The sequence below is a fragment of the Pseudochaenichthys georgianus genome, chromosome 21 (genome assembly GCF_902827115.2).
Source record: "Pseudochaenichthys georgianus chromosome 21, fPseGeo1.2, whole genome shotgun sequence".
NCBI lineage: Eukaryota > Metazoa > Chordata > Actinopteri > Perciformes > Channichthyidae > Pseudochaenichthys > Pseudochaenichthys georgianus.
The window spans coordinates 33,805,411-33,949,589 of record NC_047523.1 but is presented as its reverse complement, the minus strand read 5'-3'; the positions used below and the strand labels follow the sequence as shown (position 1 = coordinate 33,949,589).

Below are 144,179 nucleotides of genomic sequence, written 5' to 3'. Positions count from 1 at the left end.
CCAGAAGACTCATTTGGGTGTTAAGAAAAGAACATGGCTCTATTACTTATAGTTATTTGTATTTGATGTCCATCTTTTAGTTCATCTTGTTTTCCTGTAAAACCTGTTACAGTCACCTGGATATATTGTGGAATGAAGGACAGCCTGATAACGGAGGAGGGAGCTTTGAAGAGGACTGTGCATACATCAATCCCGCCACCTGGTTGGACGACCGGTCCTGTTGGGAAAATCTGCTTTGGATCTGTGAGAAATAAGCTTGGTGTCTGTTTGGATACTAAACATGCAATCATGCTTTTACAATTTAGTCAAGTTAAATCAAGTTATTTAAAACTATACAAAATGCCTGATTTCATGAATAAGAATGACTTTGCTCGAATTGATAAATCACATTTATTTAGTTTTTTGTTTAGGATTAATAACAGTAATAAATAAATAGTCATTTAATTAGTTTTTGCCAACTTTTGTTTGACTCAATTAAATTAGTATTTGTATTAATCCTTTTACAAATCTTATGTAACGTTCTTATGAACTGGAAAGTCAGAAAGCACAACTGCTTCAATTTAAATAGATGGCTGGAGGACTTCCTAAACATCTTCAGTATGGAAGAAGCTGCGTTCTCCCTGTTATATTTGGTTAAGCCAGACAACAGGCTTTGGGATGAGATAAGGGCTTTCCTGGACTCAGACCATCTCGACTGCCAATAATACATATAATAATTATAATAATATTAATAAATAAAGAGAAATAAGCTATGAAGAAACAGAAAAATAATGGTAATAATAATGAAAGAAGTGAAATTAAATGGGAAATGTATTTATTTGACTAGTATTTATCTATTTATTTATTCATTTATCTATTATACATTTTTTGTTTTATAATAATAATAATAATAATGAGAAAACAATGAAGTATATCTATATTATGAAGCAAATCATGTATAAATGCAACGCCATATAAATACATAACATGTAACTGACACTGTAATCCCCCTACCCGCACCCTTCATGTTATTGTCCTGTTCTGTTTGTGATGTGTTTGAGCCGTGTCTTTGTCCTTGTGTTTTTGTCTTTGAAAATGTCTAATAAAATATAAATAGCTTATTAAAAACATCTGCTGGGAAGTCCACAGTTCCTGAAAGTTATAATATTGAAGGTGCCTTATTGAGCAGAATATGATACAAATAAGAAACTGTCAAACATTATTGAATAATTCAGGCGCATACAACAATGCTCTCGTCTCAGCATTGGTCTAACTTGTTCAAATATGTAAAATAGCCTGTGTGCAGGGCCGCCCCTCCCTACAGGCCAATCACGCAGGCTGCATGGGGCCCCGCCTTGCGCAGGGGCCCCCGCCCAGAGGGCCTCAGCTGCTGTGCGCAGTTCTAGGCGCAGTTCTCAGCGCACCCCCCGCGAGAGTGAGAGGTGACAAGGGGAGCACGTCTGTAACCCGACACCGTTGCATTGAATCGACATCTGACCAATCATGGCTTTGATACGGCCACTAGTGCAGGTGAAGAGATGTCGGTGAAAAGACAGTTTCAATCCGGCGCAAGCAAGAGGGGAAAAAAACAAAACATGAAGAAACTAGAGCATCACTCGAAGGTGGGTTATTGTATAAGTCAAATTGCCAATTGCCATATTAAAACATCAGCTGCAATTCACGACAGCCTCTGCAGAGCATATAGGCCAGGGGTCTTCAACTAAAATTGAATTAGTGTGAAATATATTGAAGTGACCTTTAGCTTTATCAACGTCTGCATGTAATCAACAACTGACTGCCAATCAAATAAAGAAAGTACAAAAACAATAATATTTATTGTAAATTAACATTACTTAAATACTGTGGATATTGTGGAAATTGATGTGAGATATTGTACCAAAGAAGTGTGTTACATTTGAAATGGTAGAAAGTCTTGTTGCAATTTCCAGACACTAAAAGAGGTCCTTTGAGTTTCAAATAGTAGCAGTTAAGTGAATACTGTTCAAGCAATACCTGTGTTTGTGTTTTATAGTGATTTCTCTGTTTTTATCCTTTCATAAATGTGAGGACTAAAATGGCGAGAGACAAAGGGCTGTAAAATAAGTTTTATTGCAGTGGGGGATGTCGAGGTATGCAACACAGGGTGAGTGGTGTGGGGAGAGGAAATTCTGTTTGAGATCTCTGGCAGGCTAGGTTTTAAGGAAATCTATGTATCTTGAATAAGTATATGTGTGAGTTTATACATTCCTGTGTGTTAATAGTTGAAGGAACAAAAGGTACATTTTTCCTCTCCAATATAGAGAGGTTTTTTATAGATTTCTGAAACAATGTTCCCTTTTTCTTAGAAATAGATGAGCACAATAGTTTTTTCTTTGACTTTTTACCTGTTAAACAAAAGAGTGTTTTAAGCTATTTGTGAAGAAGGAAGATGCAGAATTAAGGGTGATTTCTGTTTGGAGTGTAAAGATTATCCCTGATAATGTTTTCTGGGTTAAACTATCGATAGGCTTTACAAATGGGGAGGGGGAGGTACCTCCTGCAGGCCTTCCCAACACCTGTGGCTTTCAAAGCTGCCAGGCACTGATTTCCCTGTGAGATAGCGTTTTGGTATCTCCCCAATGAAACGCCACCCCTTCTTTGCACTAGGGAAATGTTTTTCTGGTTGTTGGGTCTCTCTTCATGCGCTGACAAGACGACAGGATGTCCGCAGTGCGTGAATAAGGGCGGGAGTACTCCACACATTGCTTATATGATTCTTTGAATTGTATAAGTAATGTATTATATTATATCGTATTGCATTATTACTACTTTGTTTAATTAAAACGGATTATTGTTTAACTGGTATCCTGGTGTCTTCTAATTCCTTCCCTGTTATGATTTCAAGCAGGACTCGTCAAAACAACACGCGGTGAGGAGTTGGGTTGTAAAAACTCACACCTCGCAACAAGTGGTGACCCGACGTTAGCGAGTGGGAGTTCACAGGGAGTCACATCAGGAGCCAGCGGACGAAGCAGTCCAGGGGGGCACCTCGAAATACTTCTGACAACTAAAAACAGAGCTCTATACAAAAACACAGGTAAGCACGGATACCCGTTACACTCGAAATCTGTGATTTGGATATATTCAAATTTTTTAGAGTTGTCAGGAATATTTCTCAGTGTCATAGACTTTATGATAAAATAATGCAATGCATATATTAGTATAGGTAGGTAACGACGGACTACTAATCTTATAAGATAGTGTAATGCATACATTAGCATAGATAGGTAACGACGGACTATAAATGTAATATAATTATGCAATACATATAGAATAAAGTAGGTAACTTTGGACTACTCATGATGATAAAGCAAAGGTTAAGGATGCTACACGTGAAGCGACGAGAAATGTAAGAAAATGGTGCAGGGCCCCGTTGGTTTTTAAAGAAATCAAGTCGGCAATTTCAGTCGGGGAAGTCCAATGGGTTTCATAAGAAATGATATCCATCCAGGGCGAAACTGAATAATACTTCTTCAGCCTCATAGGACGCTGGAGTGTATTATATGTAATAATTCCAAGAGGAGATACGCAAATTTCAAAAAGTCATTTTGAAACGAACGGAATCTCGTTCTCTTGTTCTGTGGGGTTATTAATCTAAGAAGCTAAACGTGACGATAAAGGATTCTGTTGACCTGGGTTTCGGCTCCATGAGGATGTCACATAGCTGAAAAGCCGTGTCGAAGCGCATTCTAAGGTCGCATTATCTGTTGAAATAAACATTGCACCAAAAAAGCTCGATAGACTGTACGGGGAATACTTTTATGTGAATAACTACTAATAAGATAAGGGAGAAAAGTCAGATAAAGAATTGCGAAGTCAAGCTGGCTGGAGGCGTGGGTTTGAGAAAGCCCCCATTTCACAGCTTTCCTCTGAAAAAGGAGGGAATAACATTGAAGATTAATAGATCAATGTGTCGTAGATATTTCAATAAATAAGAAACATTGCATTGTGAATTTCGTGGTATTTGTCATTTACTGAGAAGTTTACTTATATTTCGAAGGCATTTATTGCATACAGTAACGTTGAGGGAAAGTAATAATACTGTTTGCTGAGTATATGAAGCAGGTTAAAGTTTGATTCAAATTGAACATAATAGTGGATTATTCCACCTAGTGTTTTTATAATATCATTAGTAGACATTAATTGTGTTTGTAAGTTTATGAAGAAAGAGTAGAAAGTAAACGGGAGGTTGTTATGAGTTTGTCAGTCAGAATGAATCTGTTAAATGGTTACGCATGACAGAGGTGTTGCACAAACACACCGGTGATTGATGAGAGGAAACTTGAGCCGGCAGCTGCAGGGCACAGGGAGTAAAAGAGAAAGACAAGTAGATGTTTTGAAGAGTTCAGAGAGAGTAAAACTTGTTTCTAAATAATGTCATATTGTTTTGTGAGTAAACATGAAATAAAAATATATTTACTAGATATAACAACAACAGGCTTAACTAGGTTGACAGAAAACTGCTATTAACCAGTTTCAGCAGCTACTGTCATATCTGTGTTCTAAAGAGAACATATGTTGCATTTACAATTCATATTAAGGAAGTCCACAATTGATACCATTAAAGACCTTTTTTGGTTTCAAATTAAAGAAGATTTTAAAGATGAAGTAAGCAGGACTTCAACTAGACAAAAGAGATTTTACAATGTGGTTTTACTACTTTTAATGGAGTAAAGAATCTGGGTAGACTACTGCCATTGATTTGTTTTAACATTCACATGTTTCAGCATTCCTGACCATATAGACACTCAGCCGTTTTATTTTGTAACCCTTTGGGGGAGAGATTTAAATTAAGTTTATCTCCAGTTGCTGATTTATTGTGATTACACTGGAAAGTTGTGCGCCACCTTTGGGTTGTACTCTGAATCAGTGTGTTGGTGAAGAGTTTCTCACTACAGAAACAGAAGAACTGTGCAAAGAACGCATCTGAGGAGGGTTTGACATTTTGCGTGTACCTCGTTGCCAAGGCAACAGTGGTGGGAAGAGGAACAGCAGTTTTTGGGAATTCCTGCTGTGCAGAGGACAACGTGAGTCTGCGGATTGTAGCACATTGATCCAGAGGTGCCTTCCCCCTCAGGACATCCCAGTGCAAGAGTTTCATTGATCCTATTGACTACAGCTGCAGAGGACAACGCATTACTGACTGTTCACATTGTGAAAAGATCTTGAGACAGGCTGGTCTCAGACGGTTCAGACTCTGAGGAAAATATGCGATGATTTGACAGCATAACTGTGCAAGAAGTTTCCAGAGGGTGGTGTACAACAATAACATTAGTGTTTGAGAAGGGAGGCTGATTGTTTAAACGATGGTCTGGAATACTGAAAAGATTAAAGTTTAATATTCTTGGTTGACAAACAAGACATCTGATTATTAGGTCACACATAATAATTTAGACATATAAACTAACTATGAGTAAAGGGATTAATGGATTTCATATCCTAGGGAGGGTTAGTTAGGTTGCGAATACTTCGCAGGGTATTTGCTAATGTATTTTGAAGAACAAAAAACAAGGACACAAGTCCAATTTTGTTTTGTTTTTAGATTAAATTGTCCGTTACCAAAACTGTTCACCTTGTGTCTAGATTTGGACTTTGATGGTAAGGGAGTATTTAGGCTTATTTTTATACATCTGACATTTTAAAATATGTTGGCTAGTCACCAGATAGACATTGGTTAAGAACTTTTCTGAAGATTGAATATTTGTTCCATTTCTACATATTCCTATTTAAAAAGTAATTTTAGAGTAAAGAGGGCTGATGCTGAAATGGGAAATAATGTGGGGCCTTCAATCACCCATTAGAAGGGTGCATATTATTGACGACCAATAGGGAGGAGGGGTCACTCGACCCACTCTGCAGTGGTTTTTAAAATCTTACTTGCAGCTTCACAGGAAGCGCACGGCACCAGATTATGAGTTTAGAGGACTAGCGGCACCACCTCCTAATGGACATTCATTTAGTTGGTAATTAACTGACATTTAGAGATGTTAAAAAGTAAAAACATACCTACCATGAGGGATGATTCCTAAATTCAGCTACAAACCATTGATGAAATTACTTCTGTTTTTAGGTCCTTGTTAGAGGAAGGAGTGATTGTTACATGTTCAGGACACCCAGGGTTCCACGCACTGTTAAAGAGGGTAACATTGTTCTTTAAGTGCACCAGAATTGAAGATAAATTAATAGAATGAGTTATGGAATACATAGCAGAGCTTTACAGATCCTGATAATGTTTTGACACAAGATAATAGTGATGTACACAAGTTTCTGAATTACATCTATTAGACGTGCTAAATATTGATTAGGTGTAAATGAACTGCAGTAGTAGTACAATAAGGAAGTGACATTTTTTGGCTAACACTTTTCAGGGAATTTGGGAAAACAGAGATATCTTGAACATTATAGTTGTAATTGTGAATTAATAAATGATGGCGCTCCATATATACAGATTTTTATAGACGGAGGATGCTGGCCTGTGCTGGAACATCTCTGCAGGGCACGACACATGGCCAAAAAGACTGAGACCAACTGACCTTTGACCCTGACCGACAGGGTAACTTGGGAAGGCACTCTCAATGACTGACTCTGAGGTGTACCTGACCAAAACCTGACTTTACAACCTGACAGTGTGAGTGAGTGTATGTCTGCATCTGATCAGTGCAACTGCATGATTTAAAACAATGACTAATCAAGCATGTTTTTGGACTAACACATTATTTCTGTGTGATAATAATGTGTGAAATTAGAGGTTTCCTAACATTGCACAAAAGGGGAAACCGTTTCTAATCTGCTTGATGATGTTTCACTCCCACAGGAGGTGGCTGTTTGCAGAATGTAAAACTCAAACTAAAACATGAAGATTCTGTTTCTTTTAGGACTGAATGATGGAGAGAAACACTCTCAAGTGTTTACTGTGGAAATGATGGATGTACATTTGGGAAAAATGTTTGGTATTGTCTTATAATCCATTATGACCTGAAGGTTTTCTTCCCATGCAGGATTTTGTTTACACATGAGATAATGTGTAAAAAAAGGGGAGTGTAAACTTCACAATGTACATTTTTTTTATTTAGGGACTGAAAGGAACCGGCTGCCCCAACTCGATTGTTCAATCTGACCATTGATTGACAGTTTTAGAATTGACCTGCTCCATATTTGGGGATAACACACTGTTTGATGAATGTTGACATGTCTCTAATATTGATTGAATTATAGCAGGTAACACAGATAAAGAATCAGTGGCCAAGGGGCTGCTGGGAAAGATGTAAGTCCAGAATGGAATACTGAAGAAGCTGACCTGTGAGTAATGTTTCAACAGACAACATCATGTAACTAGCCTGGTAAAGAAGTAAGAGCCATAAACTTTATTGTTTAGGTCATTATGGGGATATACTAGGGGTGTTGAAAATAATCGTTTTTACGATGCATTGCGATGCGGACGTGGACGATTCGGTCTCGATGCAGTGACGGAAGATAATCGGTTATAGAGTAGTAACGTTGCTTCCTGATTTTCCGGCCTCGGCTTTACTATAACGTTTTTTCTGTCACTTTAATATCAAATCGGTCGGTGACGCAGAGATCAGGGAACAGACGTGACAGTGGCACAGCAACACCGAACACGGAGCAGTCTGCTTTATCCACCAACACAAGAACACCAGTCCAGAACCAAAAGCAGAAGGACCCGCTCCGAATCACTCCGTGTCGCTGCGGCTCAGAGACACAGACAGGGATTTATGTTTTTCAAAAAGAATCGCGTTACAATCATGTCAGGTTTTTGGTGGATTTAATTAAGTCTTGGATTGCAGAGTATGAATGTCCTCTAGCAATTTTCAGACGATATATACGTGTGTAAAGTTTGTGAAGGCAGGAGGAAAAAAGCTTCCGCGATCACCGTCTCCTCTCCGTTCCTCCAAGCCCCGCCCCCTCCCTGAAAATAATGACTGACAGGCTGACAGTGACCCGAAAGAAACTTTATTATTCACTTAATCACTGAGATATAATGAAGCTAACTTAATCTCATACATGCATGGGATTTATGCAACAGTAAAACAGAGAATGTGAGTGTGCACCCACATGCAGTATTTTAGTTGTTATATGCTGTTGTAAATCCTCCTGTTGTCTGCTGTGTTCAGACTCAGGTCCTGTGTGTGAGGCCACATTCAGGACATTCAGTGTCCTTTCTTAACAGAAGACCGTGGCTAGAAGCTGCAGCTAGACTGCAGAAGCATTAGATTTTTGTTTTTGAGGATGGAACAACTTCACACACGGAGGCTAGACCTATACAATTCATTTATTATGGTTTATAAATTAATGTCAAGACATTTATGTTATTGATTTCTGAAGCACTTTCTAAATAATAAAAAGAGAGTTCATATGTATTTACTGCATGTATGCGTTGATGAAAAATAAGCCATGTGCAGTAATATAGAAAATTGAGGATGCAACGCATTGGTATGAATCGTGATGCACCGTGATGCACCGGGATATCGAACCGAATCGAATCGTTGACAGGATAATCGTAATCGAATCGAATCGTGAGACCAGTGAAGATGCACAGCCCTAGGATATACATTTCATCTAAATTCATAATAGAAGGACATTTGATGACAGTTTGTTAGAATTCTGTATTCATTTTTTCAGCGGGATAATATCTAAGAACTGACGGGTAAAAGCAGTATCACCAGGAAGCCATTCACTTTGTTAGTATTGTGATTTTGGTTGTTTTTGAATCCATAACATTAGTGTGTTTCTTTACCAGAAACATTAGCAGTTCAAATCATATTTAGATTTTTAATGGGATCTCAGGGATTTCATTTAAAAATAAACACAGATGCTTGTCAGAAATTCAGAGCTATTGAAATATGTTATTTAGTTTACCTAAAGATGTTGGGGTTCTTATTTAGTGGGCACAGTCCAAGTATTAAGATTCTGAAGCTGCACAATTAATTTAGAAAACCTGTGCACAGACGTCTGTTGTTTTAAGACACCCCACCAACAGGCTCCAAGTGGCCACGCAGTGGTGGGTCAAACAGCCGAGGGCCCCAGAGCCCGGAGCGTAGGCTTGAGGGATTTGTATCAGATTTCTCCACACAGGTTGTTGACGCCAAAAGGGGGCCCCGAGACGCAGGAGGCGGACTGTCAACCCCAGGCTCTCCGGCCCCGACCGAGTGACCCAGCAGACATCCCATGCCGTCCGCCTACAAGGAAAGGGGGACAACTGGTACCACTGGAGCCAGTGTGCGGCGGGGGAAAACACCTGCGAGGACCCTAGACGACATCAGGACGGATCTGACTCTCGTCATGGAGGTCGACTCGGATGCTGTCATCAGCGGATTGGAGGAGAAGGACCTCGAGGACATCCATCCAGCAGTCGTCCCAGGAGGCATCATCATCGGACCGGGGAAGGAGGATCGGGAGGACATCCATCCAGCAGTCGTCCCGGGAGGCATCATCATCGGACCGGAGAAGGAAGATCGAAAGGACATCTATTCAGCATCGACTCGGAAGCCGCCATCAGCAAGCCGGAGGAGAAGGAAGACATCTCTCTATCAGGCAGCCCAGAAGCCGCCATCAGCGGATCAGAGGGGACAAAGACACGGCAAGCCAGGACGGCACAGGGGACTCCACTCTCCGCTGAAACAGGAGTGTGTGTGTTAAGTGCAACAAGACGGTGTATGGAGCCAGCCAGGCCTGCCAAGCTATGGGCAGCCTCTACCATGACAGCTGCTTCACCTGCAGCGCCTGTAGTCGAAGGCTGAGAGGGAAGGCGTTCTACTATGACGCAGGAAGGGCTTTCTGTGAAGAGGACTTTCTGTACTTTGGGTTCCAGCAGTCTGCAGACAAGTGCAACGCATGTGGGCATCTGATCATGAACATGATCCTGCAGGCCCTGGGGAAGTCTTACCGCCCCGGTTGCTTCCGCTGCGGCATCTGCAACGAGAGCCTGGACGGAGTGCCCTTCACTGTGGACACTGAGAATAAAATCTACTGTCTGAAAGACTACCACAGGGTCCTGGCGCCTAAATGTGCTGCGTGTAACCAGCCCATCCTGCCCTCAGAGGGGTCTGATGAAACCATTCGAGTTATATCCATGGACAAAGACTAACCTGTGGGTGTTGTGGTGTGCCGTGCATCCGCTCATTATGTGTCAGACTAATCCGTTCCACCATTGAGGGAAAATCTGCTTCTCCCCCTCCTGACACTGTTGGCCTGTGTCTCGGAGGACGAGTATGGAGACTCAGCAGACAAGGACGCAGTTTTTTGACATTTTTTGGTCTCCCTCTCATTCTGCCATAAGAAATTGCTATGAAGGACTGTTTCCAAATGTTTAAAGGGCTCTAGATATAATGTTGAGAGGAGCGACAATAGTTATGTTTCAAGTGCCTTGTGTAAGTTGCACTCTTTTTTAAGAGTGCAAAAGAGGGAATTGTGGAAATTGATGAAATTGACCAAAGAAGTGTGTTACATTTGAAATGGTAGAAAGTCTTGTTGCAATTTCCAGACACTAAAAGAGGTCCTTTGAGTTTCAAATAGTAGCAGTTAAGTGAATACTGTTCAAGCAATACCTGTGTTTGTGTTTTATAGTGATTTCTCTGTTTTTATCCTTTCATAAATGTGAGGACTAAAATGGCGAGAGACAAAGGGCTGTAAAATAAGTTTTATTGCAGTGGGGGATGTCGAGGTATGCAACACAGGGTGAGTGGTGTGGGGAGAGGAAATTCTGTTTGAGATCTCTGGCAGGCCAGGTTTTAAGGAAATCTATGTATCTTGAATAAGTATATGTGTGAGTTTATACATTCCTGTGTGTTAATAGTTGAAGGAACAAAAGGTACATTTTTCCTCTCCAATATAGAGAGGTTTTTTATAGATTTCTGAAACAATGTTCCCTTTTTCTTAGAAATAGATGAGCACAATAGTTTTTTCTTTGACTTTTTACCTGTTTAACAAAAGAGTGTTTTAAGCTATTTGTGAAGAAGGAAGATGCAGAATTAAGGGTGATTTCTGTTTGGAGTGTAAAGATTATCCCCGATAATGTTTTCTGGGTTAAACCATCGATAGGCTTTACAAATGGGGAGGGGGAGGTACCTCCTGCAGGCCTTCCCAACACCTGTGTCTTTCAAAGCTGCCAGGCGCTGATTTCCCTGTGAGATAGCGTTTTGGTATCTCCCCAATGAAACGCCACCCCTTCTTTGCACTAGGGAAATGTTTTTCTGGTTGTTGGGTCTCTCTTCATGCGCTGACAAGACGACAGGATGTCCGCAGTGCGTGAATAAGGGCGGGAGTACTCCACACATTGCTTATATGATTCTTTGAATTGTATAAGTAATGTATTATATTATATCGTATTGCATTATTACTACTTTGTTTAATTAAAACGGATTATTGTTTAACTGGTATCCTGGTGTCTTCTAATTCCTTCCCTGTTATGATTTCAAGCAGGACTCGTCAAAACAACACGCGGTGAGGAGTTGGGTTGTAAAAACTCACACCTCGCAACAAGATGTGTAATGTTCCTCTCGGGCTGCATTTACAAATAAAATAGAGAAAATAAATAAAATAGCTTTTGTAAATATGTGCATCTTAAAAGTGCTTAATTTTAGGTAAATCAAATTAAGTGTAGCAGCAGCTTGAGTTTCCCTTTTTCTTTGTTAACCGTTTCACATCATGACCATATAAATGGACGTAGGGTCCGTGACGTCACCCATAGGATTCTGCAGAGTTGCCGTGAAGCCCTTAGTAGGCGGAGTCGGCCACTAACGGCTCAACAGTGGCGTCAGAGTTCAACTCCCGCCTTCTCCAGCCTGCTCCAAATAAGAGCAAAGAGGCGGAGCCGAGGCGGGACCTGCTGCCACCGAGCTGGAAGTTCCAGAGCTAGCTGAAGCTACCAAGCTAAGCTAACATGCTCCTCATCTGCACGCTGCCGTCGCATTTTACGTTTCTAAGGTAAGCGGCCTTGAAACTATTCAGCAAAACTATAAATGATAATCTAAGTTATTGAGTTTTTAGCATAATACTTCAGAATCTTAAAACCCCTTAATGTTTGTATGCAATTGTGCTAAATTCAACACTGGAATCAAGCAAATATTAATGTTTGCATGACATTAGTTATTTATATTTTGATATCACTTAACTATACGTTTAATACATTTAAGTCAAGCTAAGGTACATGTGATGGTAGCTAGTTAGTGCTCTTACCTGTGAGGCCTCCTCCAAACAGCATAATATCCAGACTGTATCATTAAAACTAAGTACCAGTTCTAGATCCTTGACTTTAGACAAACAATTCAAAAGACAAAATGTATTTAAAGACCAATCTTTATTTGAAGGTGCCCCTTAACCTGAGATATTAGTTATACAGTAATAGTATTGACAATCTAAAAAAACGGAGCAACTCAACAGTCAACTTTATGTTTCTTATTGTCTAAAGCATTTATTATTTTCATTTTCCCCCTCTCATATTCAGTGTGGACGGATTGAGACAGCATGGTGTCCAGAGAGCTGCAGAGACTTCAGGGAGAAACCTGTGTGATGGACATCCTGTCTGTTGGTTTGGAGAGGACTGAGGGTCTTTCCTCTGCGAGGAGGACCAGGGCTGATGGAGGAGCCCATGCTGGGTAAAGCTGATACCAACTGCACAGGCCTAGTCTGTCACGTTATTTGACTAAATGTGTTTACTTATACATTTAATAGGTTTACACCTTCTGTCCATATGTGCTTTTTATTTAAAACATTTGATTAACTTTTGGTTCACATTTCAATAAATTGTATTTGTATTTGCATTCCTTTTGTCCATTATTCTTAATGAACATGTTAGATTACACATTGACTGAAGATTGGCCCCATTTATTTGTGACGTTGCAAACTCTGCGGTACAAGGCACAAGTGATGTGAAGCTCATAAAGTGAGGCAAATAGAAATAATCAGCTGATGGAGTGTAGCTGTGGAAATAGCTGCATTCGATCAGCTGACTGTTTTCACAATAAAAGTTGTTTATAGTGAATGTCCTGTACTGGTCTTAACATCTCATAGCATCAGCTTTTAATGATCCTCTTGGATGTTCTTCTTGACCCTCAGAGAAGGAGAAAATGTTGTGTCTTTCAGGCATGTCCTTTCCTAACAAAAATGACAGGAAACATAAAACATATTATTGCAGAACAAGCGTGTTATTTATGAAAGTGGTGTGTTTGTGTGTTTAGGGGCTGTAGATATTTTTTTTATTTAAACAATGAGCTACAAAGACAATCAGATTATGAATGAACAGTATGAAATTCATCAACATTGAAATATATGTTATTATCAAAATAATATTTAACTGTTATCAAAACGTAGTGCAACTGTAGAAGCTTGCTCTGTTGTCTCACTGAAAGAATCACTTTTACCACGTTTTTTCAGACAATATTGAGAGATAAATCTTTGCCTTCAATACATTACATTAGAAAGCTGACAAAGTCATATTGCTTGTTAACATCTAAATGTAACTTTTTGCATGGAAAAACCCCTCAACATAACTGATGTGTAGGTGATCTAGTATTTAGTATTGTTTATTGGAATGTATATCAGTGTATTCAAGTCAATACTTCATTCATTTAAACCAATATCTTTCTTGATTCTTTGTACAGTATGACAAAAGAGTCTTTGTACCTGTGCTGAAGTTCACTGCTGTGAGGAGTCCAGTTCTGTCTCTCACTCTCTGGTCCAGCCTGTCTGCATCACCTGGACACCTTAAACAAACAGATATATATATGTAAAGTACCATGTGTACAAACAATATAACTGATTCTCTTCTGTTGGACATGTTGGATTGTGTATTGTCCGAGTCAGGGTCCTTTTTATTTTACTGTAACTTTGGAAGTTGTGTTACCAATGCTTACTGTTTATTTGATACCCATTTGGTAATGCAATTAATAAAAACAACAAGGTTTGGGTTCGTTCTTCAGATGACTGTGACGTTAACGTGTAAGCTCGATAATGAACTCCAGCTCAATCAACCATATTGTAATATCTAAGTAATCATCTTGAAATATGACATTAATAATTGTAATATACACACATCTTATTGTGAGGTTGATTTCACATAACTACTTCGACATTAACTTGTCTACATACTTGAGCATAGCCAATTTAAATTAACCTTAGCGATGCATACAGTTCCTCCTACATAATAAAATATCTCTAAGTTACAAGGATGACCTTATTTTATCAACCTCAAACAGAAGCCAAGTTCAACAGTATTATCCCACTTAACACTTGTCTATTTCGTTTTAACCTTTATATATACAGTCTATGATTTTAACTTGGAGGGTACGATTACAATCGTTAGCACCGATGTAGCTACCACTAGCTTACATGCTAACCCAAGCCTTACCATTCATTACGTAGCTGATTAAAATCATTAACACATAAATAAAGCACTCAAATTGTACTTACCGCATTCATGCACCGTCTGTTTTAACCGAAGAGCGAGTCACAATAGTCCGATATATAAGCATGAAGAACAAACAACCACGGCCGGCTACAAGTTGTGTTTCCTGGATGAGCTGAGCAGGCAGAGTCCCTGTAGCTAGCTTCACGGAGCAGCTAGCAGAGAGACAAGAAGCTAACAGCGGCAGGCACTGGACAGAGCCGTCACTCAATGTGACCACGCCCTAATTTATGCCCAAACTTTAAGACCTAATATAAATAAAAGGGTCGCGTTAGAAAACAATTCACTCTCAGATCCATAATCATGAAGGTGGAATCTAACTATATCGATAATAAAATGTATGGAGCCAGGGAGAGAAACATGTTTTTTTCTGCTGTAAAGTTGGGCATTTTAACATGGGGGTCTATAGAAATTGCTCCTTTCTGCAGCCATCGCCTATCGGCCAATATATGAACTGCAGTGTGTGACACTTCCGTATTGGCTTCACGGCTCTACCCCACAGTTTGCCGCTTGATCATGACTTAACTGTTTCAGACGATTATAGAACAATATCAGTCCAACCTGATCTCACCAGAATGCGTGACTCCACCACGACTCCTTAACACTGCATTGCGTGGTGGACTCACGAACTTTGTTACATTTACGTGTCAGCACCACGCAAACAACCCCAATGTAAAGTGAATGAGGCTCTTTTGTCGTGGTGCACACACGCATTTCTACAACGTCCTGCAGGGAGCTTTTATTCTATAAAACGTTTTTAAAATATACTTTATAGCTTGTAGTAACTCGCGGGAGGCTTCTTTTATTTTATTTGTATTCATAATCATTTTTATTTTTCGTCAGAATGTATTATGGTGCATTATTTACGATTTTTTGTTCTCAAAAAACAATGCATTGTGTGTAATACAACTGGGATTTTTATTAAATTAGTTAGTTTTTAAGGAAGGCCAGAGCTTCAGCTGTGTCCAATAGATTGTTCCCTTTAGTTAACGTTTTTTAAAAGAACATTATATTCCTATTTGATCATGTCCCCTTTATTGTATTACGGAGAGTAATGTGAGCGTCCATTCCCATTGGACAACGGAGGATTTTACACCCGGAAGTAAGTATTCCCCTTACTGTCGATTAATTTTACAGTGCTATGTGCACTACTCATCAACTCAAAAACACCAGATTATCCTTGTTGATTACACAACATTGATTGGTTTAAATTGTGTACAATGCTTTTGTAATTTTCCCCTTCGATTCGGCGAAACAAATATGTGTTCAGTTTAGGATGGCCGAAGACACTACACTACCCACAATCCTCAGCTATCGTTTGGGACTCCACCTTGTGCTTTGCTTGACAAACCCCGTGATTTGTCCTCAACCTCTGTGATTGGATGTTGGAGTGGCAGTGCGCGAAGTTTACGCTGAGCGACAAACAGCATTTTGAAATGGAATGAAACCCATCGACGGCACACTATTCAAAACACGAATCGAACGTCTCCTACCCCCCCCCCCCCCCCTTAGGTCACAGGCTCCTCCAACGGTGCAACACAATAAAACAGATACACAGAAAAAATAGTGCAAGTCAATACAAAAAGAAAATTAGTAAAATAGTAAAAAGTGAAATTGTGCAATAAGAGTCTATACAAGGGATTGGAATATAATATATTAAACAAATCATTTCTAAGTAGCAGCCAGATTAATGCTATGGATGTTATTTCAAAGTGCAGGTGTTTAATAGTCTTATGTGGGATGAAACTGTCCCTGAGTCTGGTGGTTTTAGTCCGGATGTAAGATAAAATAAGATAAGATGGTACTTTATTGATCCCAATTTGGGAATTTTTTTTGCAGCAGCAGCAGCAGCAGCATAAAAGACAAGGCATTTTACAATAAAACAAAACTACAAACAAACAAGAATAGAGAAAATAGAAAATATAGGCTACGTGTTGAAATAAAAAATATACATGTAGATATTATATATGCAAATATACATTTTCAAAAATATATGACAATGGAATATGTAATATCAAATATTGAACAGATTATATATGTGTACAATGTACAGCGAGGTTGTATTACAAGAGAAACTATGGAGCAGAGAGTTCTCTTCCAGCCAGAGGTGATTTATTGTACAGAGTTATTGCAGTGGGCAGGAATGTTTCCTGTATCGGTCCTTGTGACAGCGGAGCTGCAGCAGTCTGTTGGAGAAGGAGCTCCGTTGACTGTCCAGCTGCAGGTGGAGAGGATGGGTGGGGTTATCCATCATGGACAACAGCCTGTTCAGTGTCCTCCTCTCCACCACAGCTTCAAAGAGGTCCAGCTTGATGCCGATGACAGACCCAGCTTTCCTGATCACTTTATTGATCCTGCTGGTGTCACCGGCTCTGATGCTGCCCCCCCCCCCCCCCCAGCAGACCGCAGCAAAGAAGAGTGCACTGGCCACAACAGACTAGAAGATCTCCAGCATCTTGCTGCACACGTGGAAGGATCTCAGCTTCCTCAGAAAATAGAGTCTGCTCATCCCCTTCTTGTAGGGCTTTCTTTAAGGTTAACCTGGTATTTTTACTCCACTACATTTTATTTAGTTACTTTACAGATTCTGATTAATGATGTGAAATATAAACAACCCTTAAAGCAGACTTTAGTTACACCTGAGTAAAATACAGGGAAGGTGATTGTCAAGTGCCAACAATCAGGAGAGATATTTAATTGGAGGACTGGCTTATCTAAAGCCAGTTGAGTAGCACTTCAAATGTTTGGCTCTATGAAACCTGATGTACTTATATGATTCTGTTTTCTTCAAGCTTGTATTTTGTTGGTCGAACGCACTTATTGTAAGTCGCTTTGGATAAAAGCGTCAGCTAAATGCAATGTAATGTAATGTAATGATTGTTGGTGCTTGAGAAGACTAAATATTTGTCTGCAGATCCCTATAAAGTATATGCATATCTCGTTATTCTCTACAAATTAATTAGTTAATTAAAAACTGTATATAATTGCTATTTTGGACATCCCTTTTCAAGATTTCAATATTACTCTAAACGTGTAATAACGTGCTTTAACCAGTAGGTGGTTTTGGGTTAAAAAGCTGTCAAGTTTACAGTGTTAACAAAATAAAATATACTGCTGTTTCTGGTTTAGTTTACGACGGATATATTCTGTTATTGTTTTGATATTTGTAACACAAAAGCGATGGAAAAACCCCACAGCAACACAGAAAAGATAGTCTTAACATGAGTAGTTAATAAAAAACAATAATATCAAAACAAATTATTACTACTAACTTTATTGTGAAATTAAAACAGAACGGTAAAAGAATAGTTTCCGGTCTATTTTGAGGCCAGATCTCTGTAGATAAAGAAAGAACTACGACCGATGTGTAATATTTACAATGCATTCATGTGATGACTTTCAAAGAGTAAAGCAAGCACTGCTGAATAAAGTATGATTTATCTTTTACGAAACGTTTTTTTCATATGGAATGCAGTTGGAGGTCAACCAATCACAGAGCTTGAGGCAACGCGGAACAATAGCTGAGGATTCTGGGTAGTGTAGTGTCTTTGGCCATCCTAAACTGAACAAATCTTTGTTTCTCCGAATCGAAGGGGAAAATTACAAAAGTATTGTACACAACTTAAACCAATCAATGTTGTGTAATCAACAAGGATAATCTGGTGTTTTTGAGTTGATCAGTAATGCAGATAGGACTGTAAAATGAATCGACAGTAAGGATAATACTTACTTCCGGGGTAAAATTCTCCGTTATCCAATGGGAATGGATGCTCACATTGCTCTCCGTAATACAATAAAGGGGACATGATCAAATCGGAATATAATGTGCTTTTAAAAAACGTTAACTAAAGGGAACAATCTATTGGACACAGCTGAAGCTCTGGCCTTCCTTAAAAACTAACTCATTTAATAAAAATCACAGTTGTATTACACACAATGCACTGTTTTTTGAGAACAACAATTCGTAACTAATGAACCATAATACATTCTGACGAAAAATAAAAATTATTATCAATACAAATAAAATAAAAGAAGCCTCCCGCGAGTTACTACAAGCTATAAAGTAGATTTTAAAAACGTTTTATAGAATAAAAGCTCCCTGAAGGACGTTGTAGAAATGTGTGTGTGCACCACGACAAAGGAGCCTCATTCACTTTACATTGGGCTTGTTTGCGTGGTGCTGACACGTAAATGTAACAAAGTTCGTGAGTCCACCACGCAATGCGGTGTTAAGGAGTCGTGGTGGAGTCACGCATTCTGGTGAGATCAGGTTGTATCAGTCTTTACACATCATAACAATTGAACAGTTTTAACGTTTCTCCTTCTTTCCCTCTTATATTGCAGTCCCTCACTCACTTTTTTAAAATTCAGTGTGAGAATTGAGCTCGAGCTTGTCCTGCCAGGAGTTTGTAAATCTGGGCTGAAATGGTGTCAGGGCCATTCTCATACACATGCAGGTGCTCATTGGTTACAGTGATGCAAACACAGGTATGGTGAAAAAAGAGAGAACTATTCGAAGCAGAAAAAAAACAGCGTAATATACCATCTTCAATTAACTGGCTATTCTACTCAGATCAATAGGAGACAGAGATGTTATAAATCAAGGGTTTTTATTATTATTTACAGCAGGGGTGGTGGGGACCTTTTTCTTTTCAATTTTTACAACATCCTCCGAGGGCCGTACAAATTATTGAACTCAACCTCTGCTTAAAAAAACTAAAATCACAGCCCATTCATTTCGCCTTTCTTTCATGTGCAAAGAAAAAGCAACCTCTTAATCCAGATATCTCACCATGACTCACGCATGCATGCACATGCACGGTGTGACATGACCACCAACACAGAAAGATATGGACACAAGATGTGTGCAAATGTATTTAGTATCCTATCCATGTGAACATTCAGTCGCAGTCTTACACGCTTCTCTGCGCTCTCTCCTAGGCAGTCACCCATAGGAATCCCGAACCCAATAAAATACCCAATATTAGCGGTGTGTGTGTCTGCCCAAGGACAATTTAAGGTAAAACCTAATAGAGGTGTCATACATAATAACCTAATAAAAGTAAATGTAACAACTACTACAGTGCAACAAAACAGGAAGATTAAATGTGGTCTCTTAAACATAAGATCTCTAGCATCTAAAGCAATATTGGTAAATGATTTAATATCAGATTATAATATTGATATATGCTGTCTCACTGAAACTTGGTTGAGACATGAAGAATATGTCAGCATAAATGAGGCCACTCCACCCAGCCATGTCAACACTCATATTGCTCGAGGCACGGGCCGAGGAGGTGGAGTTGCAGCAATCTTTGACTCAAGTTTACTTATCAATACTAAACCAAAATGTAATTATACCTCTTTTGAAAGCCTCGTTTTTAGTCTTACGCATCCGACCTGGAAAACTTTGCAGCCAATCTTATTTGTTACAGTGTATCGTGCACCAGGTCCTTATTCAGAATTCTTATCAGAATTCTCTGAGTTTTTATCAACTTTGGTTCTTAAAACAGACAAAGTAATTATCGTAGGTGACTTTAATATTCATGTTGACGATGATAAAAATAGCCTTACTGTTGCATTTAACTCTATATTAGATTCTGTTGGTTTCTGTCAGAGTGTAAATAAACCAACCCACTGTTATAATCACACTCTCGACCTTGTTCTGACTTATGGTATTGAAATTGAGCAACTATTAGTCGAACCGCATAATCCTGCTTTATCCGACCATTTCTTAGTAACTTTTGAAGTACTGTTACTAGACTACAAAGCATTAGTCAAAAGCTCTTGCAGCAGAAACCTATCTGTTAGTGCTATAGCCACATTTAAGGAAGAGATTCAACCAATACTTAACTCGATAGCATGTCTGCATGTAGGGGAGGAAACTTATACAAAATGTACACCACCCCAAATTGATCATGTTGTTGATAGTGCTATAGATGCGCTGCGAATAAAATTAGATTCTGTTGCTCCTTTGAAAAAGAAGAAAATAAAAATAAAACAACATAGATTAGCTCCATGGCATAATGCCGAAACCCGCAAAATAAAGCAAAAGTCTAGACAACTTGAAAGGATATGGCGTTCCACTAAACTTGAAGAATCTCGTTTAATTTGGCATATTACTCTCAATGAATATAAGAAAGCACTGCGTAAAGCGAGAGCAGCCTACTACTCTTCATTAATAGATGAGAATAAGAATAATGCAAGATTTCTTTTCAGCACTGTAGCCAGGCTGACAGAGAGCCACAGCTCCATTGAGCCTTCTATTCCCTTAGCACTCAGTAGTAATGATTTTATGTGCTTTTTTAACGATAAAATTGTTACTCTTAGAAACAAAATTAATGACCTCTTGCCTTCGACCAGTATAGTGTTATCAACAGCTCCCGGAATCGTAAGTTCTAATATTACACTAGATAGTAAACTAGAATGCTTTTCAGCCATTAACCTTGAACAATTACATTCAATGATTCTCTCTTCTAAACCATCAACGTGTATGTTAGACCCAATTCCAACTAAGCTGTTGAAGGAAGTTTTTCCATTAATTAGCACTTCTTTATTAAATATTATGAATATGTCTTTATTATCAGGCTATGTTCCACAATCATTCAAAGTAGCAGTGATAAAACCGCTTCTTAAAAAGCACAACCTCGATCCAGAGGTTTTAGCCAACTATAGACCTATTTCTAATCTTCCGTTCCTCTCAAAAATTCTTGAGAAAGCGGTCGCAAAACAGTTGTGTGATTACTTAAAAAACAATGATTTATTTGAAGATTTTCAGTCTGGCTTTAGAACACATCATAGCACAGAGACAGCTCTGGTTAAAGTCACAAATGATATTCTAATAGCCTCAGACAAGGGACTTGTCTCTATTCTTGTTTTGCTCGATCTCAGTGCTGCATTTGATACTATCGACCATGATATCCTATTGCAAAGACTAGAGCACTTAGTTGGCATACAGGGAACTGCTTTAGGCTGGTTTAGGTCCTATCTATCTGAACGCTCTCAGTTTGTACGTGTTAACGATGAATCTTCCACGCAAACCAAAGTTAGCCATGGAGTGCCACAGGGCTCAGTGCTCGGACCTATTTTGTTCACGTTATATATGCTTCCGTTAGGCAATATTATAAGGAATCATTCTGTAAACTTTCATTGTTATGCGGATGATACTCAACTATATTTATCAATCAAGCCTGATGAAATTAATCATCTAAATAAAATTCAAGACTGCCTTAAGGACTTAAAAACGTGGATGACCTTAAACTTTTTGATGTTAAACACGACCAAAACTGAAGTTATTGTACTTGGCCCGAAGAATCTACGAAACAAATTATCTAAAGACATACTAACTATGGATGGCATTAATTTGGCCTCCAGTGAGACTGTAAGGAATCTTGGTGTTATATTTGATCAGGATTTATCCTTTAACGCCCACATAAAATCAATTTCAAGGACCGCCTACTTCCATCTACGTAACATTGCAAAAATCAGGCATATCTTGCCTCAAAACGATGCAGAGAAACTAGTCCATGCATTTGTTACTTCTAGGCTGGATTATTGTAACTCTTTATTATCAGGGAGTACCAAGAAGTCAATCAAGTCGCTTCAGCTGATTCAAAATGCTGCGGCTCGTGTACTAACCAGAGTTAGGAAAAGGGACCACATTACTCCTGTTCTGGCTGCCTTACACTGGCTCCCTATAGAACACAGGATAGAATTTAAAATTCTTCTTCTCGCCTACAAAGCCCTTAATGGGCAGGCGCCATCTTACCTTAAAGAACTCATTATACCCTACTGTCCTACTAGGGCATTGCGTTCCAAGAATGCAGGGTTGTTGGTTGTTCCTAGAATCTCTAAAAGTACAATGGGAGCCAGAGCCTTTTCTTATCAAGCTCCACATTTGTGGAATCAGCTTCCAGTTTGTGTTCGGGCGGCAGACACCCTATCCGTTTTTAAGAGTGCGCTTAAGACCTTCCTTTTTGATAAAGCTTATAGTTAGGGCTGATTAGATTCAGCCCCTAGTTTTGCTGATATAGGCTTAGTTTGTCGGGGGACATCTTACTTCTTCCTTCTCTCTGTCTATACCCGTGTACACTCATGTTCCGATTAACCCAGCTTCCCCAAATGTCTTTCTTTTTGGTGTCTATATACGCTGGGATCCGGAGTCATGGATGATCCTGCGGTCCTGTGTCCTGGATCGCGAGCGCTGGATCTTGAGTCGTGGCTGTGGTCCTGGATCATAGGTCCTGGATGGATATCCTCGTGGATTCATCTTCCTATTATACACACATGCATTTCCAAACATTTGGACTACCTATGTTGCAAATGTATTATCTTTTCAATTTACACACGGCATCTATTGCACGTCTGTCCGTCCTGGGAGAGGGATCCCTCCTCTGTTGCTCTCCCTGAGGTTTCTCCCATTTTTCCCTTTAAACTGGGTTTTCTTTGGAAGTTTTTCCTTGTACGATGTGAGGGTCTAAGGACAGAGGGTGTCGTATTGTCATACTGATATTCTGTACACACTGTGAAGACCACTGAGACAAATGTAACATTTGTGATATTGGGCTATATAAATAAACATTGATTGATTGATTGAACATGATTTAAGTGGAGGGGGAACCTAACGTCCTCTAGGGGGGTCCGGGGGCATGCTCCCCCAGGAAGATTTTTTTTTTTTAAATATTGAAGTTAAAAGCATCAATCTGGTGCACTTTGAGAGCAACATGAAGAGATCTATGGATACATCTCTCAACACCCATATGAAACAGAACTGTAAGCTTATTTTTCTTTTTGGATATTTTACAAATCACTCCCCTTTTAAACTCTATTCTTGTTATTTTTAACAACTTTTTTGTTACTGTCATATAGTATTTTATACCTGTTTTTCATTTGGTCTCATTAATAACTATATTTATCATATCAAGGTGTGCCTTAACCTCACTGAGCTGAGATTATTTGAGCCTCTCAGGAGAGAGCTCTCTTCCACCTGGTTGTAGAAAAGCTCTTTAAATTCGTTAGCATAGCTAGCTAACCAGATGCTAATAACAACAGATCGCCACTGTACTTACAACTAAAGACACAGCCACGCAAACACTGCGGCATGTATACGGCTCCTTATGGGTATTGCAATATTTTAAGGGCTGGAGTGGCGTTCCGGTGCTCTCTGTCAGCACTCCTTTCAGACGAGACATATACCACGTGAAGACACGTTACGCTCGTGTTGTGTTCAAGGAACCTGTCCTTGGCCAGGAAAAACAGGTACTCGCTTGTTTAATGATTTTTGCGGTCTAGATTTCTTCTTCTTTTTTGAAGTGAGAAGTTGTCCGTCCGTCCGTCAGTCGGACGGACTCCCCCCCCCCACCCACCCCCAAAACGAAAACTCTTCGGTTCTCCACAAATTGCACAAAAATCCGCTATTAATGTATTGATTATAGCTCCGGGTCCGTATAGGTCGGCGTCTGGGTCCGGATCCGGACCGCGGTCCGCCTGTTGCCGACCCCTGATATAGGCTAATGGAGATGCAGTTATTTCCAGCATTCTTTATTTAACATTCATTGAAGTATGTTATGCCTTGTATCTGCTAATGCACAGGAGGAAGAGTGATACTCTGTCTGTCTAGTTGGCTTACATAACAGTTAAAGTTTACAGCCTAAAAAACATGGAGCATTTTTTCCCCTTTTATTCATTTTTATGTCAATTTGCACATTTCATGGTGATGCTCAGCCTCTCCCCTTAACTCCTAACAGCCATCATCATGTCAACCACAACACACAGAAATACTGATAGAAATGTGTGTGGAGTTGTTGATACATTGCTGACAGAGGGAACTACGTTTGAATACAGATTTAAGAAATATCAGTTTTTGAGCATGTCATAAGCATGTTTTGTCTCGACTATATTACAGCGATATTATAATAAAAAAATATATAGTATTTATATTATTGAATTGATTATGATTATTATTATTATTATTATTATTAGTAGAAGTAGTTTATTTGCATTCATTATATTTTAATCTTTTTGAGGCTAGTATTTGGCAGGAAATGTAGACTTATTCACCTGTAAACGCATACTGAACGACATACATTTACCTCACTGTATACAAAAGTAACTGTGTTAATAATAATAAAAATAAACAGGAATTATATTTGCAAAGTAGCCTACTTTGTTTCCAAAAAATGTTTGTTCACTCCTGTCGGTTGGGGGGGGGCTCATCTCACAATGTCGCTTGGGGCCCCAAGTTGGCCAGGGGCGGCCCTGCCTATGTGTTATACAGTATGTTTCCTAACAATGAGCTCTTGTGGCCATGTGAGTACAAATCTATTGCAGGTATTTAACATTAATAGGTACCAGCCACTTTGTACATACAGTAAGAACTAGTGCTGTAAATAAATACTAAGATGTATGTATGTTTATCACAATAGTAATCTGGGACTTTAACGTCAGGATTTGCTCATGTTTAATTTAAAAAGTAAACTGCCTTATATTTGAAGTTAATTACAGAACTTTAGTAAATGGGCAAATTAGATATAGCTAGATCAGGAAATGGAACTTTTCTTACAAAGATAAAAACCGTACAAATATATTGTGGGTGTATTACATGTTCTCTGACAAGATAAAGCTCTTCCACTTTAACAAATTGCTGTTATCAGATAAAAAGCAGCTTTACCACTTCACCTTTTTGTTCTCAAAGTGAACAACTCCTCCCTGAAAGTTATCTTTGAAATGATGTGCACTTTTTATATTTATGATCAGCAGCAGACAGAGTACTTCAGAGGACAGACATTTGTGTTTATCAGCATTTATAATTAAGATCCCTGCTTTCACAACAATGTCATGCTATTCTCTTTTAGTTTCTCTTTTTATTAACCAGTAAAACAGATCTATACAGGATCAATACATTTTGAATATTATTCATCTTTATGGCTTTGTAAGATTATGTCTCTATTTAACACAATGGACTTGATTATCACACTTGTTTCAGTCTTAAATCTTAATTGTCAATGTGCTTTGGCAATAGTATGTTTTTAATGGGCATGTCAATAAAGCTCATTTGAATTTGTCTTGACTCAACTCTTGTTCTGTTGTCACCTGAACATTATTCAATTAATGCATGGATTGGTTTGAGTGACAGAGAAGAGGAAGCGACCTGGAAATGGGTGGATGGGTCTCCACTGAATCTGAAGTAAGGCTTTACTTTGGTTTAAATACAGACACTGGTTTATGTTTTGACTTTTCTAACTTAATTTACACTGAGGGCATAAAGTCACATGTTTCTGTAATGGGAGTCAACACAACTCACAGGATGCACTTAAAGTAAATGTTCACATTTGATATAACTAGATGAGGCAATGGCAACTTTTTTTTGACATGCATACCAAAATAAACACCTCAAAATAAATACTGCAGGTGTACTGAATGTGATTTGACAAGATAAAGCTCTTGCACTTCAACCGATTGGTGTCATCAGATAAAAAAGTGACTCTTCCACCTCCTATGTTTTTCAACGTGAATACATCTAAACGTTGTATGTTTATGATCAGCAGCAGACAGAATGCTTCAGAGGAAAGAAATTACAAAAAGTGAAAAGCACACAACTGATGTTTAGTGGCTTCATCAAGTGTCGATTGTTTTTGTTAAGGAGGTCATTTATAGTTTATTTGTGTATTTATGTAATCATGAACCAATGTAAGTATTTTGAAATGTTGTTGAAATCCAGATGTTACATTTATCTACCTGTTACAAAAAATCAAAAATAGTGAATCAAGAACTGCCAATATGATTTACCTTTATGGTTAAGTTTATGTATCTCTATTTAACAGAATAGATTTCATTGCCAGTCAGTCTTAAACTGTCTCTAATTGTTTTAACTCTCAGCAAAAGACTCTTTCAATGTGGCTATAGTTGCAAATAAACCTTCTGTACAAGTTAGCAAAACCCAGGAACGTTTGCAGTTGCTTACATCTTTCCAAACTGGGCCTGTCATGGACTGCTTTCACCTTGGCCGGGTCCATTCTTACGTGTCCTTTGGCCATGATGTAGCTGGGAAAAGAGACTGCAGAAGCATGAAACTCACTACTCTGCTTTAACGAACATGCGATTCTCCAAAACAGGTGTGCTCCACATGCTCATTTTGTTCATTTAAAAAACAAATCTCAATGTCATTAAGGTATATGAAAACAATATGGTTAAGCATGTGCCCAAGGACAACATCTACCAGGTTTTGGAATATAGCAGGGGCATGTGTGAGTCCAAAAGGCATCACCAGGTATTCAAAATGGCCCAGAGGGGTGTTGAAAGCCGTCTTCCACTCGTCTTCTTTACGGATCCGGACCGAGTGGTTTGCATCTCGGAGAACAGGTTTGGTGAAAACGGTGGAATAGGGAGTCAAAGGCAAAGTTCATTAGAGACGAGGGATACTTACACCGATCAACCATAACATCATGACCACTGACAGGTGAAGTCAAAAGTATGGGGGGGGACCCTGAAAATGACCTTTCTTATTAAGGGATCGCCCCCTGATAATGGTGGCGGAGATCTACAGTGGGGTGAAGAGGACTGTGCAAGTCTTGTAAATGGAAGGGAAACCAGAAACAACTGGAGTGATCTGCAGTGTCCTACCTTTCTGCAATGGATCTGTGAAAAAAAGGCATAGTTTGTGGGTATGGCTGTGAGGCAGTGGGTTTGTCCTCAAATGGGAAGGTTGTGGGTTCAACCCCAGCTCCTGCCGTCAACATGTCGCTGTATTCCACTTAACCCCAAATTGCTCCAATGTGTGAATGTCAGCTTCCTTGAGCAGGGGGCTCTTTGTTTGGCTGCTGCCTATGAATACTAGTATAGACTGCTTTATATAAAATGCTATTAATTTACCAATACATGTGTTAATAGTACCTTTATAATTTATGCAAAATGACTTCAAAAGTGCTTTTGTATGTGCCACATTGTATATATAGAGAAAGAGAGTCTACACCAACAAGTGGTTTGAGGTCAGGAATGAAGATATTGGTTTGAGTTTTGGCCAAATTTGACTGCTTGTTCCTGGGAATGTTACATGGGAAACCAGGATGTTAGCACGTATCTTTATTTATATGTGCTTTACACGTGCTCATGACCATCATATGCAATTAAAGAAAGCTACTTATTGTACTGCTGGGGGGCTGTTTGATAAAGAAACTCCCTCTGGAAGGAACATTGGGATGTTAGCCTTTGAAACAATTTACATGCATAAAAACCTATAACACACGAGGGAAGGGAACCCCCAACAAGCATAACAGCCCAGGCCCCTTTCACGCACTCTGATACTTGTAACTTCCTATTTATAAAAAAAAAAAGAGACATGAAACCAAAAGACTTGACGTTTTTACTACTGTGAAAAAAACCTTTCTGCACAGTTGATAAATTGTACGTACTGTATTACTAATCTACGTCAAAGTAGTTTAAAAGTTTAAAAGGAATGATAGATAGATAGATAGATAGATAGATAGATAGATAGATAGATAGATAGATAGATAGATAGATAGATAGATAGATAGATAGATAGATAGATAGATAGATAGATAGATAGATAGATAGATAGATAGACTGTTACTTTAATATGGTGTGTGTGATCATTGTCTGGTACAGGATTCTTAAGAAGCTAATTTTAGTGGGGGAGTGACTTCCTCAAAAAGATAAAGTGTTTAGAAATGGAAACAACAAGTCTTCCTTGGTCACATACTTCAGTGTAACTGCTGTAGAGCTGACCTTCTAGGACATACTTGACATTCCCATGAGTGATGGAGGAAATCTATGTCAATGTTGAAGTTGTCAAACCCCTAAAGTCAAGAAGATCATCTGCAAAACAAGAAGGTAAGTGTGTCAGTCAGACTGAAACATCCCGGCTAATTTATTCATGTTAAGTTAGTAAATCAGGTTCATGTTATATGTTTCATGTTTAGTTCATAGCCCAGGTTAGATTTATGTTTAGTCAAGTCTCTTTGTTCACCTGTCTAGTCCTGTCATTGCACGTCCTGTTTTCTTTTGTACACGTTTCAGAGCTCTCCTGCACTTGTGTGTCTTCCTCCCCGTGTTATTGTCAGCCCCTCCCTTGATTGTTGCTACCTTTGTCCCATTACCTCGTGTGTATATATAGTCCTCGTCTCCCTTTGTCCTGTGCCGGTTTGTCTTGTGCCTTGTGCCATCAAGAGAGCCAGATTTCCATGCCAAGAAACATTTGTAGCTGCTTTCACAATGATGATATGCTATTCTCTTTTTATTAACCAGTAAAATAGATCTTTACAGAATCAGAATATTTTGAATATTATTCATTTTAATGGATGGTAATCCATGGTAATGGTAATCTTAAATTGTAAGATTATATGTCTCGATTTAACACAATGGACATGATTATCACAAATGTTTCAGTCTTAAATCTGTATTGTCAATGTGCTTTGGCAATAGTATGTTTTTAATATAGTCATATCAATAAAGCGTATGTGAATTTGTCTTGACTCTCAGTTTGAGTCTTGTTTTTTTTTTTGGATGGATATGTAAATGATGTGTGACTTCCTCAAATTATGTGTGACTTCCTCAAAAAGATAAAGCATTTAGAAATTCAAACCAGCAACCACACTTTCCCCGGTCACATACTTCAGGATAATTTCTGCAGAGCTGACCTTCTAGGAAATTGTTGGCATTCCCATGAGCAATGGAGGAAATCTATGTCAATGTTGACGATATCAAACCCCTTAGCTCAGTGGTTCTCAAACTTTTTCTGTCAGGCCCCCCCTTTGGAGAAAAAAAAAAGTTGCCCCCCCAACAGAAATAGTCAGGCTCAGTGGCGGCGCCAGAGATTTATTTTGGGGGTGCTGTGGGGTAGCTTGACGTTTCATAGAGGGTGCTCAAACATTTAGGGTTTCCCATTAATGTACCGGTCGCTACAGAGGAATGTTCTACTGCAACACTCCCCACACATATACACAGTGTTCCCGCAACTGTTACAATGAAGGCTCGATAATCAGCTCACAGCATTTAGGTGTAAGCAGGGGTAAAGTGCTATTTTTATAGGTGGTGTGTGGACCTAACCTCCTCTGGGGGGGTCCGGGGGCATGCTCCCCCGGGAAGATCTTTCTTTCAATCTTGAAGTTAAAAGCATCAATCTGGTGCACTTTGAGAGCAACATGAAGAGATCTATGGATACCTCTCTCAACACCCATTTGAAACAGAACTGTAAACAGATTTACTTTTTCTTTATGGATATTTTACAAATCACTCCCCTTTTAAACTTTATTCTTGTTTTACTGTCATATGTCGTATTTCATAGCTGTTTTTAATTTATTCTCTTATTTTTTTTAAACTATAATGATCATATAAACGTGTGCCTCGGAAATAATTGTTTACATTAATGGTGACCAAAACGTTTGAGACCAACTGAGATAACACTGAGAGAGTCCTTTAGCTCACTGAGTCTCTCAGTCTGACAGGAGAGGACTCTCCTCCACCTTGTTGCTGAAAAAACTCCTTATATTCGTTAGCGTAGCTCGCTAGCACCAGAAGCTAACAACAACCATCTCCGGTACCGGTGCGCTCTCTCGCTCGCGCACGCACACAAAATGGCTCGTTCCACACACACACACACACACACACACACACACACACACACACACACACACACACACACACACACACACACAGACACAGAGCCGAGCTTTAATGAAACACAGAGACCCAGACGTAATAGTACTGCATCATATTATTTTCGGATCAATAATTTTTCAAATTATGATTATTTTTCTTTTTTTATAACAATTTTTCCTCCTGGTCTCTCGCGCCCCCCCTGGCATGCCTCTGCGCCCCCCACTTTGAGGACCACTGCCTTAGCTTAAGATCATCAACAATACAAGATGGTAAGAGGGTCAGTCAGAGTGCACTGTGGATTTTGGATTTACTGTATTACTCCCTGGTTTTCTCTGTGTTCAGGTCTCAGGAGATTTCTTAGAGCGTCTGTTCTCGGTCTGGGGCTGCTGAGTGTTTTCCTGCTGGCTGGACTCATCGGCCTCGCTGTCCACTGTGAGTCTTTCTTGTAATACGTTTAATAATGTCATTTTGAACGTGTGATTTTCAAGAGCAATATTCTGCTCTGAAAGATGCACATTTGACCAAAACATCGTTTTCTATTTTTCTCCTAGGGCCAAATTAGGAAAAACATTCACTTTGGTTTGTGTCAGTGTGATTGCATCAGGTAATTTAAGAAACATCTATTTTCAGGCTTCAGAGTTTGATGGACAAGGGTGAGTGCTTCATGTGGGGGGTTTTGCATATGGCTCGGTGTATGTAAGATAATAATAATAATTAATAATAATTAGCGCTTTTACAATGACTCAAAGCGCTTTACATATACTGTACACACATTACACATATATCATACATGCAATGGTCAGAAACTGTGGACAATACCCACAGGAGCAAGTTCAGGTGAAGTGTCTTGCCCAAGGACACACCGGCTTTACAGACGCAGCAGCGGCGGGTTTCACCCCTTGATCTGATGATCATTGCACAGCACACTGCGCCACACCGTCCATCTTCACGCCTCGAGGTTATCGAGGCGCTTTTACAAGTATACATTGGCATTATACATGTACTGTGGACAATACCCACAGGAGCAAATCCGGGTGAAGTGTCTTGCCCAAGGACACAACGGCCTGACGCAGTGGCGGCAGGAGCGGGTTTCGAACTGGAGTTCATTTCATTTCATTTCAAACCTTTATTTATACAGATAAAATCCCATTGAGATCATTGATCTCTTTTCCAAGGGAGACCTGCTCAAGTAGTTCCACATGAAACATAAAAACATAAATAGAACAACAAAAGGACATCATACAGCATCATTTACATAATTATCCACATAAACAGGTACCAATAGCTTCCGATTGAGTAGCATCCAACTGAGCTTTAAAAACATTTAGTGGCACCAGATTGTTCAGTTTCCATTTAATTTGCAGACTATTCCAAGACAGAGGAGCTGCGCATCTAAAAGCTGTCTTCCCTAAAACAGTCCTAGCAGTTGGCACATTTAATAAAACCACAGCATTCGATCTCAGGCAGCAGCAGCCACTTACAATTCTCCGAGAGATCAGGGAGCAGATATAAGATGGAAGTTTCCCTAACATGGCTTTGTATATAAAAATGTACCAGTGACTGAGCCTCCGTACAGTTAGTGAAAGCAAACCAGCCCTTGCATACAGGGTACAGTGATGGGTTAATGCTTTACAGTTTGTCACAAATCTCTGAGTACTGTGATACGCAGCATCTAACTTGACCAGGCAATTGGCAGGTGCATTCATATATATCAAATCACCATAGTCCAGCACAGGTAAAAAGGTCACAGTGACTAGCCTTTTCCTGGCCTCAAGCGAGAAACAGGACTTGTTCTTGTAGAAGAAACCTAGCCTAACCCTCAGCTTTTTTAGCAGGTTATTGACATGAAGTTTAAAAGAGAGACAATCATCAAGCCAGATACCAAGGTATTTGTAACAGGCAACAACTTCAAGTTTTGTTCCTTGCGTAGTTACAATATCTAAAACAGGCTCTGGTGTCTTTTTTGCTTTTGAAAAGAGCATTACCTTGGTTTTATCCACATTTAAAAGAAGCTTTAATTCAGAGAACTGAGTCTGAATAGTGTTAAAAACAGCCTGTAATTTAACAACAGCCTCTTTAATGGTGGGACCTGCACAATACATCACAGTATCATCCGCATAAAAATGTAAAGTAGCTTCATCCACATTTTCACCTACGCTGTTAATATATATGGAGAATAAAAGTGGTCCTAAAACAGAGCCTTGTGGTACACCATTAGAAATGTTTAACCACTCAGAAGACAGTCCATCAAAATGAACACATTGGGACCTTTCAGAGAGGTAGTTCACAAACCACCCCACTGCAAGGCTGGATATGCCTATACTGTCTAGCCTCTGCTTTAAAATGTGATGATCGACTGTGACAAACGCTTTGGAAAGGTCAATAAACAGAGCTGCACAACTCTGCTTATTATCTAAAATACTAGTAATGTCATTTACCACTTTCATCGTGGCAGTGATGGTGCTGTGTTTCTTTCTGAATCCTGACTGATGTTTAGACAGGATATCATTTATACATAAAAACTCCTTTACTTGTTCACTCTCTAGGCGTTCGAGCACCTTAGCCAGAACTGACAATTTAGAGATTGGCCTATAGTTATTTAAAATAGTTGCCTCCCCTCCTTTCAGTAAAGGCAAGACATAAGCAGACTTGAGACATAAGCAGACTTAGACATAAGCAGACTTCAACTGCATTTATTATTAGAAAGATAATTTCTGTACAACAGAAACATATCATATAAACTGGAATCAGACAGCTTTTCTAATCCTGATTTAGGTTTTAGTAAACAAAGATTGATTTAGTATGTATATATAGTTAAGCTTGCAGGTTTCACCACCTAAAGGCAAGCTGCAAGGATGTGCTGTGCTAGAATTTGAAAAATGTGCATACTGTAGTTGATGGTTTATTTGTGACCTGACAGAGGATTTCCTGTTGGAGTTAAAGTAGGATGAAATAACCACATGCATTCTATTTGTGTTGGTATTTATTTGATGTAATCTCAAACTTTGAATACATGTTTGATCAGTATGTTAACGCTGCTTCTTGTAATGTCACAACTCCATGAAAAGGAGGGGATAGTCTACAGTCGTTCAGTATGTCTATAAATAGTTTGACATGTAACGACCCCGTGAAACTTGAACGTCTCCCACAGTAGGACAGATGAATCCTTAAAGCTGCACATGTCTATTAGTTCCTCCTTTTGTTAATGGATCAAATGACTGTGTAATGTGACAGTTACCACTTGTGACAAACCCACAAAGATGTATCACCTTAGCTCTGAAGAGCGTTATAGCATATGTTAGCTGATTGTTTAGACTTTATGTGCAACAACTGAACTGTTTTGGGTCACTTTTCCCGCTTTTTTGTCAATGATTTAACTGTTGTATTTACAGGATCAGACAGAGCGGTTTTAGCTATTTGCTTTATCTCATTATTTATTTATTATTGTTGTAAACTAAATGAAGTGCTAACACAAACCATGAACTCTATGTTACTAAGTAGTAGCTTCTGGCTCAACGCTACCTCTAAAACTCGCTTTAACCTGGTTTTTAGCTACTTTTTAAGGTAGAAATACATATCCGAAATGTTAAGAACCGCACAAATGTTGACTATGGTGTTTTCTGTTCAGATTTTTGTTGATAAAATCATAGCTCTAGATATCCAGAAAAAGCCCACAACAATTGGATAATGGGACATGAAACATGTATATAAAAAACGATCACCTTGCACAGTTGTCATGGACACTATAGAGGCCAAATACCTTTATTGCCAGGGTGTAAATATATCCGCTCTTAAGCTTAATAAGGGCCTCTATAAGGAACTTGCTTTTGGAGCCAGCTTCAAGTGGCCATTCACGTCGCTGCAGTTTTTAGCTCTTCCGTGTTGGCTTCATTTTTCAGCACGGAGGTTCAACTAGGTCCAGAAACACGACTCCATGAATGTTCTGGTAGATTATTTGTCAGTGCTTGGTTCACAGCTTGTTGCACTGCCCAGGGCCCAGAGTGGATGAAAAAATGAACCAATGCAGCTTTAAGGCAAAGGACCAGCTGTAACAACTCCTCCTGTGTGTTTTGGGAGACTTCCTCATAATTAGATACACTGCTCTGGTCCCCATGTGAGCAAACACACAGGCGCCAGTGTGAGGTACCAGCGGTAGCGATGAAGCTGTTCTATCAATCTTCCAAAAGTGCACTCGTGCAAAATGTGTTTACCCTACCTTTAAAGGAAAAGAAACAGACCATCCGAATCTGTAGATTAGAAAGGTGTCGTTGTCACATTGATAATTGAGTTATGGTTGTGTGTTACATTTAATTAAACTCCTCACATGTCCAATTAGTATGCAACACGCTGAGGGCCATCCAAACCTGCATTGTGTTGGTATGATGTCCAAGATGGCTTCTTCTTCAATAAAATTGTTCGTATGATTTGAAAACCCTTGACATGATTTTGTATTTTTTTAAAGCATAATAGCAATAATAACAAGATTGTGTATTGATTTGCATTATAATGTAAACAGCAAGCTGAAGATCCTACCAATGGATGATAAAGTGACAGACGTTATAAAGTATTTTCATGTGTCTGTGTTTAGCCTCCCTGTGCATGCTTCCCCTCCCTCTGTGTGCATGCCACAGGCCTATCACCCCTCACTCCAGATTTAGACCTCAGTATTTCCCAGGCATTCAGTCCCAGCTGGCTGTAGCAGCAGGTTGTGCGCAGATTTACTTTGTCTTGTACGTCCAGTACCTCCTTCTTTCCTTGCTTGGACTTCTTCATATTGACATGGTAGCAGAGTTGGACAGCAGGTCGAGGGTTGTTGTCCAGGCTTTCACCAGCAGGTCTGGTTTCACAGGGGCAGATCTCCTGCTCCCCTTGCCCAGTCATGGAGCCTTTTGCAGAGGTAGGACACTCTGCGCACTCACTCCACCAACACTTGCTGTCTGTTTGACTGGTAACTGAAATCTGCTGAACATGACTTTGTATCAGAGGATCCAAAAGAGGGCTTATTTACAATGCAGGTTCATTGTATCAGCTGTTCATTTCCATTTTAAAGTCAAGCACATTCACATTATTTGTGTGTGTTGAGTGTGTGCATGCACCGATTCTAGCTGTTAAGCTGTGAGATGTCTCTTAAAGTTTGATTTTAATTGTATTATTGTTTGTATCTTTCTGTTAAGTTTATTTTCATATCGTTAACTTCTCATTCCCTTTTTTACCCATTTGTCTGAAACAGCCCATAATGGGTATCTCGACCATTGTCTTCACCAGCAAAACACCAAGTTTTAAATGTGATCCTTAATTATCACTTTGAAACACATCAGAGACATGTTAACCACATAGCTTTTAATATCCGAAAATAAATACTTGATGGTGTGAAACGGTTCCATAAGCTTGATATCATTTTTCATTCAGGCCACACAAGTGGATGGTGTCCTGTAAGGCCAACATATGGATAAAAAAAGAATTTCAAAGTAGGCCTACGCACTGCTCTTGTGGCACAGAGATATATACCGCAGTTCTTGTGCTGCTTTAATGTTGTTGTTGTTGTTGTTGTTGTTGTTGTTGTTGCTGATTGTTGAATAACTGTCTGGTTAGGGTTTCTTTATACTGTAGACCAGGGGTGTCAAACTCAAGGCCCGGGGGCCAAATCCAGCCCGCGACCTCATTTCATGTGGCCCGCAAGAGCTTGCAAAGATTATTATATTCAATACAATTGGTGTAATTGTTGAATATTTGCTTTCAATTATTTGCCCTAGACTTCTGCTTTCAGACGTAGTTATTTGTGAAGTTATTAGGAGAACTGATAATAATCCAATGCAGAGGCAATAATGTAATATAATACATTATTTAATATATATTATATATTTATTTACATATGTATATTTATATTGAGAAGCCAAGAGTGTGCAAAGCTGTCATCAAGGCAAAAGGGGGCTAATTTGAACAATCTAAAATATTCTGGATTTTTTAACAATGTTTTGTTTACTAGAGAATTCCATATGTGTTCTTTTATAGTTTTGATTTATTTAGTAATGATCTACAATGTAGACAATTATTAAAATAAATAAAAACCTTCGAATGAGAAGGTGTGTCCAAACCTTTGACTGGTACTGTATATTTATAGTTACAACCGGCCTTTGAGTGTAACCATAATGCCAATGTGGCCCGCGATGAAATTGAGTTTGACACCCCTGCTGTAGACATACGTGCATATGTTATTGTTTGTTTCCTGCCTAGGACCCACAGATATGAAGTAGCTCATAGCTAATTCTGGTCAAGCTATAAACGCTGCGCACACTCCATGTCAAACTTAGTCCATTCCTCTCACCCTTTTCCCGTCACTCCTCAAGTCCATAATGATAAGAGAAACAGAGCTGCTGTCACTTCCTCCGGCTCCTTCTGGGAATCTCCATTGTCTCCCAGGCATGCTGCAAGTTGGACTCTTTCCAGGATATACATTGCACAAATTCCATGTTTTATCTATTTTCCAGTTTTTCCAATGCAACTTCTTCAGGGCCTTAAATGACAGGTTGTTGCAACAAAAATATAAATACACATTCTTGTTTGCTGCCATAAAACGTGCCATCTTATCTGCCGACAGTCCTACAACCGCTCTGTCTTTGACACACGTTTTCATCACAGATACAGATTATATTACAGACCATGCCAATCAAATATCACTGAGGGCTTTATTTGGTCCTGGAAACGTGACAACTCCACTACAAAAAGTGTTGATATGCTTCCTTTCCCAGGCTCCGTTGTTTGAGATGGACCAGGAGGAGGATGAGGAAGAAGATGGTCTCCCAGTGAGGAGCAGAGGTAAGATTGGAAGATTGTGTGTATAGGGATTGTTAAAAAAATATCACTCGACACCAGGTTGAGAATCAATGATCAGGTAACTAATTTATTCTTGCAAGAAGGAGCAGAGTTAAATCACATACAAAGGATATGGGTTAACTCACACACATGGGGTATGTTGCTCAACGGAGCAGCAAAACACATCAGGCTTATATCGTCCAAAACACGGAGATAACAACAAAGTCGTAAATCGAGGTGGCGCTAATAGCAGCCGCGGGTGTCGGAAAGTCGGGTCATCTGCGACGTCTTCTGGAAAGAGTCGCGTACTTCCTTCAGACTTCATAGAAATGAGATATTTAGCAGACAGCAAGTCTGTCTTCTCATAAATATCAACAACCTGAAATGCCTCAGAAAGTTCAGAGCCACACATGATATCAGTGCATTAAAACAACCCAGAGTGGAGAAAACAGTATTTCTCCAACATATCCCTCCTGTTTATACTACGGAATAACATAGAACTTGTAAAATACAAATGATTATAAAAGATTAAAAATTCATAACAAAAGTACCCAAACGGCTGAGGTAGGTAGATTGTATGGGCACATGTTTTAATGTAATCCCCATGGCCTAATTCTTTCTCTGTACATCGTCAGATTCTATCCCTCAGACACGTTACTGTTTCCCTGCTAACGTCCACTCTTTAAATTCGACTGGGTTCTGTTGGTTTCTTCACTGGTTTGAGACAAGTGCCCTTATTGGAATCACCTCCCTTTGTAGCCAGACTTCACCACAGTGGAGGCGAGTTTCTGTCTTTAGGTTTAAACAGCTTCACAGTCAGATGTATCCAGGATGGTCTCTCCGCCACTCTAACTGCAGTCGGTGTAGACAGGAGTGCTTGGTAGGGACCCTCCCACTTGGGCGAGTGCCAGCTCTTCCTCTTTATCGCTCTGGTGAACACTCACTCCTGGTTTCACTGTCTGTGTAGTGTCAGGTACTTCCTGTGCAGAGGGGACAAGAACATTTGTGATCTCTTTTCTTCTGAACATTTTTGCCATATATTCTGCTGTGTTTTCACTCATACTCTCGTCCTCTCTTACACATGGTTTTAACTCAGGCAGATATATGGTCTTCCATATAACATTTCAAAAGGGGATAGCCCTCTAGCACTGGAGGATGTGCATGCTTAGCATCACTGGTGCTAAGCATCTCATCCATGTTTTCCCTGTCTCGGCCATCATCTTCTTCAGTTCAGCTTTTACTGTAGCCTACCATTATTTCTTTCTATCAACCCTGCTGATTGTGGATGATAAGAACAATGTCGTTTTAATTGTATTCCAAATACAGCTGTCAAATCCTGAATTACTTTATTTACAAAGTGTGTGCCATTATCGCCATAGATCTTTTCCGGAATTCCAAAACGTGGGATTATGTGATTTGTCAATGCTTTAGCCACTGTCAATGCATCCGGATTCCTAGTTGGAAAAACTTCAATCCATTTTGAGTGCATGTCAATGGTTGTTAGACGATATTTCATTCCCTCACATTTATTTAGTTCAATAAAGTCCATGCGAATGTGCTGAAACGGATACTGGGGCTCAGGTATTCTCTTTGGTTTGAACCGTCCCTGAGGGTTATACTGCGCACACACAGAACATGCTATACAGTAGTTTGTAAAGCCATAGGCTGTGAATATCTTCTGTATTACGTCCACCATCCCCACTGTTGAGCCGTGGCAACCCATGGCTCAATACAGCTGCATATCGAAATAAGCTTTTTGGTAATACAAATTTGCCTTCTGTACTTTCCCACAACCCCTCTTTATTCTGTGTACACAACTTCTTCTTCCAGTATACCTTCTCTTTGTCAGGTGCATTCGCTTGCATGTCTTTTAGTACGTCATGATCAATGTGTTCCATATTTTCAGAAATATATCGGTCACCGTCTTTGCGCTGCTTTCATCTGCCTTCCGGTTCCCTGTGGAAATTGGGTCCGTCCCTGAAGTGTGTGTTGCACACTTACAGACCGCCACTCTCTTAGGGAGTTGTACTGCATCCAAAAGTGATAGGATCAAATCTTTATGTGTAATAGGTTTGTTTGTGGATGTTACCATCCCCCTATTTTTCCATTGTTGCATTAGTTCCATCAAGATGCCTCTTAGATGAACCGTCAACATACATCGTTATGTCTACATCTGGGAAGGGAATGTCCGTCAGGTCTGTCCTTGGTAACACTCTGTTCTCAGTTTCTGCGATACAGTCATGTGGCTCCCCATCTATCTCTACTGGCAGTAGTGTAGCTGGATTTAAAGTGGTACATCTCTCGATAGTAAGATTTGGTTGTGATAACAACGTAGCCATGCATGCTAAATGTCTAGCTGGTGACATATAGGTTTGTTTATTTTGTAACAATAGTACGGACACTGCGTGAGTTACTTTTAGAGTCAAGGATCTAAAAAGCACTATTGTTGCAGATGCCTGTGCTGCCATGGAGGCTGCTATTACTGCTTGTAAACAAATGGGCATGGCTCGGGCTATGGTGTCCAACTGTGAGGAGTAAAATGCCACTGGTCTATTTCCCCCCCCCCCATGTAGTTGAGTGAGTACTGACGTCATAAATCCATTCTTACAATCTGCTGATTGAACAAACGGTTTTGCATAATCTGTTACATCTATTCCCATTACCTTTAAGGTAACAAATGGTTTCTCTACGTCAGCCAGCATTAATTCTACTGTACCTAATTCTAAAATCTCCACTTCCTCATCGGATGAGCTGATAGACACGTTATCTGAACTTGCTTCTGTGTCGCCATCAAGGTCTGAGTCATTTTGTCTTAGGTCATCTTGATTTGGGTTATCTTGTTTTGTAGTTGTTTCTGTTGTTTGACTTTCTACGTTAACCTTTTTCATCTGTTCAGGGTCTGTTTGTGTGTGATAATACATGACCTGATTTTGCAGATGCACTTGGCTCTAGTCATGCCTTCTCCACCCAGTCCTCCAGTCCCTCCTGTGCCGCCCGTGCTGGGCAGTTCTCTTTCCAATGTCCAAATCTGCCACATGTGAAGCAACTTCGCTCCGGGAATTTTCCTCCTCCCTGTCCTCCACCTCGTGCCCCACCTCGCCCTCCACCTCGTGCCCCACCTCGCCCTCCACCTCGTGCCCCACCTCGCCCTCCACCTCGTCCGTCCCTTCCGCCACGGCCCCCCACACCCTCTTTGATCACCTCGGAAAAGCAATTCAACAGAACATACATCAGAAGTGTAATCATCAGATTCATCCTGTGTTAAAAACACGCCAGTTTGCTTTTGTTTCTTATTTTTCTTTTGTTTGCCAATTTCACCCCATTCAGTTTAAATGCCCCCCCTAGAAAATCAGTCATATTCCCTGATATATTCATAACCCGCATAACGGGAATTCTGAATGTCTTACCTGACCATGTGTTGCTGGGTTCCTCCCTCATGCCGGCTGTTCCCTGCGCGGGAGCATGAGGGTCGGTGTGTGGAGGTGGTTGGTAGGGCGGAGCGGGTGGCCAAGGCAGCGGAGTCGGTGGGGGAGCAGAGGGGTGAGACGAGCAGGAGGCCAGGGGTCCGAGGAGATCCCCGGGGTGTTGAGCTGGTCCATGGTTTACATCTATCCATTGCTCCTGCATCACAGCAGGTCCCACAGGAGGGAGATACGGAGGAGGGGGTTGACGGCGTCTGCATATCACTTGATCGTCAAATTTCTCCAGTTTCTCGGAATAGGGGAGATTAGGATACAAGTTATACAAAACCTCATTTTCTGATTTCTTCTCTTCTGATTCTAATTTCTCTTTTTCTGATTTAGCTGTTTCCTCAGCATTTTCCCTTTCTCTCATTCTCCTCTCTACGTCTCTCTCGTGTCCTTCCCTTCTATTCCTGGCTTCAGCTAACCACATCATAGCCCCTAATACATCCTCTTCTTCCTCCCTTTTTCCATTCCCATTACATTTGTTCTCAATGCTATCAATCAATTGTTGGCATTCCTCTACCACTAACCTCCTTTCTATCTTCTTCCCACGGGTCTTGCTGCAGCATGAACCCATGATTAGACTTCTATAGTTTTCCCCAAAACTAAGTAAAAATGCCCTATAGCTTACGCATAAACTATAAAACTCACAACGGTTTAAGCAAACCCCAGAAAACTAAACTGTCCTAGTTTTCCCCAAAACTAGGTAAAATACTCATAGCCGTACCTCGTAGCCTACTATAAGCTCACAATAGTTTTAGCAAAACTAAGAAAACTAAACTGTCCTAGTTTTCCCCAAAACTTGGTAAAATGCTCATAGCCGTACCTCGTACTATAAGCTCACAATAGTTTTAGCAAAACTAATAAAACTAAACTGTAAAAAAAAAAACTGAAAATACCCATAGCCGTACTCAGTTTCCCACTATAAAATAGCCGTACCTTGTATACTACTATAAAGTCACAGAATAGTTTTAGTAAAACTAAGAAAATGTGCCCTATAGTCCACCCACGAACTATAAGATCCTTTAGTTTTTTAAGAAACTAAAAAAACTGGCCTCAAAGTTTGAACCACAAACTACTTATACCCAAGGCCTCTAGTTTGAAACCACAAACCATTTAAAAGTACTTTAGATAAGTGTACCTGTGTCTTTCTAGGGCTTTTTTGGTATCCTTCCGCGAACCAAGGGGTTGAAACCAAAACGGTGCCTGTATTGACTTTCTCTCCTGTGTCGGTAGTTCAAGGATCCGTCACTCCTCTCCTCTCCAGCGTAACCTATTTACCAAATTGTTTCTTTGTAAGGGAAACAAGGTAAGGGTCTTTTTCTAAGAGTCTCTCGACTCCCTGTGCACAGTGTCAGGCTCGTTTACCCGGAGAAAAAAGGAGATCTTGGATCCGGCTCGAAGGACCAATATGTTAAAAAAATATCACTCGACACCAGGTTGAGAATCAATGATCAGGTAACTAATTTATTCTTGCAAGAAGGAGCAGAGTTAAATCACATACAAAGGATATGGGTTAACTCACACACATGGGGTATGTTGCTCAACGGAGCATCAAAAAGCATCAGGCTTATATAGTCCGAAACACAGGAGATAACAACAAAGTCGTAAATCGAGGTGGCGCTAATATCAGCCGCGGGTGTCGGAAAGTCGGGTCATCTGCGATGGGTCATCTCATCTGTGACGTCTTCTGGAAAGAGTCACGTACTTCCTTCACGTTTCATAGAAATGAGATATTTAGCAGACAGCAAGTCTGTCTTCTCATAAATATCAACAACCTGAAATGCCCTGCCTCCTCCTATCACAAGAAGAGGCAGCTGCAAGGTCATAGCATAGGCCTACACAGTTCAGAGCCACACATGATATCTGTTGCAGCCAATTTGATGTATTTTAATATTTGTATAAGGTGCTGTGATACATACTAGAGGCTTCTCAATACTCAAATTTCCCCTCCTCGACTCCTCGACTCCTCGGTCCTCCGGTAGTGACCCGGAAATGAATTTCAACGCGCCATTTTGAAGGACGTCTCATTTCTCTAAATGCACACCGAGGATCGAGCATCGAGGAGGCTCTCTGGAGGAGCTATAACCGAGGATACACTGATGGTTCCTCCACGGCTCCTCCGCGGATGCATTTCCGGGAACGGTGGAGGCGTGACGCACGGCCGGATTTATCTCAGCCAATGACAGCTCTGCATGCATCCCCTGGATATTATTTGAGAACAGCTGTGAGAACAGCTGTGAGGCCCGTGCAGAAAGCAGAGCAGTGTGTAAAATATATATCACTCAGTAGAACAGACCTACTCTCTTTATTTGCTTTAGTTTAGTAGATATCTACAAAGAGTCGATATTTTTCTAAAACCATTTAGTCCTTCACATAATAAAATACACAACGGCTGTAGCCTGATTATGCTTTAGCAGCTGTAGGTGTGTGTGGTATAGTGTGTAGGTGTGTGTTGTACAGTGTGTAGGTGCGTGTTGTACAGTGTGTAGGTGTGTGTTGTACAGTGTGTATGTGTGTGTTGTACAGTGCGCAGATGCTGCGGACAGACGGGTCTCAGTTGGTTTGATGTCCTTACTTTTAATACTTGCAAATACAACTTTTGGCCCGTAATTTCAATTCCCCATTTCAGCGACTAGAGAGAGGGGGGGGGGATATATCCAGTCTCTGATTGTGTTACGTTATTATGAGAGTGCTCTCATACTTTAAATTGTATATATTTATATAAATATATTTGTGTGTGTGTGTCCGCATCTGTAGCCTGTTATTGTCTCATTATACCGCACTCTCAATGAATTCAAGGTAAATATGTGGGGGAACAATGTTCAGCTGATCTAACAGAGATTATGAAATATGACAAAACACTCGACAGCTGATGCAGCTGTTGCCACGTAATAATGAACGGACGTCGCTTTAATATGACCGCTCAGAGGAGAGGAGTTCTCATTTCTTTAAACGTCTGCTGCTTCCCCTCCTCTCTCCTCGGTTCCCCTCCTCGGTCCTCCGCTCGCATCTCCTGTGGGCGGGTCTAAGTCTCGAGGAGGGGAGTCGAGGAGGGGAGTCGAGGAGGGGAAATTTGAGTATTGAGAAGCCTCTACAGTTTTGACCTGGGCATAGGCGGGGACTCAGCCAATTTCAGGGTACAGCCTACTATTTGGGGAGGACACAGGTGCACAGCATTAGGGATTGGGAATCACCAGAGGGATAAGCCACACAGTTTTTCAACCGTGCGTGTTTTCTGTTTGTTTTTAGTTAATTTCGGTTTATTTCTTTATCACAGTTAGTTGTTTAGTTATCAGTTAAACACCCGGCTCTTGTTTTTCTGTCATCATCCTGCAATCCAAATAAACATCTTAAATGCACTTAAAGAGAAGACCTGATTTGCTGTCAACACCACGCATCTGGAAAAGCTTCACACCATATCCTCACTGGCAAATACCTGTTGTTCGGTTGCCTTTACATTTGTTGAAAAACTTGCTTCCAAAGACTGATGGACACAGGAGGACAGCGCTGTATTCATTGACTTTTCCCGACTTAAATCCACGTTACGCACACGCAAGAGGAACGGGGACGGACCAAACATCAAAGTCACAACGGGATACAGGCAAATCCCATAAAGTAATTCTAAACAAAGCCTCCGTGGATTGCTAAATAATGGCCATGAGTAACGAGGAAAATCAGGAAATGAACGCAGAAATGAACGCTGCTGTCAATCAAACTGAAAAGGAGGATGGGCTTGGTAAAAGGACACATATGAAGCAGCGGAAGCAACGATATTATCTATGCAATAGGACAGGAATTCTGGGATAAAGCAATTGTGTAAAATGGCAAAGGAATTGGAACAAATGATGATTTCAAATGGAAATGTTTCTGACATGCAAATCAAACATGAAATGTTGTGGAAACTGTCTGGGGAAACTACAAGGTTGCATGAGTCATTAAAACCTTTGTTGCCTGAGGATGAAATGTTTAAACAAACGGAATGGTTTCAAAATCAAATGCACAATGTTAAAGGAGTAATACACAAAATGGAAAAATGGGTCCATGCAAACAGGGAGAAATGCATACAGGTCCTCAGGTCATCCTGCAATCCAAATAAACATCTTAAATGCACTCAAAGAGAAGACCTGATTTGCTGTCAACACCACGCGTCTGGAAAAGCTTCACACCATATCCTCACTGGCAAATATTTGTTGTTTGGTTGCCTTTACAATATCAGTGCATTAAAACAACCCAAAGAGTGGAGAAAACAGTATTTCTCCAACAGTGATTGACGATAGTTCCTGTGCAGCAAGAATGTCTACAGCCTCAAGTGCTCCTGTTATTCTGTAGAATTGTTTGCATGAACAATGTGCAAACAAACCTGAATGATTTGATAATGAAAATCACATTCCCAATGCCCAACGTTTATCATGATTATTGCAAAAAAGGTTGTTGATATTTTGACTTTACATCATAACGCTTGGCACGAGTGGATATGAAGTGTTTTCACATGTTTATTTGTAATTGGTAGTCATAAGCAACACATACTTTTGTACCCCATTCAGCCACAGACCCTGACACGTTCATCTACATGAACTTCATGAAGAGTCACTGCTGCTATGACGCCATCCCTACCAGCTCCAAACTGGTCATTTTTGACACAACACTACAGGTATGGGACATCTTTTATTTAAAAAATAAATAAAAATGTTTTAAATGCATGACTATTTTGGGTTGTAATTATTAAATCTTTGTGTGTTTCGACAGGTGAAGAAGGCTTTCTTTGCTCTGGTAGCTAACGGAGTGAGGGCCGCTCCACTGTGGGACAACAAGCTGAAGTGTTTTGTGGGTGAGCAATAACACATATGTGGCTCTACCACTTTTTGGGAGAAAGAGACTTTGTGGTATATATTTCAAGAGGCCATATTTCGTTTTTTCTGGTTTTCCCTTTCCTGTGTTGGATAGGTTTGTGTGCATGTACTGTAAAAAGGTCTGTAAAGCCTATAAGCCCAAAGTTCCCTCCAGAGGAAGTTGCTCTCCCACACGTCATTGGCCTTCAATGGACTCCTTGTGCTTCTATGGGCTAGCACTCTAGCACATTGTACGTGATAGGCTGAAGTTTGGGGAATCTCTAAGCGGTTGACCAATCACAACAGAGCCAGCCAGCTGACCAATCAGAGCAGACTGGACTCTCTAGACCACCAAATATGAACCTGAGAATGAGCTTAATACGGCTGCTCTAAATGTTCCCATGTCAGATGTTTCCATTGTGCCTGTGTTTGCGTGCAGGTATGCTGACCATCACTGACTTCATCAACATTCTCCATCGCTATTACAAGTCTCCTCTGGTGAGCCGTGTGACCTTTGGATTATTTGTGCCAAATAAACACCTTAGGTCCTAAGAGTGTGTTGCATGCCAGTCGGCGTCGCGTTGAAATGCCATGCACCATGCACAGTGGTGTCACTTTTTTAAATGATCCGTTTTAAGTAGAAAATCCGGATTTAAAAATCACACATATACTTTCGTGGCTGATGATGTTTCTTTGTTCTGCAGGTTCAGATATATGAGCTGGAAGAGCACAAGATAGAGACATGGAGAGGTCTGTACAACATTATATAGTTGATTTCTTTCTCTTTTTTTTTAACTATCTACATTTTGTTTTGGTAGTTTGAACTTATTGTCATTACGTAGTACAGCTACAGTACAGGTGCTATGTGGGCTACCAGCAGTGTAGGGAACGGTGCCTTGCTCAGGGACACCTCGGTAGCACTTGGTCTTTCCGGGACTTGAACTGGTGACCTTCCAGTTGCCAAGCCATGTCCCTATGGACTTTGCCACCACCGCCCTTGTGTTAATACATTGTGATTCTCTATCTTGGCAGAGATCTATCTACAGTACCATATCAACAGACTGATCAGCATCACACCTGACTGCAGGTGAAAACCAGCCTCTCAAATAATTCATTAAATTCAGGTTCTTGGTAAAATGTCTTCCTATAAATTGTAATATGCCACATAAGATACTATAGCCGTTTAAAACATTGTCTTAGGTATTTAAAAGTGGGATATTTTCATGGCTCTTTACACACTCTCTTGTAAGTTTAACTATTGTGTTAGTGCAAATAATGGTTGGGGGTATTTTCAAAAAGCTGTATATTTTTGGGCTTAAAGTCAACCTTTCTACATTCGGAGCCAGTCATCACCCGAGTCCGAGCTGTGCCTTATGTTGTTCTATGCTAAAGTCCTCACGTGTAATTATAATAATCGTAATCATGGGATTCTATTTCTCCCCAGCCTGTTTGATGCCATCTACTCCTTGTTGAAGAATAAGATACACCGGCTGCCGATCATCGACCCGGCGTCAGGAAATGTCCTCCACATCCTGACCCACAAACGCATCCTCAAGTTCCTCCACATCTTTGTAAGATTTCTCTGAGAGTATCTTTCTGGGGCTTGTCCTAAAGTTGTTATACATTCATCCAAATAGGGTACTTCCCCCATGGAGTATTTTGAGGATGTGCTGGAAATCGGGTTTTGTATTTAGAGAAGAGAGAAAGGGCAAATTAGTAAATCAATCAAAATGTGGGGTGAGAAATTGATTACTGACAGAATTTAAGAGAACCAAAAACAGTGAGAAATGTTAGCAGTGCATTTCTGCTTGACTTCTATGGAATTGTTCCCAATTTGGTTTGACATTAAGACATTGTATTCGTCTCTCTCCTCCCGTCCCCTCCAGGGATCTATGATTCCTAAGCCCAGGTTTCTTCAGAAGCGGATCAATGAGGTGGCGATCGGTACCTTCAGAGAGATTGCAACAGTCCAGGAATCGGCCTCAGTCTATGACGCTCTGACTATCTTTGTGGAGAGAAGAGTTTCTGCCCTGCCAGTTGTCAATGAGCAAGGTATCGGCCAACATAACATATTACTGTGGGATGTTAAAAAAGGGTCATTTTGTTTGTCAGTTTAATAAAAAGACGGTTTCAGTTGACATCTGTTTTGTTTTCATCTACCATCTATGGTCTGCAATGTTCTCCTCCGTAGGTAAAGTCGTGGCACTGTACTCCAGGTTTGACGTCATTGTAAGTTAGTGTCACACATCCCATAATAATTGTGGTTCCTTCAATCCCTTGTCATGCTCATTCCAATTATTGTTTTTGTCTGGTTTAGATATCATTCAGATATGGCTTTATATGCGCAAAATCACAGTCAAATGCATCATTTTCATCCATATTTTGGAATGCCATTTTCCATGTCCAGATTTTGCAGCTGCATGCTCAGCTTTCAATGCATGCAATGAGGACTATATTGCCTTTATTTACTTAATCTGCTGTTAGTGGACCAATATTGTTTTCTGTTTTTCTCCTTGGTTCAGAACCTCGCAGCCCAGAAAAACTACAACAACCTGGACATGACGGTGAGGGAGGCCATTTCCTCCAGAGCCTGCTGTGTGGAGGGAGTGCTGAAGTGTTACCCTTACGAAACACTGGAGACCATCATCGACCGCATTGCTAAGGCCGAGGTAACACACACATTCATTCACTGTCTGACTGACATAACCTTATTATACTGTATGTAGGATGAATAATGTTCCCCAACTGGTTTATGCAATTAAGGTTTTTCTTGTTCATTGGACTGAACTCTAATCTATTAGCAGTTAGCTTTCTGTTACGATTCTTATACATTAATGGGTCATGTTTTCCGTTGTTTTCAATAAGGACACAGTCAAGATACACTCAAACGCAAGTGGTTTTTGACAATGAATTAGAGAAAACAATATTTGTATTCCACTGTGACCGCCCATCTCTGAATGTTTATATGAAATGAGCATTTCAATTCCCGTTTTGAACAGTTACCTTCACAGATTGTGTTTGTCTTTCTTTATAATTTTCCTTCTGGTATTATTCTTTTACATGACAGTATGTGGCACGTGCAATAATCAAAGCATGACGACCATGTCCTCTCTCCTCTAGGTGCATCGCTTGGTGTTGGTTGACAGCGGTGATGTGGTGAGAGGGATTGTCTCTCTGTCTGACCTTCTACAAGCCCTGGTTCTCACTCCTGCAGGTATTGATGCGCTGTACTCCTAACGCCAACTCCAATCCCTTGCTCTTCCTCTCAAAGCCCCGGTCCTTCCATCTACCTTCAAATCCTTGAAAGTTTCCTGCTCCCTCAATCTATGTTCCTTCTCCTCTTGTGAATGCTCTTGTTCCTAATAACAAAACTCTTCGTCTTCTTCAACTTGAAATCCTCCTGAAGACAAAGAGTGTCTTTCTTCGGTTCCTGTGAAATGTTCTGACGTCAAAGGTCCGACTCTTCCTTGGTCCTCCCTTCCTGAAATCTCCTGAACCTTTCAAGAATACTTGTAAATACTAAATAAAGAAATTACCATGTTTAGGAATTCATCTGAAGACCCCCCTCCAGGATAATGAGAGATCTAGTGAGAGATCAATCTCTGAAATATCAGTGCATGTGGGCCATCTAAGCTAATTTACAGATGGCCCTGAGCATAGGCGGCGCGTGAGGCTCAGGTTTGGGAAGGCTAAATAACTTTTTTTACCTGCCGCTGCCCGCGTCTGGTGAGAGAAACCCTGGCTTGATTTACCGAGTTGATAACCAGCGTCGTAGGACCGCTTAGCGAGATCTCGTTTGTTAGTTTGTTGTTGTTAGTTTGTTTGTTACTCAAACATATCCAGTGTATGTTGAACTGGCTTCGTAGTGCATGGGCACAGGTGGCAAGCAGCGCTAATGTCAAAGACACAGACATTATACATTATATTTGTATTTTACCAGGATGCAGTGACACAAATATTTGGGAAGGCTTACGGCCCGTCTACACTACAGGCATCAAAAAATCTTGAAGCTGAGCGTGTCTGAGGCTTGGCGATTTCTCGCGCCCAAGGCGACCAACAACCAATCAGGAATCTCCCGCCCGCCCCCGGCATACAAAGCAATAGCAATGTTAAAACGAAGTAAACTGGATATAAAATCCCCAAACAGGCGAAAGCCTACCAGTTCCACCCACTGTCTCTGCCTCCTCCCTCCATGCCTCGCTCCTCCGGTTTGTATCCCGGTAGATGAACAGAGACTGATCATACAGCACCGGGTGATTCACTACCGCTCCATTTTTTTGAATATGAAATGACCTGCGTAGTCTCTCCCAGCATACACGCGGTTTGATTGGCTAGCGCTTGTACTGTCAGATTTGCATACGCGGGATTTGAACATTGAACATTTGATGCCGATAGATGCTCGTGATGCTTGCAAAGCCATGCCATGCTCCCCACAATGCAGTTCGGCGAAGTTTAAAAATCTTCTACATCACCCCATTCAAATGAATGGGTGAAGCGTTGAAAGCATTTTTAGATGCCTGTAGTCAGGGCCGGACTGGGACAATAAGTCAGGCCGGGAATTATACACCCAGCCAGGCCACTACCAGTTTTTTTTGTGCCATTCTGCTGGATTTATTTGTAAATATTTACAGAGTAGCTGCCCATAGTGATAGCCCTATAGTTTAAATCTACCCAATAATAAACATATGGACAGGGGTTACTATTTAAAAAACTGTGCAAATGTATTTGGGAACCTATCCATGTGAACATATTTTAAGTGGGGGTGGACCTCAAATCCTCTAGGGGGGTCTGGGGGCATGCCCCCCGGTAAGATTTATTTTAAAATGTTGGAATTTAATGCATCAAGCTTTTGAGGGGAAAATAAAGATACTACACCTGGAACACCTATATGAAACAGAACTGTATACATTTCAATAATCATAAAATCATGGCCATAACCAATAACATATGAAAAACACTGAAAGTTATTTATTTATTTATTTTTGGTTCATTTATAGTTGTGAGTGTGTTTGTGCTCCTGAATCAGCCTCCCCTGTCTCCCTCCTCTCCCCCTGCTCTTCTTTGAGGCAGCAGCAAAGACTAGTTTTAGCTCTCAACAAGTTTTACAAGTGTATCTTACCTTCTTTCTTTTTATTCATGCATATTTTACTAATCACTCCCCCCTCAAATGGAAATATGGGTTTACATAAATGGTGACCAAACAGTTTGAGCCTCGCAACCGTGCCGCGCCACACTATGCGCCGCATAAGCGCATAGGTGCGCCGTATTTGCGGCTCCCTCCGCGAGGTGAGGCCCCACGCAGTCTGTGTGATCAGCCTGTAGGGAGGGACAGCCCTGTCGGCAGGCCACATCATGTGTGGACAGTAGGGATGTGCATCTCCATCACTGAGGCCGATGCAATGCGCATCTCGATACGTTGCCACGATACGATACATTAACGATACATTTGAAACACCAGGCGATGCGATACGATACGATTCACCCCTGTTGCGATACAGTTCGATACGATTTGATTCAACATTATGCGATACGATGCGATTCAACACTATGCAAAAATAATGAAACTTCAATTTGGTACGACAGAGGATTTTTGTTTTATTCCTTATATGCAGCAAATCATGCATTAACAAAAAAGTGCATTACATATTTGGTACTGCACATCCCATCATGCCGTTTATGTTTTTCCCTTTAAAAGCTCTCCAGAGTACAATTGTATAACACCTCACAGTTAAACAATGTAAGGATGCATTGCTCATGATTAACAATGTGCAAATAACAGCTACCATAGTGCAATGCCCATACAGCTGCCAGCCTGATGTGCTTAACACTCATAGGCTAACTCACCAGTGAGCAGAAAGCAGTGGGTTCTATAACAATAAAGAATACAAATAACCTCTTTCACAAACAGGTATTTCATAACTGCTTACAGTAAGGAAGACATTTAAATTGTTATTGGCCGTCACAGGCTGCTGTAAACTAAACACCACTCTCTCTGACAGAACACCTCACTGATGCGGCTTTCACACCAGCGCTTTTCAGTTTCTAGCTCCGAGCGGGAGCTTTTCTGGTTCAGCTCCGGTTTCCCTTTTCAGCTCCCGCTCTGTGCACACCGCCCACTGGCGCCCCAGAGCTGCCCTTGCTGCGTCATGACGTCACCGTTTACATCGCTGATTTGCACCCCAACGGCAGCTCACAACAACAACTGCGTCGGGTCGATGATCGTGTTGCTTTTAATCACACGAAGCCAGAATAAATTGAATAACGACTTCTCCAACCTTATACTTTTCTCCAGAGTGCCGTGGTTCATTGTTTATTAATGTGTTTCTGCAGCATTTACCGACCGCTGCAGTGCTGCTCTTCCACGGAGTGTATTCTCAGGTTAGCTCCCGGTTAGCTCCCACTGCAGCGGCCGCTCTAAAGTATTCACTGTCCGACTCACACAAGCAGCTGATGCATATCCCCAGTTCCCTTAGCCTAAGTGAATGTGTGCCAGTCTGAATTGACACTGTTTGGTATCACAACGCTGTTATGAAAGTTTCTCTGGTATAAAACGGGTGATGTTAGCATAGCAACCGAAGCTAAACTGACTACTTGCATCCGATAGCTGCAATAATACAACACAACACGTCTGCCTCTCTCCACAATGATCGATAACAGTGAACGGATGGTCAAAGTAAGGCACAAATAAACGATAAATCACACGAAGCCTGGTTAGTGTTGCCTGACTTTATAAAGTGTGTTTATAGGCACTACTGCTTGTAGGCAGGCATAACAGTCGACCCATGTTCAGGGGAGGTGGGTTTAGTTTCCTGCACGCCTCGACGTAAGAGAGACGTAAGCGACGTCACCTCTTAGCTCCAAAGCTCTTGCCTCTGGACCGACAATTTTTTGGAGCTGGAAATGAAGCGGATTCCGGAGCTAAGAGCCGGCGCAGCTCCGGTGTGAACTGGAAAACCCGGCGCTTTTCAGGCTCTAGCTCCGAGCCGGAGCTGAAGAGGCGCTGGTGTGAAAGGGGCATGAGTGATTTCACTCATAGTCTAACTTCCAGGTTTCTCTTTTCAGCCGCAGACCCCATGTCGCCTCTTTATGTGCGTCGCTAAGTTCCTCGTACTACTTGTGTACTTTAAAGCGGCTCGGCATCGTTTACAATTTGCGAGCGATTTTTCAAATTGACTGTCTGTAGTATATAGTGCCGCGCACATATACCATCAGGACGTTACTGATGGGGTGCGGGACGGCTGCGGAGTGATACTGTGTGTATGCAAGCCCACATCTAGGACGGATCTATGTATCATGGCTGTAGACCTGTTAAGTAATAAAGATACCTCATACAAAGGTCTACGGATACCTTATTACTCTCCATGACCTGCGGTCAACTATATAGCATAAAGGACTATTACACCGTCTTTCTTGAACAATCCGAAGTGTTGCCAAACGTTTGATTTGTAGGTATTTTTCGGTGCGCTGTGTTTCTCTTTCTCCTCAACTTCCATGTGTGTTGATAACTAAGACTCTCGGCCTCCGTAGTGGCGAAGCAAATATCAAAGATCGTCTCTGCTGAGCGTTGACAAGATGAGGGGATTTTATATGAATGAATCGGTTTTTTACCGATTCAAAGACGCTACGCAATTGATGCATCGCAAGTTCAACCCGGTTCAACCCAAACTGTAGCCGATGTGCACTCTTTCAACCGGTGCACTCGCATCTTGAACATTTATGCCGGTGCACCGATGCGAATCGGTGAATCTTAACATCTCTAGTGGACAGACAGCACCCTGTGTGAGGCAGACCCACATTTGCGCAGCGTTGCGTTCACAATACATTAAAAAAAAGGAAAATCGCCAGGCCAGCAGGCCACTTAACAGGCCAGGCCATCGGGAAACCTCCCGGTCCTCCCGATGGCCAGTCCGGGCCTGCCTGTAGTGTAGACGGGCCGTTAGCCTTCCCTAGCCTACAGCACCCGCCGCCCCTGGCCCTGAGCCCAATAGAGATTGCCCTGAAAAATGCTTGCGGACGAAATGACGCACGAAGGGTTTGGGTTTGGGTTTGTGCAGGTCTTAGATGCTGTCTGCTGCATTCTCTAGACTGAATTATAAGATGAACCACCACAATATATTATATTGTTCAATTTTATTCTTCATTTCACTTGTTTGTTTGTTCTTGTTTGTGTTTGCTCGCTTGCATGACCTGCATAAGAAATACTTAAGTTGTTGATCAAGACACTTTCCATCTGATGAAGGCAAATGGCTTCCCAGATGTAAAAAAGTAGAAAACATTACATTCAGTTATAACTGCCAAAACAAACATTATTTACACTATTAAAAATGTTTGTAATGTTATCTACTGTAAGTTGGTCGAACGAATGCCTCCTCATCCGGAAGCTGACCGAGCAGACCCGAGCAGCAGTCGAGAGGAGCCGAGCACATCCGCGAAGCACACAAAATGGGACGTCAGAGTTCCCGTTAGCCGGCAAATCTAAATCTCTTCGGTCAAAATAATTTCCCTTTAGCGCAATACCGCTTCAGTTGCGCCACTTATGTGACAGACAAGAATAGTCAACTCTAATGTCTAACATAATGTGGAGAAAGAGATGTCCTGTATGGGTTGATTGTGCGTTGATGTGTTGGTAATGCCTCGGGGTTCCGGTGGGCATGTAAACAAATGCATAATACACTTTTGTTTAGGTGTCTTTTAATAAGCAGGTAGTCTATCATTAGCTAGAACCAGCTGGATCTGATCGATATGGACATAAACGCGAGTGAAGTCTAATCTGACGGGAGAGAGAGATCAGCTGCTGCTGACGAGTTGACACGCAGCTCTGCATATTCACCTGCAGCGGTGAGCGGAACAAAACACACACTTCAGGTTAGAATATCACACGTAGCTATTTTAATTACCTCACAAACTAGTTATAGATATGTTTAGTTTTACTGTCGGGTCACTCATTACTGGATCCGCGAGCTGCATGATACTGGCATAATAGATTGCCCGGTCGGGCAACTAGCAGGTGAGGCTCCAATAGCCGCGTTCACACTGCGGTACTTTTCCCACAAAGGTTCATGCGAACTTAGTTCATGATCGCGTTCACACCAAAAAGAGCCGGTACTAAAAGTAGTTCATGCGAACCTTTTTACCCCCTCGAAAGTCCCTGCTAGAGAGCAGGGACTTTCGAGCGGCTCTTTTTTGAGAAAAGAGCTATATTTCTGATTGGCTGGGCGGATTGCAAACCACGCCCCGTAAAACTCCCAAAAAGTTTTGTGAAGCCGCCATTTTATTATCCTCGCATTAGCATTATTAGCTTAGCATTAGCCCAGCGCAGAAACGCAGAGAGACTAACTTATGGCAACACAAAATAAAACATGGGAGCGGTGGAGATGAGGAGGTGTCGGCGTTCTGGCGATTTACTCGGAAGGCTTCAGTAGAAGCTGCTGGGACTCCCAGCAGCTTCTACTGAAGCCTTCCCCAACTCCGGGGACTTCCGGCCGGGGACTTTGGGCGGCAGTATACGCCGTGAAGTGGTTTGCGGCCTGCCAGTAAACCCAAAGCAGAAGAAGAAGAAGTGACGTCAGCGGCTTCATTTGCCTAATCCACCCCCAGGGACTTTTCTGGTGTGAACGCGATCTGTACTTAGTTCATGCGAACAAAAGAGTTCGCATGAACTAAGTTCGCATGAACCTTTGTGGGAAAAGTACCGCAGTGTGAACGCGGGTATAGTCCGAGCTAAATACTAGATGGCCCCGGGCCATCGGGCAGTCCTTAATGTCGAGCCCTGAATATGTTCTTAAACCTTGCTGTGATCAACTAGCAAGTCTCTTTATGCTATTTCCATATCAACCAACCACCTCAACAGGAGAAAAACTGCCTTTTTGTTTCCTCTAAAACTAATTTGAAGCATCAAACTAAATTATCCTGATCTGATGCCTCTGTAACATAAGTAAAAAGACCCCTTCAGAACCCCCTGCGTAGCCAAAATCAACATTGCTTTAACAATTGAACACTTCATCTTCCACTACAACTTAAAAACCAGACCAGTTGCATCCTTCAAAATCCTGTTACACATAACCAACCAACCAAGTAGTTTCCCTAACCTCTACAAAGTTGGATGTGCCCCCCCCCCCCACACAACGTCTTCAGGCTGCAGTTCCTCCTCTGAAACCACCATGTCACCAGCTTCAGTTAGCCAACAAACCCCAGGTATGAAGCCCAAGCTAAGCTGCCGGTGGCTGCCTGTCTTAGCTTGCATTGTCATAATTAGAAGGCCTTGCTGCTGCCTGTTGTGGTTCTTCTGTAGATTTCCCGAGAGGTTCACATGAGGGGGAATTGGTACATGTATCACAACTGTTTGTTTAGTATATGTTAATGTAATGTTGTACCCTCAAGAGGCTATAAAGCCCTGATTGAATATGAAATCATTCACCATCAAGGTGTCCACCTGCTGTGATTGTCAGTCCAATTCCCACCCATCTCTGCTGTAAGAACGTGAACACATCTGGGGACAGATGTGTCTGTACTCAAATCAGTGATGTGATGGTCAAATAGATATGTTTTAGTAGTGAGCATGTGAGATACATTTGAGTCTGATAGTCATCATGTTGAATGTATATAAGTGCTTTATGTTGGAATGAATGCAAACAATAACTGTCTGACTATGAGCAAAATGTCTACTAGGAGGATGGGTCCAGTATTATACATATATGGCAACCTAGTCTGTTTTATGTTGGCTGCCTAGGTCAGAAAATATGGGATTCAACAAGCGATTTAGATTTGGCTTCACCTTCTAGGTAACATACAGGCTCATTCAAATATCCTGCCGTGACGTAAATTACCACGTTAAGGTTGTCTTTACATCTGCGGGGCATGTCATAACAGTATGCTGCATTTACATCATACCAGATTTACCTAAAATACAAGTAGCCATCACTCATGACGAAGCTCCATTAGTTTATTTAAAGAACATGTTGTGATTAACTAAATATAGTGGCTACCAATCGTTGTTTTCATTGCTGTCCAACTATGTGAACACCTGAATCCACACAGGCTGAAAACAAACAATATCATCCAGCTTTTCTGGTTCCTCTGATATGATGTGAACATTTCTTTGAGTTTCAGCCCTGATGAAACATGTACAGCATCAGACTGTGTGCTTTAATGCCTGTCCTCTGTCTACAAACAATGTACATATTGAAAAGATGATAAGTACTAACAGATAGACTTAGTGTTGTGAATGTGTATACATACTGTATGTTAGGAGTTTGTTTCTTAGTTCAACTGCTGGCAAAACCCCAAATGTCCAACTTGCCTAAACATTGGTTAAGGTGACGTTTTAGTCACAGAAGTTAAACTTGGTCTCAGGCTGATTTCATTAACTCTCTCATTTGATCTTTTCCAGATATGTGTGAGGGATCATACTTTCAACAATGAAGAAAACAAGATGGACGTTGATGGATTGAAAGAGACTAGAAAGGGGCAAGTAAACCGGGGATTAGCAGAGTTTAGTTACCGCTGAGTGGTCATTGGTTTCAATCCCGGTCCAGAAGACAAATATGGAAAGAGAAAGGGAACATTTTGCAGGGAAGATACCGCAGAGTTGAACTATTTCAAAAGGTGTGGCTGGAAAACTGCGTTGACCTGATATCCAAAGACTTTCTACCTGACCTGGACTGAAGCATCACATTTGAAGTTACTTTGCAAGTTAGGTTGTATGCAAATGTAGTTGTTCAAGTTATATTTAATGGTATGTAGTTCACCTTTTGGACTTAGAATGATTACAAATTAGAAATTCTTATATTGTATTTTAGAATTGTGATCACCTTTTTATAAATGCACTTGTGCTCCAGTCACTGTGAACAAATAAATAAAATGTTTTGCTTTAAAGTGTACTGATGACTACTTATCTGCAGAAACATCGTTTTCCTTGCAACACGGTTATTTAGGTTTAGTATAGTGAAGAACATCGATATGATGCAGTGGTCATTTAGATAAATAAATACAAGGTTTACAGATCAATAATTACAAGGTCATTTACAGTGGGGCAAAAAAGTATTTAGTCAGCCACCAATTGTGCAAGTTCTCCCACTTAAAAAGATGAGAGAGGCCTGTAATTTTCATCCTAGGTATACCTCAACTATGAGAGACAGAATGAGAAGAAAATTAATCCAGAAAATCACATTGTCTGATTTCTAAAGAATTTATTTGCAAATTATGGTGGAAAATAAGTATTTGGTCAATAACAAAAGTTCATCTCAATACTTTGTTAGATACCTTTTGTTGGCAATGACAGAGGTCGAACGTTTTCTGTAAGTCTTCACAAGGTTTTCACACACTGTTGCTGGTATTTTGGCCCATTCCTCCATGCAGATCTCCTCTAGAGCAGTGATGTTTACTCTCTCATCCTCTCTGGACTCTCTCTGTCCTCTCACTTCTCGGCAGGCTCGTCAGTCCCCTCCTGCTCCCTGGCTAAATGACGCACTGCGTACTAATAGAACCGTCCTTTGGGCAGCAGAGCGGAAACGGTGGAAATCTAAACACCATGACGACCTCCTAACCTATCAGGCTCTCCTCTCCTCTTTCTCTGCTTCGATCTCTCAGGCAAAAAGCACTTTCTTTCAAGATGAGATCCAATCTTCCTATTCAAATCCCAAAAAACTATTTTCTATCTTCTCCACCCTCTTGGACCCCCCCAAAGCCCCTTCCCCCTCCTCCCTTCTGTCAAGCGACTTTGTTAACCTCTTTGAAAAAAAGGTTGATGATATTCGCTCTTCTTTTTCTGACTCACCTCTACTCAGCGCTGGGTCACCAGACCCCCCTTTCACCCACACACTAACCTCCTTTTCCCCTCTCTCGCCAAGTGAGGTTCTTACCCTCATTACCTCTGCCCGCCCTACCACCTGTCCTCTGGACCCTATCCCTTCAAACCTCCTTCAGACTATCGCTCCTGATATTCTACCGTTTCTCACCCATTTCATCAACACTTCTCTAACTTCTGGTCACTTTCCAAACAGTCTCAAGGAGGCAAGAGTAAACCCTCTCCTAAAGAAACCCACTCTCAACCCGTCCGATGTTATAAACTACAGGCCTGTCTCTCTCCTCCCGTTCCTGTCTAAAACACTTGAACGCGCTGTCTTTAAACAACTCTCCTGCTATCTCCATCAGAACAACCTTCGGGATCCGCACCTGTCTGGTTTCAAGGCAGGTCACTCCACAGAAACTGCTCTCATTGCTGTCACTGAGGAACTGCACACTGCTAAAGCAGCCTCCCTCTCCTCTGTCATCATCCTTTTGGACCTGTCTGCTGCATTCGACACGGTGAACCATCAGATCCTCCTTCGCACTCTCCAAGAACTTGGAGTTTCAGTCTCTGCACTTTCCCTCATCACCTCATACCTCAAAGACCGCACCTACAGGGTAACTTGGAGAGGGTCCGAGTCCGACCCTTGTCAATTAACTACAGGGGTCCCTCAGGGCTCTGTTCTTCGTCCCCTCTTCTTCTCCTTGTACACAAACTCGCTCGGATCTGTCATTAGCCCGCATGGTTTTTCATACCACTGCTACGCTGAGGACACCCAATTAATTCTGTCCTTTCCCCGCTCAGAGACCCAGGTCGTCACACGCATCTCTGCTTGTCTAGCTGACATCTCTCAGTGGATGTCTGCTCACCACCTCAAGCTCAACCTTGACAAGACTGAACTGCTTTTCCTTCCAGGAATTGCGATATTTGTTTTTAAGCGACCCAACATAAGTTTATTGTAAAATGTGGCCATAACTCCGGCTAGGAAGGTCGTATTAACGTACTCCCGTCTCTAGCACCCCCGCAGCCCGAGCTACGAATGAAAGAACTAAACTTACATGAAACTTCCGTTGGGTTGCTTTAAAGTCAAGCTTCAGTTTAAGATTCACCCTGTAATAGATGTAAAACATGTGATGGAGCATTACTAACCTGACTCAGATGGTTTGTTTCACCAAACTATCTAGGAAAACTCCATTGGAAGCCATTTGGAAAGGGCAGGCACTTTCAAAAGCACTTGGCAGGTGATTGGATCAATCTGTCTATCACCTTCTATCATGGGCCACTTCTGATTGATTAACAACGGATGGTACATGTGGAGCACAGCACTTCTGATTGGTGTGGATGACTGAAACACAGGGGGGGGGGGGAATTGGAAAAAGAAAAATGTTACAAAAATCGCAGGCTTTGCGATTTGATAATCGCATCATTTCAAATCGCGATTTCGATTTAAAATCGATTAATCGTTCAGCCCTACACTACACACAAGATGCATGATGAAAAAAAGACTGAGAACAGGTAATAGGCTCTGATTTAGCACCACCATCAGGCCTTTCCATTTTCATTTTGTTGTCCATTTACACTTTAATACCCGCTTATTTTGTAGTTGGTATGTATATTTAATTAAAAAAATCTGCTGCTTATGTTATTTTTTTTGTTATAGCATTTTATAAATGATAATATTGGTGTTAAAGGTGGGGTAGGTAATTTTGGAGAAACCAGCTCGAGTGCGTTAGAATTTGAAAATACACAGCCGGGAAAAATCTGCCACTTCCTTACAGAGCCCCTCCTCCAACACACACGAACGCACACATGACCAATGAGGGCACGAGATAAGTTTGTGCTCAGATGGAAGTCTGACAGGCAGGTAGGCCATCCAGTTACTTTAGCCGGCTCAGATGATTGGTCGTGCGTTTTACAGCGCCACGGCTTCCACTGATGTTTTTATGGAATTTTTTGTCAAAGCACTTCAGATATTCATTGCTATCGGGATGTTAAGAGCATTCCATCAAATATAACAAAAAGTGTATCTCGAGCCGGTTTCTCAAACGTAACTATCCCACCTTTAAAGTTCACTTTATTTTAATTTAAGAAGTTATATTTATTTTGATTTATGAATGTTCCATTCAAAAATGTTATTAAAAAGGCATGTACACCATAAAAGATGACTATTGAGATATATTGTCAGGAATGTTAGTGTTATATCAAATAGTGAATTCTACTGCAGCAGAATGTTGCAGTAGAATTTGCAGTCTACACAGTGTTATATTTTCCGCTCAGTGTCAGTAAATATTGTGCAGTTAGTATTGGACTACAAGATAGATTTAAGTTTAAGAGTTATTTAAAGCATAAATTAGTGGGTTGGGTTCTGGAGGTGTGGTTACAGCAATTGTGCTTGGTTGGCGTGGCCTGTGCCTGGTGGTGGGGCCCAATGTGATATATTTTCAAATCCCTGGCGGCGCCCCTGGGCATACATAATGTACATTATAACAGAATAGGCTTGGGAAGCTGGAGGCGTGTTTTGAAAACGTTTTCATGCCTCCACTGTTTACATTCATGGGCGCGTGATATGACGTCATCGGCAGGCAACGGTCTGTATATGGGCTATACCATTTCATGAGAACGAGAGGGGGATGGTTGTAATGATACAGGTTGATCGGTTTGAAAGGTGTTTTCTATTCCTCAGTTTTACTGTTTGTCAGATCTGCTATGCTTTATCTTTATGCAAGGGGGGGGAACAATCCGTGTTCAGTGTTAGACGCTCACAGATGTTACCAAGAAGAGGGTCGAATGGGGGGGTAAAGGGGAGGGTTGTAACTCAGGGATCCACCACCAACTCACAACAGGTCCATGGAATAAATACACATACAGATAAATTGGAACATTTGAATATTGTATCATTTAATATAAGAGGACTTAACTCTCTGTATAAACGTTCAAAAATCTTAGATTTCTTACGCAGAAAGAAGATAGATGTTGCAATGTTTCAGGAGACACACCTTAAACCTAATGACACTTCAAGGGTTCAAAACAGATTCTATAAACCTGGCACTCGCACTAAAGGAGCTATGATACTTATGAGGCGTAACATAAATGTATCAATTGAAAGGATTGGCTCTGACAATAAAGGACGTCTAGCCTATTGCTGCACATCTATTCAAGGTCAAAAAGAGGCTTTTGTTAGCATATATGCCCCGACAGTATTTGAAGCTGATTTTTTTCCCTCAGTCACTTCACAGTTACTGAAGTTAAATGACGACTAATTATATGTTGGGTCGGACATGAATGCTTTTGTAAACAATAACCTTGACAAATCTGCTGCAACTCTATCAAGTTCTCAAGAATCTGCTTCCAAAGCACTTAATCTCTTCATAACAGACTTAAACTTAATTGATGTGTGGAGGGTGCATAATCCATCTGCGAGAGACTATTCATTTTTTTCCACAAGACATAACACCTTCTCTCGAATAGACTATATTCTTGTATCTTCTGGGCTGATGCCTTCAATACAGTCAATTGAGTTCCTACCCAGACATCTCTCGGATCACAACCCAATTTTAGCTAATTTTAACTATGGAAATATAAAAAATGGGGCTACTATGGAGGTTCAACACGACCCTTTTAAAGAACAACAAATTTATATCGCATCTGATAATATCCGCAGACTCCTGCACATTCTTGGCGCAACACATACAATTCTACCTGCCTGTGGCCTTTTGTTTTTAGATGCTGAAAAGGCGTTTGATCGCGTGGAACGGCCATATCTATGGAGGGTTCTGAAAGAATTTAAATGTGGAGATACATTTATTAACATGATTCAAACATTGTATGCGAATCCTACAGCTCGAGTATGTGTGGGAGGAAGCTTCTCCGACTTATTTGACATAAAACGGGGTACAAGGCAAGGAAACCCTCTGTCTCCTTTAATTTTCAATTTATCCATCGAACCACTGGCACAATTCATTAGGAATTGCCCTCAGATTTCCCCCATCACAATAAGTGGAACGTCACATTCTATATCACTATATGCAGATGATACATTAGTCTGTATGGCAGATGTTCAGAGAACCCTCCCCTGTGTCTTGGAAGTAGTGGAGCAGTTTGGGCAGCTTTTGGGATACAAGATTAACCATCAAAATCAACACTGATGCTTCTTAACATAGGCCAAAGTGAAGTGTCCCTCCCACCCCAAATCAGTGTTTCAAATGAGGTCCTCTATTTAGGTATTAAGGTTAGTACTTCCTTATCATCTATAGCTAAAACAAATTACTCTTGTAAAATAGAGGAAGATATTAAGATGGAAACCCCTTCCAGCATCAGTCCCAGCCCGTTTATCGGTTGTTAAAATGAACATATTACCCCGCATACATTTCATAAGCTCAATGATCCCTCTATCAGGATACTGGCAAAAACTAGATTCTTTACTACGATGCTATATCTGGAATGGTAAACGACCCAGTATAAAATGGTCAGCTCTTCAGTATAGAAGATCAGATGGGGGATTGGCATGCCCACATTTTAAACTATATCATTGGGCATTCATATTAAGATCTCTCAGCTATTGGGTAGATGAAGATAAAATGTCATCTTGGAAGAATATGGAACAAGACTTAATAGCGCCAATAAGATTAAGGGACTTTCTCCTTTCAGGTATATCTACCAAAAAATGTGATTTACTGTACGGTCCAATTTTAACTTATATGATTAAAGTGTTCAGAGCAGCAGGGAAATCCCTAAACGTTAAGAGTGTGTGGTGTAGGTCATCTCCATTATGGAACAATCATAACCTATTGACTGGGCGCAAACCATTTAACAACAAAGCTTGGGAGGGTAAAGGTATTAAAACTCTTCAGGACATTAATGGGGAAAATTGTATTCATGACTTTCAAAAACTGTTCTCTCATTATAATATTGATCAACACTCTCTCTTCTTTTACTTTAGAATAAGGTCTGCCTGTAAAGCCTATGGGGTCCCCTGGGGGTCAGATTTGAAAGAACATCCTATTCTGAGTTGGGTGCCGAGTGCTCCCAAACAAATAGTTTCGTTTATCTATAATAATCTTAACTCCCAGAACTATATGCCTACATCAGGCATGAGAGCATGGGATAGGGAAATATCCACTTTAGGACAAGAATTGTATTGGGATGCAATTTGGGCTAATGTTACGAGTGCTTCAAAAAACCCAAACCATCAGTATATACATCTGAAATGTTGTCATAATAATTAGACACAGAATTGGATTGGTACCTGACCCGTATTGTTCATTTTGTCACCAGGGAACCATTGGCGATGGAGTGGGTGGGGGGGGTGGGCTATGGAGTGGGTGGGATGTAGGATAGAGGGATGGGATTGAATTAATCCAAAATGTGGTGCAACCTGAATTGTCTTCTGTACTGTGTTGTAAATTGAAGATGTTGCAATAAAAAATGTATGATAAAAAAAAGAAAATGTGTAGCAGGAGTGAACTGTACTTTCAAAGAGACGCGACAAACAATCAGTAATTAAAAGGGATTAAATAAGTCATAGGTAAATATGTGTATAAAAGGCTCCCAATTACATCAATATTACTGTTGTATTTGTTCTTTAAATGGTGTGATCTTCTATTTATAAGACTTTAAATTAAACACCAAAGACCACAGGTAATGTCCTCGAAACACACATGGTGGTTTCAGTCCAAAAAACATACATTGTGGTGGGGGAATGAAAAACAACACTCGAAATGATACCATCCTGTGTCCATTTGAATGTATCTTGCTTGAGGTGAACTTCATTAGAACTGCACACGTTTGACTTTATTGTGGACGAGTAAAAATGTGATCAGCAAATGATATTTCTTATCATTTAGTTTCAGAAATTGAGGTGGTGGGACAGCAGCTGCAGTCTGCTGATCCTCTCTGACTGATGACATGTGACTGCTCTGTTTGCCAGGGGTGGATTTGATAACTGTTCAACTTTCATACATCCTGGTCACATGATCACCGGGCTGCATGAACACACGCACATTAGGTAAATAACTCTGCGACTGCTCTTGTTTTTACATTTCTCCATTTGTGCCTAAGGATTCATTTTATTTCATTTTGAATATCAACTTGAGAAGAAAGCAGCATGTTATCCAAACATTGTCACTAAATCACTGGATAATCTGACTGGCAATGATAAGAAATGAGAGCTACTGATAATGTGACAAGCACTATTACTGCTGCTGCGGGTATTTAGATCACTACTACTAATACTTCTGCTATAATGTACTACTATTACCATAACACTGCTGCAACCAGCACTACTTTTTCAATAATGTAAAATAAGCTATAAAATAATCAGAAACAATACAACAAATGGTCATCAAATAATCATCAGTTAAATACATTTGAAATAAATGCTATTTCTACAAAAATGGCAACTAATATCTAATAATGTAAAAATATAAGTCTAATAAAGTATGATATAAAAAATAATCAGAAACTATTATATTATTTTAAATAATAAAATAGTCATCTAATAAACAACAATAATAATAGTATTAATAATACATATTTAAGTGAACTACAATTGGAGAATCTTTTTGACTTACTAGGAAGCAGGTAATCAAGTAAAAATGAATAAGTAGCTAGTCGTGATTTAGCCACATGCTTTACAACTCTGAACAAACAGCTCAGCACCAATGGCTGCCGGGCTGCCGCGCTGTAACTGTACTTCTGATCTGACTCTGACTCTGAGCCAGCACATGTGCACAGGATGTATCGGAGCGTCTCCAGCTGCTGCTACTGATGACTGAAGCTGACTACTGACTGCAGGAATGGATCCCACACTCAGGTACGAGACCAGCTCCAGCCCTTTGATTACTGCATCACTAAAATGTAGTCTTTTACTGATACTTTGCTAACTGCAACTGAAAAAGCCTGTGTGGCTTAGTTTCCAAAATCCACACGAAACTAGAGAAAAAATACTTTAAAAAGTTCAAATATTGTAACCCTCATAGGGTGTTGTTGGTGTTAACGTAAAATGTCTTATATATCAGCACCACACAGAACTCTGAGGTTGGGTTACAGCAGTGGTTCTCAAACTTTTTCTGTCAGGCTCTGGAGGGGCTTTGGAGAAGAAAAAAAAGTCGGGCCCCCCCAACACAAGTCAGGCTCAGTGGCGGCGCCAGAGATTTCTTTTGGGGGTGCTGTGGGGTAGCTTGACGTTTCATAGAGGGTGCTCAAAAATTTAGGGTTTCCCATTAATGTACCGGGCGCTACAGTGGAATTTTCTACTGCAACAATCCCCACGCAAATACACAGTGTTCCCGCAACTGTTACAATGAAGGCTCGATAATCAGCTCACGGTATATAGGTGTAAGCAGGGGTCAAGTGCTATTTTTATAGGTGGTGTGTGGACCTCACATAGGGGGGTCCGGGGGCAAGCTCCCCCGGGAAGATTTATTTTTAAATCTTGAAGTTAAATGCATAAATCTGGTGCACTTTGAGAGCAACATGAAGAGATCTATGGATACATCTCTCAACACCCATTTGAAACAGAACTGTAAACAGATTTACTTTTTCTTTATGGATATTTTACAAATCACCCTTTTAAACTTTATTCTTGTTTTACTGTCATATAGTAGGCTATGTCATAGCTGTTTTTCATTTATTCTCTTATTTTTTTATAACTATAATGATCATATAAATGTGTGCCTCGGAAATAATCGTTTACATTAATGGTGACCAAAACGTTTGAGACCCACTGAGATAACACTGAGAGAATCCTTTAGCTCACTGAGTCTCTCAGTCTGACAGGAGAGGACTCTCCTCCACTTTGTTGTTGAAAAAACTCCTTATATCCGTTAGCGTAGCTCGCTAGCACCAGAAGCTAACAACAACGATCTCCGGTACCGGTGTGCTATCTCTCTCTCTCTCGCGCACACAAAATGGCTCGTTCCACACACACACACACAGAGCCGAGCTTTAATGAAACACAGAGACCCAGACGTAATAGTACTGCATCATATTATTTTCGAATCAATAATTTTTTTAATTATGATTTTCTTTTTTTTAAATCTTTTTTTTTTTTTTTATAATCATTTTTCCTCCTGGTCTCTCGCGCCCCCCCTGGCATGCCTCTGCGCCCCCCACTTTGAGAACCACTGGGTTACAGACAATAGCAAAGTCTTCTCCTCATTCAAAGACATTCAATGAAACCACTGTTAAAACTGAGGCTCTGGAAAAAATGCAGGATTATTTGGCAAAACAATTAGTTTGTGGCTTCCAAATGCATCATCATCCACATGATGGACAAACAAAAGTGCACAAGGTAGATTACTTTGTGACCTCATGAATGCTAATTCAACTGTTTACCTGAAAATTATCTGAGAGTCAAATGAATATCTCTATGGTAGCTTTTCAGAGTTGTAAAATCATCACTGAACAGCTGTGCAGTGTTTTGACATCTGATGCTTTAAACACAGACGTAAGACTCAAACTGGGCTGTACTCGACTGGGACCTCTAGCAGCACTGCTACTCCGACCCTAAACTTAGAGCTGTGCCTTTCATAGTCTTTACTGCTGAGGGCAAATGTTACACCTGCTGCAAATCGTTATACCTTTCTTTATTTTAAAGGCTGCCATCACCAAAATGACAGCTAACTGTGGTCCAATATGCAAATTAACACAATCATATTATATTTAATTGCAATATCAACTTGTGCTATAAACACATGGCAATATGCCCTCAAGGCTACCTGGGTTGAAAGAGTATCTGTAGAAAGCTGGACTCAAAATGAAACTACCATACCTTTTTGGTGCCTTGCGTGTTCAGTTCAATGGTTCATTTCTTAAATATTTGTTGAAAATAATAAATTTCAATTTTTGCATTCAACAAATATGAAGTAGTATTTAAGCATGTAATTAAAGGTGGGGTAGGTAAGTTTGAGAAACCGGCTCGAGATCGCTAGAATTTGAAAATACACAACCGGAGAAAATCTGCCACTTCCTTATAGAGCCCCTCCTCCAACACACACGAACGCAACATTCACAGGAAATGTACAATACTGCAATACTGTACTTTTTACAGTATTACGGCTTCTACAGATGAAATTTTTGTATGGATTTTTTGTCAAAGCACTTCAGATATTCATTGCTATCGGGATGTTAAGAGCATTCCATGGAATATAACAAAAAGTGTATCTCGAGCCGGTTTCTGAAACTTACCTACCCCACCTTTAAAGCAGCAGAAAGGCAAACTGAGTTAACTTTATTTACATGTTTTATCATAAGTGAAAAAGCACAATTACACAGCCCCATAGTAAAGTAAGGGTTTTGCAACGAGGATCAGCTAGTTGATGTCATTTTGAATATTTGTATTTGTCTTTAAACACGTATTGGAGGGGATCTTTTAGAGGGATTCTGTTGACATTTCTCTGGTGAGCAACACCTGCTCATCGTGTGAATAATGGCTGTTGTCAGTTTGAGACTAAAATAATGAAGTGACTGTTGAGAATGTCAGCTGTATGGTTGGGTCAACAAAACCCTCCCATCCCCCCACAGTGTCAAGGATCATATAATATACATTAAGTAGTTTGAAGGAGTCGACCGTGCGTATGTTTGACAGATAACTGAACTCATCATGTTTAGATGAAACGAAAATAGCTGCTAATGTGTTGTTAAAAATGCTCAAATTAGTAATTAATGACAACCATTTGTTGTTATGTTATTGTATTTAGTGCAGTCGGATATGAGCATTGTTCTTATACAACGATACTCAACAGAATATTGGGAAATGGAGATTTTGCCTTTTTTTTGTGAATGTTTTTTTCTATTCAAAGCATATTTGTAAAACTTGTTCTCTGACAGGAAGCATGTATTTGCCATTATATATTATGGATACAGTCCAGTTACAGTCTCAACTAGTGGTCGTCTACAGTAATGGTAATTAAGCTCTTTGGTGTCAAGGTGTCATGACCGAAAGAACGAGATCGCGGATACAAGCGGCCGAGATGGGTTTTCTCCGCAGGGTGGCTGGTGTCTCCCTTAGAGATAAGGTGAGAAGTTCGGTCATCAGGGAGGGACTCGGAGTTGAGCCGCTCCTCCTTCGCGTCGAAAGGAGCCAGTTGAGGTGGTTCGGGCACCTAGTTAGGATGCCACCTGGGCGCCTCCCTAGGGAGGTGTTCCAGGCACGTCCAGCTGGGAAGAGACCAAGGGGTAGACCTAGGACCAGGTGGAGGGATTATATCTCTTCGCTGGCCTGGGAGCGCCTTGGGATCCCCCAGTCAGAGCTGGTTGATGTCGCCAGGGAAAAGAAAGTTTGGGGCTCTCTGCTGGAACTGCTACCCCCGCTACCCGACCACGGATAAGCGGGAGAAGATGGATGGATGGATGGATGGTGTCAAGGTCCTTGAGGACACTCATTAAGGGACCCCCATTTGATAAGGTTTTGCTTCAGGGACCTCGATCAAAAAAGTTGTTGGTCGTTAGAGATTATTTATTATGTATTATTTATAATAATAATACACTTTATTTGTATAACACCTAAACAAAGCACAAAGCAGCCCAAAGTGCTTTACAAAAAACACAACAACAAAATTAGAATAATATTCAAATTAATACAGAACAAGATAAAACATGTACAGTGATATGTTTAAAACAATTTTAAAAAGAAAATTAAAAATGTAAAATAAAAGCAAAACAGACAAGACTAGTGAGAATTAAAAGTAACCCAAATTAAAATCTGTATTAAAAAGACAGGTTTTTTATTTGCTTTAAAACATTTCAATGAAGTTTGTTCTATGACTTAGGTGGTCGATAAGATAACTGCATTCTTCCTGCAATACTTCATGCTTTTAGTTAAAGGGGCATTATTATGTTCATCTTCAGGTTCATATTTGTATTTTGTTCCTCTACTGTGACATGTCTCCATGCTTTAATGTTCAGGAAGCTCTTTATTTTTCTCATACTGCCTGTGCATCACCCTCTGTCTGAAACCAGAGCCCAGTCTGCTGTGATTGGTTGGCTGGCTCTGTGAACCTTACGATTTTAGCCTTTGCAGACCATTTACATGCACAAAAAGCTATATAACACAAAGGGAACATCCTGGCAGGCAGCATTAGTAAACAGTAGTGTGCGATACTTTCTAAGGCATGTGAACAGCTTTTAAATTGTGCCGAAACCACAAACAAACACAACTCTTTAAAGATAATCAGCCACTGGAACCACAGAGAGGTAAACATGGGAAGAAGAAGTCAAAAAGAGCTGAACTGGACATTCAGGTTTAAGTGATACTTAAGACGGACTGGATCAAGTTAATGAGAAAGCAGGTGTGGAAAGAGAGCAGGCTTTTCCGTGAGGGCGTGTTGAAGGGAGTAATATCAATCTTTATTTGCAGTGCGGTCATATAAAATAATAGAGGCTTTCGTGTGAAGAACGGGTGGTAAAGACTGAGCAAAGAATGTTGACAAGAGAGCTGACAGGATAATTCTGTGCTGGAAATTAGCCAGGATCCCATGCTGTATTGTTCAGCCTCGTCCAGGACCATGTCTGAGCAGAGAGAGATGAGGAGGAAGTTAGATGTAAACTGAAGGACCTCATAGTAGATACAAGGAGAACAAAGAAAACTTATTCTGACTTTGACAGAATGGATTATCCAGAAAGTTATACATCTCCGCAGCAGTGAGCAGTTTAACGGATTTGTTTTAGCATTGAGATTAAAGTCTAGTAGTTCTTCTATGGTTTGTTTTTCCTGGTTGTATTTAATTTATGTTTTTTTTAGATATTTTTATATGATGCACATGACAAGTGTAATTTCATTTCAAGAAAAAATTGATTACATTTTTAGCAAGCATCACGCATTTTGTTTTTTGTAGCTCCTGCTATGTTAACAAAGATGCATTACTCTCATGGTACGAAGGGAGTTAGCTAATGATTTGAGTATTCCCTCTGTCAATGTATAGACAACATCATACTAAATATTTGCGGTGAAAGTATGTTCTAGGTTCGAAACAGCTGTACTGCAGCCATCTTCATATCAACCAAAAAACTAAATAAATCCCTACATCATTAAATCCAATATAGAGAACTCACACTTACATCTACTGTACACTATAACCTCATCTTCCATTTCATTTATTCATTCAGAATGTGTGTGTGTGTGTGTGTGTGTGTGTGTGTGTGTGTGTGTGTGTGTGTGTGTGTGTGTGTGTGTGTGTGTGTGTGTGTGTGTGTGTGTGTGTGTGTGTGTGTGTGTGTGTGTGTGTGTGTGTGTGTGTGTGTGTGTGTGTGTGTGTGTGTGTGTGTGTGTGTGTGTGTGTGTGTGTGTGTGTGTGTGTGTGTGTGTGTGTGTGTGTGTGTGTGTGTGTGTGTGTGTGTGTGTGTGTGTGTGTGTGTGTGTGTGTGTGTGCAACACGTTCTCACTCCCATCCCGTCATATATTGACGGACGGTCAGGGCCCCTCCCCGTCGCTATGTTACGTACAGGGTACCCCTTGCCCGTCAGGCTTCTACGGGCAGGGTGTCCCATAGACCTTCATTGCGGACAGCGGACCCCTTGACCTTCATAGACCACGTGATCAACAACGATGGCCGACCTTCGTGTTATTCTCGGTGGAAAATGCCTATTTTAAGGTTCATTTGGCCATTAAAATGCGTTTTGATCTCATTTTATGCGAGTAATGAGTTTTTATTTCTGATTATTTGTGCAGTACATGTACATGATGTTTAGTTTGCTAGTTATGACGAAGATTACTTCATGAATGCTAACGTTTTTTTGGTGGAAATGTGTTTTTTCACAGCAAAGTCACCCTCTGTACTTGGACTTATTGGGAGAATCTAAAGGCAAGAACATCCCAAATATTAATTTAGGTCTTTATTGTAGACCTTTAGTGTTGCCGTCTGTGAGGAAAATACATGGGGCTCAGAGCCTCGTATTTTTTAAATCTTTTTTTCCTTCTAATTTGTTATTCTTTTCAAAATAACACACTGTTATTTACTCACCAATAACACACAATTATCCTTGATTTTATTTATTGGTTTAATTCCATAATCTCGGTCTTTTGTGGTGTTCATCAGGAACTGAATTTCAAAATAAAAATAACCGGAAACAGACGTAGGCCTATAAGAGACATTTCGAGCATCATTGCGATTGTCAACATTTTTGAGTTTAGGATGGCCGAAGACACTACACTACCCATAATCCCCAGCTATCGTTTAGGACTACAGTCCCCGTGATTACTCTTCAAGGTCTGGGATTGGATGTTGGAGTGGCAGTGCGCCAAGGTTATGCAGCGTCAAACAGCTGTTTGAAATGGAACGAAACCACGCCAGACTATCCAAAACTGGAATCGAACGCCCCCCAGAACTACACACTACACTATTGTGTTTCGCAAAATGTTCTATGGGACGTCTCTACTGAACGTTTTCGTTTTTCCCACAATTAGAAGTTGCCAGTATTAAACACATTGGTGTTATCAAATGTAAAACATATAATTAATAAATGGGTGAAAATCACTGTCCAGAATGCGCAGCATTAATATATAGCATTAATATATACCCACATGACAGCTCATTGTAATTCTACAATTGTAATTCTACTCCACTACAATTCAGAGGTTAACCTGGTATTTTTACTCCACTACACTTATTTGAGTTACTTTGCAGATTCTGATTAATGATGTGAAATATAAACAACCCTTAAATCAGACTTTAGTTACACCTGAGTAAAATGAGATATTTGATAGTTGGTGCTTGAGAAGACTAAACATGTATCTGCAATTGACATTAATGGAAACGAGTAATAAAGTATCTTAATTACTCGTTATTCTCTACTAATAGTTAATTAAAGACTATATATTATGGCTATTTTGCACATCCCTTTCAAGATTTCAAGATTTTAAAGGTTTATTGACATATCATATACACAACTACGGTGTAGTTATGCAATGAATGAAAAACTTGGGTCACAGGTCCCTCAACAGTGCATTACAAGACATCTATCAATATGTGTGTACCTCCACCATTAAACTGTCATATTCTGCACATTTCTTATTCTATCTACATACATAAGAGTATAATTAATGTGTATAATATCAGTTAAAATAAGTGCTTCAACATAGTTAACATTGCAGAAAAGCAAGACCTTAATCTGTTATTTAATGTTTAAATAAAGGTTAATTCGTTTTTCTGTTTTGCACCTCCTCCTATTAATATCTTTGTACATCCTGCACTAAACTGTTTTATTGAAGAGATCACTTATAGTATCTTCTTGATTTTTTATATTCTATATTTCTATCACAGACCTTCTACTTTCCCCCTATGAAAGTATATGTACTCTTAATATTTTTTTAATCAAATATAACACATAAAAACAATAATTCAATAACGTGCTTTAACCACTAGGCGGTGCACACAAGGTACACACAGACACTTGTATGTACAACATCTGAAGATGTATAGTTTTATTCATGCTTTCACATAATTTTACAGCATATTGCTATACTATTTCAGACTCAGTATTTACATTCTTACATTCAAAATACAATCCAATTCAAATCAGTAATATCTTTAAAAACGTCCTTTTCTATCAGCTGTTATGGTGTAAATATAACCTATCTATGAATTATATCAAATGTAAAAGTCAGCCGAATTATTGTTGATACTGCAAGGAGACGTATTGTGTGAAGAGAAATTGAAGATGTTTTTTAATTGTTGATATATTTATGATCCACGTCAGGTATTCAGTTTCGGCAGCATTTCTTCAGTTTTTCCAAAGGTCTTCTCATCAGGGCGCTCTAAATAAAGAACTACGGCAGATCTGTAATATTTAATGCAGCCGAACCGTGTATTACAATGCCGTTATGTGATGACTTTCAAAGAGAAAAGCAAGAGCACTCGGAATTAAGTATTATTTTATTCTTTTAAAATGTTTTCCGGATTTCATATAATATAAACACCAAATCCCAGCATGCATTGTGGCTAAAACATCCAATCAGCGTAGCTGAGAATCTTGGGTAATCGCTCGAAATGCTACGTCTGTTTCCGGTTATTTTTATTTTGAAATTCAGTTCCTGACGAACACCAAAAAAGACCGAGATTATGGAATTAAACCAATAAATAAAATCAAGGATAATTGTGTGTTATTGGTGAGTAAATAACAGTGTGTTATTTTGAAAAGAATAACAAATTAGAAGGAAAAAAAGATTTAAAAAATACGAGGCTCTGAGCCCCATGTATTTTCCTCACAGACGGCAACACTAAAGGTCTACAATAAAGACCTAAATTAATATTTGGGATGTTCTTGCCTTTAGATTCTCCCAATAAGTCCAAGTACAGAGGGTGACTTTGCTGTGAAAAAACACATTTCCACCAAAAAAACGTTAGCATTCATGAAGTAATCTTCGTCATAACTAGCAAACTAAACATCATGTACATGTACTGCACAAATAATCAGAAATAAAAACTCATTACTCGCATAAAATGAGATCAAAACGCATTTTAATGGCCAAATGAACCTTAAAATAGGCATTTTCCACCGAGAAAACTAAACATCATGTACATGTACTGCACACATAATCAGAAATAAAAACTCATTACTCGCATAAAATGAGATCAAAACGTGTGTACACATTCATGAAGTAATCTTCGTCATAACTAGCAAACTAAACATCATGTACATGTAGCCTACTGCACAAATAATCAGAAATAAAAACTCATTACTCGCATAAAATGACATCAAAACGCATTTTAATGGCCAAATGAACCTTAAAATAGGCATTTTCCACCGAGAATAACACGAAGGTCGGCCATCGTTGTTGATCACGTGGTCTATGAAGGTCTATGGGACGCCCTGCCCGTAGAAGCCTGACGGGCAAGGTAACATAGCGACGGGGAGGGGCCCTGACCGTCCGTCAATATGTGACGGGATGGGAGTGAGAACGTGTGTGTGTGTGTGTGTGTGTGTGTGTGTGTGTGTGTGTGTGTGTGTGTGTGTGTGTGTGTGTGTGTGTGTGTGTGTGTGTGTGTGTGTGTGTGTGTGTGTGTGTGTGTGTGTGTGTGTGTGTGTGTGTGTGTGTGTGTGTGTGTGTGTGTGTGTGTGTGTGTGTGTGTGTGTGTGTGTGTGTGTGTGTGTGTGTGTGTGTGTGTGTGTGTGTGTGTGTGTGTGGTTGTAACGGCGTTACGTAATCAGAATACAAAAATCAAGTAACTGTATTCAGCTCGCGTTACATTTGAAAAACGAGTAATCTGATTACAGTTATTTTCGTAAACCTGAAGTGAATACATTTTGGATTACTTATTGGAATTATTGGTGGAAAGATTTCCTCACAACATTTAATATTCATTACTAAAGGTACAGCCGAATCATCACAGCCCACAACAACTTTTACCGCCGCAGATGGACCAAAAAAAGAGAGTGTTTGAAAACAAAGGGGCGGCCGGTTATTGCTCAGTGAAACAATAAAAACGAAACATGGAGGAACAGAAGTCTGCGTTTAAGTCGTGTGTGTGTTGAGGTGTGTGGTTAAAACACATCAGCCTGCGGTCGCTCTTTAGCCTTATGATTCTGAAGGTAAGCACAGTGAAGGCGGTGCGTGAAAGGCGGTGCGTGAAAGGCGGTGCGTGAAAGGCACTGCGCGCTCGTCTTCTCAGAGGCTGCCTCCTGGTGCTGCAGAGATTTCATGAAGTGAAGCAGGTTTTCCTTCTATAAAACAGCTGTGGGCAGCAGATACTGTGAGTGTCACGGACATGAATTCATAGATCCTGGCAGACTGGTGCACACACTCTCCTGTTTTGCCAATCCGGTGCTTAAACAAATATAGCTCTACACCCCTGGCCGAAATGTCCTTAAAATGAAGTCCGAATTTGACTGCCATCACTGTCAGGACAGAATGCGACACGCCCGTTCTAAGCCGTGTCCCTCACTCTCCTCACATCCCAAGCTGCATCCCCAAAAAGTGTATTATGTTGTTGCATCGTTTCAGATGTGATGTTTCAGTTGTGCTCTTGATACGCCATTAAAACGGTAAAAACATGTTCAGTTTCCTTTTGCTTTTTGTGTCTCCTGTTCACCAAAACATACCCATCTGTGATGGAAAAAGAAAGTAATCCAAAAGTAATCTAAAAGTAATCTGATTACGTTTTTTTTTAAAGACACGTAACTGTATTCAGATTACTTTCAGAGCCATGTATTCAGTAATCAGTAACTGATTACATTTACAAAGCAACCCTCCCAACCGTGTGTGTGTGTGTGTGTGTGTGTGTGTGTGTGTGTGTGTGTGTGTGTGTGTGTGTGTGTGTGTGTGTGTGTGTGTGTGTGTGTGTGTGTGTGTGTGTGTGTGTGTGTGTGTGTGTGTGTGTGTGTGTGTGTGTGTGTGTGTGTGTGTGTGTGTGTGTGTGTGGTGTGTGTGTGTGTGTGTGTGTGTGTGTGTGTGTGTGTGTGTGTGTGTGTGTGTGTGTGTGTGTGTGTGTGTGTGTGTGTGTGCACACAAGGGGAATCATTACTTTTAGGGTGAAGACTTGGTTAGGGTAAGGGTTACGGCCCGTCCACACAGCGGCGTGCGTTGACGCTTCCCCATTCACTTTGAATGGGGTGACGTCACTTTTAGCCGAAATGCATCATGGGAAGCGACGTGGAGCGTAGCTGGCGTGGCTCACTGCAAAAGTTGAGCAATGTTCAACTGTTGACGCCTCGACGAGGCGTCAGCCAATCGAATCATATGCCAGTACAAGCTCTAGCCAATCAAACCGCTGCTTGTGTGTCAGGGGCGGGAGATTCATGTGATTGGTTGTTGGTCGAGTTTCAGACACGCCCGCCGGCAAACGTCAACGCACGCCGCTGTGTGGACGGGCCGTTAGGGTTAGGCATGTGTTAGTTATGATTAAGGTTAGGATAAGTCTCCAGGAAATGCATGTAAGTCAATGTAATGTCCCCTGAAGTGATGTATACATGGTATGTGTGTGTGTGTGTGTGTGTGTGTGTGTGTGTGTGTGTGTGTGTGTGTGTGTGTGTGTGTGTGTGTGTGTGTGTGTGTGTGTGTGTGTGTGTGTGTGTGTGTGTGTGTGTGTGTGTGTGTGTGTGTGTGTGTGTGTGTGTGTGTGTGTGTGTGTGTGTGTGTGTGTGTGTGTGTGTGTGTGTGTGTGTGTGTGTGTGGTGTGTGTGTGTGTGTGTGTGTGTGTGTGTGTGTGTGTGTGTGTGTGTGTGTGTGTGTGTGTGTGTGTGTGTGTGTGTGTGTGTGTGTGTGTGTAGATCATTTGAAACAGAGAAGGTTGAAAATATGATTTGCCTGACTGAAAGTCTTGTCTCTCTACAAGCAGAAAGGCCAAGAAGATGTTTGGCATGAAAGGGAAAAAGAAGAAGAAAGAAGACAACACAGACCTGGTCATGGTAAACGTGGGAGCGTTGGGTAAGGCCTGAAAAACAAACACACACACACACAATCTCACGTAATGTCTCGGTTGTTTACAGAGTCATTTTCCTGTCATAGCACTCTGGGGAAGACTAACCCTTGTCAAACAGTCACATGTAAAGTTCCGGTGTGTGTGTGTGTGTGTGTGTGTAGAAGGTGAGTTGGCGGTGCCATCTGAATATTCTTCCCTGCTTGAGGGAGAAAACTCTGAAGACCAACCTGAAGGTTCCCCAGTCAGAACCAGAATAATACCAAACAATAAGAGGTATTTAATATTCACATTACATTTAAACACAATGTGAGGGAGAAGGGGTTTTTACGTGTATTTGAAATCTCTCCCAAAGCTCTAAGCTGTATCGCCTCTTGCAATTGACTTACAGTAAAAGCAAGATGCCTTGGTAATGCTCAGACAGCACATCAGAATCTTTAAATACCTGCATGTGCAGTTTTGTTTTGTATGTTGATCAGTCTGAATGACACTCTACTGATTATGAGTAATTGTTAAAAGGTAAATATTTCTATATACCTCTTTTAATAACCAGTTAGAGACGTGTGATACTTCCACAGGGCCAAACTGAAAACGCTCATCCAGAAGAGTGAAGGGAAACCGCAGAGCTTCCAGGTAAAAGCTTACAGAACACACCGTTTATTTAATTTAGATTGTGGAGTAGTAACATTACCAGTCATTAAAGAAAATATAGAAATAATAATAATTATCTCATTTGTTTCTTTTTGTATTCTGTGCGACTTTCAGGATATGCGTTGAAAATCATAGCAAGAAAATACATAAATTGTAGATAAAACTAAAATAATCAAATTAAAATAGAAGTTAAATAGATTTCCGCAAATTCACTGGGGAATGTGCTTTCTGATGAAAAAGACAGATGTTCTTTAATGAACCATGCATTGTAGAAAACAGAAGTACTGAACAAAAATATAAACGCAACACTTTTGTTTTTGCTCCCATTTTTCATGAGATGAACTCAAAGATCTAAAACATTTTCTATATACACAAAATAACCATTTCTCTCAAATATTGTTCACAAATCTGAAAGAATCTGTGATAGTGAGCACTTCTCCTTTGTCGAGATAATCCATCCCACCTCACAGGTGTGGCATATCAAGATGCTGATTAGACAGCATGATTATTGCACAGGTGTGCCTTAGGCTGGCCACAATAAAAGGCCACTCTGAAACCTGCAGTTTTGCTTTATTGGGGGGGTCTCGGGGGGTCAGAAAACCAGTCAGTATCTGGTGTGAGTGGTAGGGTTAGGGTTAGGGTAATGTTGTGAATCGAGTGGACTGTGTTCGTCGTCCATAACATACGCCTGCCCATACCATAACCCCACCACCACCATGTGCCACTCGATTACAACATTTTCGGACCCCCCCAGACCCCCCCAATAAAGCAAAACTGCACGTTTCAGAGTGGCCTTTTATTGTGGCCAGCCTAATGCACACCTGTGCAATAATCATGCTGTCTAATCAGCATCTTGATATGCCACACCTGTGAGGTGGGATGGATTATCTCGGCAAAGGAGAAATGCTCACTATCACAGATTCTTTCAGATTTGTGAACAATATTTGAGAGAAATGGTTATTTTGTGTATATAGAAAATGTTTTAGATCTTTGAGTTCATCTCATGAAAAATGGAAGCAAAAACAAAAGTGTTGCGTTTATATTTTTGTTCAGTGTAATTTCACTTAAAACTAATTATGGTTTTGATGCATATAGTAAAAAAATGAAAATAGAGAGTCATGTATGATGCACAAGTTGATGAAAGATATACAAATATTTAATATATAATGAAAAAAGTGCACAAAATCACAATAAGAATACAAAGACAGTAACATGTAATATATTGAGTGCTTCTTGGGCCCAATAGGGAATAAGTCCTGACAAAATTCCTCTCACCTGTGCTGTGGTATGTAACGTTTTGTCTTGCCTGTAGATTGCCATTAACATCACCGAGGCCCGACAGCTGGTCGGAGAGAACATCGACCCCAGTGTGGTGATTGAAATCGGCGATGAGAAGAAACAGACTTCAGTCAAAGAGGGAACGAATGCTCCCTTTTACAATGAGGTGAAAGTGAATAAGGACTGGTGATTCCTTGGTGATTTTTAAGAGACCCTTATTTAAACCATCTGTATCTCTCTTCTTTCCACCAGTATTTCGTGTTTGACTTCTTTGCCCACAAAGAGATCTTCTTTGACAAAGTCATCAAGCTGACAGTGAGTAAAAAAAAAAACAGCAATTTAGCATTTCAAAGAGAAGATTACATTACATTACATTGCATTTAGCTGACGCTTTTATCCAAAGTGACTTACAATAAGTACATTCGACCAGGAAGACACAACCTTGAAGAAAACAGAATCATATAAGAACATCAGGTTTCAAAGAGCCAATCGTTTCAAGTGCTACTCAACTGGCTTTAGATAAGCCAGTCCTTTATTAGTATATAAGTGCTCTGTTAGCAGTTCTTTGTTAGTCATTCTATCGCTCGAAGTGGAGTCGAAAGAGATGAGTTTTCAGTCTGCGCCGGAAGGTGTGTAAGCTTTCTGCGGTCCTGATTTCAATGGGGAGCTCATTCCACTATCTTGGAGCCAGGATAGCAAACCCACGTGTTTTTGCTGATGGGAACTTGGGTCCCCCTCGCAGCGAGGGTGCAGCGAGCCGTTTGGCTGATGCAGAGCGTAGAGCACGTGCTGGGGTGTACGGTTTAACCATGTCCTGGATGTAGGAAGGGCCAGATCCATTCGCAGCATGGTACGCAAGTACCAGTGTCTTGAAGTGGATTCTAGCAGTTACCGGAAGCCAGTGGAGGGAGCGGAGGAGCGGCGTGGTGTGGGAAAATTTTGGAAGGTTGAAGACCAGACGAGCCGCTGCATTCTGAATGAGCTGCAGAGGTCGGATGGCACATGCAGGTAGACCAGCCAGGAGGGAGTTGCAGTAGTCTAGGCGTGAGGTGACGAGAGCCTGGACCAGAACCTGCGTCGATTTCTGGGTCAGCTGGGGGCGTATCTTCCTGATGTTGAAAAGCGTGTATCTGCAGCAGCGGGTTGTAGCAGCGATGTTTGCAGTGAAGGACAGGTTGTTATCTAGGATCACACCCAGATTCCTTGCAGTCTGAGTCGGGGAAACAACAGAGGGGCCGATGTTGATAGTTAGGTCAAGAGAGGGACAATCTTTTCCCGGAAGGAAAAGCACTTCAGTTTTGTCAAGGTTGAGCTTGAGATGATGAGCGGACATCCACTGAGAAATGTCAACTAAACAAGCAGAGATGCGTGCGACGACCTGGGTCTCTGAGCGGGGAAAGGACAGAATTAATTGGGTGTCGTCAGCGTAGCAGTGGTATGAAAAACCATGCGGGCTAATGACAGATCCGAGCGAGTTTGTGTACAAGGAGAAGAAGAGGGGACCAAGAACAGAGCCCTGAGGGACCCCTGTAGTTAGAAGATGTTATGTCTAACACTATAAATGGTCAAATCAGAAAGCATGGATTATTGTACAAATGTCAGATATTGAGGTCATCTTTGTCAGTTATAATATTTAAAATTAAAATGATTTACATAATAGGGAGGCGTGTGGTGCAGTGGGTTGTGCGTTGGTGTTCGGATCAGGGTTCAACTGTGCACTGCAGTCAGCGAGTGTCTCAGTCTCAATGTCGAGTAAAGCTGCTCCAGAGCCACTATTTCAAGCATACTACGTCATTGAGTGCCGCCGAAGGACTGTTCCAATGTCCAGCATACTTGGAATTCTACCGAGCCCGGCGTACTTCATTTGGACCAATTTCCCCAAATCTGTGGCGGAAAATGTAAGGCGGGGCCTCTCATATGAAGCACACCTGCAAGCCTGTTCCACTCTTTGTTTTCCGAATGCCAGGAAGTATTCTTGCCTAGCTTCTGAAGCAAGTGACTCGGAAGACATGTGCTACCAAGCAAGCGTACTCGAGATTGAGAAACACCCAGCATGTCGTTGTGTCCCTAGCAAGACACTTCACCCCAAATTTCTCCTGTGGGGATTGCCCACCGTATCGAGTATGTAAGTCGCTTGGGATAAAAGCGTCATGTGACATGTAATGTAATAATTGTTAATGTGTCATCTCATTTCTAGTTGCTTCTGGTCTGAGATGCCATGTTTTAAAGGTTCATCTTGTTCTTCTTCTTTTTAAAGTGACATCAGTGTTAAGCTCCGTCTCTTCTCTTTGTGTGTCACTCTTTCCAGGTGATGCACTCTAAAATGCTGAGGAGTTTCTGCATTGGGTCCTTTAAGCTGGATGCGTGGACAGTCTACAAACAGCCAGGTGGATCACCTCTTTTTAACATGTTTCTTAGCGTAGAGAAGAGAAGCTTCATAGTGTGCTTGGAGTTATTTGTGACTTTTCCACACAGAGGTCAACTGTCTCTTTCCTGCTCCCTCAGGTCACCAGTTCGTCAATAAATGGGCAATGCTGACCAATCCTGTTGACATTAGCACTGGCGTCAAAGGATATGTCAAGTGTGACATCTGTGTCTCAGCAAAGGGAGACAACATGCAGCCGGGACCGAAAGCAAGTGATGCTGACGAGCAGATAGACAAGTATATCACACTTATCTGTATTCGCCATGACAGCGATGCTTGCCTGTTTTAAATATTGGAACTGTTCTATCTTTTAGAAAACATTTGAATAATCATAACTCTTTACCCAGAGGTGGGAAGTAGTGGAGTACAAAAACTTCGTTACTGTACATATTTCTGGTATCAGTATTTTACTCCACTACTTATTTTTCTGATTACTTTTTACTTTGATTTCTTACATTTTCAACACAGATACCTGAACTTTCTACTTCTTACATTTTCCAAACAGCTGGTTCCTTTAGTTTGAATGTGTGTTTTGTGGCGCGATCATTATTATTTCGAGTCATTGCGTGCCTATTGATTTGAACACGATCCGTGTATCCATCACTTCCTGGTCTTCTCTAAAGAAGAGGGACCAATGAGAACGTTGTCATGTTGCCGTTGTTCAGCATGGAAACATTCATTAGCTAACAATGACATTATTGTTCTATTAATATAAAGGGAGGTCAGGTACTCTTTAAAACAGCTGCTAGTTATGGGTACTTTTTACTGAAGTACATTTCAAAACCTCTTTACTTTTACTTGAGAAAATAAGTTTAGGCAGTACTTATACTTTCACCAGAGTATTTTTAAACACGAGTATCTGTACTTCTACTCGAGTAAAGGATGTGTGTACTTTTGCCATCTCTGTCTTTACCTCAGGAACCTGCTGATACCAGAAGGCTTCCCCTCTGAGCGACCGTGGGCTAGATTTTCTGTGAAGGTTTATCGAGCTGAAGGTCTTCCAAGGAACAACTCCAGCATCATGGCCAACGTCACCAAGGCCTTCATTGGAGACAACACAGCACTCATCGACCCATATGTAGTGGTCAGCTTCTTCAAAAGAGTGGTGGGTTCAAAAATGCCTTTATTTTTGATTTTTCCAAAAACTAAATAGAAAGCTATTCTGAAGCTCACATCAGCTTTAAAGGTCACCTATTGTGCAAAATCCACTTCTTCACGTCTCTTCTACATCAACATGTGTCCCCTCTGTGGAAAGAGATTCTTAACGTTTCATGAAAAAAGATTCTCTCTCTTTTTGTCCTGATCCATTTATATAAAAACCCAGCCTGTCCTCCTACATAAATAATATAATATAATAATGTATATAATAAATAAATAAACTTGCCTTACAAAAAACGACCAAATAGGTCGATTGTTTAAGCACCTTAGATTACGACCCATAGCCACGTTTTAAAGTGTAGCACCTCTAGTGGTCGTGTAAGAAACAAGATGCTCCCTTTTATTCACAAATAACCCTCTCTGGAAAATCCTAAATTGTAGAATAGTTTGGCCATTAAAATACTTTTTGATTAGATTTCTAGCGAGAAGTGTATATTGTACTTTTAGAATCCACGTCCAGTGGATGTGTAGATCTATAGTTTGATAGATATTACGAAGATGATTTGAGGTCTCATCAGGATAACGTGTATGCGGCAGCTTCCATGTAAAGTTAGCGTGGGTGAAAACAGTTTTTCCGGTCTCGAAGTTTTCATAATAAAACCGGATATATTCCCCTCACTGTCAAATGATTACACAGTGATATCTGCATTACTCATCCACTAAAAAACATCAGTTTATCCTTGTTAATTACACAATATTGATTGGTTTAAATGGTGTACAATGCGTTTTTAACCTTCGATTCAGAGAAACAAATAGTTTTTTAGGAATTTAGACACTACAGTTTCCGAAGACACTACACTACCCAGAATCCCCAGCTATCGTTTGGGACTACAACATCCGCCTTGCTTTACAAACCCCGTGATTATAGTCATCAAGCCCTGTGATTGGATGTTGGAGTGGCAGTGCGACAAGGTTATGCTGAGCGTCAACAGCTCTTTGAAATGGAAAGAACCACGGCAGACTTTCCAAAACTGGAATTGGACGGGCGCATGTACTACTTTGTTCTACTCCACTACAATTCAGAGGTTAACCTGGTATTTTTACTCCACTACATTTATTTGAGTTACTTTGCAGATTCTGATTAATGATGTGAAATATAAACAACCCTTAAATCAGACTTTAGTTACACCTGAGTCAAATTCAGGGAAGGTGATTGTCAAGTGTCAAAATAAACTATGCAATATATTGGACGTTAAGTACTTTGTCAGACTTCATATTTATCTGTGGATAACCCCAACGTTTTTTCTTATTCAAAAGAAGACCTTAACTTAAAGTAATCTTTAATGTTTAAATAAAGCCTAGTTGGTCTGTTTTGCACATCCTCCTGTTAATATCTTTGGACGTCCTGCACTAAACTGTTTTATTGTAGAGATCACTACAGTATCTTATTGATATTTTCTTTTGTATGTAGGCTACTCTTAATATTTAAATGTGTTCATCAAATAAAACTTATTCAACAACAAAATTCAATAACGTGCTTTAACCACTAGGCGGAGCGGGTTTAGTGGTGTAGTTAATAAAACATAATGACTATTAACTTTATTGTGAAATTAAAACAGAACGGTAAAGGCAAATACAGTTTCAGTCTCTCGATTTGAAGCTTATGCATTGTACCATGAACCTGTATAGACCTGTAACAGTCAACTGCATGAGGAGTTGGAAAGGTAATGAATTAATGAATGAATTAAAATGTCGAACTCGGACTTCATTTTAAGGACATTTCGGCCAGGGGTTTAGAGCTATATTTGTTTGTAGATCTATGTATTCATGTCTGTGACTCTCACAGTATCTGCTGCCCACAGCTGTTTTATAGAAAGAAAACCTCCTTCACTTCATGAAATCTCTGCAGCACCAGGAGGCAGCGGGAGGGTTAACTCAGCCTCTGAGAAGAGGAGCGTGCAGTGCCTTCACTGTGTTTACCTTCAGAATCATTAGAAAGGCTAAAGAGCGACCGCAGGCTGATGTGTTTTAACCACACACACACACACACACACACACACACACACACGATTTAAACGCTCCCTTTTTTGGTCCATCTGCGGCGGTAATAGGTTTTGTGCGCTGTGATGATTCGGCTGTAACTTTAGTAATGAATATTAAATGTTCATTTGATCATTGGTTTTATTTTGAAAACGTCGAGACCGGAAATACTGTTTTCAACCCGTAACTTTACATGGAAGCTGCCGCATACCTCAAATCATCTTCGTAAGATCTATCAAACTATATATCCTACATATCGACTGGACGTGGATTCTAAAAGTACAATATACACTTCTCGCTAGAAATCTAATCAAAAAGCGTTTTAATGGCCAAACTATCCTACAATTTAGGATTCTACAGAGAGGGTTATTTGTGAATAAACGGGAGCATGTTGTTTCTTACACGACCACTAGAGGTGCTACACTTTAAAACGTGGCTATGGGTCGTAATCTAAGGTGCTTAAACAATCGACCTATTTCTGGTCGTATGAGTTGGAGGACTTGTTGTAAAAACCTGTCTGAAAATGAGCTGATCAGATTTTGGCCACTTTATGATGTCATAACGATTTTTTTGGTTGTGTAACCATTAGCCAATCAGCAACCAAGGTATCCCCCCCACCCACCATTGTGTTCTTTTTAACCAAATATCTCTCAGAGGGGCGTGGGGAGGGACTCCTTATTTTCATCTAAAGTAACAGACTGAGAATCAGCACTTTTGAAACAGGGCTGAAACAGAGGGGATTATGGGATGCTGCAATGATCTGTTGGCTGCTTGGAGCCAAACACTTCAGAGACATGTTCTGTATATATCTGAGAACTGTAATATATTGATGAAAAACTGTATAATAATAAGTAGGGATGGGTACCGACCGAGCCCCGGTATTAAACGGGCCCCGGGGCTGAATTATTAAAGACCGTGGTACCGTTGAGCCCCGACGTTATCGGTCTTTTTATCGGTACTGGAGACATTTAAAAAATATGTCATGTGTATTATTGCTACACAAACATTATATTGCAGTTTTTGTGTCGCCAACTCCGTTTACCCGTCTCGATGTGGTCAATGCTCGTTACCAAAAGTGGAATAAGAGTTTAGCATGTAAGGGCGGTAACACGAACAATTTGTCTAAACATTTAGCAAAAGTGCACCACATGCAGACGGAGGAATGCACCGGGTTCGACTGTCTTTCTAGCAGCTCTGTAGCCCCGTCCACGAGTAACGTTTCCACGTCAGGTGTTATGTATGCTAGCAGCAACACACGGAGTTAACTCAATGATACAAACATGGGTTAATGATTAGAGGTAACTGAGCTATTTAGTTTGTTACATTTTCAGCTATTCTGTTTACAGTACGATTTGTTAAAACACTTGTTTCTTTTGATGTGAAATATTATTTATTTAATTTAAATAAAAAGCAATGTTAGTTTTGTTCACAATTTGTTTATTTTCCTTTTTCATGTAATCGTTTATTTGAATAGGGACAATGCACATTAATGAACACTTTAGATAAATAATGCTTCAAGTGTAAATATGCCGGATTTTATCTTTGAGCTAATTTCCATTCGTAGTCCCTGACATACAACATATAGTTAGTTCACCTCGTTTGTTCTCTCCAAAAGAACCGATAAAAGTACCGTTAAAAGACCAGACCGATAAGTATCGATAAAAGTAGTAGGCTACCTTAAAACCTTAACGATACCCATCCCTAATAATAGGGGACCTTTAAGTGCAATTCAACTTCTAGATAAATCGGACTGCTTGACTGAAAAGGATTTTTTGAGCATATTTTATTTTTACAAAAAAGGTTGTAAACTTTTTTAAATATATTTTAGGGCTAGCCCTTATCACTGTAAATTGCTAATATATCCTTCAAAAGACACTGGTTTCTGTTGAGCACTATAATACAGATCATACATGTACTTTCTTCCTTGCCTCTCAGGGTCGCACATCCACTCAGAAGTCAACAGCAGACCCGGTGTGGAACGAGCAGATCGTCTTCACAGAGATGTTCCCCCCTCTGTGTCAGAGACTGAAGATCCAGGTGTGAGCTTTCATTTCTAGGAGGGGGAATACTGACATATCACCTCTATTTACACTTGTATTTAAATGTATTGTACAACTACATTATTCACAAGTATAAACGTGACAGGATGCTGACTTCTCTCTGCTCACAGGTCTGGGATGAGGGGAGCATGAGCGATGTTACCATAGGAACACACTACTTTGACCTGAGACGCATCTCTAATGAACAGGATGGTGACAGAGGTGAGGAGAGAGGAAGAGAGCAAGTTTAAATTCATGAAAGAAAGAAAGAAAGGTAGGAAGAAAAGGAGAAAAAGTTCAGGAGAAGTTGACATTAGTTCGAGGGGAGTGAGGAAAGTGCACTAATCCAGAAGTGGGAATTGTTGGTGGGATTAAGGTGACTTTTATTTTATTCTCTCTTTTCTTTCAGGGTTTTTACCAACTTTTGGTCCTGCTTGGATCAACCTGTACGGCTCTGCCCGAAATTATTCGATAGGAGATGACACAGTGGAGCTTAATGAGGGCATCGGAGAAGGCGTGTCCTACAGGTCAATCTTAAATAAATCAAATGATGGGGATAATTGATGCATTTATAATTAACGTACAACTTACCAAACTGTTCGATTATTGCTGCTGTCAGGGGTCGGGTCTACATGGAGCTCACCGTGGAGATCCTATCAGGAGGGACAGGGCCTGAGTCCAAACTCAGCAAGATGGTCAAGAAGGACGCTAAAGCAGGAAAAGCAGGAGGGAAAGATGGTAAAACTCCTGCAGGAGGAGCAGCAGCAGCAGCAGGAGGAGCTGAAGATGACAAAGGAAAAGCTGCGGCTGCAGAGGTTCTGCCTGTGGAACCTCCTCCTGTTGTAAGAGCTTTTCTTTCAATCAAATCATAAATGTTGCCCTACATAGAACCGTGATACAGCAATTTATTAAAGGTGGGGTAGGTAATTTTGGAGAAAGCAGCTCGAGTGCGCTAGAATTTGAAAATACACAGCCGGAAACAATCTGCCACTTCCTCACAGAGCCCCTCCTCCAACACACACGAACGCACACATGACCAATGAGGGCACGAGATAAGTTTGTGCCCCGATGGAAGGCTGACAGGCAGGTAGGCCATCCAGTTACTTTAGCCGGGCCGGCTCAGATGATTGGTCGTGCTTTTTACAGTACTACGGCTTCCACAGATGATATTTTTAAATGTATTTTTTGTCAAAGCTCTTCAGATATTCATTGCTATCGGGATGTTAAGAGCATTCCATGGAATATAACAAGTGTATCTCGAGCCGGTTTCTCAAACGTACCTACCCCACCTTTAATGTAGACAGACCCTTTTTTGATGAGCTTGATTTGGTAGAAGGCAAATAATACCACATCTATGGAGTAGAGATTTTAAAAGGAGCCCTTTTGTGTTATATATGTTTTTGTGCATGGAGATGGTCTGCAAAGTCAAACATGTAAAAGTTCTCTCTAGAGGTAGTTTCTCCCCCCCCCCCCGCCTGAAACTCCTCCATTGGACTCCTTTGTTTACGTCTGTAACATAGTGACATCACTATGTAAAGTCCCATAGATATGCTAAAAATACATTTCTCCTCAATCTTCATCCGATAGTTTTAGCCTCTTAAAATATATGATTAATAAATCCACCAAGTATAATCCGCAATGGAAGATTTCATTTTGACAGAGTGCCTCAATATGACACAGAATGTGAATTTGACAAACAGATAAATGAATAAACTGAGATGTTTCTGTGTCCAGCCGGATGATCACAACAACGAGAGCTTTTTTTTGTTCGGGGCGTTGCTTGAAGCCACCTTGATCGACAGGAGAATCGGAGACAGGGCCATCAACTTCGAGTTCTCCCTGGGTGAGTCTCACTCCTTTCCCATTATTACTGATAGACACACTTCACTCATCAAATATAATCACATAACAATCAGTGCTGTGTTAGGAGCTAACAATGTGCACTTTATCAGGTGCTAATACAATTCTTGGGTTATTTCTTATATTTTTCTTTAGTTTTTGACTGAAATGTAAGGTGTTTGAAATGTTTCTGTTAGTTGGTAAAACCCTGTATTTGATTATAATAAATATTGTATTGTTTGTCAGCTTACAAACAAAGTGCTTTGCACGTCAAAAGTAAAGCCATAGAAAACCTAATCCGAAAACTAATTAATTACACTGTTTTCTTGAGATATGGAAGAAGTATTTGGACCTTTCACTAGTAAAGGCAGAAATGCCGTTGTGTACAAAAGCATTTCAAATGTAACTTAATCATATATGAGCATAATTACATTATTATTGACCCCTTATTGTATTCGCCATGCTTGATAAAGTTTGTGAATGCTTATTGACATGATGTTCTGCCCTCACATAACATCGCTATGGTTTTGGATGCCATCGTTCACTCTTAATGTGAATCTGGATAGAAGTTAAAGTTATCATATAGTAAAGTAAAAAGTACAATATCATATAAGTAAAAGTATTTATGTAAATGTAATTATTTACTTTCCTCCACTGCTGGTGAAAGAAACCCTCTTTCTTTTGCCCCTCCAGGTGGGGTCCAAAACTAGCAAGCCACATGAATGTCTGGAAGTAAATTAATTGATATGTTACACAAATCTGGCCAGGATCCTTTGAATTTTCTGAATATTGGGTTGCAGATTAGAATTGCCAAAAGGGGGGTTCGTTTATTATGAAACACTTGAAATAACTAAAAAAGAGAAAGAAAGTGAGGTCAAAGAAAACAATTTCTGCTAAAAAGTTAGCAATGATTGAGAGTCAGACCTAAACATTTCAGATGTGTGTATCTCACACTGCGCTGTACATTTTTATAAAGCACTTTGAATTGCCTTGTGTTGAAAGGTGCTATATAAATAAACTTGCATTGCCTCCTAAGGTAACTACGGTAACGTCCTGGAGCCTACAGGCGCCCCCCTCCCTGCTCCCAGTCCCAGTCGGAGGAGGAGGCCGCTGGAAGTCCCCGACAGCAGCGACACGTTGGGTAGCTCTCCCACCAGGATGTCCCCTTCCTCCACTTCCACCCCCCTCCTAGCCGAACAGCAGGACCCCCCCCATGTCTCCAAATCCACCACGCCTCCACAAAAACCGTGCATCGTCGAAGGAAACAAGTTGAGTCGCTCTGTTGTTTCACTATTGACACTATGATGAGCCTGGAAATATGTGCCAACAGTGTGTGTGATGTACATTGTATTGCATCTGTGTTTGCACATACAAATATGTCCTTAAAGCTAGGCGATGTACATGTCACTTCAACAGAAAAAGTTGCTACTGTGGAAAAACAGCCTAATAATACATTAAATATCAAGTCAGTTTACACGAATCTTTGGAGTCCATTGCTTTAATGAAAACTTCCTTGAGTGGGTAAGCACTTTATATTAAGTATTTCTAGATTTGTAATAGTTTAATATCAGTCTCTTTTTCAGCTCCTGTAAGGAGGATCATTTTCTTATTTTACAAAATATTGCTCTTCTTTCATTTCTCATGACATTACATTTAGCTGACGCTTTTATCCAAAGCGACTTACAATAAGTGCATTCGACCAAGAAGATACAAACTTGAAGAAAACAGAATCATATAAGTACATCAGGTTTCATAGAGCCAAAACATTTCAAGTGCTACTCAACTGGCTTTAGGTAAGCCAGTCCTTTGTTAGTATATAAGTGCTTTGTTAGTAATTCTATCGCTCGAAGTGGAGTCGAAAGAGATGAGTTTTTAGTCTGCGCCGGAAGATGTGTAAGCTTTCTGCTGTCCTGATTTCAATGGGGAGCTCATTCCACTATTTTGGAGCCAGGATAGCAAACCCACGTGTTTCTGCTTATGGGAACTTGGGTCCCCCTCGCAGTGGGGGTGCAGCGAGTCGTTTTGGCTGATGCAGAGCGGAGTGCACGTGCTGGGGTGTATGGTTTAACCATGTCCTGGATGTAGGAAGGGCCAGATCCATTCACAGCATGGTACGCTAGTACCAGTGTCTTGAAGTGGATTCTAGCAGTTACCGGAAGCCAGTGGAGGGAGCGGAGGAGCGGCGTGGTGTGGGAGAATTTAGGAAGCCGCTGCATTCTGGATGAGCTGCAGAGGTTGGATGGCACATGCAGGTAGACCAGCCAGGAGGGAGTTGCAGTAGTCTAGGCGTGAGATGACGAGAACCTGGACCAGAAGTTGCGTCACTTTCTGGGTCAGGAGGGGACGTATCCTTCTGATGTTGTAAAGCGTGTATCTGCAGCAGCGGGTTGTAGCAGCGATGTTTGCAGTGAAGGACAGTTTGTTATCTAGGGTCACACCCAGATTCCTTGCAGTCTGAGTCGGGGAAACAACAGAGGGGCCGATGTTGATTGTTAGGTCAAGAGTGGGACACTCTTTTCCAGGAAGAAAAAGCAGTTCAGTCTTGTCAAGGTTGAGCTTGAGGTGGTGAGCAGTCATCCACTGAGAGATGTTCGCTAGACAAGCAGAGATGTGTGCGACGACCTGGGTCTCTGAGCGGGGAAAGGACAGGATTAATTGGGTGTCGTCAGCGTAGCAGTGGTATGAAAAACCATGCGGGCTAATGACCGATCCGAGCGAGTTTGTGTAAAGAGAGAAGAGGAGGGGACCAAGGACAGAGCCCTGAGGGACCCCTGTAGTTAATTGACAAGGGTCGGACTCGGACCCTCTCCAAGTTACCCTGTAGGTGCGGTCTTTGAGGTATGAGGTGAGGAGGGAAAGTGCAGAGCCTGAAACTCCAAGTTCTTGGAGAGTGCGAAGGAGGATCTGATGGTTCACCGTGTCGAATGCAGCAGACAGGTCCAAAAGGATGATGACAGAGGAGAGGGAGGCTGCTTTGGCAGTGTGCAGTTCCTCAGTGACAACAAGGAGGGCAGTTTCAGTGGAGTGACCTGCCTTGAAACCAGACAGGTGCGGATCAAGAAGGTTGTTCTGATGGAGATAACAGGACAGTTGTTTAAAGACAGCATGTTCAAGTGTTTTAGACAGGAACGGGAGGAGAGAGACAGGCCTGTAGTTTATAACATCGGACGGGTTGAGAGTGGGTTTCTTTAGGAGAGGGTTTACTCTTGCCTCCTTGAGACTGTTTGGAAAGTGACCAGAAGTTAGAGAAGTGTTGATGAAATGGGTGAGAAACGGTAGAATATCAGGAGCGATAGTCTGAAGGAGGTTTGAGGGGATAGGGTCCAGAGGACAGGTGGTAGGACGGGCAGAGGTAATGAGGGTAAGAACCTCACTTGGCGAGAGAGGGGAAAAGGGGGTTAGTGTGTGGGTGAAAGGTGGGTCTGGTGACCCAGCGGTGAGTAGAGGTGAGTCGGAAAAAGAAGAGCGAATATCAACCTTTTTTCAGGAGGGTGGAGAAGATAGAAAATAGTTGATTGGAATAGGAAGATTGGATCTTATCTTGAAAGAAAGTGCTTTTTGCCTGAGAGATCGAAGCAGAGAAAGAGGAGAGGAGAGCCCGATAGGTTAGGAGGTTGTCATGGTGTTTGGATTTCCACCGTTTCCGCTCTGCTGCCCTAAGGACGGTTCTATTAGCACGCAGTGCCTCATTTAGCCAGGGAGCAGGAGGGGACTGACGAGCCTGCCGAGATGTGAGAGGACAGAGAGAGTCCAGAGAGGAGTAGAGAGGAGAGTTTCTGCAAGAGAGTTTGGAGGCAGGAGTTGGAACGAGTCAGAGGAAGGGAGGGCTGAGGGCACCGATGAGGCAAAGGTAGAGGGGGAGAGGGAACGAAGGTTGTGGCGGACAGGTGCAGGATGAGAAGAGATTAGTTTGTTATATTTGGAAAGGGGTAGAGAGAATGAAATGAAGAAGTGATCGGATGTGTGGAGCGGGTTTACAGAGAGGTTAGAAGTAAAGCAGTTCCTTGAGAATATGAGATCAAGGACATTGCTAGCTTTATGAGTTGGTGGGGATGGAGACAGTGAGAAAGCAAAGGAGGTTAAAAGAGACGTTAGTTCAGCTATCTTCCCTGTCTGGAGGTTGAAGTCTCCGAGAAGTACAGCGGGAGGGCCAGTTTCAGGGATGTGTGAGAGGAGATTATCTAATTCCTCCAAGAAGTCCCCAAGGCGCCTGGTGGACGGTAGAGAACAACAATGGTTAATTGTATAGGATGGGTTACTGTGACGGCATGGAATTCAAAGGTGGAAGGAGTGAAGTTAGGTAGTTGGTTGAGGGAAAAGCTCCATTTGGGAGAGAGCAGGAGACCAGTGCCACCTCCTCTGCCAGTGGGTCTGGGTGTATGGGAGAAGGAATATGCTGTGGAGAGAGCTGCTGGGGTGGATGTGTTGGATGGAGTAATCCAGGTCTCACTGAGAGCAAGGAAATCCAGAGACTGCAGGGAGGCGTAGCCAGAGATTAAGTCAGCCTTAGGAACAGCTGACTGGCAGTTCCACAGGCCGCCTGAAACTAGATGTTGGATCTCAGTGGAGCATGTCGGATAGACGAGAGCAGGCCGGTTATAACGATTAGGAGATGCACGGGCCAGTAATAATTGCGAGAAGACACATGAACAGGAATGGAGAATATACACATGTTTTTAGCAAGAGTGGATAAAAACACCAACGATACTTAGCTCATTTAAAGTAGGATTTACCTCATCTTTGCCTCCCTCGTGACTCCATAGTCTGCCGCTCCAGGAAAGTGCTACCTAAAATGGACACCTGATTGCTGAGTTGTCACAGCTGTGGGGCCACGCCCCTTAAATTAGTTAACTCTCTGCTAGTGATGGCAAAATGAAGCTTTGAATGAAGCTTCGAACCACTTGGACAATTGTGTCGGAAATAGGTTCATTTCTCGAAGCTTCAGTTACAGCGACCTCTCCTGGCGAAGTGCAAGGCTGCAGTGGGTTTAACGTATCTTTGCCTTGAAAAATATTCGATGCACACACACAGACTAAGAATGAATATCATGTTCTATTTGCAATTAAAGATTGATAATTGTGTGTATTGGGTTATTGAGAAGAGACTAGAGAGTGCTGGACCTTTTTTTGGGCTGAGAGGGCCTTTTATCAGTTATTAAAGTATTAAAGTTGAAAAGCAATGATTAAAAGTTTAACTATTCCGGGCTTTGAACCAGCTGCGCGGAGGACATCGCCGCACCCTGGCCGCCGGCTCTATCTACTGGGCTATCTATTCCTTAGACCATTGAAGTGTTTTTGATTTTATATTACTCATTTTCTTTTTGTTCACAGCTTCTCCACATTTCGAAGTGTTTCACGAGCCATAACGACCTATCTTTCTTCCTGGCTTGCTCTATAATGATCCAATTCAAATGCAATGCCAACAACAACTCAACAGCAACAACAACCCACATATTGCGCATTGTTTAGAGCGGTTATAAAGTGTTGAAGCGCTCAAATTTGAAACGGTTTCAACCTGTCACCTGTCAGAATCGAGACGAGGCAGTGCATTGAATCACCTGATTGGACGGCGAACCAGTGAGTTGATTCATTCAGGAAATGAAGCAGTTGCTGGTTCGGACGTCACATGTCACGTGACTTGAAGCAGTTGCTGCTTCGGACGTCACATGTCACGTGATTTGAAGCAAGCTTCGAAGCACTGCTTCTATGGAATAGGAAGTCCAGGGTTGAAGCTCCGTTCGAAGCTTCTGTGTCAAACTGCCATCACTACTCTCTGCAGCTGATGGGCCTCAATAGGAAATTGAAACTGGCTCACTCCTGAGTTGTTAATGAAACTTTTTACTGGCACAATAGTTTACATTAAACCCTAAGTTATAAAGATATGAGTTTAACCCTTAATACAGTTACCCCTACTCAATAAAGCTATTAGTATTCTACAAATGTTGAATACTAAATAATTGTCCCAAGTTTCTGCCTGAGCGGTTTTTAGATTAAAATCACAATTTCAATCAGATCAACTCCAGAGCATTCATACAGAGTACACACACTGAAACAGAGAAGTCTAAAAACAGAATGTTACTCACAATTCATTTCTCATGTATGTGTTCACATTTAGATTCTCCATGTATCTTCCCATGGAGATGGAGAAGCCGTGCATTACTTTGCTGAGTCACTGGGAGAACAGAACCTACCGACTCCACAACTCTAACCTGCTGGAGAATATAGCTGTTCTGTTTGTATGTATAGTAACACACACACACACACACACACACACACACACACACACACACTAATATTGCCAAATTATGGGAATTTGTCAAATCCTTACAATGGTTCAAGAGGATTATAAAACATTGTTGCGACAACTGACACAGTATTGTGATTTCATAAATGTAAAAAATATATACAAAATATAACAGTGAATTTATGTTGTTAAAGTGAAAAATCACTGAAATAACGAGTTCAAATGTTTTTATTTTCTCTTAGGAAGAGGGTGTGGCAACTGTAGCAGAGCTGCACAGGAAGTCTGACCCAGGAACAGAGCTTTTGCTTCGAACCATACTCAAAGAATTCTGCATGGACGCCAGGTAGGTAACACAAGGCAGGCAGGTTACACAATCTAAAACATGGAAGACAATTCATAAACATGAACAATCTATAACTTCATATTCATTTTTAGAAATGTATTTGTATCGCAGTACAGCCAATTAAAGCTGGATGTTTGTAGATACATGACTTCTATCATGGACACCCAGCTCATTGCTTCATTGTGAGAAAGTATATTACTGATTTATAGCCTACATTAAAATAGCAGCTGAACGAGGACAGAAATATATTTTATTTATTGTGCCCAGAAGATGACTTACAATATAAATGATTGCAGTCAGCTCATATAACCCTTGTCAGGCGATCATGTATTACAAATTGCCAGTGATGTTTTTTATATGTACAAAAGTGGATGGGCACGAACAACTTAGAAGTGTATAAGCTTCTGGTGCTTTTTTAAACACGTAAACAAATAGCTGTAGGCTATCCATGGTTCCGGTAGAGAGGGGGGGGGGAACACAGACACTCGTCATCACCGAGGTCACAATATCAATCAATCCAGCAGAGCAATAACCTATAGGCAAAACACAGAAGATCAACAAAAGATATGACATAAAATGAACTTACCAAAGCTGAAGTAGATGGTCAACTTCATTCATTTTCTTTCCGTTTTACTGATTTTAATCGCTATACGTCTCCTCTTCAGAAACAGCTACTATTTTCGCGGCACACGTACTTACAGCCAATTAGCTCTCTGAATTATGAGATGACGTTTGGTAGGTACGTCAGCACCGTGCCCCTATGGTGATTATTTTTTTGCCACACACATTGAATAGAAAAATACTCTGAGCATGCGCAGTGTAGTTTTACAGCACCCATTCACTAGACAGTGAGAGACAGGGGCTAGATTGGGGCTTGACCCACGTCACTCAATAGGCACACTGTGTAGATGTAGCGTGGTACAGAGTGAAGTAGCCCTCCACTACACATTTAATTTGAAAGTCTTTTATTTTGTTCTGCAAAGAGCAAAAATATGTATCTTATCACAGTTCGCCACACACACACACACACACACACACCGTGACTTCACTCAAGTCTGTGTTTACGTTCTCTGAATGTATTCACTATCCTAACACAGAAACATAATGAACATCTGCATCAACATCCAAACAATAATCATGTCTACCGAATATTGTCACATTAACCAAATCAATTATGTATCTCTTTTAACTTATTTATTTATTTATCTATTAACTATACACGAGCAGTCCGGGCTCTTTAGACCGGCTCATAGTTCTACTCTCCCGCCTCACGCTCGCTCAAGCTAACTAGGCCACCAGTGCTAACTACTGGCTAGCCATTTTCAATATGTTACGTTTGCTGAACAAGTAACGTTCATAAACACTACTGTGTTGACCACAGCATATTACTCGACCGACTGGAAAACTGGGTGGGACTTTCGGAAACAGTTCTAAATTGGTTTGAATCCTACTTAAAGGACAGAAACAACTTTGTTTCTATAGGTAAATACACATCTGAGTTGACAAATATGACATGTGGGGTTCCTCAAGGCTCCATCCTGGGGCCTCTTCTCTTTAACGTCTACATGCTACCACTGGCTCAGATAATGAAAAACAACAAAATAAGTTACCATAGCTATGCAGATGAGACACACATTTACGTAACAATTTCACCAGGAGACTATGCTCCAATTCAAACACTGAGTGAGTGCATTGAACAAATCAATGACTGGATGTGTCAGAACGTTCTCCAATTAAACAAAGATAAAACTGAGGTAATGGTTTTTGGAGCAAAGTCAGAACGTATAAAAGTTAGCGCTGCGCTTCAGCCTGCAATGTTCAAACCAACAGATACAGCCAGAAATCTAGGTGTAGTCATGGACTCTGACCTGAGTTTCAACAGTCACATTAAAACAGTTACTAAATCAGCCTACTATCACCTAAAGAATATATCTAGGATTAAAAGACTAATGTCACAGCAGGATTTGGAAAAACTTGTCCATGCTTTTATCTTCAGTAGACTTGACAACTGCAATGGTGTCTTCACAGGTCTCACTAAAAAATATATTAGAAAGCTGCAGCTGATTCAGAACGCCGCTGCTCGAGTCCTCACTAGCACTAAGAAAGTGGATCACATCACTCCTGTTCTGAAGTCTTTACACTGGCTTCCTGTGTGTCAAAGAATAGATTTCAAAATACTGCTGCTGGTTTATAAAGCACTGAATGGTTTAGGCCCAAAATACAGACCTCCTGCTAAATTATGAACCATCCAGATCTCTCAGGTCTTCAGGGACTGGTCAGCTTTCTGTCCCCAGAGTCAGAACTAAACATGGTCAAGCAGCGTTCAGTTATTATGCTCCAAATATCTGGAACAAACTCCCAGAAACCTGCAGGTCCGCTGCAACTCTGACTACTTTTAAATCCAGGCTGAAGACTTTTCTTTTTGTCGCTGCTTTTAATTGAACTATTCATATCTTAGACTGCACTGTAACTTTTATCCATGTATTTTTCCTTTTAATGTTTATTTTATTAGCTTTTCGTTTTTAATGCTTAATGTCTTTCATTTTTTGTAAAGCACTTTGAATTGCCTTGTGTTGAAAAGTGCTATATAAATAAACTTGCCTTGCTCACACATAACATATTCACTCATCAATTACACAATTCCAACTTTCCGTTCTTACCTGCAAAGAGCAAAAATATGTATCTTATTATCACAGTTCGCCACACACACACACACACACACACACACACACACACACACACACACAACTTCACTCAAGTGTGTGTTTACGTAGACACTACATACTGCTAGATAACACTACATTTCTCAAACAATAAACCAACCATTCCTTATCAGAAAACACACAGACAATTCTCACCACACTCTGAACATGAGCTGTACTAAATGCAAATCATGTTAACCATGTAATTACTATGTAGGTATATCAACCCACTGATGGCTCTGTATGCCACATAGACACTAATTAGAAGAACACAGACTAAAACAGCAATGTGCAGATGAATCAGATGATTAAACATGACTTAAAATATATTTTAAAATGTGTTTTTTTTGCATTTATTTGCATTTTTTTGGAATTATTATTTGAATTACTTTCTGCTGACACTGTGCCCCACCTGCCCTTAATGACCAGTCGCCACTGCAAATTGCCTAATGTTGTACTCTATGACACACAACTATAAGTCGACTATAACCTTATATTGGTAAGAGTGATGATAGTCACGTGTACCTCCATGATACATGTCACCGAATGCTCCTTCCACCTGCTGCTGATCAGCTTCATTGGGATGGTAATTCACAGAGAACCAAAATAACATGGGAGCTACAGTACTAGAATACAAAATGTTTTTTTAAGTGTATCTAACAATGTACCTCTTGCCCAAGTGACAGTCAAGCCCTCAAACTGTGTATCTGCAGGGGGTTCATCACAGCAGCACAGGCCAAGTTGAAGACAGAGATGAAGTCCAGCTACCTGACACAGCTGGACAGGAAACGCCTCACCATGTGCAAACAGGAACTGGTGGGAAAATCTAAGAATTTTCTTTTGTAAGATCTTGAAAAATGCTCTTCAGTATATGTTAGACTTTTAATGGCATCAGTGTTTTTTCCATTCATCTGTTCATATGCAAAAAATAATAATAACGAAGGGAAATGAATGTGTGTGTGTGTGTGTTGTTCAGGAGAGTATGATGGATGAGGCCCAGTCCTTGGGAGAGAGGAAGAGAAAAGCTGGTGGTGTGAAAGAAATGTTGCAGAAAGCAACGAAACTCACCCAAAAACTACGCTTCCTTGTGGAGGAGGTGTGTGTGTATATTGTGTGTGTGTTACATGTACATTCTGACAATTGGTTTACGAGAAACCACTTTATTTACCTTGTATTTCCAACATTTTCTTACACTATGTGTACACCTTCACATCTACAGCCCCAGCACACTGTGCCAGACATGTTTGTGTGGTTGTTAAGTAACAACAAGCGTGTTGCGTATGCTCGGGTCCGTGCCAGAGACCTGATGTTCTCCAGCAGCCAGGAGGCCCGAGGAACCCACTGTGGGAAGATAATAACACTGTTCCTAAAGGTACACACACACACACACACACACACACACACACACACACACCTTGAAACTTAAGAGCAAAATCCACTTTTTCCTGTCTTCTACATCAGCATGTGTCCCCTCTTCTTCACGTCTCCTCTACATCAACATGTGTCCCCTCTGTGGAAAGAGACTCTGAAAGTTTCAGGAACAAAGATTCTCTCTCTTTTTGATCCATTTCTATAAAAACCTGTCTGAAAATGAGCTGATCAGATTTTGGCCACTTTGTGATGTCATAACGATTTGTTGGCTTGTGTAACCATTAGCCAATCACCAACCAAGGTAACCCCCCCCCCCCCCCCTTATCACCTGAGTCTCCTCTAGAGCACCATTGAGTTCTTTGTAACCAAATATCTCTCAGAGGGGCGTGGGGAGGGGCTCCTTATTTTCATCTAAAGTAACAGACAGAGAATCAGGACTTTGGAAACAGGGCTGAAACAGAGGGGATTATGGGTAATGCTGCAATGATCTGTTTGGTGTTTGGAGCCAAACACTTCAGAGACATGTTCTGTATATATCTGAGAGCTGTAATACATTGATGAGAAACAGTATGATAGGGGACCTTTAATATTGTTCAATGTGGGCAGGCTGGCAGAGGAAACTCCTCAATGCATTTGTGTATGTGTGCAGACTCCAGGGAAGCGTGTTGCAGGCTTCACAGTCCAAGCGAAGGTGGATGTGTATCTGTGGTTTGGAACCTGCTCAGACTCCAACCACATGCTGGACGACCTCCCTGCGGGGTTCAACCCGGCGACAGGGGGCGATGACGCCAGCTGCCCTCCCAAAAGCCTGCTCTGCACAGGTGAGCGACAGGCAGATTATCACTAAGGCCCAATTCCAAACCACACCCTACCCACTCCCACTCCGTGGCGGAGTGACACTCGCAGCTAAACAAGGCTCCCTCCTGTCAGATGGAGGGAGTAAATACAGCGGCAAGCTTTGGGACGGCCTGACCTCTATCCGGCAGAAACAGGAAATGCCGTAACTGTATGTAACAACGGTTTCAAATCAGCATCTCTGACAACAAATTAAAATTAATAACTCAAATAAAACTCTTTAATTGTGTTACTTTTTTGTAAAGCTCTTTTAGTTTTCAACCTGATGTTTATAAGCTTCTTAGTTTTTGCAACAGTCTGTAAATATACACAACTTTATAATAAAATGCACACATTTACCTTTTTCTAGACTAAACACAGGTTTGATCCTAAGTTAAAAACATATGAGGTCATCATGAGGTTGTTAACATCGCAGTTTATCAGTGGATGTTTGCTGGAACTACTTGTAAACAGCTTGTTTCCTGACGGACACACACAGCGTTGAGTCCGGTCAGGTAGGGCAGCAGGTGACGTCAGCACCGATGCAGACTCGCTGTGTGAGGGCTTGATAGCCCACTACCCTTCCACACTCGTTGGTTTGGAACAGCACTTAATGTGTCGGACCCTCTGCTCGAACACGCAAACGGAGGGGTAGTGTGTAGGGGTAGTGTGTAAGGGGTGGTTTGGAATTGAGCCCATCCCTCCATGTATCTGGTTACTTTTAGCTTTTTGTCTTTGATCTTCCCATATTGCAAATAACAGCACAGATGTTGTTTGACTTCTTTTTGACCATTGACTAGTAAAAGACAACATTGGAGGTCAATGAGGACAACATAATTAAATTCTGCAGCTAAGATACCAAACATAATTTGTCTTGAGCATATGTTTATTTGCAAGACATGTACTTTCTTGCCTTTGTCGTGGAAATGCGATGTGAATCTCCAAGTGAGACATGACTAAACAGTGAAGTTACAACAGCTGTCTTTGGTGGTGTATTTATCTTTTGTCTTAAGAAAGCTGAACAGAATCAACAGGTTTTCAGCGGAAAAGGACAGAGATCAAGCCTTAGCCTCAGGATGTCTGACAACTATCACACAAAGTACACACATGGTATCAAATGGGAAAAAAGCACACGTTTCTCTATCTTCTCATGGTATACATGTTATCAAGAAAGGGAGGAAAGAGAAACTGACTTCACGGGGAAAAAGGGGGAGAATTAGCCACACATGAAGATAAAGAAATGCAACTAAAAGGATTCACTGTTGAAATTGCAATAAGAACCATGACATGCACAGTATAACTACAGTTACATTATATTTATGTAAGCTTCCACATCAGTTATCGAGGACAGTGTTTTTCAAAGTGGGGGCCCCGACCCCCCCGGGGGGCCGCCAGGAGGTGCCAGGGGGGTCACGCAAAGTTTGAGGGAAAGGGGAATTTTTTTTTTTTTAAAGTTACATTTTTTTTTTGGGGGGGATTTTATTGATAACTGCATATCTATCAATCTATGTTTCCTTTGATGCCAACCTTTTAATATGTTTTACTTATTCATATATATATATATATATATTTTTTTTTCAAGCCAATCAGAATCGAGCTGCCGCTACTGAGAGTGAAACTGAGTATCTGCTCAGCTTTTGGAGCAAGTGAGAGCTAGTGAATATTTCGCTCTGCAGCTGGATGAGATGAGAGCACGGATGTAGCAAATATTGATGTTTATAATATATATGAATATAAATATGTTTATTGTTAATATTACTGTTGAATATTATATATAATACTATTAAGGCATAAGTAGCTTTCAAAAATGCTAAAAATATATGTTAATTGTTCATATTACTGTTCAAAATTATATAATATTATAAAGACAGAAATCACTTTAGAAAATGCTTTAAAAATATGTTTACTGTTGATATTACTGTTTAATATTGTGTTTATAACAGAAGACACAATGAATGTAATGAATGACAAACAAAAGATAAATACAATTTTTCTTTTTAGAAGAATAACTGATTATTAATTATTAATACAGCTATATATTAAGAAAATGTATTAAGCTGTATGATTAATTTGTCATATTCTCCATCATAATGTACTCATCATTTAAAAAAAAAAATTGCAACATGGGGGTCCCCGCCAGACGATAATGCTATATGGGGGTCCCCGCCAGACGATAATGCTATATGGGGGTCCTTGGCATGGCAAAGTTTGGGAACCCCTGATCTAGGAAGATAAACGTGTTTTTGGGATGTGCATAAACTGCTTTAAGTCACCCTAAACTACATGTTATGTTGTGTGTATGTCTTTGTTTCCAGAGCAGTATGAATTTGAGATGAGGTGCCACATGTATCAGGCCCGGGGTCTCATCGCTGCAGACAACACTGGCCTGTCTGACCCGTTCGCCCGAGTCACATATCTATCCAACAGCCAGACCACCAACGTAAGTGTGTGTTTTTCTTCCCGGAACATTAATAATGTTTTCTGGGATACTGGTCGTCGGTAACAGGTGAACTTGTGTCTTATTGCAGCTTGTGCCTTTCATTATTTGAATACACTTAGAAAAAGAGAAGAAACCCCATGTGTACCATCAAAATGATAAAACTTGCAGCATTAACAAAATATTTCCCTAGCATTACAATAATAGTTGCTTCGGTGCACAGTGACGAGGTAGTCCGTTTAAATTCTGATTATTTATGTGTTTGTGTTCATGGTGTGTGTGTTTTGTTGCTGTCAGGTGATCAGTCAGACTCTCAGCCCGACATGGAATCAGTGTTTGCCGATGGGCCGCCTGATGCTGAGTGGAGATCTGCAGCACATCCAGGAGGAGCCACCACGCATTGTCATCGAGGTGTACGACGAGGACGCACTGGTAATGCTACTTTGATACGATACGTCACGATACGGCAAGATACGTCACAATACATTACAATTAGATGCAATACATACGATACGAAACAACACGATACAATACAAAGCAAGAAACTAATACTTTATTCTCAGATCTAAATGTTGTCTTGCATTACAGCAGCTACATCTGCAACATCAACAAAAACTATTTTAGGATTTGCTCGACAAAAGAGAGCTATCATGAGAACCCATATTTCTGATTTGATGTTAACAATTCATATTCATAGATTTTCTCAAAGCTTGACCTACAATCTTTGAGGACATTTTCATTTGGTTGTGCACTTTTGACTTTAAAGCAGTTGACACACACATGTAATACTATAGAACACTCATAATCAGAGACATCAAAAACTAAAACTGTGTCTACTCACCCCAAAAGACTGGCGTGGTAGACAAAATAAATGATTTGTTTGTGCTTAGGCAGATTCACTGAACTTGTTGTTTCCAGTAGCAGATGGTCCACCCAGCATTGGTTTCATCAGTGTTTAGGTAGTTGTAATTGAATTGGGGGGTCCTCTGTCTGATTTCCTCCTGCAGGGTAAGGCGGAGTACCTGGGAGCCACGGTGGCAGTGCCTGAGGTCCGGCTGGCCTCCGACGCCTACACCCCCCCGACTCTGCAGTACAGCTCGCTGCACTGTGGCAGCCAGCCTGGGGGAGACCTGCTGGCTGCATTCGAACTACTGCAGGCCAGTCTATTCAACGTTTAGTTTCCATCCTGACTGAGACTGCAGAAATGTGATCCAGCTGTTTTCCATGGCCTACTCGTATCGATCTGATGGAGTTTCACAAAAGAATACAACACGTTATATTTGATTTGATTTAATAAGCAGGTAAAACCCAGAGAGTTTCCTTTGCTTGTTGATATGAAACTTCAAATGACACGGTAAGAAAACTGTGTGACTCGACAGTGTAACTGAAGTAAATGCGCCAGGGGGCGTTCTCTTAAAGTAACGGGACAAAATGCAAAATAATTAAGAAGGTCTACTCTAGAATAATATATTAAACTTAAATATAAATCTCAATAAAACATATACTTTTCCATTATGATAACTGTACTTGTGATATACGAATATTCAAATAAGAAACAAAATGAAAATAAAATAATGGTAAAACTTTGAGAAAGATAACAAGCAGGTCCTCGTCTCATGCAATGATGAGGAACGATGAAGAATTTAGAAAGAACACTTGTAATGATTTAGGGTCGTTGTCATGAATGTGTAGATCCAAAAGCCGGCAAAGCAGAGTCTGCCGGCGTTGGAGGAAGGAGAAGGCGGCTTCTACACAGTCCCTGCCAACATCAGACCTGTGCTCAGTACCTACAGGCTGGAGGTGTGTGTGTCTCTATGCATGCTATGTATTTGGTATCCTGTCAATAAAACATTATATTATTCTACTATCGATGCTCTTTTGCCAGTATAGGATTGTTTTTAGTTTGATAATATAAAAGGTTAAGGGGTTTAAAATGTTTACACTACAGGACACTCTTACGTGAATTTTATAATTTCAAAAATATTTGGACTCATAATCCAACCAGAGATGTTATAGTTACCAAACCTTTTTTTGGGTGTTCCGTCCACCAGGTGTTATTCTGGGGTCTGAGAGAGCTGAAGAAGGTTCAGTTCCTGTCTGTTGATCGTCCACAGGTACACACACACACACACACACACACACACACACACACACACACACACACACACACACACACACACACACGTACCATGTATAAATCACTTCAGGGGACATTACATTGACTTACATGCATTTCCTGGAGACTTGTCCTAACCTTAACTATAACCAACACATGCCTAACCCGTACCCTTACCCTTACCCTTACCCTACCCTTACCCTTACCCTTAACCTAAACCTAACCAAGTCTTCACCCTAAAATTAATGATTCTTCTTGTGGGGACCTCCATTTTGTCCCCATAAGGAAGGCCAGTCCCCACACGTGACTGTGTAAATAGATTTACACCCCACAAGGATAGTAATGCTAGGCCACACACACACTTCATGCATTTAGAGAATCAGGGTTACCAAGTGATGCATCTTGCTTTTGCTTGCTTGCTTGTATTGTTTTTTCATCATGTGTTTATTGTGTGTTATAGTACTTCAGGTTGCCTTCGGGTATGAAGTAGCTTTAAATGAGTCTTGCCTCGACCAGTTAATTCACACTAGAAAGGATCTACAAAATTGTGAACGCTTTAAATATAAAAAAAGATGATAAAACCAGCATGAAATGAAATAACCAACGCTTTCTTTTGTCTAGGTCTTCATAGAGTGTGCCGGTAAAACCCTGCGTTCCTCCGTAATTCAGAAGTACAAGTCCAACCCAAACTTCACCACGCTGGTTGATGCCATAGTGCTGGTAAGACCGACACAGCATCGATAGCAAACATGTTTCATGCCCATGAAGTGTGCAAGGGTGTCCCTGGGTCGAGTCTGGCTGAGGAATAAATACGTTTATTTAATCTTTTATTTTCATAACATAAAATGTCTACTCTCTTTTGCCGTGCTTTAGGAGTTACCAGAGAACGAGCTCCTCCACCCTCCTCTCAGCATCACTGTTGTGGATTGGCGGGCCTTTGGTCGCAGCACATTGGTTGGAAACCACATCATCAACAATCTCAAGGCCTTCAAATACACTCCCCCCCCAGCCCTGCCTGCCCCCGTAGAAACACACCCACCCCCCAAGGTCCTGACGCCAGAGAAACTGAGCGATGAAGGTAATACATGTGTGTGTGACTTTGTGTCGGTGTCCAATGTGCTGCTGTTGTTGAAAGCTAGGAAGCTGAACACGCATGTTATATATGGTCAACAACAACTTCTACATTTGTCTCTCTTGTTTTTGTTGATGCCATCTTACGTTGTGGTTTGACGGTGGAGAAAAATCTATTGTTACTTTGAATGATTTTTCAACCATAAAGCCATAAACCATATAGGCCATATGTGGCTGGGAGGAAGTGCGGTCGTCTTTCAACCACAAGGTTGTGGGTTCGATCCCAGCCCGTGCAGTCAACATGTCGATGTATCCTTGGGCAAGATACTTAATCCTGAGTTGCTCCCGATGGCCAACGGTGTGTGAATGTTAGGTCCTAGAGCAAGTGGTACTGTTCTGTGTGAATGGGTGAATGACATGTAGTATGTAAAGCGCTTTGAGGGGTCATAAAGACTGGATTAAGCGCTATATAAGTACAGTCCATTTACCATAAAGCCAATTGTAAAAGTATTTTTTCATATTTTTATGTTAAAAAACGCTTTTTTTAAACCTTAAAATCTCCTCTTTACTAAAATGCAAATGCTCTGGGTTTATGAACAATTTGCCTTGTGAGCTTGAAAATTCATTATTGAACTTGAAAAATACTGAAAATATGTAAGCACACTCGCTGGAAATGTTCAGGCACATCTCATGTTGTTCCTCTAACTTCATCTATTGATGTGACAGAAAACGTCCTGTGCCTGTTGGTGTTATGATTTCAAAATCATGATAATATTTCTATAAAACACACATTTTGCTTGATCCTCCAATCCAGGAGGCCAAGTAGATCTCTTCCCATTGGAAGATTTATGTGTGTCTCTCTCCCAATAGGACTGTTTCAGTCTGCTGGAGAGACCAGTTCAACCGTGGTACTAACAAGTGAAGATTTCCTGATCACTGTGGAGGAGGAAGCTCCACCTCCTCCTCCTCTTCCTCTTCCTCCTCCTCTTCCTCCAGCTCAACCCACCCCGGAAAAACAACCCAGGAAGAAAGGGGTGAGAGATACTGCATATATAAATAATTTAATAAATAATAATAATAATGTTGTAATTGATAACATATTATCATCATTTAAATAATCTTTTGCATGTTTTTTTTTGTGTATTTTTAATCCAGGACAGCAAAATAGCGGGCACTCGTGGTCGCTCCACCAAGAGGAAGAAAAGGACCATAGCTGACGAATCAGCAGAGTGTGTCATCGACTGGTGGTCCAAATACTACGCATCTGTGGAGAAACAGGTAGCACTGATATCTGAGTTATTTTGCAAAAGAACCAAAACATGTAAGTGAAATAATGGAACATGTGCCCTTCTGTTTTTGTTCCAGGCCAAAGAGGACAGCTCTCTATTCCCCAGGGTCTTTGAAAAAGGTATGAACACCTCTGATGGGACATTAGGTTATCTTTGAACACTTGGTTGAAATTAAATACTGTGCGCTAAGTATTATTGTATTCTTTATCGGGTCTCTGACACCAGAAACATTACAGTTTTTAAATAGCAATCACAACATTCTGACTAGCAGCTATATTGAAGGTAAACGTAAACAATGGTAGAAAATAGGAATGATTTCCAAAAACAAGAAGTTGTGTTGAATAAAAACCATAGTGCATTTTTATTTTTGCCGCATTATTGTGAATGGAGACCTTTGCAAAAGTCCACTTACTTTAATGTTTTCACCACTGATACTATCAATTTAGATCTTATGCAAATAAATCTGCAAGTGGTTTCAGGATGGGTGACTCAATCATTTCCCCGACCCACACACACATTGTTGTGATTTGCAGCTTTGCCGTTGGAGGGCTTGCTCAGCGCTGGAATAAGCTCCTTAGGTAAGGACAAAGACATGCAGCTACAATAGTTAAAGATTGTCATTAAAGGTATATAAGGTACAAATGTCAGCAGTATTTAAAGTCGGCCCCTGAGCAAGAGAGAGCAGCAACAGTCAAGCAAACTAGAGTGTTAATAAAAAAAAGGGGACAATGGTATAACTGCACTTAAGCTTGTCTATGTTTCAGAGGCTGATGGTCTCTGGACAAATCAGTATTTGACAACCTTTGATTGAGAACATGCTGCATAACTTACAGTACTTATTGGATCAGGGTTATACATCGAGTGGTGCTCTTTGCTTTTGCCCAATAATGTAAACTGTAAAAATAAGAAGAAAACACAGCCATACTTTCCTAGTGGGCCACAAGTAATGATTGAGTATGATTGTTTTTGTATAAATCCCTACAATTTCTAAAACATATTCTGCATACTATACCTTTTGAAGGGAGAGCACATTTTAATGGCTTATGTTAATGTTCTGCCAGGTGACGTGTATTCTGAAAACTGGGAGTTCTGGGGGCTACTTCTGGTTTCTGGGGTACAACCCTCTGGATTCATGATCTGCCCTGCAGCTAGCACTGTTACCCTCGAGATAGTTTCAGTAGCGGACAAAGTGGTGGCCACACATGTACTGGGTGTATCCTAAGATGTTATTCTAAGGAGATTAGTAACTCTTGAAAAGACACATGGGATGCATGGAACTAATTGGTACTTTTTAAACGTCTCTTGTGTCGCTTCATGGTGTTTCTTAAGTTGTTAAAATGTGATGGATTTGTTTTTGTTTTCTTGCAGTTAACTGCTTTGACATCACAATGCAAAAACATGTTTTTGATTTCTCTTCACATCCATGCCACTTCGCTTTGTGTCTTGTTAGTTTCATCAGTCAGCTTCTCAGATGGAGACAAGAAGAGAAAACTGAAAGAGAAAGGAACGCTGGAGACAAACATTGTCCAGTCTACTAAATTAGCCACACTAAAGGTAATTGGTGCATAAACACTGCACGTGCATCAAGACCACAGCAGACACTGACTGATTTCCAACTCCATGCTCCAAATGAAAGACTGCTAAAAAAAACAAATAGAGCTACCCACAGTAACGGACAACAGAAAACACAGATTAGATTGTATATCGATTGTTTTGATTGACAGCTCCCTTGCTCTCCTATTAGTTGTGTTACACCTATCAGCATATACAATGTAAGTTGTCATTGGTTTATAGAGTGGGTGCCTCAGATCAGTGTGCAAAAAGGATACACTGTAAAGTTGTTGTTTTGTTACCAGGATTGTGTGGTTTGAATATTTTGTGCATTTGTTAAATATATCATTTGACCTATACAAGGATGAATGTTGTTGTTGTTGTTGTTGTTGTTGTTGTTGTTGTTGTTGTTGTTGTTGTTGTTGTTGTTGTTGTTGTAAAGCAAATATCTGAGTGGGGTATAGGATTCTCCAGTCTGCATAAATAGTTAATTATATATTCTAAGAGATAAAAAACCTTGTGAATATGTGTTGGTAAAACATTTGTGTGTGCTGACAATGTCCCTACAGCTGTACAGCAAGGAGCTGGAGGCAGAGTTTGGGCCCTTTGATGACTGGGTGAGCACGTATGAGCTGTTCAGAGGAAAAGCCAATGAGGAAGAGGGGGCGAGTGATGAGAGATTTGTTGGCAAATTCAAGGTGAGACAATAGTTTAATGTCCTCCCTGGAAACCAATGACATATCCTAACTATTGATCTAATACACTTTGTGTTAAATCTTCTCTGCAGGGGCGATTCTGCCTGTATAAGATGACTAAGGACGAGGTGGAGGAATGGGAAGATACCGCTGACATGGGAGACATCAAAGTCAACAGAGGAGTCCCTGACAACGGGAAGGTCCAAGTCCTCATAAGGGTTTACATCGTCTCTGTACGTCCTCATTTCTACAGATCAGTTTATCATTCAAACTAAACTGCACAGCTGTTTAGAGCAGCGGTTTTCAAAGTGTGAGGCGCGCCTCCCCTGGGGGGCGCCAGAGAGCTTCAGGGGAGGCGCGGCGTGAGAAAAAAAAGAACGAGAAAAAGACGAGTAAATTGACACTTGCAGACTTTTGGCTGTCTGTGGAGACCGAGTTCCCCCACCTCGCCAAAAAGGCTGTACAAGTGCTCATTCCCTTCACCTCCACCTACCTGTGTGAGTGCGGGTTTTCCGCATTTGACTTTGATCAAAATGTAACTGTCCAAAGACCTGGGGAAAATATATTGCATTTGAAGTAACTAAGCTTCATTAACTGAAGTGTTTAAAATGCCTGCAAGAACATAGAAAGTTATGGAAATATTGTGTTTGGTGAGAGCTTCCAGTTTTCTGTATATTTAAAGTAATAAATATACATTGATCACTTAGGTTGTTGTTGTCCTTTCAAATCAAATCGAGTGAACTTTATATGGCACAGAATTATAAATCACACATTTTTGTCACAGTGTTTTTTCGTCATGTTTGCTGTCTGTAATGCTTTGGTTTTAAAACCACATTGCACATCTTAGCTATTTGAACTATTGTATTCCTGCAGGCAGGACCGGTTCCAAAACAAAATGACTAAGGGTGCATCTGAGATTAGAGAGGGTGCAGTGGTAAAGTGCTATTTTTATAAGTGGGGAGTGGATTTAATACCCTCTATGGGGGTCCTCACCTCCTCTGGGGGGGTCCGGGGGCATGCTCCCCGGGAAGATTTTTTTAAATATTGAAGTTAAAACCATCAATCTGGTGCACTTTGAGAGCAACATTAAGAGATCTATGGATCTATGTGCTCTTTGCTTGATTATGCCTTCCCAGTCCCTTTTCACGTAGCCTATAAGAGCATGGCGCCAGTTGTTGCAGCCAGTTGTGGTGAAGGTATCTGACTTACTTGAACCGAAATGTCTACATGCATAGCAGAAGATGGCATCTTTTTTACATGAATATTCCAGCCAATCTGTTTTGAAACCATGAGCTGCAAAATGAGCGCCTTACCCCACTGTACAGGAGAGTTGGGTACTTTTTTAAACATACCTGGGCAGGCTCTGTTTTTCAGAGGTCCTCTGGCACTTGCGGGCTGCCGAGGGGTGGCGGTGTTTGGGGTAACGAAGACGGCTGTGGCTGCTCCGCTTCTGTGGGCGAGGCGGGCAAAGCCGGCGAGTCGGGCAGGAGGACGTTAGTGTCCACGACAGTAACGTAATGTCCCCATGATCTGAACTGTTATTACCTGCAGTAGATGCAGTGTATGCTGGCGATAAGGGCTGGTTGTTTTAACCATTTTCTGATCCATCATTGACAGCTGTGTCAGCACCTTGCAGATGATGAATGTGCAGCGGGACAGGTCACACGTACCTGACATAATAACGTTACTTACCGTTTAAATTGATCAAATAAATACAGCAGACAATGCTATTCAACCACAATTACAATTTATTTTATTTCAACTATATTCTTCTTCTTATTATTATTATTATTACTACTATTGTTAGTAATAGTAGGAAAAATGTAATATTTTTCACTTTTCATTTTTTTACTTTTCATTTTTCAAATGAGGGTGCATAACGACTCAACTGAGGGTGCAATGCACCCTTATGCACCCCCGTAGAACCGGGCCTGCCTGCAGGATACTCTTTAAATTATATTTTAACTTATTTGTATGCCTTTTACAACATGTATAATATCACCAATATGTAGGGTGCAGGATACATTACTTTTTAGTTGTGTAATTACCATATTGGATTAGATATTCTATTTATATTCTTCTCTCTCTCCAGGCATCTAACCTGCACCCATCTGATCCGGATGGAAAGTCCGACCCTTACATTGTGCTTCGGCTTGGCAAGAATGAAATCAAAGACAGAGACAACTACATTCCCAAACAGCTGAACCCTGTGTTTGGAAGGTGTGTGACTGACAGCGTTTCCCTTATTTTAAAAGTACAACTAAACTCAGGCAATATTTTTGTTTTATCCTTGAAACATAACTTCTCCTGCTTGTAGTTCCTTTGAGATGCAGGCGTCATTTCCTCAGGAGTCTCTGCTGTCGGTGGTGATCTATGACTATGACATGGTGGGCGGGGACGACCTGATCGGAGAGACTCGCATCGACCTGGAGAACCGATTCTACAGCCGACACAGAGCCACCTGTGGACTCCCGACCGAGTACAGCCTGTGAGTCTGGGCCTTCGTGGAGCTCCTGCTGATTGTGAACATTATATCTATATTTGACTTAGCAGACTCTTTTATTAGAAGCAACTTACAATAAGTGCAATCCACCATGAAGATGTACATTAGCTTTCAATAATCCAAACCATTTTAAATGCTACTGCATCGGCTTAAAAAAAAGGCCAAAGTGCAGTGAAAACAGATGGGTTTCCTTCTGCAATTGTATGAATATATGTAGACTTTCTTCTGTCTTGATGGGGGCTTTTTCCACCATCTTGGAGACAAGGTTTGTTTTTGTTGAGGAAACCAGGGTCCTATCCATCAGAGTTATGTTTCACACTTCATTCTTGTGATTAATCCTGCTGGCTGTACTCATGATTCATACGTTTGTCATCTCTGTGTTCCTATTGAATTGTTATTTCATCCAAACAAACAAATCTAAGTAGGAAGGACTGCCATGGAGAAACCTTTTCAAACTTTGAATCAACACCTTACAATTGGTTTGATAATGACACTCTCTGTCCGTCTGGTAGTGACGGTTATAATGCCTGGAGGGACTGCCTGAAGCCTTCAGAGCTGCTGTCTAAGCGCTGCAGAGATAACGGTCTGGAGGAACCTAAATTCGCACCAGGACGCATCACAGTGGCGGGCAAAGTCTTTGGTGGCAAGACGCTCTTCGTGATTGAAGGTGAAGAAAACTGTTCACACTACATGTTTAGCATGTATATTGTACGTGCATTTTGTGTGTGTGCGTGTGACATTAATGATGTGCACACGTCTCAGACGAGCCTCTGGAGTCCTATGAGCACTTGTCTCTAAAGATCCTGCACCGCTGGTCAGAGATCCCGGTTGTGGGATGCAAGCTGGTGCCAGAACACATCGAGACCAGAACTCTGTTCAACAAGGCTCGGCTCGGCATGGATCAGGTATTTTTTTTAAACTATTTAACGACTGTAAGTCCAATACGATCTGATGGAGCCAATCTAGAACTACGCTTAGTAGAGTGCTACTTATTTTGGATTGAGTGCAATAGTGTGAGACAGACTGATGTTGAGGAGTATTTAGATGTATCTGCATCAGAAACTGTTTGAATATTCTACTGTGTGTGTGTGTGTGTGTGTGTGTGTGTGTGTGTGTGTGTGTGTGTGTGTGTGTGTGTGTGTGTGTGTGTGTGTGTGTGTGTGTGTGTGTGTGTGTGTGTGTGTGTGTGTGTGTGTGTGTGTGTGTGTGTGTGTGTGTGTGTGTGTGTGTGTGTGTGTGTGTGTGTGTGTGTGTGTGTGTGTGTGTGTGTGTGTGTGTGTGTGTGTGTGTGTGTGTGTGTGTGTGTGTGTGTGTGTGTGTGTGTGTGTGTGTGTGTGTGTGTGTAGGGTCAGGTCCGGATGTGGGTAGATATGTTTCCCATGGACTCGCCTCACCCTGGACCTTCAGTGGACATTTCACCGAGAAAACCAAAAGGGTGAGAGCTGTCTCTCTAAACTCCTGAAGCCATTCTTTAAAAGAGGCAATAAAACAATGCTTGTTTCTAAAATGACATGTTGAACCCCAATGCGTTGTGTACAGGTACGAGCTGCGTATCATCATCTGGAACACAGAAGATGTGATTCTGGAGGATAGCAACTTCCTGACGGGTCAACAGTCCAGTGATATCTACGTCAAGGGGTAACTCCAGCTCCTCTTCTGTAGGGTGGTGCAGGAATCAGTCCTGAAACCCGGAGATGAGTCAGCATTTTTACGACCCCCAGTTCGCTTATCTCGTCCCCTGCACCCACCCGTGATGTAGTTCAATTATGGCCTAAAATGAGCTTTTTACTCCTGGCGATTGCATTGTTGCTTTTAAAAAATCATAAAAGTGGTGTTAATATGTGGAGATTAGCCTGCAGGACAAATTGTGTAAGTATCATAAATGTCTGTTAACCGCAGATCTTATTCAAAAGATATGTGATTACTCTATGTTACAAAAGCAGAAATCTGCCAAACTCATAATTAGCATAATGCATATTTTCTCGTACAAACAATAGCCTAGTTATTCCTCAATTTCAAATGAAGACTGGATGTCTATGTAAACACTGCTGCTGTCTTTGTTTCACTGTAGCTGGTTGAAAGGTTTAGAGGCCGACCGGCAGGAGACGGACGTCCACTACAACTCTCTGACCGGAGAGGGAAACTTCAACTGGCGCTTTGTGTTTCCCTTCTGCTACCTGCCGGCTGAGAAGGTACTGGCAAATACACTGACGCTCACACCTCATGATCCCTGCTGAAAACATGTATAACACATACCTCTTCACAGACAGTAGTGGTGAGCAAGAGAGAGCACATCTTCTCTCTGGACAAAACGGAGCAGAAGCTTCCTGCCATCCTCAGTCTGCAGGTTTGGGACTTCGAGACGCTGTCCTCTGACGACTTCCTAGGTGTGTGTGTGTGTGTGTGTGTGTGTGTGTGTGTGTGTGTGTGTGTGTGTGTGTGTGTGTGTGTGTGTGTGTGTGTGTGTGTGTGTGTGTGTGTGTGTGTGTGTGTGTGTGTGTGTGTGTGTGTGTGTGTGTGTGTGTGTGTGTGTGTGTGTGTGTGTGTGTGTGTGTGTGTGTGTGTGTGTGTGTGTGTGCGCGTGTGTGTGTGCGTGTGTGTGTGTGTGTGTGTGTGTGTGTGTGTGTGTGTGTGTGTGTGTGTGTGTGTGTGTGTGTGTGTGTGTGTGTGTGTGTGTGTGTGTGTGTGTATAATAATAATATATCCATTATTCTCTTCTGTTTTTACGTGCCTTTGTCTCAATGTCTTTCATTTTTATAAAGCACCTTGAATTGCCTCGTGTTGAAAGGTGCTATATAACCTTGCCTTGCCTCCTCTCTCACTATCGCACATCTTGCCTTGCCTCCTCTCTCACTATCGCACATCGCCAAACTCATAATATAAGCTATTTCCAAAAAACACATTATACTCCACTGCAAATAATCCATTACCACTGGCTCATCCATTAAAAAGACAAACCTGAACAGCTGTCTTCAACCCTAAAAGATAGTCCCTTTCAATTAAACCTGGTCAAATGTCCTCTTTCCTGATCCTCGCAACACAAATAAAATAGCTGGAATTGATAAAAAAAGGAGAATATCTGTTCTTCTTAACTCTTCTTGTAATTTCCCCTTAATTTGTATTCCCCTTTAAATGTTTTTCTATTTTCTATATACTTTTAGTTTTGCTACCATGTTGGTATCCATTGTGATTAATGATCACTCACAGGAATAAAGGAAGGCTTTCCATCCTTGCAACAGAACAGAAAATGTGCAACCATGTTTGACCGATAAAGTGCTTTGCCTCTGTCGAGTAGGCACGTTGGAGTTGGACCTGCATGGTTTCCCTCGAGGGACAAAGACTGCAAAGTCGTGTAAAGTGGACATGTTGACGGACGGGACAGACAGAATCTCCATCTTCCAGCAGAAGAGATCGAGAGGTTGGTGGCCCTTCACCAAAGCTGGAGAGCTAACGGTACGTACACACACACACACACACACACACACACACTGCACAAAACAATGCTGTGTCTCAATGTGCGTAATTGTGCACTTACTTTTGCTGTTTCAAGTACTTAAGTGCGTTCCGATGTGAAGTATGAGTACCATGATGTTGTAGTGATAACCCTCAAAATACACAGGAGATGTACAGTGCCTAAAAGTTCCCAGACTACAACTTTGACTCCCAGTTGTGAAAACGTTGAATTAATGGAGTGATGTGCTCTTAATCCATCAGGGGAAAGTGGAGGCGGAGTTCCATCTTGTGACAGGGGAGGAGGCTGAAAAAAATCCAGCTGGCAAAGCACGCAAGGAGCCGGAGCCGCTTCCAAAACCAAAGTAAGAGTCTCTCTAAAGACAAATCTATCTGGTTTGTGTGTGTGTCTAACTGTGCCGCACAGATCATTGAAATGTCTGTGAGTTTTGGCTTTACGCTGTGCACGTTCCCGCGAGGTGCAGCAGCCATGAATAACACCGCGCATGTGAACTGTCCCCCCCCCCGTTGATAGTTCACGAGCATGCTCAAAATGACGGGCAGCGAAAAAGTCTAGCGCAACCTCTGCTCCCCTCTGTGTAAAAAGATTCTGAAAGTGTCAGGAACAAAGACCCCCTCTCTTTTTGTCCTGATCCATTTATATAAAAAGCTGTCTGAAAATGAGCTGATCAGATTTTGGATGTCATAACCATTTTTTTTAAATCTAAAGTAACAGACAGAGAATCAGCACTTTTGAAACAGGGCTGAAACAGAGGGGATTATGGGTAATGCTGCAATGACCTGTTTGGAGCCAAACACTTCAGAGACATGTTTTGTATATAACTGAGACCTGTAATATATTGATGAAAAACAGTAGGAGACCTTTAACACTAAAACTGTGATGAATCTGAAAATATGCCCTTCTCATGATTTTGTTGAGTCCATTAATATTACCTTTGATCTGGGAAGTAGTGTTTACCTCTGCACATGTTTGGAGTGAAGCTGCCAACATAAAGGGGACGAGATGGGCGTGGTTGCTCTGTGTATCAAAAATAACCATACAGTATATACTCTCTATGTAGTACACACTATACAGGACAGGTACACTTGAACCGGATAAAAGTCATAGTGTGTCAAACGTTTTTTTTAAAGAAAGTCATACTATACTATGTCGACATTAAACTTGACTTTTTTTACATACAACACTTACTTTTTATGACATCTCGACATCTTAACAATGAGAATTATCCATTTCTTTACACATTTTATTCGAAGTAAGTTTTTAAAAATCAGTTATTCTTGTGGATGCTTTTTGTATTCTTTTTCATTCATGAATAGAAAAACTGTCCATCATTTAATAAAGCTGTTAAAACGAAATACTTTAAAGTGTAGTAATAATTCAAACTCAAATTCTCCCTCCTCCTCTCCCTGCCCCCAGTCGTCCTGACACCTCCTTCTCGTGGTTCGTCAATCCTTTCAAGTGTTTCTTCCACTTGGTGTGGCGGAGCTACAAGAAGTACATCATCATCGCCTTGGTGCTGCTCATCGTCATGCTGTTCCTCGCCCTGCTGTTCTACACACTGCCATCAGCCATTTCTCAGAGGATAGTCAATGGATAACACACGCTAACATTTTATTTTAAAATAATGGATGACTTCTAGACGATGCAACTCCGCCTTCCTCTCATGACAGCCCAAGAAAAACTTGGGCAGCTTCTACAAAGTCTTATGTACCAAGTTTTAAAGGGACAAACCTGGTTAAGTGCCCATCTTTAAACACATATATAATAAAAATAAGGATATACATGGTCAGTCCCTTTTGTTTTGGATTTGTCTTGACTTCAGTAGGAACAATTAGTCTTTGGGCTAAGGCTATGGAGATATATCTTTTAAGATTCGACAGACGAACTAGATATCTTTAAAGGGAAATTGTAAAACAAAAACATGGAATATTGAGTTTTTGAAGTCTCAATACATTGCTAACACGACGTATGTTAGGGTTAATAATCCCTGGCCTTCATCGTCTTCCTAGGGTTTAATGGTTATCAACTCAATTTCAATCAAGAGAGACGGGTTTGATAAGAATACATATTTATTGCCAGGAATACACAAATGAATGTAACAGAGTTTTGGCCATTAGGCCCCGTTGTGCAGGAGTATCATTCGGGAGAACCGATCCGATGAAACCCCCCGGGGTCTAGACACTGGTGGTGGTGAATGGATAGTTGGGTCCGGTCTGAAGGGGAGGGGCTTAGCTTGACCCTGGATTCAGAGGGACAGGAGGGGAAAAGGGGTGGAGGAGGGTTGCATCGAGTTACCTGAAATGACAGCTGACAGAGGGGGGGGGGGCAGATTTAAAAGGTTTAGCAGAGCGCTATGATAGGCTTGTGAGAATAGAGCGAAGTGATTGGTTAAGCTGGGGAGTGACGCCCCGATCACTTATTGAGAGGAGAGAGTAGTAACATGGAAATAGTAAATGAATGAGAAAAGAAGGTCTTCCTGATTGAACTTGCGCTGACCTGAAGCACTTTCACACACAATGAGAATCATGGCTTTTATCTTACATCTTTTACAATGTAGTCGACGTACAAAAGTGCTTTCCAACCAATATGAAGAGGGGGGTGATTACCCAAAAAGCTCTCTCAACGTATCTTAGTGATGTGCAAAGATAAAAACCTGTACTCCAAACTTATCTACATGTGTTATATTAAGGAGGAGTGTGGCTTTGTCAAAATAAGAGTTCAACACAGAGCTTCTTTTAGCTGCCTTTAATGTTACTGAACACAGGCTTCTCATTTTGATCTGGTGATTGCCAATCTTCAGTTTATTTTAGACAAACTACAAAATATTGTATTCTTATTAGCAGCCTCAAGTCTTTGCAATACTTTTCCGGCTATTTCTTTGTGTATTACACACTTCAACTCCAAAACAAAGTGCAAAAAGTACAGTTACCATCACACTGGAAACCCCTTTCTTGTCTTGACCAGCGGTTACCAACCTGTGGGCCGCGGCCCCCTAGTGGTCCGCGAAGGCATTGCAAGTGGGCCGCCAAATATTTTTTTTTAACCTCTTTTCTTTTTCCTTCTTGATCCTCTTTAGCAACGGTCATTACAGTCCTTCACAGCAGTCTGAACTACTGGATTAACAACGTGTCACATGTTCTGAATCGACCAATCAGAACTTCAATTAAATTCAAAACCTTTATTTATCCAGGTAAAATCTCATTGAGATCGATGATCTCTTTTTCAAGGGAGACCTGCAGAGAGAGAACCTCATTTAACCTCCGTATTGTTTATGGTTGAATGTTGGCCGCAAACATTTTTTTAGATTCTTAAGTGGGCCCTGAGTTGAAAAAGGTTGGGAACCGCTGGTCTAGACATTTAAAAGACAGTAACATGCATTTAAATAAACAAAATCATATATTATTCATGTTGCATTATACATGTATCCAACAAACCTTTAATTTTAAAATAAATAAGCACTAAGCATGTACAGGAAAGCTCAAGATGAGGTTTTTACATATATACACATTTGAAATCATTTCCTGTGTATGGGATATTTTTTACATACGGTTTTAAAATGTGTTTTAAAATCAAACAGGGATAAGCTTGTACACAAGACTGGTTGTTATGTTGAACTGATTTAAAAGGTAATCCATATAAGATGCTCTTGTTTTTTTCTGCACATATGGGTATAAGGTAGTTGTCCGTCTGACCTGATGAAGATACACTGTCAATTGAAACATTGTCATCTAATAAAGGAGTTATTGAAGTTTTAGCGTGCAGGCTTCTGTTAAGAGTCTGGTTGACCTTTCCTGAACACCAAACATGACATATTTTACAAATACATTCGTAAAAACCTCTGATCTCACTGCAAGATATCCGTGTCTGTCAGAGAGATGCTCTGCTGCAGTAAGCTGACCTGGGGGTAGGAAGAGGATGAAAATGTCACAGTGTGTTGATGCGGGGCCATGTTGGCGCCTCTGAGGAGGGGAGAGGAGGAGCAGGAGGAGGGGGTGAAGGGGATGCTGTTTGCCGCATGCAGCTTCGACATGTTGAGGAAGTTGTTGGACTGAAGCATCTGTCTCTGCTGACTGCTGGAGGTGGCAGCTAAAAAATAAAGATGGCAATTTATTAGTTTAAAAATTGCAGACGTGTTTTCTGGCCTTCACTTCAAAAACAATATGAACTAATCCTGTTTGAATTGGGCTGAAAGCTGGGCGTGTGGTAATGCTGCTTACTTTCTCATTAACCACTCTTTAACACAACTTTAGATGTATATATATGTATTCATGTTTATAATTATATTCACTTATATATTTGAACTAATTTATTTCATGTTTGAACTGTTATTATTGTTGTTATTTTTAAGTATACATAATTCTATTTGTTTCACTCTTATTGTCGATGTTATTCTTATACCTGAATTTCCCTAAGCACTCCCTTGGGAGAAATACAGGTAAATGTACTCTGGATGACGCGAAAATGTTATAAACAAACTTTGCGCAAGACTTTGAAAGCAGGAACTCAAAACTGTTACTGAGGGATGACACTGGCATTTGACCACTGGGGCGCATCTTACCGCAGGTCAGTCTGAGCTGCTGATGCTGGCTGCTGATAGGGAAACCAGTTGGACAAAGACCTGCAGCGCCATCAGGAGCCTAAGAATGAGAAAGACCAAAACGACAGGCTTCGTCTTATTGGGAAGGAAGGGTATTGTATGTAAATGATACTTGTGGGTAGTAGTGGGGTCTGTCGATAGCAGACTTCTTAATTATTCAAAACTAAACCGTGTAGCAGATACCGTGCAGTTAATTCATGTATTGACCTTTAAGTCTCAAGCAGGATCTGCTGCTCAAGTGTTAGTATCACTTCCTAGCTTGAGTGTGGTCGCTTACAGCACTGAAGATAAGTGGTGCGATTTCATTGGCTTCTCTAACACAGAGAAAATGACTAAAAGTATCCCTGAACGCCTCATTTAAAAACAGAAACAAATCATTTCCATGCACCTGAAAGACAAGTTTGACAAATGTCTCCTAGAGATAATTAAGTAGAACACTTGAGTCAGAGACTTTGTTTTACATCATGCACTCCTTTCTGTGACAAAGCAGTCATTACTGACCGGAGCCTGGTTAACACAGGCCTGGAGTTTCCTTTTCGCTCTCCATCTGGCCACTCTCAGTCTGGTCTTCTCTCTGCGCTCGCGTACCTTCAACAGAACAAAATATATTTTCCATTCAATATGGAGAAATGTAAGAAGACACGTTGATAGAAAATGGCCCTTTATACTCCACCATCTTTAAAAGTGTGTATATGTCACAAAGATGTAGCCTGTTTATCTCAGCTTGTCTTATTAAGCATTATCGTCCACTGAAACCTGAACTCTTGTTGAATTTCCAGTCTTGCTGAAACATGATACAGCCTTTGGTTCACCGTGTACAAAACAAACCTTTACATATATTTGTAAATAGGACGTTCAATAACCTAAAAGCATGGAAGACTATTGGTATGATGACATCTGACTGTACCCAATCGAGGCAGGAGATACCAAGCTGTTCAGCAGTCTGCGTGCGTCGGTAAGGACGGGGTCAGGTCAACTAACCAGGTCTGCAAGCATCGGCTGAGGCAGCGTCTTCTCCAGCTCTCTGCGCTTGTTGATGCTTCGCTTGCGGAGCTCGTTCCTGCGCAGCTTGAAATCTTCGTAAAGACTGAGGTCTTTCGTCCATGGCCGCACCGCCTGGCGATGTGGGAGACCTGATGGTGAATAACCCATGGACTGCAGGGAGCTCAAAGGCTGAGGCATCAGATCTGAGAGCAAACACACAGAGAGAGGTTTGCAGTGATTTTTAACTGAGATGCAGATCAATACATCATGTAGCTGATTTATAGATCAATGGCATCTTGTTTTTATACATGTGATCAATACTGCTTTGTTTGGCCAGGGGGAGTCAAGTAGGGAAACATCATCAAGAGCATTTTTATTTATTTTTTAAACGAGCCAAGCCGTGTCAGAAGCATCTGCTCACTCTCATACGCAGATGTACTCACCGGTGCATGGTCCTGCTGAGCTGTAGGCTGCAGAGTTATTTCTCTGACTTTCTGGAAGTCCTGACCTTTGAGTCTGGAGGAAGTGAAAAAAACAATTTCTTTCAAGAGACCCTTTTAAATAGCCTGTGATATTCAGTGCATTATCAACATGTGTACAATTAGGGATCTTAATTATTTAACTTTGATACTCTATTTCTAAAGAAAAACCGTGCAAGGGCTGCAAAGCACTCTGGTCCATTGTCTACACCTACTGGGGGGGGGGACATGACAATGATGCGACTTCATCACTGTGAGATCTGTGCTTGATTGACAGTTGAAACTATCAGAGGCAGTTATTATTGAGAGTTATTATTTGTAAAAGGTTCTTAAAAAAATATATATCTTCTTAAAATGTTGGGGAAAACACTCGCACAAGAACTCAGGTGCTGAGCTTGTTTTGTCAGATTGAATATTCAGCTCGAGCCTCACCTCTGACCCTGGAAGAGGACCCTGCTGCAGCTGGCAGTCCAGCAGAAGGTCGGCCATCACATCCTGCTCTTCCTCTGGCTCCTCCTTTATGCAGATCTCCTCCTCCTCCTCCTCCTGCTTCACCTGCATGACACCAAGAAACAACAAGGACTTTAGGACTACGATAAGAACACAGTGTAATACCGCCAGTCGTTTTTTCTGCCACACTTAATGTCGCAATTATCTCCATCTCCTTTGGACTGATTTACTTATTTTGCTTTATACTAAATTACTTTTCTTATAAATGATATGATATACTCCTACTAGTATTACACCTCTTATCTAGTAACTGTTGTATCAGCAGTGTGTCCAACAACACCCCTAAGTTGCTATTATAAGCTATTATAGTCAATAAGACTTTTGTATTTCTCTATTTATCCGTTTAGATTTCAGTTGTTATGCTGCTGCAACAACCAAAGTGTCCCAATCAATAAAGGTTTGTCTAGTAAGTTGTAAAGAAACATTACAAAACAATGACACATCATGGTTAATCAATTAATTCATGTTTTGTTGATATATTATTAGTAATGTTTTTGTAATTGTTCCGGTTTAACTTTATGGAGAGCTAATCCTTGCTCCTTCTGTAAAAGGTCAGGGCATGATGCGGGTTGGCCACTTCAGCACGGGGTGTATTTATGACAAACAGTACTGCGTATGCCAATAGGATGAAGTCTGTGTGGTTACTTGAGAAGCAGAGGAGTGCAGAGTGGAGTCATCGGCCTGGGTGGAAACATGAGGGGGCGGTGAGCCAGCGGCTGACTGCTGCTCCAGAGCCTGGACAGGAGGAGGCACCAGGTGAGCGTCCCCTCCCTCTGAGTGTGGCTGCAGAGTGACGGTCCACTTGTAGTCGTTCTCCTGGTCCTGGCTGTGAGCTACGTGTCGCTCTACAGGAAAGAACACAAACACAGTATTTTGTTCAGAGATACACAGCAACAACAATGATATGTTATCAGTCCATATGCAGCCGATTCTGATTCTCACTCGACACCAAGTCAAATTCCTCGTACGTGTGAACCTACCTGGTAATAAACCCGTTTCTGATTCTGATTCCTTTTGGTTTCCTATTCTCCATTCACTGTGTATTCTGACTAATACTCCATTTTCCCAAATCCAGTGTTTAACTTTTAAAAGATACAATAATAAAAGTATATAGGATAATACCTACTTTTTACATCAAAGGATATCATTTATATTTTTCCAAATTAAGTTTGAAGGGAACAACATGTAGAAAAGAAGGCAACAGTATCTCACACACACACACACACACACACACACACACACACACACACACACACACACACGCTCTGTACCTGTGCTGCTGTCCTGACTAGATTCTGTTGGCGTGTTCAAACAGAGTGAGACTGGCGGCAGCAGCTCAGACGTGTCAGAGCTCAGATCTCCCACATCTGAATGACAAAGCGCTCCGATTGCACGCCTGCTTGTGCCGTGTGGGGAGCTGCATTCTGGAAGCACACACACAGAAGGGAGTAAGACCCATTGCAGTGGAGGGGGTCAAATATGTGTCAGTCATCTCCATGGCCATTACCTTGATTGCTTGTGGACAGTGGTCCCTCGGGGTTCGTTATTGAGCATGATGGAGAGATCTCAGTGCAGGAAACACCCGCACCACCTCTCTGTGCTTGAAGGTACATGGACGGGTGAATGTGGCCCAGAGTGGAGGCAGAAACTCGTTGCTCCAGCTCCTCCTCCACTCCTTGCCTGTAGTATTTCAGCTTTAGCTCGGTATACCGCAGCTTGGCTCGGATGTTTTCATTCTCTTTCTCTTTTTGGGCCTTTTCCCTTTGCAATGACGCGACGTCCCTCTGCATCAGCACCACATGGCCTTTCAGCTCCTCAAATTTGACTCCCACCACTTTTAGCATCTCAGCCAACACCGTCTCCACCGCTCCGTTCACTGCTCGCTCAACCACGGCACGCATCTGGCCTCGAATCAGCGACACGGCAATGCTGACGTCCATTTCGAAAAGACCTCTGACCAAAGAGTGGCTGGAGAATGTTCATCAAAATGTTACCTGCATCCACAAATGCATTGCAATTAAAAGTGTGATTATTGAACTTGTTGTCTAATCTACAACAATGTCACCTAATCCAACAGTCTAGATAGCAAGAGAATACAAAGATGGCATACAGAGAAATAAACAAAAAATGTAGTCCCAAGTTTTTGTTAAAGATGCATTATTGTCGTGCAGGAATGCCAAATAACATTATATAGAGTAGACAGCTCTGCAGTGACAGGCATTTGAATATGTGCATGTTCCTTCCTGCTGAACGGAGCTAGCTAGGAACACAAACAACTAATCTGCCAATTATGACATGTCAGACAGACAGCAAAACGCTACGATCAAACTACATGAAATTACTAGGTCATTTTGGCTTTTTTTTTATTGTGAATTACTTATTTGCATGAAACTCAGCTTTTGCATTATACTTCTTCTTTTTTTAGCCAAGTACATTTACAAGTACTGTAGTTAAGTTCAATTTTTAGGGAACTGTACTTTACTTGAGTATTTATATGATGTGTTACTTTGTACTTACCATATACCCCACTTCAAATCAAATCAAGTTTTATTTATATAGCACATTTTTAAACGACTTTTGGTCGAACCAAAGAGCCGTACATATAATAAAAATACCCTACAGTAAAGACACTTTATAGCAAATACAACAGCACAGTTTGTGCAGAATATCAGTATGAGAAAACCTTAGACCCTCACATCGTACAAGGAAAAACTTCCGGAGAAAAACCCACAGTTTAAAGGGGACATTCAAAGGTCAATAGTGTACTTTAATCAACACTTAAATGAGGCTTTATGTACACCTGGAGTAAATCCACAAGCTACCCTGCAGCAAACAAAGTAATTAAAACTAGCTGCACCTTTACCAGCTGTGATAAACACATTATTGCATCAATAACTATATATATATATATATCAAAACATATCATATATATTATTCTGAAATGGGCCAATGAGTAGTACTCATTTACTTTTGTTAGTTCAGGTATATTCTGATGTAATAGTAGTACTTTTCTACTTTTACTTGAGTAACATTTGGATTGCATGATTTGGACTGTAAAAGAGTATTCCTACACTCTGGTACTTCTACTTGTACTTAAGTACAAGATCTGAGTACTTCTTCCACCTCTGTTTATATGAATGCAGGTCTTTAAAGCGGTGATAAACTACGTCACATAACCATCTTGGACCTCCGATTTGTGAAGTTGCTATGGATACATTAGTAACCTTTATAGTAATCTCCCATATTAGAAACTCTAGTTGAAAATTATCAGATTATGTAGACTGTTGTATATACACATTAGGATGAAAGATAAAAGCATTGTACTTACCTTTTATTGTTGTTGGTGATAAACAGCTTAGCCTGTTAGCTGATCGCTAACTGGCTAAAAAAAAGCCTTTAACAGATCGTTGGCTTCTCACAGTCTTTGTAACAGTAGCTGTCGATTCAAAAACATTGATCACTTTTATGTTTTCATTGCATTGACTCCAGTTTTATTATCAAAAGACTGTTTCTCTGAACGAAAATGTGAAAATACTTCTCAACAGCTGTGTTGTTTACCCATAACAACGGCTAAGTGTTTCCGGGTGAATCTTCTTCGTTGGTGTTAATGTCAGGGTGGTTGGCGTAACTTAAGATTCATACCGCCACCTACGGTAAAGAGTATGTAGTTGTAATAATAATAATAATAATAATACTTTATTTACATAGTTACTTTCATGCAAGGTTCAGCCCAAAGTGCTTTACAGAGCAAGACACGATACATAAAATAACAACGAATAAAAATAGAGATTGAGGAATATGATTGAAAACAAGTTATGAAAAACAACAGAAAGAGTTGATCACAAAACCATAAAACGGTGATACCACTCAGATTGACCCAAATTAAAAGCCACATTTAAAATATGATAAATGAAGGTAAGAGAAAAACAAAATAAAATAAAATGTCTATATTCTACAAACCCTTGTGTTGCTCTGTGTTTATAAGCTTTCATAGAAAACAATCAGGGCTTTTATTCCTGTACTGAGATTCAGTTTTATCCTTGACTGTTTTTATTCTAAATCTGTCAAAAGTGTGACCTGGTCTTGAATTGTAAATTATCAGACATGCATACAACAAGGACAGCCGCAATATTTAAAATCCTTTTATTTTATAGAAACATATAAAATATCAAAAGAGGAAATCAGGTATTGTCTTTGACAAATGGGCAATGGTATTTTCTTTAAAGCATCATTGACTTGTTGATTCGGAGATGCCCGACACCCATCTGTTGATGTCCTCTATTAACTTGAATTCTCATAATCATTTAACCATTTAAGGAGTGATCTCAAAAGAGGTTACAATCAGTCAGGGGTTATGGTCTCAGCTGTAGTTGGATTTACACCCAGTAACTGTAACAAAGTAAGAGTAGATCCACGGTCTAGATATACCCTGCGTTTTCTCCAGACCTCCAGCCTCCAACAACAGACGCCTTTGAACGGCCAACTGCTGCTGCAACAGCGCCATCTCTCTGCAGGAAGACAGAACGAGAAAGACACAGAGCTGGACAATCATTTCATGTCATGATACGAGAACAGAATACAACATGTTATGGGTTTGAAGCATCTGAATGTGTATGGATTTATAATATAAAATAAAGGCTGATGAGACAGAAACGTAGTGTACCTTGCAAGTTGCTCTGCCTGCAGCCTTGCTTCCACTGCGGCCTGTAAGGTGGCCTCCTCCTCTCTCCTTTTACGCTGCTCGTCTTCGTTTCTCCTGCTCTCCTCCTCCTGCTCCTTCCTGCAGAGGTACTCTATCCTCTCACTCTCTTCCATCTCCAGAAGCTTCTTCCTCTCCTCTTCCTGCTGCCTCTCCTCCTCCAGGCGCAGACACTCGAGCTCATCTGGAGAGGATCAAATATAGTTTCCAGGAAATTAGATTGCTACCAGTCGTGTATTTCATATGTGGCAATTCAAAGTTCAATTAGCCCTTCACCATCCGCTAAGATGCCGACCTGATGCTGCAGGAACCTTTTAACAGCTGCAGCAACCTTGTTGGTGGAAATGTCTTTTTGAGAAATACATTTTCTTTGAAAGTAGACCAAGTTGAAAGTAGACAATTTGAATTATAATTTACATTTAAGTATTTTGTGAGGCCTTCTAAAATGTTTTTTAATATAACTACGGTTCTAGCTGAAGAGTTTGTAAATTAACATGAACCGAAGCTGTTGCCTGGCAATTAATGTAACATTAATGTAGCCTTTGTTTCTGCTAAAAGAGGTGTCGACCAGCTGGGGCAACAAGAAATCGGCGAAATCGAGTGTTAACATTATAGGGTTTCATTAGAGGAGATCACGTGAAGCACTTTTGGTCATTTTTGATTTTGCATTTCATGATAATTGATTTGTTTGCTTGTTCTTACTTCCGTCTCATTGCTTTTCTCCTCCTCTCACCTTTGCTCCTCTGTTCCTCCTCCTCTCTCATCCTCTGAAGTCGCTCCATCTGCCGCCTCCTCTCCTCCTGCCTCCTCTTCTCTCTTTCTCGTTGTGCTTGTTCCCCTTTCACTCGCTCCTGCTCCTCTTCCTCGTACTTCCTCCTCTCTTCCTCCTCTGCCAGCTTCCTCAGTCTGGAGATGGACATTGACTATTCATTAATTGGCCGTTCTGTCGGTTTCAATGTTCATATGGACACTTTAATATTGTTTGAAGAAAAATAGTATGGACCTGAGCTCTTCAGCCCTCTTCCTCCTGTCTTTTTCCAGCTCACTCTTCACCCTCTCCTCTGTCTCCTCCCTCTTCTGCTGTTTTAACTCCTCTTCCTCCCGCTCCCTCCTTTTCCTCTCCACATCCTGCCTCCGTCTCTCCGCTCGCTTGGCAAGACGCACAGCTGCTACCTCTTCCTCCTCCAGGCCATTTCTAGGCCTGGAGGACTAACACATGCACACACACACACACACACACACACGTCGTTTTTGTGTGTAATTATTACAGCAGTACCTAATATCATGTGGTCGTTTTCTGATAAACTGTCATTCAGGTGGCATTTGAAAGATTAACAACATGTCAGTGAAACACATGAAAAAGGACTCTTTATTCTACGTATGTGAAACAAAAACAACCGCAATACAATGGTGTGTGGGTCATTCTACAGAAAAGGTGGAAGTACTGTCACTTACTTTTGCAGACACCAAAATACATGACGTTGACCTAATACTCAAATTCATTATATATGTTGAATAAATAGAGATCGTCTTTGCAATGGTACTAAATAAAAAAAAAATGTAGGCTATACATAAATTGCAATTTATTTAAAATGCCAAGTTCAAGGAACTGCCTTGTCACTTTGATCATACATGGAAGTGGAGCCTATAGTTTTCATTTAAAATGTTTTTTTTTCAATAAATAAATCTCATTCATATTTACATAACATTACATACATTAAATATAGGCTAACACTGAAATGGTAAAAAAACCGCAAATTATTATTAATAATGTCCAATAATGTCAGTCACCCAAAATGACGTCATTGGTGTTACTGCTACACAACACGCTTTTATTTTTGAAATAATGTACTGACTCTGAAATGCCTCCTGTAACAAGAGATCATTTGAGGCAGTGCAGTGGACATAGACATAAGGAAAGTCAGATACTTCTTACTTTGTTTGTTAAAGGTGTCATTTTATCTTCAAATTTTACGTGCGTCTTTCAAGTCTGTCATTAGTGTTACTCATTTCATAGCCCTGGGGTGAACATTAGAAGGGGAAAATGTATTGTACTGAAGAGTTAAACGATTTTGATATTGACTGAAGCCATATTTGGTCTGACAGATGGCAGCCATTTTGTTAAAATGGTAGTGTTTTCTCCAAATTGTCACTGGTGGTGTTACCGTCACTGGTGTTACTCTTCTTCCTGGTAACACGTAACACCAGTGACGTTCCTATATAAATAAGCTTTGTATAATGTATACAAATAATAAAAAATACTTTAAGCCCTACTTGTTGTGGATTCATCAAGTTAAGAGTTAGTTATTACTATTTAACAGGTTTTAGATGTGTTTAGAAGGAATACATTTCAGCAGATTTGTATCACCCAGATTCCACCTTTCCTGTAGAATGACTCATATAGTTATTATTTATTATGCTACCTGCATGTTTCTGAGTTGTATGATGATTTATTGCATCTGTTGTGCTTTGGATTAAATGAAGTGTTATGTAATGTACCAACCTCTTGCTTTATCGGGTTCAGCATCAACTCTTCCTCTATCATGACGGTTGAACATGAAGACAAGCAGCCACGTGATGGAGCGAGACCCGTAGCGCTGGCATGCTCCACACCCTCACAGAAAGAGGCAGAAGACCTCTTCAGGCTCTTCGGGCTGAGCGGGGATGCAGCGGACCCGAGCGGGCTCTCTGATTGGCTGTGTTTGTCAGCGTTGATGTTAACATGCTCTTTTTCTTCCTCGAAATGGGTTTTGTTATTGTGTCTTTGTGTTGCAGACGGCCTCTCGGTCGATTTTAGGTGAGAAGCCTTTTTAATGTTCTGGTTTATTTCCTCCTCTTTCTTCATGGGCTCCTCATTGATTTCTTCAGAGAAAACAATTAAAGGAATGTCAATTAAAAGAGATGCCACTTATCTAAATAACGCTGGGTGTCTTCAGTCTTACCACTTCTACAGAGACAACTACAGTCATTTCATCTCACAAATGTTTTCTAGATGACGTCTTTTTCCCTAAGAACATTAAAATCAGGGTTTATGCTATTTCTCTGCTCCAAAACAAAATGCATTTCTGCAATACATGTTGCAGATGTTTTGATGATGTGATAACAATTCTTTATGTCATCATTACCTCTCTTCACTTTCATGATTCACTTTGGTAGCATTTCATAACAAGAGTCGTCTCATTCCTGAATTTCTGCAGTGTCTTACCAGCCAACTCTTTGTCTTTCAGCCTCCCTCTCCTCTTCCTCCTTACTGCAGACTCGTCCTTTTGTCTCGCCACTTCTCCTCGCTCTTTTTTCTTCTCATTCGTCTTCTCTTCTCCTCTCCCTCCTCCTTTGTCTGGCATCCTCTGAGGACAAATTATATCTCGTTTCATTTGTATGTGTTCGCTGTCTATTTAACACATACTATAGAAAGCTTTGAGGCACATCTTTGTTTCAGTGACTGAGAGAATGTTCTTAAAAACCCATCTTTCTCTGCAGGATTGATATGCTCTCCTCAGACTGATGGAAGCAGCAGCCACAGCATTGCAGAGTACATTGCAGGTTACTAACCAGTCAATTACTGTAGTACTCACTACAGGCGGTAGAGCAGAATGGTGCTGAGTGTCTGCCTCTTCTCTGTTAGTCCTCTCCTCCTCTGTCCGCCTCCTTATTGATTCAGCATCACTTTTCGTCTTTTGCCTCTCCCACCCTCCTTCCGTCCTCGCCCTCGATGTCTTCTGTCCATCTGATGCTTCACTCTTCCCTCGTTTCATCCCCCTTTTCCTTAATGAAATGGTGACCGTCGGTCTGTGTGCGTTCGTACAGCTTGTTACTCATTGCTACAGTAAGTGTCTGCTATGTTTTAAACAGGGTCATTTTTGAGATTTCCCAGTTCACCTTGTTGTTGCTGCAGCTTCCCCAGCGTCCTTCATCTTAGTATTCGTCCTCCTTTTGTCCCCAGTGAGCTCTGTTGTCGCTTCATTTGGGTTGATGTTCTGCTTGCTAGCTTCTCCATGCAAACTTCATTTGTTTCACATTTCCATTTTAGCAACAATTTCCAAGTGTCAGATGGTTATAAGCTTGCAGGTACCATCTCTTCACATGCATGGTTATTTAAAAGACATTAACTTTTTAGTATAATGATGAATCGCAACTTTTAAAAATGAAGATTGCAAAAGGAGAAAGACTGAGACTCAACACTCATCTTTATTGCTGACCATTGAAACTAATAATGAAACTAGAAATCTTGGTGTTCCAGATCCATGAATTAACTCTTTTGAGTAATCTGCTACTGAGGAGATCTGAATGTTATATACGTACCCTGGTTGATGTGATCCAAGGATGCTGCCCTGCTCGGTGTTGCCTGCTCTTGGCTCCTCCTTCCCCTCCTGCTCCTTCAGTGGAGGTAGGGTAATGTGGTTTTTAATCACTTTTGTCCATGCCACTGCCTCTGAAGTCTTTGTTTTTGTCTCCGTCACAGCCTCTGGACCAGCAAACAAGAAGTTTGGTTCAAGATAAATACACATTTTAAATAATAATAAACTGAAACAGCAGTTTTACCTGGGTCTTTCTGGCTGCTGGGTGAGCATGCATTGATCTCGGTCAATGTGTGAAATTCTACAAGCTGGTGGAAGAAGATAATACAAAATAAATAGTACGATATATTATGTAGATAAATGTCTATATACTGAATTCAAATCTTGGATTATTGTTTGTCTTTCTTTGTATAGTACCTACAGGAAAAATATCTGAATCATATAGGTGAGCATGCAATCCGAAATCGTATTAAACATTTGCATTGTAGTCATTCATTGACCTTGTGTATGGCTTGATGGTGCTGAATGTCACCATCAGGGACATCTGTGTTTGGCTCTAACTCTCCACCTGCAAAGGGTGAGATAGGGGACAAACACAGACAGGGTTGGATTCTGTCATGTTGAAGTTATGACAGCAAAACTACGCAAACACAAGCAGACGAGTTTGGCCGAGTGTGATGGAAACTTCCGAAGCAATGGAGACAGGACTCGGAGAGACACGAGGAGAGCAGGAACTTTGATGGCAACACTGATGGTTTATTTGGAGCTTCGGCCGGAGAATTCACAAGACATGTCGTGCGCCACGAGTTGATACAGCGGATGCCAAACGAATTCTGAAGAACTCTACCCACCACGACCCATGTATTTAGCTGGTTCTGAGAGAATAATTAACATGACAAGATACAGCACTATAACACCTCTATCAGCTGACGCCAACTGGCAGGGACAGGGAGACAAAACACTGAGAGCACAGCACCCAAGGTTGTGCTCATTGAGGGGAGGACAAACAGACAAACTGCGTCAAAGGTATGGGTCTAGGAAAATATTTCCCCAACACAGAGTACAGGTGTCTTGACAATGAAAATGGTACTGTAAAAGCATCTTTTGTCTCGAAGAAAGAAGACATTTATAGACGGTAAGAAACCTTAAGTGAAGGTGTTAGAAAATTGCAGTTACAGGTACAAGGTATAAGGAATTATTCAACTATAATGTTTATAAGACCCCAGCACGTGCACTCCGCTCTGCATCAACCAAACGGCTCGCTGCACCATCGCTGCGAAGGGGACCCAAGTTCCCATCAGCAAAAACACGTGGGTTTGCTATCCTGGCTCCAAGATGGTGGAATGAGCTCCCCATTGACATCAGGACAGCAGAAAGCTTACACACCTTCCGGCGCAGACTGAAAACTCATCTCTTTCGACTCCACTTCGAGCGATAGAACTATTAACAAAGCACTTATATACTAATAAAGGACTGGCTTACCTAAAGCCAGTTGAGTAGCACTTGAAATGTTTTAGCTCTATGAAACCTGATGTACTTATATGATTCTGTTTTCTTCAAGTTTGTATTTTGTTGGTCGAACGCACTTATTGTAAGTCGCTTTGGATAAAAGCGTCAGCTAAATGCAATGTAATGTAATGTAATGTTTATAAGACCAAGACATCCAAACCTGGAACAAAAAGGTTGCAAGCTATGTGTGCATTTGCTCAAGCCATCGCAAATCTATGTTATGATGTAGACTAGAAGCCAATCCCAGGACCTTAATGGCAAAAACCGTTCTAAAGTTACGAAAGCAAACCACGAAGACTCACACAGAGGTATGGGGGCTGTGGCTCAGAGGTTTTAGTGGGCAGAACGGCAAATCAGGGGGTTAACAGTTTAACACACTGTGGGTGTTTCTCAATGTCGAGGACGCTTGCTTGGTAGCACATGTCACTTGCTTCAGAAGCGAGGCAAGAATCCTTCCTAGCCTCGGAAAATGAAGAATTGTGGAGCAGGTGTGCGTCATATGAGGTGAGGCCCCGCCTTAAATGGAGCGCGATTTCTGCCAAAGATTTGGGGAAATGGGTCCGTGCGCAAAGCATTGTGGGGATTTTAAGACCGCGGAGTCTACACATGTGCAGCCTCGAAATTTCTCGCTACGAAGTACGCCGGGCTCGGTAGAATTCCAAGTATGCTGGACATTGGAACAGTCCTTCGGCGGCACTCGATGACATAGTATGCTTGAAATAGTGGCTCTGGAGCAGCTTTCCTCGACATTGAGAAACACCCCTCGTGTCCTTGTGCAAGATACTGACGCCCAAATTGCTCTCGTAGGCATGTCTACGGTTTTGAAGTGGATGTGAGTTGCTTTGGATAAAAGGGTCAGCTAAATACCATGTAATGAAATATACTGTCATGTATGGACAGGGTCTGTTTCATATAAGAACCAACATATGTAGCTTGTTCCAACCCCATGGTTACAACGCCAACACGTAAAGAAGTTTTCGCCTTAACAGCATCAAAGAGCATTGCCTACCGAACATGCTCCTCTAACTTAAAAATCACAGTGCATGTGTGTGTGCACCTGTATGTGTCTTTTCAGCCTGCAGCACAATGACCAAGGGTAACTTCTCTCCTTCTGCAGATAAAACCTGGAGAGCTGAGACAAAAATAATTGTTATTAATTAAATCAGACAACTCAGCATTTCGTTTTGAGTGTTGTGTCTAGGCACTGGCCTCCCTGCAAATATGTTTGACATATTGTGGAGTGATGATTCAATAACTGCCCCTCGAGCTCACAGATGCTTGGGTGGTGGTGGGGCAGAAAAGTAGGGCAGCAAAAGCATTAGCGAGGCAAAGTGAGAGATGGCAAATCTTGCAGCTTAAAAAGAGAGAAGAGGTTTAGGAGAATGTGCGGGGCTCAAGTTTGCTTTGCTATAATCTATGAATCTCTCCTCCAGATGTGCAGATTTCAGATATGAAGATAGAGTTTTCACATGAGGGCTTACTTACTACGTGTACCTTGCTCCTGAGTGTCATGGTCATGGTTGTCATTGTACAGCGAGAGTTGAATGATCTCCCCATCAGGACCCAAGATCAGGCAGCCAACAGGTTTGCCGTTCTGCAAATCTGACAATACATTTTAACTCTGAGATATACACCCTTTGACAGATGAATGGTAGCATAACTGTATCTTGGATTATTGTATGTATATGTCAAAAGGTATGAGGTAGGGTGACTAGTCTGTTAAGTTTAATAACCCTACATGCAATTAAAACAGTATATTCTTGGAGAGACCGGGTTCTTGTCCGTTTTCCAAATCATTCCATTGTAGGTAAACTTCCACATTTCAGCTTAGATGCAGAAAGTAATCTTAAATCACCCAAATTTCATGTAAGGATGAATATGGAAGTAAACAAAGGAGTTTCAGGCAGGGGGGGGGGACTCCCTCTTGAATCTTTTGCATGCATAAAACGTATAACACACTACAGGAAAGGGAAAACCCAAAAAAACATAGTAGGGCCCATAAAGCTCTCCATACCTCTCAGCTCTAGAGGCAGAATACCCCTAACCACGCCTCTGCTAGGATCCCTCGATGTACAGGGATTCTGGAGGTCAAGCTGTCGGTTCTGTAAGAAGGCCAAAGAGCTCTGCTTGCCTGGGCCTTTCCGTCCTGCAATACTACCTGCTACTGGAGGAGGAGGGTCTAAAAGGAGAACACACAATGTAAAAGAAGACACAAAGAACATTTTGAACATTTGCAGACAATAACAAATATTTTCCCATGTCCCCCTACCACAACCTGAGATGCTGGTTGTTCCAAGGCCTGGATATGTTTAATAGATACTAGATATATGGTCCAGATGAGAAAAAGAATGTGTCTTTGTTACCCTCCTTTTCAGGAAACAGCAGCGGGAGGAACCGAGGCTGCTGATGGAGTATTTTCACGGTGCGACTTTCTGCTATGGGAGGAAGGCAGTGTGCAGTGTGGTGTTCATCAGTCCTGGCGCCCTCCCATTTCGGCTGAAACATTACATTTAGATCGGTCTGCCATTTGGAATTATTGCTCTCATATCCTCTCATTTCATGGCAATGACAGAAATCAGGATTGCAGTCAATTAAAAATAAATATTGATTGCCCGGGGTTGGGAATATATCATAATAATAGTGTGTAGTTTTCTAGTAAAAAGTATTTTACTGTTTCATTTTACTGTTATTTTAATAAAATATAAAGATAGAATGTAGTGAAGTAATTCCAATAACAAAGAAATTATGTTTCAAGAAAGTAAGCAATTAACTGCCAATCAAAGTTCACTTGAATGAAAAATGAATTAATTTCTATTTTTGAGGCATTCGTCCATGTTTTGTTTTTACAAAGAAATATTGACGTAAATTGCAGCAGTTTGTCATTTTTGTCAAAAATGCATGTATATTTGTGTTGTGTTCGAGAACCAAATATTTGCAATTTTAAAGGTGGAGTAGGTAATTTTGGAGAAACCAGCTCGAGTGCGCTTGAATTTGAAAATACACAGCGGAACAAATCGGCCACTTCCTCACAGAGCCCCTCCTCCAACACACACGAACGCGCACATGACCAATGAGGGCACGAGGTAAGTTTGTGCACAGATGGAAGGCTGACAGGCAGGTAGGCCATCCAGCACTTAAGATATTCATTGCTATCGGGATGCTAAGAGCATTCCATGGAATATAACACAGTGTTAAGTGTATCTCAAGCCGGTTTCTCAAACTTACCTACCCCACCTTTAAAGCAAATTTGAAAAAATAAGGATTTTAATCCAATAAGAATGACGATGTCTGTGTTGAAAAAAGGGATTAAAATGGTTTGTAAGACATGCACTGTTTTCTCAGTTTCTCAATAAAATGTTATTTATAAGTGGGATGTGGGTGAGCACTGAGATACTGCTGTTATATTATAATGTGGATACATGTTTAGTATGCTTATGTTTAGTCCTAAAGCTGAGGACTCTGAACAGTCTTACCCTGGCTGTGTTCTCCAAGCAGGGTCGATGGCTAGCTGATTGTCCCACTGTCAGAGGAGGAAGCAGGCCTGTGTGGGGAAGTAAAAAGAGCCTCATCTACATCGATTGCAGAGGAGTTGTATCATGTAAAGGTTTGTTAAATGCTTCCTGACTAGAGAGCAGTCAGGAAATAAACATTTTTAGAAATTCAAAGTACAGTGTGAGGAGGTTGAAATATATTTCTTAATTCATTAGATGCCAAAATTAAATTAAACTTAGGCTTTGAATTAATATCTAGGTTTTTTTTTTTTTAAATGTTTCCCGATGTTACACAATTTCTTGCGTAAACCACGCCAAATCCTGGTCTTCTATCTACAGAAGAGGATTAGGGACACATTTGAAAATGTATTTGGGAAACAACCAAAAGTATTTTTGTGTGAAATCAAGAAAAAAACAAAAAACACTTCAGATCTAAAAACAAATATTCACATGTGGCCTTATCCTCTTTCATATCTATCCCATTAGATGAAGAGAAAGATGAGTATGTTTGTTGAACAGATGCAGATCATTAAGGTCTCTGCAAATCTTTACCACACACACACACACACACACACACACGCGCGCACACATACCATGTATACATCACTTCAGGGGACATTACATTGATTTACATGCATTTCTTGAAGACTTATCCTAACCTTAACCATAACCAACACATGCCTAACCCTTACCCTTAACCTTACCCTTACCCTAAACCTAACCAAGTCTTCACCCTAAAATTAATGATTCCCCTTATGGGGACCTCCAATTTGTCCCCATAAGGGCGGCAAGTCCTCACACGTGACTGTGTAAAGAGATTTAGGTCCCCACAAATATAGTAATGCTAGGCCACGCGCACACACACACACACACACACGCACGCACACACACACACACACACACACACACACACACACACACACACACACACACACACACACACCTATCCTGCCATGTCTGCTCCCCCTTATCGATCTTTCATAGTTGCCTTCATCATGAGTCTTGAGACTGTCTTGAATGGAGCCTGGATCATCTGCCATATCATGGACCCAGTTCATGTTTGAATGATGGCGCTCCCCTCCTGTACTGTGCTGTGAACAGCTGTGTGCTGTCTGCGGTGTGTGGAAAAGACATTTGGCCAATAGGTTAAACATAACATTACAACATTTCACACACATTCCCAAAGATAAAGGAGCATTGAAAAAGACTTCAGTCATTAGCATGCACCTGAGGGTCTTCTAGTTCTTCGGGGGTCATGGCTGAAACGTTAACCCAGGCCTGGGGTTGCACCTGTGAAGTCTTGTCTCTGCAGGGTATCTGGAGGAACAGATCCAACCGGACCGTTTTTTTGATACCTTGCCCCTCCTCTTTAACTGCGGAGAAGTTTCTGTTTGTTTTACAATTGATTTGGTAAAGTTGACTTTGTGCAGTGAAGCTCCTGTGTGGTTTTTGTTTTCAAGTCTTGCTTTGCCACTTATTGAAATGAAAAGACCAAGTGCATCAGTCATTTAATAATTTCCCTGGCTCATACCAACATGCTATAAAACCTATTTTCTAATTTGGATTTATCCACCTATATACGTTTGCATCAACCTATATGTCCATCCATCCCTCTTTTACCTTCAGGTTGGTTCCCCAGGAAGTCAGCTATTCCCTCCGCAGGAAGCCACTCAGGGTTAAACTGTCCAAGCAACTCTGGACTTGGCTGCACTTGTGTCGTGCAAAGAGGCGGAGGAATGGGATGATGAAGGTCTGGAGCAAGAGGGCGATGATGAAGAGGAGGAAGGAAAAGTGGACCGAGTCTGGAGGAGGTGTACTGGAGGGAAGAAAAACATTAGTGCTAGCTAGTGCTGTTAACAAGGTTAATGAGAATGCTAGTGAGGAACAAAACAATACATTAAAAACAATGAGCTAAAACAGGCTGTAAAGCTATGTAGAGCTGAAAAGTTGGGTGTATGACCAACCTCTTTCTTACTTTACAGTTTAAAGTACTTCAATGTTAATATAAATAATATTCATAAATGAATTTAGTTTACCTAAATATAATTGATGTGTCATTAGGTTATTATTTTTCTATTTATAATTCAAGTCTGAATTGTCTACAGACAAAATCTTGAACATTAGGCATACAGTACATTATACAACATGTATACATTTATGGGTATTACACCCACACATATACAGTATATATAGACATGATCAATGCACATATTCCTAGAGGAGTTTTCCTTATACCTGGGTGTTGCTGTAACTCAAAATGGCTGCAGTTAATTCCTTGAGGGTGCTCAACTGCGACTTGTCTTGTCGAGTGTATCGCGGTACAACTTTCTGCTTTCCATCTCTGGTCACTGCGCTGGTTTCGATGGTAACCAAGTCCTGTTGACAGAAGGTCATTACAAAAATAAACAAAAAAACAAACCCTTGGGCTTACACACACATTCACAACGCCCCACTCACTATATAGATACTTCAGTGTAATCAACTATTTAATGAGCACATAAGCAAAATAAAACAAATACTTGACACTGTACTTGATTGAGCCGTTAATTAGGAAAATTGTGGACCACCCATAAGGAATGCTGACGTACCTTTTCGTCAAAAACTTTATAAAAAAGTGAAGACATTGCACTTTGGAGGGACAAGTAATGAATCACTAATATTTGTAGAAGAGGTTTGTTTGGTTGATTTATATGACAACATTGCTGCTGATAACTGTGTTGGACGCTGGGTGATAGAAATCCCCAATGCATGCATTTTGGTATGGTTTGCAGTGATCATAGATCACAGTGCGTTGTGGGAGACAAAAAGCCCCCTTTAAAATACTCCACAAATTCTAATTACAGAGACTTGGTGGCAGAGATACATGCATCTTGAAAGTGAGGTGTATACAGGAAAAACACTGATTGTCCTTGTTCTATCTACAACCAATATCCCTTGTTACATTAGGGCCAAACTTAGTTACTTGCATAGACACACACACACACACACACACACACACACGCACACACACACACACACACACACACACACACACACACACATACCTGGGAATAGAGTTGAAGTTGGCCCCGACGGGTGCTGTAAGTCTTTGGAAGGGCTGACTCTTCATTCACAATCTGGCGGCCGCTGTTGGACAACCGCAGAAGGGAGTCCCGGGACTTCCAGATAAAGTAATCCTGTTGGTCGATTGATTCAAAATATCGAATATATGATGAATGGAATGATGGACTGATTGATTAATGAATGTCTGCTTGATTGAAAGCTTGCCATGAGAGAAGGAATAATGGAAATACATTTCATAACATAAATACTAAACCAGTAAAAAAACGAATTGGCCAACATACAACGTGGGTATATTATAATAATGTGTCCTCCAACATTGCAAGGCTACTATTAAAGCATGTGCAAGTGTGGGAGCACCTGTGGTGTGAAGCAGACGTCCAGCCGACCATCGTGCCTCCCTGTGTTTCCGTTGGACGAGACTAATCGCCCACACCCACGACTAAGCAGGGACAGAGATAAATCCTTCATCATGTCTTATCTTCCTGGAGGATGGAGGGGTCAAAGAGGACAGGAAATAATCCGGTTATTACATTACATGTAGACGCTTTTATCCAAAGCGACTTACATACTCAATCCTGTGGACAATCCCCACAGGAGCAATTTGGGGTGAGGAGTCTCTCAGGGACACGACGACATGCTGACTGCAGTGGGGTTTGAACCTGTGACCCCCTGACCCCAACACCAACATCAAAACACATACGCACAACCCACTGTTATCAATACATTCCAAGGTTAGAAATCTAAATCATTAGAATGATGGTTCTAGTACATCAGGTAAACGCACTTGATTTGGTCATATACACCTTTTCTTGTCTGTGTTGGTTTTTTTAATGCAGTTAAATTCACAACTTGTATTTGCCTGTGGGTATGAGTGAATTGGGTTGAATATTGAAGTGTGTGTTGGTACTGTGAGAGCCTGGCAACCGGTTCAGGTTTACCCTGCTTCTTGTTAACCAACGTGTTCTCGGTACGGCTTCAGGTTACTGTAACCATAAGAACGAGAAAAATGCATGCATTTTGATCATTTAATTAAATTCTAGATAAATGTAAGTGCACAGTTAGAAACATTTACATTTATCTGGAATTTAATTGATGCGGTGTTATAGAATAAATAATAAATATTATATTATCTTGTTATAAAAATGCATTGAATACTGCAAGGTCACTATAATACAAAAAAATCAAATAGAAATTATATTTAGCTATTGAAACCAGTGCATGTTAAGTCATTGTGGAGCACAATTCATTATCTCTGTCTGTATCTCCGTCTAACCATACTTTACTATAAAAAGGAATAACAGTGCCTTTAATGCAATAACTCCATATAAAAACAGAAGAGGCAAACTTTCAGTGAAAGTCATACATAGTCAAGCTTTTAGTTTAACTAGTTCTCGATCCGACTAACAGTGAATATAACAAAAAGTACATTTACTCAAAAATGCCTTGGAAATAAAAATGGTATGCACCCTATATTTAGTTTATCAGATCCTCGTCATATCTTTTAGATTTTTTGCATGTTTTAAAGCATACATGGACATTAAAAGACAAAACATTGGACATACCTGTCTCCCTGTGAAGACTGCCCTGTGTGTGATTGATTCCTGTTGCTTGGTTGTGTAGAGTCGGTACTTAGTGTTCTGTTGCCGTGGCGCCACACACACACAGAGCACAAAAACAAAATATAGGTGAGAATCAGATAGATCATAATTTTCCTGCCGGACAGGGTGTAAAGGAACGGCAGGATGAGGCGGGAGGAACTGCTGGAGGGGTGGGAAAGGGAATTGCTCCAGGTGCTCTAGGCGTGAAAAGGAACTGTGAGATGGGTCAGAGAAGGGGAAAAAAGAACTGCAGGATGGGTGCGCAAAGGACCCGCCGGAGGGGCATGAACCTGGGGGCAGGATCTGGATCATTCAGAGATCTCAACATGATGCTTCACATTATGATTTAAAAAAAAAGGTTCTGAATGAATGTTTAGGAGTGGATTTATCACCTGACTCAAATTGGGTTCATGCATGCTCCACCAATGTGAGTTTGAAAAATTGCACAGTATAAATCTATTCTAGTAGACCTCAACAATGGAATTATGATCAGTGGAAATGGCCATGGCATGGGACCTTTAAGTACTGTTAATATCTTTACAGAAAATTCAGAGGTCTTTCATTTCACTGCTGCTGACATCTAAAGGTATGGTAGGTAATTCACTTCAGAAACACTTTTTGTTATATTCCATGGAATGCTCTTAACATCCCGATAGCAATGAATATATGAAATGCTTTGACAATAAATACATACAAAAATGTCATCAGTGGAAGCTGTGGCGCTGTAAAAAGTACGACCAATCATCTGAGCCGGCCCGGCTAAAGTAACTGGATGGCCTACCTGCCTGTCAGCCTTCCATCTGTGCACAAACTGATCTCGTGCCCTCATTGGTCATGTGCGCGTTCGTGTGTGTTGGAGGAGGGGCTCTGTGAGGAACTCTGAAGGAAGGGGCAGATTTTTTTCGGTTGTGTACTTTCAAATTCTAGCGCACTCGAGCTGGTTTCTCCATTCTTACCGCCCTACCTTTAATAAATGCAGGATCATTTTTAGCGCCTATTCACATAAAATAAAATGTATTATTATTATGATTCTATCTTGTTATGCACAATGTTGGTTATTCTCTCTGAACTAGCTACATACACGGGTCTGGGGTAGAGCTCTTCAGAATTGATGTGGCAACTCTACCGTGAAGTCAAAACCTCTGACTCTGAGACTTGTTTTGTGAATTCTCCGGCCGAAGCTCCAAATAAACCCATCAGTGTTTGCCACCAAAGCTCCAGCTCTCCCCGTGTCTCCTTTGAGTCTGTTACTCCTCCTGCATTGCTACACAGAAGTTTCCCCCACACACAGTATAGATGATTAGAGACTTTGGGGAGAGACCTCAGTTTTATGATGTCCTGTGGTTTGGCCGGAGAGGACTTTCCCTGCAAGGAGGACCAGGTCTGATGGAGGAAGACCTGCACCAGCTGCACCTACAGAACTTAGCCGCATAGCTGTTGCCACCTGCACAGGCCTAGTCTGTCACTTTATTTAACAACATGTGTGTACTTAAACAATTAACAGGTTAACATTTAGTGTAACTTATGTCTATTATTGTGATGGTTCATCCTTGATAACTTTTAGTTCACATTTCAATACATTTTATTTGCACTCCTTTTGTCCATTATTGTTACTGAAAATGTTACATTACACATTCACATCTGACTGAAGATTGGCACCATTTATTTGTGACGTTGCAAACTCTGCGGTAAAAGGCTCAAGTGTTGTGAAGCTCATAAGGTGAGGCAAATAGAAATAGTCAGCTGATCGATTGTATATGTGGAAATAGGTGCATTTGATCAGCTTACTCTTTTATTTGCCAACTTTATAGGCCTGACAATAATCACACTTTCTCTGAGGTGCAACGTAAAACACAACACAAAAATTAAGTTCCTGTTAGTCTACAAAACTATTCAGTGTGCAGGTCTTTGTGTTACAATATAAGTGTCTCTTAGTGAATGTCCTGTACTGCTCTTAAATCTCCTAACATCAGCTTTTCCTTTCCCTCTTGGATGTTCTTCTGGACCCTCAGAGAAAGAGAAAATAGTGAAGCAGTCCTGTCTCTCAGGCCTGTCGTTTCCTAACAGAAATATCAAGAAACATAAAACATATTATTGCAGAGCAAGTGTGTTATTTAAGATATAGGTGTGTGTGTGTGTGTTTGTTTGTTCAGGGACTATAGATATAATGATTTTTTTTTATTCAACAGTGTACTCCAAAGATAATCAGGTTATGGATAAACCGTTCTAAATTCATAACAATTTAAATAAATGTATTATCAAAATAATATTTAACTGTTATCAAAACTTAGTGCAACTGTAGAAGCTTGCTATTTTCGGTTGTCTCACTGCAAGAATCACTTTTAACATGTTTTTTACAGTCAATATGTAGAGACAAAGGGTCGCAGTTCTCACTCATAATATTTGCCTTAAAGGGGCTATATTTGAACAATATATTGTAGGGCCATACCTATATAAAGTAGCCTACATAAATATAAAAAAAAATTCAAAATACCAAACAGATCCTGCATTTCAGCCATGCCTCATTTCGCTCTATTTGCTCTTTCCAGCGCTGTTTTTGCAGGGGGCTGATTCTGTGAGCTGCAGCTGACCACGAGCCCCTGCAGGAGAGGGGTGTGTGCTTTGAGATCAGCTGCTGGGCTGTCAGAAGAGGGGGAGAAAAAGAGATCTCCGTCCTCCGTGTTTTATTCTTATAGAAGTAAGAAGAGAAGTAATGCGGCGACACATATTCAGTTGCCAGTTACTTTGGCATTAGGGCAGGGATATCTAGATACTTCCCAAGGTTTGACATCATTAATTGTGCTACTTTTAAAGCAAGCAACAATGTTTTCAAATCTGTAATCAAAAAGCTCCTCAAAAACGCTATCGCAGGCATCTTGTTAAAGTTATCTGATCTTAACCAGCGCCATATAGACAGATTATATCTATATGGCGCTGATTTTAGCTATCTCTTAGTGGAGGAAAACAATTGTGACATCACTTATGCGACTCTGGGATTTGTAATCTTTCTAGTTGACAAACTGTGACTTTTTTGACATGGAAATTATTTTTTAAGATTGACAAACATCATATGTGTAATTCATGGCACAATTCAAACGGGATCGAAAGATAAGTTTTCTCTCTCCATTGACTTCAATATATTATTTATCCAGAGAGGCGAAGTCACGCCCATCTACTTCCGGCCCATGGGACCCCGGAAGCGAAACATTTACATTGAATTCAATGGAGAGAGAAAACGTATCTTTTGATCCCGTTTGAATTGTGCCACGAACTACACATATGATGTTTGTCAATCTTAAACAATAAGTTCCATGTCAAAAAAGTCACATTTTGTCGTAAAACTGTTGAAATATAAGACTATGAAAAATACGCGACTACAAAGACTACAAATCCCAAATCCCATTCTGGCTCGCGTAAGTGATGTCACAGGCGATAATGCTCCAAGTGGTTGTGACTCGTAATTAAAGCGAAGAATAAGAAGAAGATCTCATAACTGATTTATTCCCTCCAATAAATAAGAGATTGCTAAAAATAAATTCACTTTTACAAGATGCCTGTGTGCTTTGTACCATGTTGTAATCACATAAGTGATCAAACCACTTGCTCGTTCTATCGCTTCCCGTCTGATGAAAGGACCAGGAGTCGCCGGATCAGACATATCAGGTAATGCACATGTTGTGCATGGAACACAGTCAAGCTAGCTACCTAGCTAGTAGCGACGAGTAGCGAGCACGTTAGTTAGCATTACATTACTTTAGTAATGGTAGCCTTACCATGAAATTATTATTTTATTACATGAAGTAAACTAAAGCAAACAGATATTGTTCTAAACTGTATTAAAGTAAACAGGTATTATCTTGAACTGTATTGAAGTGAACATGTATTATTTGGGACTGTTTTAAAGTAATCCTATATATATAAACCTTCTTACATACACTTTCCCAGACACCCTGACAAACACACACACTACACTCCCTGACCAAGATATCAACACACACATATACTTTCCCAGACACCCTGACACACACAATACACTCCCTGACCAACACACACACACACACACACACACACACACACACACACACACACACACACACACACACACACACACACACACACGTCCTTTTCAAGGTTCTTTTTGGGGCCAATATAATCTCAAGTACTGATAGCTTTGCATGACATTCTTCTGGACGTGTTTCATTGTGATGACAGTAAGGGTGAGTCAATCTGTTTGTTGGAAAGACAGTAGTTGAGTGATTACTGAGAGAAAATTATTAGAAGAGATAATTATTCAAAGTGTTGTTACTTTAAAGTGTTGTTACTGACCTTTTTCTCTTTTATTTCCTTTCCCTCACCTGTAACTGCTGAGACCCTGAGGAACATGCACACTAACCTGCCCTGGCAACCTGATTTCCACTGTACGTAATAGTATTTGGTTATGGTATATTATTTATATACAGTGATGTACCTGAACGAGTTCAATGAACGATCGTTCATGAACGCGTTCATATTTTGGGCGAACGTGAACTGAACGTACTGTATTTCCGCTAGATGAACATAATTGAGAACGCGTTCATTCTCAGCGCTGTATAACTAAAGTGCGTTCATTCTCAGCACTGTATTATAACGGCGTTCAAAAGTGTGCCAGAT

At 40.8% G+C, this 144,179-nt stretch overlaps 4 protein-coding genes and 2 long non-coding RNA genes across 9 annotated transcripts; 3 read left to right on the top strand and 3 right to left on the bottom strand.

The window, feature by feature from the left end:
- Positions 1–28,123: 28,123 nt before the first annotated feature.
- LOC117466213 (uncharacterized) lies at positions 28,124–30,660 on the top strand. Its single transcript, XR_004554268.2, has 3 exons — positions 28,124–28,288; positions 30,398–30,487; positions 30,607–30,660. It is a non-coding gene; the product is annotated as an uncharacterized lncRNA (long non-coding RNA).
- Positions 30,661–34,709: 4,049 nt separating this feature from the next.
- On the top strand, positions 34,710–57,038 carry prkag3b (protein kinase, AMP-activated, gamma 3b non-catalytic subunit). 2 transcript variants are annotated; one of them, XR_011645154.1, is made up of 13 exons: positions 34,710–34,952; positions 36,805–36,871; positions 44,880–44,986; positions 45,082–45,163; positions 45,604–45,662; positions 45,869–45,914; positions 46,197–46,251; positions 46,609–46,735; positions 47,051–47,216; positions 47,356–47,393; positions 47,687–47,833; positions 48,285–54,002; positions 56,554–57,038. XR_011645154.1 is itself a non-coding variant. In XM_034110215.1 (13 exons), exons 1-13 carry the CDS (start codon positions 34,935–34,937, stop codon positions 56,583–56,585), a joined length of 1,038 nt encoding a protein of 345 aa, XP_033966106.1. In that variant the 5' UTR covers positions 34,710–34,934; the 3' UTR covers positions 56,586–57,038. The 2 variants fall into 2 exon arrangements, 1 of the variants encoding a protein (XP_033966106.1); XM_034110215.1 differs by having other exon boundaries at positions 48,285–48,378.
- On the bottom strand, positions 36,930–42,081 carry LOC117466774 (uncharacterized). The gene is made up of 2 exons (XR_011645193.1): positions 40,276–42,081; positions 36,930–37,848 (listed from the first exon to the last, which is right to left on the bottom strand). It is a non-coding gene; the product is annotated as an uncharacterized lncRNA (long non-coding RNA).
- Positions 57,039–64,714: 7,676 nt separating the features above from the next.
- On the top strand, positions 64,715–116,044 carry fer1l6 (fer-1 like family member 6). The gene is made up of 46 exons (XM_034109590.2): positions 64,715–64,762; positions 76,224–76,312; positions 76,469–76,580; positions 76,883–76,937; positions 78,268–78,399; positions 78,486–78,548; positions 80,542–80,620; positions 80,739–80,895; positions 81,577–81,763; positions 85,732–85,833; positions 85,967–86,057; positions 86,245–86,362; positions 86,455–86,674; positions 87,570–87,678; positions 88,711–88,942; positions 93,789–93,909; positions 94,160–94,260; positions 97,676–97,778; positions 97,939–98,058; positions 98,182–98,334; positions 98,983–99,154; positions 101,483–101,607; positions 101,902–102,036; positions 102,612–102,761; positions 103,297–103,404; positions 103,656–103,718; positions 104,342–104,440; positions 104,594–104,798; positions 105,662–105,837; positions 105,947–106,069; positions 106,157–106,199; positions 106,614–106,658; positions 107,540–107,634; positions 108,201–108,329; positions 108,419–108,559; positions 110,419–110,546; positions 110,644–110,814; positions 111,342–111,496; positions 111,592–111,734; positions 112,176–112,264; positions 112,369–112,467; positions 112,901–113,021; positions 113,096–113,216; positions 114,125–114,282; positions 114,544–114,644; positions 115,718–116,044. The coding sequence occupies exons 1-46, from the start codon at positions 64,746–64,748 to the stop codon at positions 115,896–115,898; spliced, it is 5,637 nt and encodes a 1,878-aa protein (XP_033965481.1). The 5' UTR covers positions 64,715–64,745; the 3' UTR covers positions 115,899–116,044.
- A 339-nt stretch (positions 116,045–116,383) lies between these two features.
- Positions 116,384–124,458, bottom strand: LOC117466228 (uncharacterized). Of its 3 annotated transcripts, none has more exons than XM_034109370.2 (10): positions 124,200–124,458; positions 122,379–122,865; positions 122,143–122,295; positions 121,517–121,716; positions 120,794–120,916; positions 120,326–120,398; positions 119,880–120,085; positions 119,400–119,486; positions 118,860–118,938; positions 116,384–118,387 (listed from the first exon to the last, which is right to left on the bottom strand). In XM_034109370.2, exons 2-10 carry the CDS (start codon positions 122,809–122,811, stop codon positions 118,146–118,148), a joined length of 1,596 nt encoding a protein of 531 aa, XP_033965261.1. In that variant the 5' UTR covers positions 122,812–122,865; positions 124,200–124,458; the 3' UTR covers positions 116,384–118,145. The 3 variants fall into 3 exon arrangements, with proteins under 3 accessions (XP_033965261.1, XP_071063110.1, XP_071063111.1); XM_071207009.1 differs by having other exon boundaries at positions 119,400–119,491; positions 119,882–120,085; XM_071207010.1 differs by having other exon boundaries at positions 119,400–119,491; positions 119,882–120,085; positions 122,379–122,839.
- A 611-nt stretch (positions 124,459–125,069) lies between these two features.
- On the bottom strand, positions 125,070–138,399 carry LOC117466382 (uncharacterized protein KIAA2012 homolog). Its single transcript, XM_034109589.1, has 20 exons — positions 138,289–138,399; positions 137,913–138,044; positions 137,104–137,244; positions 136,462–136,684; positions 136,096–136,223; positions 135,812–135,980; positions 133,392–133,556; positions 132,872–132,979; positions 132,435–132,509; positions 130,369–130,436; positions 130,096–130,176; positions 129,873–130,033; positions 129,450–129,572; positions 129,146–129,335; positions 128,776–128,917; positions 128,074–128,432; positions 126,574–126,779; positions 126,304–126,476; positions 125,535–125,754; positions 125,070–125,379 (listed from the first exon to the last, which is right to left on the bottom strand). Exons 1-20 carry the CDS (start codon positions 138,397–138,399, stop codon positions 125,232–125,234), a joined length of 3,123 nt encoding a protein of 1,040 aa, XP_033965480.1. The 3' UTR covers positions 125,070–125,231.
- Between the last annotated feature and the right edge of the window lie 5,780 nt (positions 138,400–144,179).

What these genes read in the sequence shown, in the direction of transcription:
- fer1l6 (XM_034109590.2), top strand. An exon ending in CAAAAGCCTGCTCTGCACAG is followed by an intron (nt 99,155 to 101,482) that starts GTGAGCGACAGG and finishes CTTTGTTTCCAG; the next exon opens with AGCAGTATGAATTTGAGATG. An exon ending in GCTACCTGCCGGCTGAGAAG is followed by an intron (nt 113,022 to 113,095) that starts GTACTGGCAAAT and finishes ACCTCTTCACAG; the next exon opens with ACAGTAGTGGTGAGCAAGAG.
- LOC117466382 (XM_034109589.1), bottom strand. Translation starts at nt 138,399, where the DNA reads ATGAAGGATTTATCTCTGTCCCTGCTTAGTCGTGGGTGTGGGCGATTA. An exon ending in GAGCAGACATGGCAGGATAG is followed by an intron (nt 133,557 to 135,811) that starts GTGTGTGTGTGT and finishes TTCTCCTTTTAG; the next exon opens with ACCCTCCTCCTCCAGTAGCA. An exon ending in AAGAGGGCTGAAGAGCTCAG is followed by an intron (nt 126,477 to 126,573) that starts GTCCATACTATT and finishes GTCCATCTCCAG; the next exon opens with ACTGAGGAAGCTGGCAGAGG.
- prkag3b (XM_034110215.1), top strand. An exon ending in TCTCCCAGTGAGGAGCAGAG is followed by an intron (nt 36,872 to 44,879) that starts GTAAGATTGGAA and finishes TACCCCATTCAG; the next exon opens with CCACAGACCCTGACACGTTC. An exon ending in GCCAGTTGTCAATGAGCAAG is followed by an intron (nt 47,217 to 47,355) that starts GTATCGGCCAAC and finishes TCTCCTCCGTAG; the next exon opens with GTAAAGTCGTGGCACTGTAC.
- LOC117466228 (XM_071207009.1), bottom strand. Translation starts at nt 122,811, where the DNA reads ATGGACGTCAGCATTGCCGTGTCGCTGATTCGAGGCCAGATGCGTGCC. An exon ending in GTCCTCTTCCAGGGTCAGAG is followed by an intron (nt 120,399 to 120,793) that starts GTGAGGCTCGAG and finishes CACTTCCTCCAG; the next exon opens with ACTCAAAGGTCAGGACTTCC. An exon ending in CCTGTGTTAACCAGGCTCCG is followed by an intron (nt 118,939 to 119,399) that starts GTCAGTAATGAC and finishes TCTCATTCTTAG; the next exon opens with GCTCCTGATGGCGCTGCAGG.